Genomic DNA, 144179 nt, shown 5'->3' on the forward strand with positions numbered 1-144179 from the left:
TGTGCATGATCTCTCTCTCTCATTTGGAGATTTAATACAGTATAGAGAAGGAACGAAAACCAAGTGGTAATAATAGAAAATTGCTTCTCTTCACTTTGAGTTGCTTAGACTTGGCAGGAAAGCTGCTGCAGAATCATACCCATCCAGTCTCTGGGCTGTTTGCGTAATTTTGCCCATGTAATGTTTGCTGTGAGATGTAAATGGAAGATACAGACATTGTAGGAGACCAGGGGATTGTTTTGACCAATTTAGTGTAATAAGACCAGTGCAGGACCTTTTCACTACATTTATATGAAATTTAATTTATATTACCTTATGCCACTGGATACTCCCTCTAGGCATGAAACAATTTCTTATCTGCTTATACCTTTTACAACATTCTTTGTAGCGTCATGGAGGCTATGTTCTAATGGCTAAGCAATTTGTCAATATATGCAGGCCTCAGGAAAAGGGTTTCCAATTTTCAAGAAATGCAGTTCCCATCTGAAGAGCTTGTATTCTCTGCCTAAGATCCATTACCTAATGAATGACTGTAATATCCCAATAGTTGTATACCAGGTGTATAAATGTAGATTTCTGAGTAATTTTCCAATTTGGACTATATGTAACTTTGGTGCTATTAACAAAATTAAAAGTTCTTTAAAAGTATAACATTCAGTATCTTTCGAACCCTATTCAAAAAGATTAATGTGGGTCCTAGAGGAATATCATGGCCTTTGATATTTTTAATCCACTCCTGTACTTTTTTTTGCCAAAATCATTGAATTTATTTAAAAGACCACCATATACGCTTAAAGCAGCCTCTCTTCCCACATTATTTCCAACAGACCCTATTACCCTTTTTACATATGTATTGAATGCGCACAGATGTTACATACCACCTGTTCAAAATCTTATAAATTAACTTCCCTCACAGAAGCACTTAAATGGGTTTGTTTTTGTACCATATATCTGCCCAGTCCTCCTTAGTTATTTCCATCTCCAAATCCTTCTCCAAGCTTAACATATGTTGTTTTCTTTTCTTTTTGAAAGTGCTTTGCAAAAAAACACTTGTTCAATTCTGAAACCAAACCCTTCAAATCTACTTAGCAGCCCCCAACAAGCACTCAGACCTAGTCAAATATCTACTTGACTTCATTTTTACAAAGTGCTTCACTTGCAGGCACTGGGGAAATGAAGGTTAGTATGTTTTGCCATACATGATTATTTCTCATCTATTCTAAATCGATTAATAATATATCAAAATGTATCTAACCCACATCTGTTCCAAAACTCTTGTAAAAATTCTTTCTTGAGAAATTCCGGACACCTACATAGATTTGGCCCTATGCATATTTTGCTTATATCCACAAGCTGATGATATAAGCTTGTATCTTTCCTCTGTACAAGCAAACATAGCGAGAGTTCTTTATTTGCCTCAAAATCCATTCAGTGCTTGTCAGTATGAGTGTTCACCCAAACAAATTTGCCTTAATATAGTCAGATTAATATTTGGCTTGCCAGTTCCCCCGTTTCAATTGGGTATGGTAACCCTATCCCTGATTTATGTCTGTTGTCAAGATTTTAAAATAGCCACAGATAAATATACAACAATCACAGCAGCACATTCATTTTGTACTGTAGCCAAGTTGTCAGTTCTTTACTGCCTCAGCTGGTCGCCTTTCATTATCAAGACCATGGGTAGGCAAACTAAGGCCGGGAGCTGGATCTGGCCCAATCGCCTTCTAAATCTGGCCCGCGGATGAGTAAAATATGTGCTCTTATTTAAATTCATCTCTGGGTTATTTGTGGGGCATAGGAATTCATTCATATTTTTTTTCAAAATATAGCCCAGCCCCCCACAAGGTCTGAGGGACAGTGGACCAGCCCCCTGCTGAAACAGTTTGCTGACCCCTGATCAAGACCATGGAGAAATATGCTATGAAAGAGCATTGGCAATATAGGGTGTGTCATTTCAGGAGGTGAAATTTAAATTTTGCAAATTTCTTCAGGGAGGAGTCTTAAAAATACGTTTCGAGTGTGAGGAATTCAAAACTGCTATTATTTTTGTGATTGGACAACATTTAGCTTGGTAAATCTATGTTTGGTTAAAAAGCACATAAACTACTCTCAGAAAACCAAAGAATTCTAATTTTACCTCCTGAACATGTCAGGTAATACAACAGCAGCAGCAGCAACAACAACAATAATAATAATAATAATTGCAAGTACTTGGCAATCATTTTCAATGGTTTCCAAGCAATTTTACACACATTTTACTTACCAAGCAAAACAAAATTATATTAATTTAACCAAAATATCTTTTGAATTCCTAAGTGATGTTACAATTTTTTATCACCCTTCATTTTTGAAAGTTGAAACATTCTATATTGTTGTTGTTGTTGTTGTTGTTGTTTAGTATTACCTGACATTTTCAGAAGGTAAAATTAGAATTCTTTGGTTTTCCAAGAGTAGTTTATGTGCTTTTTAACCAAATACGCCTTAATACAACAATAAATCAGTCAGCCTCTAAAGTGCCACAGTGCTTTTTCTAATGAAATACTCACTATGCTCTGAAGATGACACGGTTATTGGCATTTAATTTACCAGTATATAGAGCATGGCTGAATTCATAGGAATGCTAGACTTAACATTATTACAAAGTGAAGAGAAGGCAGCTCTTTTCCCTACTAGGTTAAAAAATATCAATTAGCATCATGGGGCTTACCGTAAGTAAACAGCTTCTTGCTGGCTCATAATCTGTTTATGAGTCAAGTTGTGCTTGGAGGCTCTTAACTTAGAACCAGAGGCAAGTTTGTATATTTTTCTTTGAGGCATCCAGGCAGTGGAACACCACAAGTTATAACCTGTTTTTAAAACAGCTCGCATGGAGCCATAAACCTCAGATGTTGTAGGTCAACTGGTGTGGTCCAGTGACTTCAGTCTGTGCAGATCTTCACAACCCTACAGTCACTGCACAAGTTATGCTTTTTCAGTCAAAATTCCCCACACTTGGCAAATGCAAATGAAAACTTTTTAAAAGGTTTCCTAAACCAAGAGGGAAACATTCTTAGAACACATGAACAATTCAAATGCTGCGTGAATGTAATAATATGAGATACAGTGGTACCTCGGGTTACATACGCTTCAGGTTACATACTCCGCTAACCCAGAAATAACGCTTCAGGTTAAGAACTTTGCTTCAGGATAAGAACAGAAATCGTGCTCTGGCGGTGCAGTGGCAGCGGGAGGCCCCATTAGCTAAAGTGGTGCTTCTGGTTAAGAACAGTTTCAGGTTAAGAACGGAACAAATTAAGTATGTAACCAGAGGTACCACTGTATTTTATTCAAGCTTATGCTTGGTTGAGGTCAATTATTTTCAGAGACAGCCACAATGTTTTTAGGATATTCCACCAGAGGAATGGGTTTTGTGGATTTTGGGGTCATGCAGAAGCATTGGTTGTGTGAACTGGCACCTGACATGATCACACAAATAGCAGCAACCACATGACCCCCCCCCTATGTGGATGCACATAGTGGTTCATACACTCAGTGCATCCACCTGAGCCCATTCATACCTCTGCCTTTTCCCAGAGGAATAAAGACCATTGGCTGCAGGAGCCGACCATTCAAGGTGCCCATTTTTGGTACCCACTGCCATTTATAGAGAAACAAGAACACCCATATTTTCCTCTATGGAAACACGGCCTCTTGACTCGGAAATAGTTGGGTAATATTTCTAAGAAATATTAACATCTCAACATTCATCATTACACAAATGCAGGAAATAAGTGATTAAGCATTGCCTCTCAAAGCAACTTAAAACTCCAGCGTATTGCATGGAAATAAAATCCTCATGGGATATTTCAGGCTTCCAAATGCTCATTCCTTACAGCATCATTCACCTCCAGCCCTAATTCTGGCCTTTGAGTTGGCAAGGAGCATATTCTCCAGGAAGAGATTCCCCTTCTTTATCCCTAAAATCCTCATGGGTTTCCCCCCATATAACAGCATGGACCTTGTGTCTCATCTCCCCCTATGTTTTGCTCCAGCTGTGGTCAATTAGAAAAGCTGATTACTGACCTCGTGGAGGGCCCCACACTCTCACTGATTCTCAAGAGCTCATCTTGAAGCCAAACTGTTACACTGAGTTAATCAGCGGTAAATTACCGTCTGTCAGAGAACCAGCAATATGTCTTTTTGCTAGACATACTTCCCCCGTCCCCAGTCTGTATATTGTATGTATTGAAAGCACCTAATGCCAAGAAAGATTCTATATTGTTGACCTTCAAGAAGCCAGCAGTGAAAATAGTTATCTGTTTTTGAAATCAAAGCCAACTTTGTATAATTGGCTAGGTCAAGGCTATGGTTGTATGGAAACAATATCAAATTAAAGAACACAGACAGAAGATAGTGGCTTGCCAATTTGCCCCAATCAGATAAATATGACCCCCCCCCCAAATGGAGTAGATGCAAATTACATTGTTTGAAACTTTTAGATTATTGATCACTCAACTCGGCCCTTTTGCCTCGCTTAACTGCTTACATGCTGTGGAATGGTTTGTGACCATTCCGGTTGCTGAGTTTAAAAAATAATTGCCTGTGTTGAAGACCTTGAGCCAGATGGGGCTGTTGGTGGTGAGAATTAACATAGGAAGAGCTCTGCTGGATCAAATCTCCATCTAGCCCAGCATTTTTGTTCTCTGAACCACCTGCTGCTAGAAAGCCAACGAGCTGGGCAGGAAGACAATGGCCCTCATCCGCTAACAGGGATCCATTGGCATGCTGCATTTGAACCTAGATGGTCAGCATATTCACAATCGCTCACCATTATTTAAATGTAAATACTTAAAATAATCCTTTTCCCTATGTATTTTTTAAAAAGCACTATTGTATACAGTGGTACCCTGGGTTACGCACACCCCGTGTTGCGGACGTTCGAGTTGTGAATGCCCGCAACCTGGAAGTGTTTCTGGAGTGCATGCAACCCGCGCATGACCCCCGGATGCGCAGAAGCGTTCTGCACATTTCGCGCATGCGCAGACGCGCTCAAATCACGCTTCTCCCAGGGTTTTTGGTTTTCTTTTGTGCCTTTGTGATACGCACGCCCACGTTACGTACCGTGACCCGGAACGGATCGCGTACGTAACCCGGGGTACCACTGTATCTAGATTTTCCATTTTGTCTTTGTATTTAGATACAGTTCAAGCCTTGAAATCCCCAGGGTAAAAAAAAAAAGCAGGGGCCACATTATCTACCTGGGCCTCTGCCTGGCTCTGCAATGGCCTGCTGCTAGCTGTTCTATTCTCAGGGAATTTATCCAGTACAATTTTAAAGTAATGTTCAAGTAATTGCATCACCACAAAAGGGTGGCAGCAAATTGGTAGATAATTCTTACTTACCAGTACTTATTACAATTACACTATAGCCCACCTAAAAACAACCACCACTGATTTATATATTTTTAAAAGCCTGATATATCCCACCTTTCAGGGTACCAGATCTTTCAAGGCAGTTTACAAGTTACAAAAAAAACCCCACAACATTTTAAAATCCACAGCCAACAATACAAATATATAACACAGGATCTTTTCCCCAGGACAGTAGATTGGCTAAGGTGAATGGTGAATAGATGCCTGACTGTACAGTATAAGACTGGGTTATGTGTCTAACTATGAATGGATTATGTTGCTTGGAAGAGATTAGTACATGAATGGGGAGAGGGAGGGATACATAAAAAGGGTGGCTGAATGGAAAAGCTGGTTGAGTTTGCACATATCAGTGAATGGGGAGTAGATGTTAAAACACTATTCCAAATCAAACATTCAGCCAGTATCATCAACTTACCACTATGAAATAGAGAGAGCCTCAAATGTGGAACATTATGCCTATAAATTCCTTGTTCACTGCAATAAAACAGGTAATATCTATCCTTGATGTAACTGTCATATAAAAACGGTCTGTTGATTTTAAGCACCTGAGATGTTTCTACCGACATTATTAGAATCAGAGTCTTTTAAAAACACTCACAGACACATTCTTTTCACACTGGCAACACAACTCATTCATTTTTTCTCAGTCACCTTTATCAGTCAGTGATGAGGTATAGCCACTGGTGCATGTGTGTGTTGGTGTGTGTGTGTGTGTGAATAAATTGTGTCTTTAATAAAGGGAGCTACGCCAATAAATCAACATGGAAGCCAGATTGGATTGAACAGGTATTTTTGAGCTCATTTTGCATCATTGACATGGCATATAGGTAGCAGTGTTGTGCGGAAATCAGAGCAACTGTGCACATAGATTTTAGGGAGAGACTAGGTGATGTAGTTAATTACACCATCCTGGTGCAGAACATCACACAACTTCCACCGCTTCCCTTGCCAATATGCAAATAGCTGTAGTGCTTTAAAAACACTGCTTGAGAGAAGAATGGGGAAGGAAGCAAGACTGGGAGAAGGGGCTGATGAGGAGGCTCTAAACATCCCAGCTACACCATAAGAACAGAAATAGAGTAATGCTGGATCAGACCAAAGGTCCAGGTAACACAGCATTTTGTTTTCCAAAGTAGGTAGCTGTATGGTTCTGGAAACCCCCCAAGCAGGGCATAAGGTTGGATGCTCTCCTATGATGTGGCTTTCTAGCAAGCTTTGCACTGCCTCTGAACATGAAGGCTCCATATTGTTTTCATTACTAAATAACAAATAGACTTGTTATCCATGTTGTTGTTGTTGTTCAGTCGTTCAGTCGTGTCCGACTCTTCGTGACCCCATGGACCAGAGCACGCCAGGCACGCCTATCCTTCACTGCCTCTCGCAGTTTGGCCAAACTCATGTTAGTAGCTTCGAGAACACTGTCCAACCATCTCATCCTCTGTCGTCCCCTTCTCCTTGTGCCCTCCATCTTTCCCAACATCAGGGTCTTTTCTAGGGAGTCTTCTCTTCTCATGAGGTGGCCAAAGTACTGGAGCCTCAACTTCAGGATCTGTCCTTCTAGTGAGCACTCAGGGCTGATTTCTTTGAGAATGGATAGGTTTGATCTTTTTGCAGTCCATGGGACTCTCAAGAGTCTCCTCCAGCACCATAATTCAAAAGCATCAATTCTACGGCGATCAGCCTTCTTGATGGTCCAGCTCTCACTTCCGTACATTACTACTGGGAAAACCATAGCTTTAACTATACGGACCTTTGTTATCCATGGACTTGCTTAAATCTCCTTCAAACTCTTTTAAAGGAGTCACCACCATATCCTGTGGCAGTGAATTCTATACATCAGTTGGATTGTCTCTTGTCTGTCCCGAATCTACAGCAATCGGCTTCATTCGGTGAACCCCAGATTTTAATATTGCAGGAAAGAATTTTTTAAAAAATTTCTCTCTCTCCACTTTCTCTACACCATACATACTTTCATAAAACTTATTCGTGTTTTCCCCCTTAGTCATCCTTTTCTAAAAAGCCACAAACACTTAAGCCATTAGGTCTTGTGTTCCAAGTACCACTAGGATCTTACACCACAATATCGAGTATTATGAAAAACAAAGTATTCATTGCCAGTTGTGCCAAATTTAGCAGGTAAACATTAAAATGCTACAAAACAAGAAGAATCCAGGATTCTGCCTCAATAGTACAAGAGAGGGAAAGTATAAACGTATTTCTTCCATATTCAAATACAGTATTTCCAGAACCTGAAGACAAGTTTCAACATCTGGATGCACCTCAGAGACTACTGGAAGTTCACACCACAATAAATTGGTCAATCAACTGTCTTTTTCATTAAATGCAAGGTAGACAGAGACTGGCATGGACAGCTTTCCTGTATACTAATTGCAAACTCATTCTCTGGGTATGGGTCCTTGTGTAGCCAAAGCAGCAACACCCACACGTAAAAAGAAGCAGGTTATCGGCAGGCTTAGGGGAAGCTCAAGGTTTGCAGAACTACAAAAAAATATTTAAAATGCCCATGGACAACTCAGCATGCTAAGTGGTCATAGAATGCTGAGCAGCGGGTGGGGGTGGGGATGGGAAAATGTGGGGGGCTGAAATGGCTGTCAGGAATGCTGAACAGGATCGCTCGCCCCACACTGCAAGACTTTGTTGTAGGTCCCACTTGAATTCTATTTACACACACACTTAATTTGCAATTTATGCATGCATTCATAATGTCTACTTTGCAAAAGCAAATGTCTCTGAAAACTCATGCCACAATAGACTAGAAAGTGTCTGAAGTGCTGCAACACTCTGAAGTTTTGGGTGTTACTGCCACTCTTCTAGGCAACAGAGATAATCAATGGGATTTGCATAATCAATACCATGTTAGTAGCCACAGTCATTTTTTAAAATATAACTTTATTTATAATTTTCATTTACAACAATTATTCAACAAACATTCTAGCATTTCAAATTTTGTCTCCCTTCCCCCTCTTTCTGCGGTTCTTTACATTTATTTTCATCATTTCCTGCATACTCCAAATTATCTTAACTTATTCTTTTGTTCATCTATTCTCATGTACATCTCATATACATGTACATTTTTTTTGAAACTGCAGGTTTTTACAATAATCCTGCCAATATCTCGATCTGTTTACAATTTGTTTGTAAATACTCAAGAAAACATTTCCATTCCTTTCTAAAAAGTTTGTTGCCTTGATTTCTGATTCTTTCGGTAAGTTTCGCCACAGTCATTAGGCAAACTCTGATTTGCCTTTTTTCTGTATGAAGATACCAAGGTAGTGCTGTCATTTTGCAAAGCTGATGAAGAAAGGTGGAACAGCTATTTAAAAATGTAATCAGGCATGGGACATTCCTCATAACAAGAAAAAAGTGTCAACTGAGCACATGTCATGAGATTGACTATGAGACGGGGAAAGCATGTATTTACAAGCTTCAGCTGATATTTTCCAGATAGAGACAGTATTTTCTGTTCCTTGAAAATTGACTTACTTCCAGTTTTTGACTTTGTAAGTTATTTATTAGGAACAGTCAAGATTACTTCCAAAACCAGCATCTTTCAGAACTATCCAAGCAGTCTTTAGCAACTGCATCCTTGACCATTATGGCATTTGAAAGAAATAAGTAAATCCCTGTTTACTTTTTGATTAGGTGAACACATGCTACAGGTCAGATTACCTGGACTGGAACATGGTTTAAGGGCTGAACAACAGACAGCTCAAGGTATCGGTTGTGAATTCAAGGGGGGTGGGGGTGGGATGAAGTCTTTTCCGATGGGATTCAACGTGATGGGGGGAAAGTATGTGATTTTCAGAAGAGGCTGTCTGGCCAAGAGATGATGCTTTCAGCAATCTTCAAGAAGAATAAAGGCTGCCTAAAGTGAGACAAGATATTTGGGATAATAAATTGAGGATTAATAATATTCAGGCAGTTGCTTTTCTTCACAATGACAGGGAATGAGATTTTGCAGGACACTTCTTGAAATGGCTTCCAGATGGGAATGCAGGGCACACTATCCAAGACTTAATGTGATTTAGGGAGAGCTTAACCAATAAAAAAAGGAGAGATGATGCACGTTTCAAAATCAGAATAATATTGTGCTCTTGTTTTCTACCTTTCTCATTCTGTGGCTTTATTTGCTTTGGCATTATGCAATCTACTGCTTTGGTACATATTTCAAAAAGGAGAGTGGCTAGAGAGATCAGGTGGGGGGGGATGACCAAAATGGGATTGGTTTTCATTCTTAATGGAGTGATTAGCAGAAACATACCCTTTTATGGTCTTATTGGAACCTATGTGATCATCTCAATATAAACAATCTGTGAATCTCCCCTTTCACTATTCTGGTTTGTGGCTGTTCTTAAGAGTTACATTGCTTCTCTTGGAGTGAAATGAAACAAGGGATTAGACAAGGAGAAAATCAGGAGCTCCCAGAGACCTTTGGTTAAGCATATGAGCTAAAACCAACATAATTGACATGCAAAACCTGTTTTTCATATGATCTCTTGGGGTATCTTGTTAACATGCAATGTCAATTATTCAAAATGTAGTCAAATTGCAGGCTCTGGTCCAGCGTCTTCCCATCCCCACAACATGGCAGAGGTAGAGATAGGTACATCAAACAGATTTATTTTGGACTAGGGCTCAGCCTAAAAGAAGAGAAAATGATAGCATGGAAGTGCCTCTCAACAATTGCAGAGCATGTATCCCTTACCACTGGGAAGCTGCAGTTTAGCTCTGAGTTCCAGAGGAGGCCCTGGGACAGCAGCTTGCTCTGCAAAATGTTGCTGCTTCCGATTGCACCTTCTGCTGGCGCCAAGGTCTTCACTCTCAACAGATGTCTATCACCCTATATCAGCACAGCCATGCTGACTGGGCTACATGCTCATTACACATTCAAAGCACATTATTCTCCTCAAAAAAAATTGGGCACTGTAGTTTCCTAAGGGTGGCTGGGAACTGTAGCTCTGTGAGGGGTAAACTACAATTCCCATAATTCTTTTGAGGGAAAGAATGTGTAGTGTGTACAAAACCTCAGGCTGATGGGAGTTGTAGTTGTAGTTTAAACCATTTGGAGGGCACCAGGTTAGGGAAGGCTGGCCTGTTAAACAGAAATAAATATGCACAAATATTCTCAGGCACAATAAAAACGTGTAGCCGCAATGTCGTCTTCCCAGATTTCCTTCAAGGAGCTTGAGGCAAATGTACAATTGCAAAGCAGACTGTAACATTTTGCAACTGCAAGATTTTGGTGGTGACAAAAATCAATCATTATTTCCACTAAGAAAGCAGGTTCTAAAATAAATTGGACCGGATGCTTCTTGGTTATATAAGAGCTGCTATGGGGTGGGGTGGGGGGTGGGGAATCCTTTGCAGTTGTATCTGGTTTCCGTCACCATACTGATCATATTATGTCAGCAGTCAAGTGAAATATAAAGAAATATTATGTTAAAGCCAAGGAATACTTCCCCCAATTCTAACCCTCTCACTTGGATGACATATGGATGCTGTTGAAGAAGGAAGTTAAAATGGGGTTACAGGTTTCATTCTACATCCATCTCAATTAGGTGGCCAAATTGCAGAACAAAAGATGCCCTTTTATCAACGTGGTTTATATTGTTTAACCAGAGCAGAACTATGTGTTACAATACGTGTCTTCCTGCATAGTGTACATTCTGATACTCTTCATTCAGCCAATTTTCTGGTATTTTTCTCAAAGTCTCTGCCATGGATATTCCAATCGTCCATATGGGTACATTTACTCTTCATTTTTTTCCATTTCCTTTTCTGGTAATAACTTTTCTAAATCAAGCTTTTTCGTTGAAAAAAACTGGAGCCATTCTAGCCATGCTGAAGGAACCAACGCCTTCCAGGTTTGGTAATTACATATTTTATTGTTGGAAGAAACAAATCGAATGGTTTCCTTTTTCTTCAATTAGGATTTTATGTTGCACTAGAGATTTTCTCCCAGACTCTTTCATTGGATGCCCAGTAATGTATTGAAGAATTGGAGGCGCATTTATTTTAAAGTTCTTTATTTCTGAATGCTGCTTTTTCCAAAAAGTCACGTGATCAGTTCCAGAAAGTTATTTACTCCGATTTGTTTGAAATGGTGGCATTAGAAGCTTAATAGTAAAACTGGATTACATATGTTTTTGCCAGATAGTAACAGTATTATTTTTATATGCGTAACATCAGGTTTGATTCCCATTGTTGTTACTTTATAGAAGGCAACTGAAAAAGTACAAGGACCTTATGCAATGTGTAGTAAAAGAAATATATAGTTGCTCCAGGCTAATTTCCCATTATGGTGCGCATTGTGACGGAGTTTACTAAATGTTACCACATCAAGCAGTTACTGGAGTTGAATGAGCCATCACAGATCCAATAGCAAAGACCTTCCATTTCCCTGACATGCCTCAGACAAGAGGAAACAGTACATAGAGGCTGATAGACTGATCTCTCTTTTTAAGGCCAAATAAAAGGAAACAGACTTTTTCTCACCTTCTTTCCTGTCTGTATAAGCGCAGCAGGCTTGGCAATTGGTGCCCCACCAGCTCCCACCGCTGGCATTGGCTACTAAAAATAATTATGAGTGTGCTTTTGCTGGGTTTGTACCATGGATGGAAGTTCAACCGCCAAATGCATTATTTGGATTATTTTATTTTATTTATTGCCTAGTTAACCAAATACATTGCAGGCAATTCCCCATTTAAGTGCATTCAAGGCATGTGCAAATGTGTATGTGCGCATTGCCATGAACCCAGAAGTGGCACAAAAAGGGCAAAAAGAGTACAAAATTGGCAAAAAACAGTGTCTAGAAATCCCACAAGCTTTGGCAGTGCATTCCCAGGAGCCTTTGCAGTACATTTTAAAGAATGAAAGACAGTGTATGATAACAAGCCATGGTTTCCCCTCAATATCTTCAGTCTTAAGTGGTTATGGGCTTAATTCCACCTCCTTGTGTGCTCAACAGAATGCCCCCCTCTCACACACACACTTGGGATATACCCAAACATTCTTGCTGTTACTTCTTATTTCGCTGCATCCCCAGCTGATTGTACAAGTATCTGAAGGAACTGTTCATCCTGTTCATACATGTTCATAAATGTATTCTTTTTTGAGGACAGTAACACAATCTAAGACCATGACACTATTGGCTATTGCATCAGATAAAGATACAGAGATCTATTTGTGAAGGTGGTACAGGAGGAAGTTAACTGCTTAGTTAAATAAGTGTAGATTTTTATCCCAGTCTGTATCTGCACTGTACTTGTGGTTGCTTTTTTTATAAGGTTTTTATTGTTTATTTGTGCTGTATGGGAAGGTATTCCTGAATCAAATAAATAATGGCTTGGCAATACCTTCAACGTGCAATAAAGGCAACATGAATGCTAAACAAATGTAATAAAATTGTTAATATTTTCCATACCTTCAAATCAAATGAAGGTTGGGGATCTTGCTAATTTCAAAAGCTCAGCATCACCCAGAGAGCTTGCAGTATTACAGCTGTGCATGGCAAACTGTTCCACATATTTACCATTTTTATGATTAGCTGTTTTTTGGCTTCTTCTTTCTGTGTGTGCCTCTGAATACACTTTCAGTCACAACCTGCCCTTTGTCATCTGATTGTAGCACTAATAACAACATATGGCAGAACAGTCAGACACATCTTCAGGAACTGGGAAGTCTAGTATTTTAGGCAGCCATCGCGTAATCCCACCCTTACCCACTCCTCACCTGGGATTTTCCATTCTCTCAGTCTCACTTCTCTTGCTCCTACTACATAAAGCCATCTTTTCCACAGCACCATTTCTCTCCTCCCCCCTGCCGCCCTTATTGAGATGGTTCTGAAAATGAGGTGCTGGCTTAGGCCTGCAGCAGAATGAGGGAGCCCGAGTGGACTGTGACACTTCTGGCAGCATTTTTTGGTGGGCAGGGTGGGAGAGGGGAGGCATTTTGAATATTTCTCCACAAAACGTTCCTGCAAGTGAAACAGCTTCACCCTTCAGGGAGAAAGATTATAGCTCAGCCTGGGAAATTTTTGAAATTAAATAACAGGTCGTATTAAAAATATATAGAGTGGTACCTCAGTTTTCGGACATCTCCGTTGCCAAACGTTTTGGTTTTCAAACGCCCAAAACCCGGAAGTAAATGCTTCCGTATTTGAACGCACCTCAGAAGCCATTCAGCTTCCGAGGTGCGTGTGACGTTTTTGTTCTATCCTTTTCAACCTGACCCATCAAGGGTTAACGCAGGCTCCATCGTTATAGTGCCAATCAGAAAGTCGTCTGTGTTATTTTCTAGCAGAGGTACATGAAACTCATTTGTGTGGACACTCATTAAAAAAACAAAATTTCCTTCCAGAGTGGAACGGTCAGGGTGTGACTTCAAGGTGCACTGAGAGGGCGAATTAGGCAGACAGACCCAGGGTGTCACAAAGTTACCTCAGGGAAGAGGCGAGCTTTTACAGTAGGGGATTTCTAGTGGCTGAACCCCTTATACTGTGGACACAAGGGATAGTCACATATATAGCGTAGAGTTGAAAAGGGTACCTGGCCACATTGGTGCTGGAAAGGGACTCTCTTTTATTTTTTAAAAAGAAAAAAACCCACGAGTGCTACAGAAAGGCTAAAGGGATAAGTGGGAGGTTGGATTCACTTCAGAAATCCCTGTTAGTTCTTTTAATAATTGAGAGGATGAAGAAGTTATAAGACGAAAGGAAGGGTCTTTCGTCATCTCACAGCGCGTTTCTCAATTTCCTCAATTGAATTTGTGAACCGCCCATTGCGCTTCAGTTTTCGAATGTTTTGGAAGTCAAACGGTCTTCTGGAATGGATTACATTTGAAAACCAATGTACCACTGTATATATTTCCCAACTTGTGGCTGAAATGGGACAGTCCATTCTACACCACATTATTCTGTGTTGTATGCTCATGTGAAATGTTAAAAAAAAAATGCTCTGAATCAATTGTTTTAAAAAGTAACAATACATGAATTCAGTGCCAGTCAAATTTCCCAACGATGATGTTGATGCTTCCATTAAGGAGCTATGGGGAAAGGGTCACATTATAAGAAATATTCATCCAGCAGTTAAATGATCTTGTGTATAATCATTTGCCTGAGAATACAGTCATTTGATTTACTTTATGCCAAGGGTAAGGAGGATAGGAATTGAGGGAATGAGCAGTATCAAAAGGCTCAACGGAAACCCTTTTAGTCAGCTAATATGTAATTCTACCTTTGAATAGGATGACCATGCCTCCCATTTTACAAAGGGCAGTCCTCTGTTTGAAGGGCTATCAATGGACATTCTGCTGTTTGAAGGAACCCACTGTTTGCAGGGCTCCCCAGTCCATGACCGCCTTGAAGATAAATAACTCTTAAGAACAGAGAGGGGGGGCCTTGAGGTGCCAGACTGAGTAGGCACACAGGCCAACAGGCCCCCGTCTTCCCCACTATGGCGATATGTATGGTATAGAAAATGGTATGTAAATTCTACCAATTCTTTCTAAATCTGCAATTACAAACATCCATTGGCATTTTTATGCGGATATATTTTCCTTCTACTTTTTTGGTCACTCATAAGTAGCCAGCCTTACCTTCAAAATAGAAAATGTCTGTGAATACGGAGGAAATATCTATTTTAATGCTTTGTTCAAAAGGAGCCTGGACATTTGCAATTCTACTCTGGATGAAGCGTGCCTTCCTGTTCTGACAGCATATTGTCCGTCGTCCACAAAGTAGCTTTTAGGATTTACAACAAGACACAGATCCAGAAACAACTTCTAAGAGCTGTGTAAATCTTACCGAATTCAGAGGAGCCTGCTGTCAGTTTTGCAGGCTCAGAGTGTTCTTTCTGGTGACATCAATCATGACTCAACCTGGCCACCAGTGCCACATATGACAAAAGAGACCTATTTTTAAACAGTGACACAGATACAGCGAGGAGCAGCCTTCCTTGGGCCAAAATGATGTCAGCCTTGCTGTGGATATTCAGAAAGTGCGTGCTATGCTATTTTGGGAGTATTGTCAGATGGTCTTGTTGTGGTCTCTTAGATTTGTGAAAATGCTCCCCCCCTCACTTTTTAAGTTAACATTACAAAACTGCTGGGCCAGAGCCGCCATCTTGCATTAGAACCAGGATATGGGATAGGAAATGGTTTCTCTCACTGTCCTTTAACTCCACCAGAGGCAACTGCTCCCTAGGAAGGACAGTTGGTTTATTCTCTTTGGACTTTGGCAGACACCTGTATGGTACAAAGCCTTAAGACTAAACTAGATGCCACAAACTTCTTCTACAGGTAACATCAAGCCAGCGTTCCTTTTTAAAGCGGAAAAAGCTGCCTCGGGAGAAGGAAGAGCAGAAAAAGTGGTGTTGCACCCCTTTCTCTCTCCCTCCTAGGAGGAATACCATAGGAAGGGACCATTGGTCAGAAATCCTGCATTTAAAGGAGACAGTTGGCCTCTCCAGATATTGTGTTTATTACAGATTCGTGATGATTTGATGCTATTGGGATGGTCACAGGTAGAACCTGCTTTCAGTTCTGTTTATGTCTGCAAGTTTTGGGGCAGGCACATTGCTTCCCTTCCAACCAGCGCATATCTCAGAACTTCCTGCTGAAAGACCATCGCTTTTTAACATCACAAATGCTCTCATTTAGTTTTGCCCTGCTTTCATTGAACTATAGTCCTTCCAGAGAGCAAATAATGTGGTAGCATTGGGGAAGCATCATAAAACAAAGGGCTCATCCACACTTGTCCTGTGATTTGTAGGCACAGGTTCAAGAGTGTTTTTCCCTCCTCTTTTGTCTTGCTGCTTTGTCTGTCTTGTATACTGCTGAGCAGGAGCAAATGTCAATTGGGTTTTCTGCAGATTGGCATTTGCTCCAATTCAGCAATAAACAGTGGGTTTTCTCAAGGAAAGTAATGGGACAAAAGAAAAACGTCTCAGAGCTGTGCCTAGAAATCACATGGCAAGTGTAAGTGTGGGTGAGCCCAAACTGAAGCAGATTATTGTGTTAAGAACATGTTGCAGAATAAACCACTGCAATAAAAGCACAAGCCTGAAGGAGACGTCAGTTTTCAGCAGTTAGGTAGTTTCCCAGATTAAAGCCTTCTCATCATTTGCAACTCCAAGAGTGAGAAAAGCCACCAGTGTTTTTAAGAAGGAAAAATATTGGTCTCAGCTGAAGTCTGATATCTTAAAGAAGAGTTTTCCCTTCTTAACATTCGCTAGCCATAACTGTGTGTTTTAAGGGTTTCACATTTTAAAAGAACCCAGTATAAAATTTTGACATAAATATCTAAAGAACACCTGATGATCTTTTCATGTGCTGTTCTTTGAAGCTATCACACCACACTCCAATACCAAAGATTTACAAGGCCACCTTCACGTTCCTTCTCCCGTCTTATGCCTACATGTGTCTGCTACACTCTGCTGTTCTTCAATATAACAAGGTGTGATATAACAAGCTTACAGGTGTAAGCATGCCACTGAAACTGCTAATGCCACATTTGGGGGCAGGAAAGCAGATTGCTAACATTTAGGACAACAGCCATTTTACTCAGAGTTAATATCTACACTTATATAAAAGAACTGCATTTTTTTAAATAAAAAAAAACTTGCCAGCTGCACAAGAGTTCTGAAGCTTTCATGTTGCAGGAGTCTGTCTTATACATCAGACAAGCATATAAAAGAGGCTTAGGGGGGAATTTAACAAAGAAAAAGAATATCCAGGTGGTTTTTAAACTAGAATACAATAAAGGGCTGGGTTTAGAGAAGTGTAAGTAATAAGCAAACAAATTGAGAGGTACAGTAGAAGTAATCTTAAAAAAAAAAAGAATAGGAAGAAAAATTGTATGTTTTATTTGAAAGCCCATGGGTGGGAAAGCCCATAAAATCAGCCTGGCCTGCTTTGTCTCCACCGCCCCCCCCCCCACATACATGTGTACCACACACACACCACACTAAGCAGCTACATGCAGTGCTGTTTTCCTGGGGGTATGCAGGGGTACGCATACCCCTAAACATTTTGTGAATCTAAGTTTGGCCTCATTGAGGAGCAGTATTTCAATATGAGTAGAAAAACAAGAGTACCCCTAAACATTTTTTAAAAGAAAAAAACCACTGGCTACATGTAATTTCAAAATGTCATTCTATTCGAGTTAGAATGTGTTTTAAAATGTAAGGATTCTGAAGCTAAATTTAAAAATTGAAGCATTTCATTTCATTTTTTTTTTTTGTCTCTTAACTGGTTGGTGATGAGGCTACAGAACAAACTCTTTGAAAATAACATTTTTTTTCATTTTTAACATAACATATTTCTTTTTGAAAGCTAAAATACATGAAACAAAAAATGGTCCAAAGGTCATTGACCAAAGAGCACTTGCTTTGCATGCAAAAAGCCCAAGGATCCAATCCGTAACCTTGCCAGGTAGATGAAGGGACCCGAGGCAGCAAATAGGCAAAGGTAAAACAAAACAGCTAAAAACATGTAAGAACAATTCCAAAAGAGATCCAGACTAAGAAAGAGCTCCATTTGGGTGTTAGAGATACCAATAAAGCAGTTAAATATGAACACACACAGAATTTGATTTAGATGCATCATCCTGACAGAATGGTTTATCTGCACTTTCAAGGTCTTCCAAAGCATCCAGGACCAAGCATCTCTGAGTTAGATGTCAGAAGTGGATCTGAAGGTCATTTGCTTATTAGATTTATGCCTTGGCCCTTCTCCAAGTCCCTCAAGGCAGTATATAAGGCTCTTCCTCATATCGTAGAAGAAGAAGAAGAAGAAGAAGAAGAAGAAGAAGAAGAAGAAGAAGAAGAAGAAGAAGAAGAATAGGAGGAGGAGGAGTTTGGACTTGATATCCCACCTTTCACTCCCCTTAAGGAGTCTCAAAGCGGCTAACCATCTCCTTTCCCTTCCTCCCCACAACAAACACTCTGTGAGGTGAGTGAGGCTGAGAGATTTCAGAGAACTGTGACTAGCCTAAGGTCATCCAGCAGCTGCATGTGGAGGAGCGGGGACGCGAACCCAGTTCACCAGATTATGAATCCACCGCTCCTAACCACTACACCACACTGGCTCTCATATTGTAGGGGTGAGGAAGCTATTTCTGCTCAAGGGCTGGATAGGAGCCACATTCCAATGTATTCTGGGAGCCACATTCCAATGCCAGGTGGGGAAAAAGTAGTAGTGCAAACCCTCCCCAAAAGAAAAAAATCAATGCATGCATTATTATTATTTTTAATTCAATTTATACACCGCTCTATACCCGGAGGTCTCAGGGCGGTTTACAAACAAGACTACAACATATAAAATCAAACCCCAAAACAATAACCCAATAAAAAAAACCCAAGTGTCACATTCTAAAATGGTGCTGGATGCCAATCAGATCAACCAAAGGCCTGGTTAAAAAGGAACGTTTTTGCCTGGTGCCTAAAGGTGTGTAATGAAGGCACCAGGCGAACTTCCTCCAGTGTCACAAATAAGCATGAACCAGAAACCAAGCACACAGCTCTCTCTCTCTCTCTCTCTCTCTCTCTCACACACACACACTAAGCGCATGCAGTCACAGACTCATAAACACGCAACATACCAGGCAAGCAAGCACACAATCATTTCCAGCCCTCTCTTTTCCAGCATTTTAGAGGGCTTACCTCTGATCTCAGTGCTGTGGTGCTTAGATCAGAGATAATAAAAGCCTTTAAGTGTCCCCTGTCTGATATTTGGTATCAGTGGCTGGGGTTTGTTCAAGATGGCCTGGCGGGCTGGAGGTTCCCCAGCTGTTGTATAGTCACAGTTACTCTGTGAGGTAGGTTTCACTGAGAGTATTAATAATGGCTAAGGTAAAGGTAAAGGGAGCGGGTGGCTCTGTGGTCTAAACCACCGAGCCTCTTGGGCTTGCCGATTGGAAGGTCAGCGGTTCAAATCCCTGTGACGGCATGAGCTCCTGTTGCTCTGTCCCAGCTCCTGCCAACCTAGCAGTTCAAAAGCACGCCAGTGCAAGTAGATAAATAGGTACTGCTGCGACACAAGGTAAATGGCGTTTCTGTGCGCTCTGGCTTCCATCACCGTGTTTTGTTGCACCAGAAGCGGTTTAGTCATGTTGGCCACAATACAGGGAAAGCTGTCTGTGGACAAATGCCGGCTCCCTTGGCCTGAAAGCAAGATGAGTGCCGCAACCCCATAGTCGCCTTTGACTGGACTTAACCGTACAGGGGTCCTTTACTTTTCTTTTCTTTTTAACCTTGCCTAATAATGGCTAAAGGTCACCCAGTGTGTTTCATGATATGAGTGGTCTCATATTAATAACATTATTGTTGTTACTATTTATTAAATTTATGTATTCATCCAAAGATTCCAGGGCATCTCCGAAGATACTAGTTCTTCTGAATATGGTGTTAACAATATCAGCTATTTCTTAGTCACGTCAAACCAGCTCAATCTGGGCAGGAAAATAAAAGATAATTTGGTGCCTCTTGGAGTCCTTTAACCCTTTTGTGTGAGTAAAAATTAGCATGCTTTTAGCTTGGCTGTCACACAGGCAAAATAATTTCAATTCTTGGCAGGTTCACATTCCTTTGTATCTGGCCTACATAAAGTATCACCAAGTGGGCAAAGAAGCCTTTTTAGTTGAACAATTGCATTAATCTCTTGGGTGGGTGAGGGGTATAATCTTAACCTGAGTTTGTAAAGTTGTTTTGCAACCTGGGTTCCATCAGACTCCCAGCTCCAGCAACATAAGGAAAGGCAGTGTTTGGAAATACACAGTTCTAAGCTTCCTGAGATGTGTGAATGTTCCACTTGTGTAGAACATATATCTTTCTCCACCTATAACTTCACTGCTACACTGCACAGGAAAATGCTATACCCATTCAATTAGGCAAGAAAGAAACTCTTGTAGGCATGCTTTTCCAAGGAAACAAAAATATCTACAGTCCTAACTGCACTTGGAAAAAGTTTTGTGGGTGCCCACATGCATGCAATTGACTAAGCGGTAAAGTATTTACTTGGAGTAACAGACTTGTTAAGTCAGAGTCATTGTGACATAGTAAAAGTTTTGTTTTCTATGTAGCAAATTAAAAAAAGAAGAAGTATGTTGTTTAGCTCAGTAAATCCATCCTAAGAAGTCAACATGCTGACTTAACTAAACACCTTAACAAGAAAATGTGATCAATGTATTATCAACATATACCCAGTTTTAGGCAGTTATCCAAATACCGGTACATTTTGTCTCCCCTTCTAGGATGATAGAAATAATTATTGTATTTGTTTAAAAACCAATAAAAATTGTTGTTCTTGTTTTTAAAAAAAGAAACCACAAAACTGTCACCTATTCTAGAATCTCTAGACACCTTATTGTAAAGGAAAACTTATTCAAAGATTATAAATTAATTTCAAGGAGCTCTCCCATTGTAAGAAGGCTACTTTTCCCCCTTTTGCTGTGACACATTAGAACACAGACATTGCTGCCTTAATTATGAAAATCTGCCTATAATTTTTCTATCTTAGCTTATTAATCAACTTATTCAAGTATGCAATTCAAATTATTCAAAGCACAGTAGCATGCAACAAGGAGAAATACTTTGCACCAGTGGCACATGAATCCAATGCATGCAAGACAAGCTATGGGCTTTCAGGAAGTGGTAGAGGGGGAAAATGGACTTTAGGGTTCATCTTTAAACCCCTAGAGGTTTTCCAGAAGGAAAGTCTACTCTAAATCAAGTGAAGGCTTCTAAGGTGCAGATGTTTAGAGCTGATTGTGAATATGCCATCATAGGGTGTGTGGTGACACCATTAGTATGGAAAGCTCCCCAGAATATGCACTGTGCAAGGAGAAACTTGCTGGTTTGCTGTTAAACTCACATGTTGTAATATGTTGCTTTTATTTTGTCATTATAATAATTTCATCACTTGTAAAATGAGGACAGAACCTTGAGCAATTTGTTTACATAGTCACATCTGAATTAGGGGTCATTTGTATTCTTAATATTTGCTCTGTGTGCAGATGCAGGCAATTACAAGACACAGAAGAAAATGTTAAATCTCTGGACAAGTTAAATATTTGGGTCCTAATCATAAAATCATATACTGGGGTACAGGCCCATTGACTAGTATGCTTCAACAAAATAATTGTTTTCTACAGCAAAATCATGGCTTAAGTTAGTTCGTTAAGTTAGTTCGATCAGTTATGCTACTTGTTTGAATGTGATAATGGTAACACAAAATAAAAAATAAAAAATCCTTCCAGTAGCACCTTAGAGACGAACTAAGTTTGTTTTTGGTATGAGCTTTCGTGTGCCTGTACTGTATCTGAAGAAGTGTGCATGCACACGAAAGCTCCTACCAAGAACAAACTTAGTTGGTCTCTAAGGTGCTACTGGAAGGATTTTTTTTTATTTTTTATTTTGTTTTAACTATGGCAGACCAACATGGCTACCTACCTGTATAATGGTAACAGATATTGCAAGCACAATTCAATTTTTTTTAAGATGATAGATTTGAGTTCCTTATTTTAAAAAAAGAAGCTTTCCCACAGTACATTTTGTCAATAATTTATTGATTTAAGATTGATAAAGTTCAGGCACATCATCTGTAAGTGAACTGATGACAACTTCAAGTATTGCTCTGAATCCAATAGTATAAAAAACTTTTAACATTTGTTTTACAATGACAAAACAGCAAAAATACAATATTTATATTTAAAACCATAAAACCATTGTACTCAAACCCATGCTGTACAATTTTAAAAGGCTGAAAAAGTCAGTTTCACTTTGAGCCAAAAATTGACTTATGTTTTTCTGAACTATACCCATGCTATGTGTATGATCCAAGGCTCCACACAGTTTCAAGTGTGCAAACATAGAACATGCCTCAGCATTGGAGAGGACAGGCAGCTCCTACCTATGCAAAGCTCCAGGAACACTAGAGCTTTTTGGATCATGCTATTATTAAAACAAAGGTGTCCAAGGTCACTGCAGACTCAGTTGCTGCTTCAAAGCTAGTAAACTCAAAGGATAGTAAATTCTCTCTTGACAAAAAGAACATGGGAAGCTTACAAAGATTAATAGTCTCAATTATTGCCAGTAAGAGCACAGTGCCGAAATGCTGTCTTTGGAGTGACAATCAGGATGAAAGGGAGAGAGTTTCCTCTCAAACCAGCATTCTGGGCTGTCACAACATTTCAAACCTATATGCCCAATTTTTCCTTGTTTTCAAGAAAAAATATATGGTAAGAATAGTCTCACAAACTATAGCTGACAAACAGGACAAATGTATTTCTAAACAAGTGTTTTGATCCTCTCATATACAAAATGTAGATATTGACAGATACCCAGCATTCTTGGCACTGGCTCTTGCAGTACGCACTGAATGTCAAAGATACACAATGCCAAACAAACAACCACAGTGATTTATTTAAAGCAGTACTGAAACACAGCCGGTGGTGTGGGGTTGAAATCCAGTGCAGTATTTTTCATGCAATTAATTGGTGCTGAAGTACAACCATAGATCACCAAAAACAGTAAAACCTGAGACACTCAACATTACATGATGGATGTTCAGGGCCAGGCTACATGCGTCACCCTAGCACAAATGTTTCCAAAAGATGATATTTTGGTTGTTGGCACTTCCCTTGTATTACACAATTTTAAAACATGAATGCAATGAACCAAAAAACCAACCATCTATTTAGACTACATTTGCAAAGACCTGGTGGTTTATCTGTATCTAAACTAAAACATTTACATGGAATGTTGTGTTTATAAAGCCAGTGTTTCAAATCACAGACACCTAGGGATCTGTTTAATAAATGATCACATTGACAAGAAATGCAAAAAAATTAATATATCCCTTCTCACCCCTTTTCATAAATATATATAGTCTCACTAAATTCTTTTGCCTTTAAATAAGACAGCTAACCCTTTTATACATTAACATAAAATAACTGGACTTCCTGTTTGCATACTAAGCCTCTGATACATCACTGTCACGTATAAATTGGAAAGGCAAATTCACTTGAACACAATAAGTATTTCTCTTTTCATCTACTAATAAACTTTGTGTCAAGAGGAAATCAAGAAGAAGCAAAAAATAAAATAAAAAACACTTTCTTCATTCCAGAAAACACAGCTCTGGGTCAGTGTAAAATGAGAATGATCCACTAGTTTTAATTACAAATTTTCAAATAAAAAAATAGCTTCTCAAAGACTGTTTTAGAAAGGTTTATAATTAAAACAATGAAGCACTTATATAAATAAAATCCATTTACCCAACTGTCTCTTTCCCAAAGAATAACCCTCCACCCTGTTATCTTTGTTAGAATTACCCCAATCTAAGCTTTGATGCATTGCTTTGAATACTACCCAAGGGTAATCTACAAATACTCAAGATGCAGAGCAATATTATTGCTTATTGAAAAGATCCAAGAAAGTTTTTCCACCAACATATCGGTAAATAAAATTTGCTGTTGTGGTAAAAGTCAGTCTGGATGTGGAAGACAATACTCAGCACACACACAAAATTCGGACTGAATGTAAGCAAGTTCAAATATTTGTATTTGAGTTAAAGAAATGATAGCCACTTTTGCATCTCCCCGTTTGAAAAATTTCAAGTGCTAACTATCATCCAGGTCTGAAAGTAGCAAAATTGGAAGCTACTTAAACACTGATATCAGACCTTAAGACTTTTTAATATCAAAGCTCAGCTTAAAGGATATGTCACACTGGAGTGATGAAATGTGGTATCGTAATAGCTGAAGATTCACTTCAAAAACCAGTAAATTGAATCTGGTAAAAAATAAGGCTTCACTGTGATATTTTGCCTCCGAACCCCTATTCCAAACAGGAAGGTTTACACACAGAAAAATAAGATCAACATTCCACTGCACCACGTTTGTAAATGCACCAGTTTGCCAAAGCTAGAAAAGCTTCCCACCAACAAAATGTCCATTTAGATCCAACTAAGTACCTTATTAAAATATTATGAAACATTTTATTTGTTTAGTGTTATGAATGCACCCAACTGACTGGAACCCAAAAGGTGTCTCGCTCCAGTCTGTCAAAGGTTGTTTTCAACTCATTGTAAGCTGTAGTAAGATCATCATTTACTATAACTTTGTCAAAAAGGTGGCTGTATTGGCTTTCCATAATTTGTGCTGATTTAATCATTTCTTGAAAGTCTTCCTCCTAAAATAAAGAGAAGTAGTCATTCAAGAGGAAAAGCAAAACAAGTTACAAATCTGCCGAACTCGGAGTTAACAAGGAATCAAGTTTTATGGCCTGGTTCCAATGATCTTGCTGTGTGAGTAGAAGGCATTTCCATTTGTGCTGGGGGAAGCTGCCAATTTCCTGAATCCCCCTGCAAACTATTCTGAAGAGTCCCCTGATCCTCAGCAGCCACCGGGGGGGGGGGGATCTGTGACCCTCCTGCATATGTAGACATGCTAGCATACCAGGATTTTGGATCAAAGCCTATGCTTAGCTAATAGTTCATAAAAGAGTGAATTAAAAATTGTATGTTCTTTATTACAAAATTCACACAAGCCTTCGTTTCAAACCATTTTGTTATTGTATTAAAACTTTATTTTGCCCAGCAATTTACAAATCCTTCCTCTTAATCCGCATATCAGCATTATTAGTCACTAACTGATAATTAAAGAAATGTCTCTGTGCTAGAAAAAGTACTGGAAAAATGTTTTTAAGCTATTTACATTAATGATGTACTGATCAACTACATTACCTAAGACTCTGCCTGCTATTAGCAAGGGATTTACTAGAACACAGTCTGTATTTTTGAAAGTTTGGTAAAAATCCAAAAGAATCGTTCCTTTCAGATTCCTGGGTCTTACTAGGGCTCATTCAGTAGGTTTATGCTCATGTTTTTGGAAACATCGAATGTAACTACATAAAATTAAGACAGAAAATCCTAAGAAGAGCAATTCCCCAGGACTGTGTTATACTTTTACAAATTAAGAAACTATTTGTGTATTTAATAGTCTTGCGAAGTCTCACTAGCCTGATTATTCCAAATTCATGTATTTTCAAAATACCAACATTTACAACAATCTTGTCAGAAACAAATTGACAATATCTGCAGTTGGCATCCTTGCTAGGCATTCACACTGTTACACATACTCCTTTCCAACAACCTCCACAGGATTCAATCCTGAAAGACATTCCTGCTTGCATTCACATGATATTGCTGGACATGGAGGCTGTACATCAATACATTTATTAAACATTCTTTGCCTTTTCTTGTCAGCCACACTTATTCCTATAGTTTAGGTGCATATCTGGAGCGAAACTAAATCTAAATCTACAGAAACCTGATACAATTATAATTGGCCAAACTTGTGACTCACACAACTTGCAGTGGCAGCTAAAAATAATGCTGAAGGAGAGGGGACACACCGTATTTTCCCGTGTATAAGACGCCCCCTATTTTTGGGGACTCCAAATTAAGAAAACACCCCCTGAGCACTACCCATGTATAAGATAAGTCCCAAATTTAAACCTATTTTTTGGGTTAAGAAAACCTAGTCTTATACATGGAAAAATACGGTAACTGCCTCCATCCCTAACATGTTAGGTGTGACACTGTTTCTGTCACTGCCTAAAGGACAGGCCATAAGAACATGACGTGAAGGGAGAAGAGAGAGGGATGTGGTGGTGGTGGTGGTTCTGGAAGTGATGGGCCTGATTCTTTTTTCCAATACTTAAAAAAGGTAATACTGAAAAAAATATAATGTGCATTGTAAACAAGGGTGTTGTCAGGGAACCTGTCAGGGAACCATCAGAGACCAGCAGAGTGGTGCAGAGGCTGTCAAAGGACACAGAGCCCCAGCGCCACGAGGAGAGTGGGACAGCATCCAGCAGAAATGAAAGGCAGGAGGGAAGCCTGGAGGGGAGAGGGCTGGGGGATGTTCCAGAGCCCAGACACTCACCCAGCCAGACTAGCAAGGAAGGAGCAACGACGTTTCCGTCGCCCCAATTACGTAGAGGGGTGAAACGCGAGGAGGGAAGGAGGAGACTGGGGGTACCGAAGTTCTTTTGCTGGGGGTGCTCCAGGAAAGCGCCACTTCCGGGATCTGAGAGTGACTGAGGTTGACGTGAACTCTTGAGCTCTGCACTGTATATACTTGCACAATAAAACCTGTAAATAGACGAACCTAATCCAGCCTCCTTACTCGTGAGAAACCACTACAGAAACCTCACAGGTGTGTAGTCACCTTCACTGACAGACACAACCCCCCTGACACCTTGTCATACTTGCAGGAACACAGAAGTTACTTACTTGAAAAGGCTTGGCAGCACCTTTTTCATCCTTGCTTGAAATTATCTTGGCATTTTTTCTCGTTTCTCGCAAACGCTCAATTGAAGGAGGTTTTATAAAGATGACAAATGGTTTAAATTCTAATGTCCTTAAATGCTTTACTGTCTGGAGGGAAGAAAATGCTAAGTTATGAGCAGCTTGTTTCAAAATTTATTTACTTTGAGTAAGCCAAGTCACCTGGCACTCTCCCGTTTCCATCTGGCACTTCTCTATATTTTTCTCCCTCATCCCCCAGAGCTACTGCTATTAAGCATAATTTATATAGCATTTTAATTGTGCAGAGTAATTTACAATCGTTCATTCAGAAAGATCCTCCATAGTATTTCCTGACATATCAGTCATGTTGTTCATGTATTATAGTTCCATTATATAGGAATGTATGTGAATGAGAGTCCAGTTCTGAACAGGCAGGTGAAAGTTCTCAAGTTAGATTAATTTAGCAAAAATAATTCTGTTTTCACAGTTAATGTGGTAAGCAGGTAGTCTTTTAGCACCCAGGTCCATACTTTCCCCTCTACTAGCAGTTCAGTCCCAAGATTTCAGCTCTCACCCTCCTAAAGTACTGTATCTTATTTGATTCTACAAAGCAGTGCAAATCAGCATTTGGTTACCAATAGAAAAACAAAATGTTGTTGTTTACTTACATGAGGTTGCACATCCAACAAACAAACTTTATTTTTAGCCAGAACAGATCTAACTGAATCTATGCTCGTTCCATAGTAATTGTTTTTATATTCCCCATATTCAATAAACCTGTAATTGAAAAACATTAATGAATGTTTCCTTTAAAGACTCCCCAAACTTAGCATTATACAGAGATGATTTACACAATCCAGTTCTTTTCACTTCTATGTGAGTCTATTACAGATTTTTTGCTTTGAGATTACACACACCACACACACACACACACACACACTTTTACTTCACTGACACAGAGCACAAGACCTAGAGAACAAGCAACCCACTAAAGTTTTTTATCATCCTCATTTGAAACTAATGAAGTAAAAACATACATAATCTAAACAATAGAAGCTATTAAACGCTATTTCCACATCTGACCTGTTTTGTCACACGAATAAATAGAATCATAGAATTATATACTTGGAAGGCACCATGAGTGTAATCTAGTCCAATTGTTCAATGTAACTTCTTATATAGAAAGAATACATTTGGGGGGAGGGGTGTGTAACATTATCTTATGTAACACTGCATCAGCTTAATACTGAACAAGTTTGCAAACTTGAGTGTCAGTAAGGCTCTTCCCTCTTCATTTCACCCATACCCTCAGCACAGGAGCAGAAGTCACTTTTGAAGTTAATAAAAACATTTCAGAAGTGGTCTCAAAGATAGAACAGGAGATCTGCTGTCTAGAACTGCTACTATGTTCATATGGATTATAATCATAGTTGAGGGCAACAGTATATGTAATTGTATTGTTCCCATTAGTGGCAATTAATTTTTCCCATTAGTGGTCAGCAGCAGTTGTCAGTTAATGTGCAAATAAGTGGTTTAGGCAAGCCAACAGATCACGGGTAGGGAAGTAAGCAGATATTTAAGAGAAACTGAATACACATTGCTGCCCCCCTCCAATTCAAATCAAATTTGTTTTAATATGAATATTTAGAAGAGGAAGCATCTTCCATTTATAAATTGATGTCTAGCCACAAAATGACAAAAAAACCATTGTTATGACAAAAGTTCTTTCTTTCCCACATACTTGTTGTTCTGTACATCTGTCTCAAACAGGTGCTTGGAAATAAAAATGTACTCAATGCCATCACTTTCTTGGCTTCTTCTTGGTCTTGTTGTGTCTGGTTTTATTGAGAAAGAAACAAGAAACAGTTTACAAATGAACAAACAAAACCAGAAAACCAACAGAAGTCTTTTCTCTTTGATCACAGAATCATAGAATTGTAGAGCTTGAAGGGACCACAAGGATTATCTAGTCCAACCCCCTGCAATGCAAGAATCTTCTGCACAACGTGGAACTCAAACCCATGACCCTGAGATTAAGAGTCTCATGCTATCAGCTTGATGTTAATTACAAAGACATTGTTGCAATGTGAGTGGATGGCATTCAAACCTGGGGGGGGGGGAATTAAACACAAAAGCTCCTCCCTCCTCTGACCAAGATCAGGAATTGGCTTAGGTTCCATGCATTCTCTCCTCATTCGTGTTCCCTTCATAACATACAGAAGTGTTCCCAGAGTTTTTGAAAGCAACCCAGGATATCAAATCACCTTTCTCTAGTGGTTTCAGTATTCAGAAGGACATTTGAGAAAGCATGTGTGTCCAAGGCCATTATTGATCTCATCACACAGAATTAAAGAATTCAGTTTTCGGACATCCAAGTAGATATATCTTTGTTGCAATTCCTGAAAATAGTTTTTAACACTACATCCTAAAAATTAGAACGTTTGCAAGACTTTGTGCCAATACTGCTTATTCTTTTTTGTAACATCTGAGCAATATACCCAATAAAAACTGTCACATTAAAGCACTGGTATTATACATGTGCTGTACCCCCCCCCCCATTTCATTCATAAAATTTTGTGAGAGTTTCAATAAGCTTTCAAGTTATATTGAAAACAAGTGCTTTAATCCCTGCTTCAATAGTTCCTTATTTACTTCCTGTGCTACTGAATTCAGTGTTTCACTTTTCACTATAGATAACTTTATTTTAGATTTTCTCAACAGTTAGAGCAGACTCAGGCCTTGCTCAGATGCAACAACAAGGCTTGTTTTGAGCCTTAAGCCTGCATGCTCCCTTCCCTACCCCTAAAATAATTAAAATACTCATTCCTGTCCATCAGCTGCATCAACACTTAGCAAATGAGTGGCTTGCTCAAATTTGTTAACACAGCAAGGGTATCAAATATGGATCAGTTCTAGTCATCCCTTGGAATGGTTTTGCCTCTGCTCTAGCAAGTTGGGAAGTGATGTGGAAGCACCAAGTCAGCATTAAAGGTGCAGATGGGAGTGCAAACCTGACTATGGTGTAACAGGCCCCTGGGCCACTCCAATTCTGTCCAGTAGGGCCACAAATCCCTACTCTCTGTGCCATTTGCGACACAACTTCTACAGGTTGGACAAAGCTCCACAATGTTGGAATAGTACCTTCCCCATCTCTCACAGAGATTTTAACTGAGAGTTTTTATGTTCTAAAGTGTTTAGCAACAGACAGCAAGAAAAAAGCACAACCTTTACATTCTTATTCAAGGTGAGCACTCCTAAAAGGCATACCCTATATGTTCAAACATGTTCACCTTATACCAGATTAAGTAAAACTGAACTGTATACAGAACTGATTGTTACTTACGTGGCACGGTTACACCATAATGCTGAGTATCACTGATTAACAATTTCCGTTTAAGTTCATTCAATCCTACACCCACAGGCCCTGAAAGTTAAAATACATTGTAATCAATTATCCTTTGATTACTATTTCAAGCATACAACACCTTATGATGTGAAATTTAAAAGACACAAGGCCAGAACAAGATGTGTAACTTCAGCACCATCCGCATTCTCTAGGCAGAGATAAAGAGATTGTCCCTACATCAAGTAACTCTCTGTGTATATCATTATCTGGCAAAATAGACAGCAGGTTGTTCATTCTTGTGACCTGTGGGCTTCAGGAACTTGCAGTTCTACATTACCTGGAAAATGAACAACCCGTTGCCAGTTTTGTAAAAGAATGATACACACACAGAGTTACTAAATAGGGTAAATGCTTTCTGGGATAAGATTTATAATGAGCTTAAAAAGGTAATGAAAATTACCTTCACTAAGAAACCAGAGGCATTTCTCTTGAGCATGACCAATGAAGAGATTCCCAGTCAGGACAGAGTATTTTTCATGTATGCCACAACAGCGGCTAGAATTTTATTGGCAAGAACCTGGAAAGGTGAAGAGATCCCAACAGTGGAAGAATGGCAGATGAAGCTAATGGACTACATGGAACTCGCAGAACTGACCGCCAGAATCCGAGACCAGAGGGAGGAGAAGGTGTCACAGGATTGGAAAAAATTCAAAGACTATTTAGTTAAATCTGTAAAATTGAATATTTGAGCAGAGTTAAGCAGAAGAATGGCTTTAGCAAGACTATGTTAATTAAAATTGTTTAGAAGAAATTTCTTTTTGAATGAAGGATTCAATTGTTAGAAAGTATTATAAGATTTTTATGTCTAAGCTATGATTTATTTTTGATTAAATAAGGTTAAGGATATTAAGAAATATGGCAAATGTTAATAGAATAAGATACAAAGCTACCTATAACGTATATATGATTTTGAAGACAGTGGAGGGAACAGGGGAAGTCCCCTGAATAGAGAAGAATGTAATAAGAGAAGTACAAAGATAAGTGTTGGTTAAGGTTAGTATATGTTTTTTCTGTATGTTTGTTTATATTGTTATTGTTATTATTGTGTTATATATTGTGTTTTTATGGTGTTTATGTTTATGTTGATGCTATGTTTGTTCTTTGTTTTATTGGAAAATAATAAAATCTTTATTAAAAAAAAAAGAGTTACTAAATATACAAAAATACGAATCTGACAGAGCAGAGATTATTGGATATACCCAGGAATCATGACTGGATATCCATCTTCCTACCAACATATTTAAGATCCACTATACAGTCATACCTCGTGTTACAAACGCTGCGTGTTGCTTTCGTCATGGGTTATGAACACGCCGAACCCGGAAGTACCGGAATGGGTTACTTCTGGGTTTGGCGGTTGGCACATGCGCAGACATGCAAAATGACGTCATGCGCATGTGGAGAAGGGCTGAATCGCGTCGTGCACATGCACAGACGTGGTGCTTCAGGATGCGGACCTTTCAGGTTACGAATGGGGTTCTGGAACGGATCCCGTTCATAACCAGAGGTACCACTGTACTTTGAATACAGGCAGCAATTTCATGTGACTCTGTTTCATCTTCTTAGCTTTCTCAAGACAAGACACACAAAATTGAAAGGGTGTATTATGTTCAGCCCATCTTCTGCTTAGATGGAAAAGCTGAAAGAGACACTTAAGTGATTAGCATTTCTCTTCTCAGCTCCAGATTATATAATTTGATATATAAGGGGCCAGGGCAGGGTGCAAGCAATTTTTATTTTTTCTGAATAGTTTAATATATTCAGACCCATCACAATTATTAAATATTCAGATCTGACTAGTTGCACCCCAACCCATATGTGCAGTAGAGAAGTACTAATGAAGGCCAAATACTTTTCATTATTTCCAAACTATAGATTCTCCAGAAAAGCCAAGCTGTTGCTGAATTTACACCATGTGCACTTAAGCAAGAAATGGCATGTCAAGTTTCATCCTTGCTTTGCATGAACTATAATTTATTACTGCAGATGAATGTCTAAAATGTAAACAAAATTTGTTGGCGCAGTCTGAAAATTAAAAATGACTGTGAAACTATCAGCATTAGATTTTTGTTCTTGTATTACCATTCTTACAATTATGCATCTCCAGACAACAGTGACTTATATGAAAGTAAATTACAATCTTATCTCTATGGAAATGGAATGGTTACTGGTAGGTTGAAAACTGATTTTTCATGAGCACTAGGAATAAAGCCTTCTATAAAAGTAGTATCAAAGCTCTGCACAGCTATGAAAACATCTGATTTCCACTTATTCATGGTCTTCCTCACAAGGTTTGTTAAACATTCAAGGTATTTGAAAATGATTATTGTATTGTTTTGTTGCTTTGCTGTATTGTTTTGCCTTGAAATCCAACCATTTCAGAAATTTCAACTGAACCAATGCTATATGAACAGTCTTCAGTGCTTTTGAGTAGCTAGATGATGAGCAACCATGGCAAGGCATCTGTAACAGCTTACTTCATCTGATTTTATTTTTGGTCTGAACACCTGTATCTGAAATAAAACTCAGTAAAATTTATGGCTTGGAGCCAAACTTTTTGCTTCACTTTTTGCTTCACAGAAAGAGTTGAGCATACAGAAGAACTACGGTACTCCCATGATTCCAACTCTCCTTCCATTCACAGACCCCAAAATTAGGATCCAAGTCATAATATTTAAACAAATGGTTGGTTCAATCATTTTAACTTTTCATGTAAAGGTCCACTTCAGATTCCTCCCCCCACTACTCTGAATCAAGATTCCCTATTAAGGTATTCTACACAATTTCCTACTTCTCCCTTACCTAGGGATAAAGTGACATACAGGGACCACAGGACTATAATATTAGAATATAAAATAAGCTGAAGAAATTAATCTGCTTTTTTCCCTGACATTCTGCAGAATGTCTTACCCAAATAGATGCTTTTCTTGTATAAACTGATCATCTTTCCTAACATGCCAAGATTAAACCTTTGCACTGAAGTATCAATTGACACATTTCCCAGAAAGGAAATGAGTGTTAAGGGGTTAATTTCAGCCTTCCCTGGGTACCCAACTTGTGTATTAAAAATCTCCAGATGCCTACTACAAACACAATTACTAAGTTTAAATAATTATTTTTGTCCCTTTTGTTCCATACTTGTTGAGGAGATATGATTTTATGGTTTATATGGTTTATATCCAAGGTGCAGCTCAAGCAAGATGTTTGCAAGCCAGGGAAAACCCTCTTGCTGTAAATCCAATACTGGTGTTCCATACTCTGCCTAATCTGTCACCATACTCCTTCTGATTCCCTGCTTCCCTGCAATAAGGGGGGGAGATCACGGCTCATCATTATGTGCTGGAGCAAATGTCAGTCAGGATATGTAATGTTAAATTCAGACCTGCAGCATATGGAGTTCTGCTTGTCTCTTAGACAAAGCACCATTCCGGCTAGTATTCACTTTATTTTGTCAGCTGATCAGTTCCAATGCCCTTCTGAATATCAATACTCTAAACAGTTAATCCATCATAGAATCACAGACTTCTACAGTTGGAAGGGACCACAAGGGTCACCTAGCCCAATCCTATGCAATGCAGGAATCTTTTGTCCAACATGGGGCTCTAACCCACAACCTTGAGATTAAGAGTCTCAAGGTCAAGACTTGAGCTTTCTCCAGTGGGTTAACATACCACCCCATAGCTCAGGGCCCTCTTACCTAAAAATAATGGCTACTTTATTTTAGGGGCCAGAATGCAGCTAAATGTGCATTCACTATCCAAATTATCTACTGGGGTCAACCAAAACTGGTTAGAGCCTCCATCTAGGCCTGTTAGGTGGAAGAGAGAGAGAAAAGGCAGATGGCAGCAAATGTGCGGGAGCTGGGATTAGATAGAAAGGAGAATTGCATCACAAAACAGTGATAGTCTAAGCTCTACATCAAGTTTATATTCTGTGAATTAGAATGCATTTATTTAAAGTAAGTTTAAGTGAAACATCTACTTGGCAGCCAATTATTTTTTAAATAGACTCCAATAATAAATTGTGTTTTCAGTTACTACAGCTGAACATTTTTGCCACAACCAATTATGTGAAAATGTAATTATTTGTCCTTGTATTTCCTGGCACTAACATCAAAATTGTATTTCACACATCGTATTGGATGCAGCTACTAGCATGTCTAAAGCTTTTAAATCTGATCATTTCTACTGTACCTATATTAACAGTGCCAGTTTTTCCACATTTTACCCAAGACATTTTTATGATATTGGCCAGACTTATGCTGCTTCTAATACCAAGAGAAAAACATCAAAATTACTGAAGTCTGCAATAAATTTGTGAGCTGCTTTTGTTACTGTAAAAGCACACTTTCTTCACTTGATTTAGTACCACCAAAATAAAACGAAATTTCTAGATATCCCTCAGAGCCAGCATATGTGATTTGTTATAAAAAGTCTACTTATCACACATTTCACAGAACTCTGTTGATATAGGTGTAAAATCAACTCAAGCATGTTATTACTTGCTGTGTAGAACCCACAATCTCTCGCTCACAGTAGTAGGTGCCTGAACTTGTGCGTTAGAGAATGACAAAGCTGTTTATTAAAAACTGATTTTAAGTGTTCCCTTGGATATGAGCTATATAAAAACAGCAGTTCTACAGTTCATAACAGTCCCTGATAGAGGGTCATATTTCTTCTGGTCTGCAACTTTTTATAATGGAAGAAATTCTGCTAATGAAATATTGGCCTATATACTACTGCAAAAGAAACTAAAATGTAGTGCAACAAGTATAAGGACAATTTATAATTGTTGGATTTTAAATGGAGTATATTGGAAAATATTTCTAAAAGGCTTTTATAAGACCTCTAAATTGGTTATCAAGTGTTGAGATTGCTGACTAGATCCAAAGACCACAACCCCACCCTAATTTATGTTCTGGACTAGCGGTCAGCTGGACCATATTTTGAAAAAAAAAATGAACGAATTCCTATGCCCCACAAATAACCCAGAGATACATTTTAAATGACACATTCTACTCATGTAAAAACACGCTAATTCCTGAACTGTCTGCGGGTCACATTTAGAAGGCGACTGGGCTGCATCCAGCCCCTGGGCCTTAGTTTGGGGACCCCTGTTCTGGACCATATCTTAAGTTTCTGCAAGTGACCAGTCCTGAGCATATGATGGAATTAACTGCTGAGGTAATATAGGAATCACCCAACACAAGAACAGAACCGAACAGAACACTGCTTGGGCTACCCTGCAACTATAGTCAACTACTAGTCCACATTGGCCCCACTTATTTTTTATAAAACACAGTTAACGAAGACTAGGAATCTGTTTGGAAGAAAAGGGTAGCTTGTTTATGTAACACATTAGCAAACAATGTTTGGTATATTGATTGCTTCAAAGTTATATTCCTTAGCTTCATAATTGATGTAATAGGTTTTTTATTGGCTACTGGCAAATAATAAAACTCTGACAAGTTTACCCTGGAGTCAAATAGAATAGTACTCTAAAGCAAATGGAAGCAAAACTGATGAAATCTGCTGTGGCTATGTGTCAAACACTTAATAATAATAATAGTCTTGCACCATGACTGCAGATCTGCTTGTGATTAGCTATCCCTACAGTGTGATGAGATTTAAGAGCACAGGAAAAGAGGAGCTAGCTAGCTAAATAAATGTCTTGTGAACCATCTCAAGGTGTTTGTTGACTATGAATACAAGTTGACTATTTGTTGACTATGACCTGAATACCAGTTGGCAGGAATTATGACTTGGGAGAATGCTATTGCACTCATGTCCTGCTTGTGGGCTTCCCATAGGTATGTGATTGGCCACTGTGAGAACAAGGTGCTGGACTAGGTGAGCCTTGGTCTGAGTCAGCAGGGCTCTTCTTATGTTGTCTTTTTGAGACAGGTAAAATAAAGCCGAATAAAGCTTATAATGCCTCCCCCTCTGCAGTGTAATTCACCCAACCGGGCAAGATTTTGAATTTAAGTGCTCGGCAAAGAGGAGCTCAGAATCCTTAACTAAGAATGGAAACACATTACATCTGCATGATAGGGAGAGAAACTTTACAGAAAGGCTGTAAGTTAAACATGGGTAGAACTCCAGCTACTTCTTTTCCATGTGGGAAAACAATGTACCTGTATGTGGCTGAAAAGCGATGAAAATCATATTTTCAGCAGGTGAATGCACAGGCTGTCAGGCCTGGAAAAAGAATGATGGAAGCTGTAAAGACAGACGTTCACTCTCTCTGCTTCTGGGCCTCACATACTGAGGAGAGCCTTCTCATATCCTACTTGCTTTCAGGCCCAGGATAAATATGGTGAATATTCATGCAATCTGGCCAATATGGCTAGGTGGACTTGAAACAAGTCCATGAGACTTTCATGCTGGATGCTTACTCTAGAACCATTGTGCTGGGGCACCTCTGAACTATTCAGCTATCAGCTTTCTGAGGGTCACATGCCAGTGGTGGACGAGGCCAGAGGTAAAAGAGCAACTAATGTACATTTTTATCTTTGTACAGGACCTGCCTGCCCTTGTGGTTCCTCATACTTGAATATGAAACATCTGATTCCACATGAGCCTCTTGAGCATTTCAGGTTGCTTTGGCATATGATTTTTAAAGTTCAAAAAGATATCATGAAAAACAAAAGTTTAGTCTTTATTTAAACAACCTAGGTTCCTTATTCAAATAATTAAAACTTACCAACCAAGACAACAAGTCTGTATTTCTCATTGGGCTGTCGTCTATACTTTGCTACTTCTTCATAAGTTGGGACATCTGCTGTATCGTACTGATCACTCTTCTTGCATTCGTACATAGTCTTGTTTGTTTTTCTATCTTTTCTGCTGAGACGAAAACTCCTCCTAAAACCAGCTGTAGTTACAAGATTTAAAAAAAGAAGCAGAAGCAGGGGTTACTGTCATCAGCCTAGCCAGTAGTCCATCTGCAACAAACACTCCTCCATATGGGCTTTTGTTACTTAGTAATTTTTCTTCCTTGTATCTTGAAGGAATAAATTCAAAGTCCAAATTGTTTTCCATATATATTTGATTAGGCTCATGCAAGGGCATATGGGAGCCATATGGAGTGAAATTTGACGTCTTTTTAATCTCCGTTGTTTAGTGTTTACTTTTGAAGTTTCCCTAAGTTTATAGATAGAATTGTGGCCTAAACACATTACAAATTTATTTTTATTCAAAAGGTGCCAATTTCAAAGTGTATGGGCTGCTGGTGAAAATTAGGAATGATGTGTTTTTTTAAAAAAAACATATTGGTATAGCAGGCTAGATCTCTGTTAAGCACTGAGAATAGGAATATGGGGGAAAGTCACATTTGTAATACAGACTTGCAAAATTTGCTGATATCCCCACCCCCAAAATACTGGTAATTACCCCAACTCTCAGATACTGATAATTTTAATAAGTGCTTGCAGAATCAACAGAAGACACTCATTCTTTATCTAAATATGTTCCCCAGCTGAGATCATATATTTGACATCCACATTGGTTCAAAGTAAGTCAACAACAGCGATGAATGTTTCTAAAAACCTATTAGTAGTTTCACAGTCCTGAATTACATTAAAAAATCAATTTTAATCATTGCAACACCAATATGCTTTGTTCTGATAACAAATACATCATTAAATGGGGCATAAGATTAAATATAATTAAGGGGAGAAACAGTCAATATATTAGACGACATAGCTCAGCCAGTCTACAGTTGTGTTTGTCACTTGAGTCAGGTGTTCTACTCTGACCAATCCAGGACAGGCTTCTTATGATGGGAAATAGATCTCATGCCTCCTTGCCTGCTGAGACAGATCTTCACTGAGTTGTTGCTTGTCCTTACCAAGATCTGTTTGCCTTTTATGTTGCCTAGAAAAGCCCAACGTATCAGTATGATCGCTTTCAATTCAAGCCACTGGAAACTTCTTTACATTTTGATACTTTGCATCCTCTGGTGCACTACTACTGGTATGACCAGAACCTTCATAAACACCATGGGAGCAACAGTGAGACAAAATGGTAGTGCTCGGAATCAATAGTGACAGCTTATAATAGAACCACAGGAATGTCTTGTCCCTTAAATGAATGGATCACACAGATAAACATCTAAGAATTCTATCACTCCCACCCTGAACTCCAGTCACAACTGTATCCCAGCATGCTGATCTGCCAGAGAATACTTCTGATGTGCTGCTGTAGATCAGAGCTAGAAATTAAAAGATAACTGAATGCAGGAATAATTCTGAATCACTACAGCCAGCCGTACACCTGAATAGGCAAAACTTTAATGCTGTGATTGTTGGATGAAGGGTGGTACACAAATTTAATAAACAAACAAACAAACAAACAACAACAACAACAACAAAGAATAGAAATGCAAGGGAAATGCAAAGGAAAGTCATTTTAAAAACTCATCAGAGTAGTTGTTGAAATGAGAGGTGTATGAAGAGATGACAGTAATAGTGTTTCTGCCTTTGCACTGAGGACTCCCTTTCCCAAACAACTTGGGAACAATCCTTGATGTGTGCCAGGCAAGAGGAAAAGGTGATGATGAGAATGATTCTTTGTAAATGTCCCACCCCTGGCAAAACAACAACACTTGAGAAGAAGCAGGGGAAAGGTGGTGGTGGTGGTGGTGGTAGTAGTAGTAGTAATACTTATGCACTTGCTCACTCATAAAAAAGAACCAGGAAAAATGTGATAATTATTATCACCATCAATATGAAGCCTCTGCACTGCCCTCACCCAAACAACTTTGGAACATCCCCATTATAGGGTATGCAGCAGAAACAACAAATGGTTGGCATAACCTTCCCCACCCCCACCCCCCAGTATTCTACTGAGGCATCTATCAAGCAGCCACCCACTCTACATTCCAACAGGCAGCAAAACAAACAGAGCAGCAATGGGAAGGACCCCCAGATTTCATCTCCCACATTTTCGAAGAATTTCTAAAGCAGCTGCCTGCCAACTGCTCTATATGGATCGCAGGAAGCAAAGTGAAACAAATAGAGCAGCAACCGGGTGGATCCAAGGACTAGGATATGACAGGAGCAGGAAAGGGGCACTAAAGGGGAAGAGCAGCTCTTTGGAGTCCCAAGTTTTCCCACTGCCTGGTGTCCAAACAGCTCACTTATCAATCACAGCTCTGACCTCACCCACTGACTAATCATTTCACAGAAATTACCAGTACTTAGAAGGGTACCTGCACACTTTGATTCTAACTTTTTCCTAGGAGGGGTAGAGACATGTACTTTTGAAAAAGAAAGCTGGGGGCACCAAATAAGACCTTCACTGGTTCCATTGTGCTTATGGCAACCTGGTAGCTCCTTCCAATAGAGGAGCCAGCTTCGCAAGCTAACCCTGTTTCCTGCTGGTGATAGAGGCACTCCTGGAATGCCCTCCTTACTCTACAAGAGAATAGCTGCTGCTCATGGTTTAGGCTCCCCTCTAGATCTAAAGTACTTACCTGAGGAAAAGCAAAAACTTTCCTCTGTTTTTAAATGTATTTTAAATCTTTTGTTGGAAGTCGCCCAGAGTGGCTGAGGAAACCCAGCCAGATGGGTGAGGTTAAATAAATAAATAAATATTATTATGTTCCACAGATCATCAGTGAAAGGTACTGAAAATTAAAAAAATTAGCAAACACTGTACAGGACTTCCCACCCCCTAATGCTAATGCCCTGTTCCTGGTCAGGTTAAAGTGTTAGAATATTCCAAGTGCAATCAGTCACCTTAGAAATGCTACACACTGAACGTGTTCCTAGCAACTAGCTGTAGAAACAAAAGGGAGCAACACCCCCTCTTCTGATAATTGCTCACACCATTTGTCTTGGAGACTAAACTAGTATTTATATTGGGTTTATATAGTTTTTAAGTATGTTAGTAAATAGCTATTTAAATAGTTTTCTCCAAAAGGGTAAAACCAATTATTGTTTTTAATAGTATATAAGTAGTTTACTACCAACAAAATAGTTTAACTACAGAGTTTGAACCATTACGCTACATGAAAATTAGTTCAACTTCTGTCCTTCACTGCTGCCCAGTTAATACCAATCACTGTTTTTCAAAATTGTATGCAATTTTTTCTCTATATACATTGAAGACAACCCTTGAAAGCCATTGATTCCAATAAGTATAATCAGCAAACATCTCACAAAAAGTAGGTATCATATAGACATAAATGGTAAAGCCCTGCCCATAGGCTCACAATCTACAATGATATAATATACATGCTTTGTGTGTCCAATTTAATAGTTTGACATACATTACAGACAAACAGCAAGTTCTCTGTTAAACAAGCACCATATCATTGACTAGCACAGTAAAAACATTGTTAATTATTTCTGGACAACTCCAGTCTGTAGGAAATTAATTTCTGAGGCCACCTTATAACAGTACACCTAATTCCTGACATACAACTAGGGCTTTTAAACAGTTTTTATTCTGTATGTCTGATACCACTATGGTTTCACATTATGAATCCTGGAAATAACATTTCATGAAAACCGAATGAAGCTATAACACATCCACCCCTGTATCCACAGTTAAGAAACTGGGAGTGACCCAATGGTCTCCCCTTCTTCCTCTAACTTTCCAGCACAAGTTTCCTTCCAAGCCTTAGCTGCATTGGCATTCACAAGGTTGCCTTCTACGTAATCTAACGTTTGCTGGCCTGCTTCAGATCCTGGTTGGAATAGTGAAGATCAGTGAACATACTGGGCCAAGAGTGATACCAAACTGAACAGGCTGACTGCAGATAACTCAGGGTATGTAAGTATCACCTAAATGGAGGCTCATAGATACCTGCTGGTAGAGGTATGTAGGAGGAAGGCAAAGGTAGTGATGGAGTTTTCTCCCCCGTCTCATTATCTATGAATTATGGCATACCTCCACACATCCCATGAACTACTTGGAATAATCTTATGATAACTACCTAGTTCCTTGATCTGAAACTTACTGTTATGCAATTTTATTCTGTATGACAAAAGGTATGAGTTAAGGTTGATAATCCATCCTACTCAATTCTACTAAGTTAAAGAAAATATATATTTCAACATAAGAGATCAACTAGCAAGGTCTGACATCGAAGTTGCTAATTTGAATAGTGGCATCAGTGGTACTGCTATTATTTATCAGTCTCCCAACAGCAGTTCCCTGAGTGATGTCAATCATCAAAAACTATTTAAACAAAACAAGAAATCATTAAACAGAATAAAACAACTATAAAACAGAGACAACAAGATTAGAAATCACAGCAATAATCAGTAAGACAGAGAGAGCTCCCAAAATGAATTTCACATAACTAAAATGACCATGCTAAAACCACAGCAGCATGCAAAGATTAAAGAATTAATTATTTCAATTTATAATTACAAACTATTTTAAAATGCCTGGGGAAAATAAATTTAAAAAGTTCTTTGCCTGGCCCCAGAAAGGCATTAAAATGGGTATCAGGTGGGCCTCTCTGGCATTCCACAACCAGAAAGCCTTTTCCCTCATGACTATTCTCTCCACACCTCAGTTTGCAGGGGTACTCAGAGAAGAGTTTCAGATGATTATTTCAAGGCATAGATAAATGTAAGTGGGAACAAAATATAATTCAGCTACTGAGGTGCCAAATCATGAAGGGCTTTAACAGTGAAAGCCATTCTGTTTGGATTGGTAGGCCTCCTGTGGCATGCAAATGTCAGGCATACAGATTTAGTACACAGCTTCTAAAATCTATCTGGAAGCATGGTTACACACAAACCTCTCTACCAGTCCACCCATCTGCAGTGTCACCTTCCCCTTTAATAAAACATGTGACATGGATATATTAATAAATTATGTAGCATGCCCTCAATTAGTTTCCACCTACTCTTGTGCTGCTGATTTACCCTGAGTAGTTCCTGCATCACCATGATCTCAACCTCCTTCCCTATTCTACCCCATTTTATACCCCAATATAGGCAAATTCTTACCAATAATTTGTGTCCTCTTCCCACATCCATCCTTGAAGAATAAAGAAAAACTAATATGGTATGTTCAACTTACAATGGCTCTTGTGTAGCATCTTCTAAGGAATTACCAGTAAACCACTTCAAGAATAGGTGAGCAAAGATGAGCCAGTCCGTGGTATTATTACTTGGCTCATTGACAAGAAAGTAATCCCAGCCACCCAACAGTACTAACTTAATTCCCTGTAAGTCAGCAGTAGCCAACGTGGTACCCTCTAGATGTTATGGACCCACTACATTAAGTCAGAGTGGCCAATGGTCAGGGATGATGAAAATTGTAGCCCACATGTGTCAGGTACCACAATGGCTATCCCTACACTAAGTCACGAGACTACAACTTTCACCATTTCTACCAGCTTAGTCAATGATAAGGGTTGATGGGAGTTGTAGTTCAGTATCATCTGGGGACCCAAGACTGAAGAACACTGTGATAGAAAAATAATGTAGTCAGATGGAATATAGCCAGCCTAACATTTTGTCTAGGACAAGTATTTAAATTTCTTTGCAAATTCTACCCAAGTAAATTATTTCCTCATATTCAAGGTAGCATTTCAATGCATTCTACATTTCAATGTTAGTAACATATTTTGCAGTTAGGATGCAGATCCTTTGTGTCAAATCCAGTGAGCCATTTTTTAATCTAGCAATAGCATGCAGTGATGCCCATTACCTGCAAACTCTGTAGCCATCCAGGAAAAAGCTGAGAAAGAAAGAGAGTCTTTTGTAAGCAACTGCTCACCTATGTGGGCTCCACTGTTGTGACCAGCACATTCAGCTTCCTCTGGATGAAGTGTAAAAGCGTACAGAACAAAAGCCAAGAAATAAAGCAGAATAGTTAGATGCCCAGCCATGAATGCAAAAGAAGAGTTACAACTGCAGAAAGCACAGCATAAAAAGTCTTCAATATGCCACTGCTTAAAAATAAATCACTGTGTTGTTCTGAAGTTGAGCAAGAAATTTTGGAGTACAGCAACATGCATATTTAACTTTTCACCGTTTTATTGCCTTATTCATGACAGAAAATAAAGAAGTGTTTTTAAAAGGTGTTCTACTTTATATTTTAATGTAGGATAAAAAATACAACAGCTGAAACACAAAGGCAAAGTAATCTACAAAGAATATCAGTGGTTTTTGTATTTGGCTCAATGGATCAGACAGAAAGGGTATTTTTAATGAATATAACTTCTTAGGTATAAAATAGTATTGGTGCCTATTTTAATATACCAAATGTCTAACAAACACTTTACAGCTTTTTGGTTTTTATAAATATATTAAAATAGATAACCTATCTAAAGAAATCAATAAGCTGCAACTGTTTAAATGTATGCTGCAAGTGAAAAGTCCCCCAAAGACTGACACCACAGCAGTAAAGCATCTGTCAAGCTGTGTTCCAAAATTGCACCCCTAATGATTGGAAAAGATCCACTTTATTCAGTGCCAAAGTTTGAATTTAAGAAGGATAATCTATTAGAGCCATGCAATAGGACTGACATCATCTTTAGCGCCACGGAAATGTCTTGTATTAACATATCTGCTTTGTTCAGTTATGTTACTTTGCTAACATTCAGAGGTTTTAGCACCCATTCACTCCTGTTCTGCAAACTTAACCCATGTGCAGAAACAGGCAGATCTGTTGTGTTGGGCCCCCCAAAATTCCTGCTATGTGAGGAGAAGGAAAAATACAAAGGAAGAAACCACATCTGACAATGGGATAACACATGTGGATCCCTGTGCCTTACCCCACAGGAATCTTCATGCACACATGCCGGTACTATGCTGTAGGAACTACGTGCAGAAAGCAACATGTTCACACTCTTCTGCTACCACGATTCTCAGGATTGGAACTATTTAGCAACAACAAAGCAACTGGCTGTTATGACTACATATACTGCTATCTATATGGATTATTTTCTAATTGCTTCTAAGTCAGTGATGACCTAGAATACTCAGTTTTTAAGCCATCACTTGCAGCCCAACAGGGAAACTTGCACATGTACCTTCAATTTCCTCTGAGAAGCGCAAAAGGGGGAAAAATAGGATGCAAAGTGATTACATGGACGGAAGACATAATGGAAGAATAAAAGGGAGGAAAAACACCTACCACACTCTACTGTTTCCTCAGCTTAGAACAGCCAAAAGACAAGCAGACATGATTTACATTATATTCAGCACATAATAAAATAGGGAAAACAGAGCTGAGTAATATAAAGAACAGGTTAAGAGCATATCTGCAGAAGTATGATGCACTGCACGTTCAATGTTTTGCTGCCAAAGCCTGTACCCCAATTTATTTTATGGGAGTGGGAAATGACAGAACCTCACTTTCAAAATGTGTAAGGTTTTTTGGTGCATATGCAAAGGCTATGTTCCCCTAACACAGAAAGGTTTGCACCAGCCCTGGGATGAAAAAACAACACATTAACTCGTCATGTTCTGCTTAGCATCATGTGTCACTAGGTTTTCAATTGTAATTTTGAAATGGTTACACTCTTAAGTTGAACTTAAGTTGTCTACGGGTTGCTTTCATCCAGATACTTCCTCTAGCCCAGAGTTTTCCGAACTTTTCATATTGGTGATACACTTTTTAGACATGCATCATTTTGTGATGCAGTACCGTATTTTTCGCTCCATAGCACGCTCCGGACCACAAGACGCACTTAGTTTTTAGAGGAGGAAAACAAGAAAAAAATATTCTGAATAAAATGTTGTACTAAACAACCGTATTTAATGTTAATGGGCATGTGAGGTGGGGCTTACCTGCCTACCCCCCAATATTTTATTAAAGTTGGAAGAGGGAGGGAGGGAAGGAAGGAAGAGAGAGGGAGAACGCACTTTTGTGGGTGCCTGTTGGTGACGCTGTGATGTTGGAACTCCGGAGCAAGAAGGTACTGGTAAAGGAGCCCAGAAGCTCTCTGTGCTTGCTTTACAGAGAGGCAGCAGGAGGGGAGAAAATCACTGTGCCTATTAAAGCTACAGCCCCCACTTTTTTCCTTATTCACTTCCTTTTAGCCTTGCAGAGCCACTTCAGCCAAATGGAACCCTCTGCAAGGCTCATTATACCGCCAATAAAGCACCTCATTAAGAACTGATAACACTGATAACACTCCCGCTTAAGAACAATAGGGTAAAGCTAAGCTGTCAAATCTTCCCTGAAAGGGGATACGAATGTATCGATCTGAAAATAAAACTCTGAACCTTAAGGAAAACTTGTTATGCTTGGGAACCTATTTTTGTCTTTATTCTTGGATACTGTATCTCTGAAATGTATCCCTTCATTCCACTTTTTAAACTTCTGTATCCCAGAGTAGGTAAAAACACACAGATCCATCTGATACAGGAAAAGGGATTTTATTAGTGAACAAATAAAACTAGAGAAGTCAAGAGAATAGCAGAAGTCAAGAAATGCAAATGTTCAGTTCCCCCACCCACACAAAATCCTGTCAGGGGACAACCACATCTTTTGTTTGTAAACAGGACAATCAGGAATACCTCTCCCTTCCGACACCCTATTCCTCCACTTTATTCCCTTCACCTCACCCGGATAACGATATCTGCTCCATTGTCCTTTTGCCAGGTACCCGTAATTTTTTTAAAGGGAGATTTCCTCAGCTTTGTTTTGCCCCCAGGGTCCCAGCCTTTTCTCTGATTGCGACGATCAGGAAACTTTGATGTTTAAAAGGAGTTTAGGCAAAGTGGTGGAGAGCCAGATTGATGCTGCGTCAAACCAGCTCCTCCCCCCCCCCACTTGCGTTACAGAGAGCAGGGATGGCTCTGGCTAGCTGAACGCAAGGGGGGAGCCGGTTTGCTGCCTCTAAACACAAGGTTTTCAAGCCTGTTTTTGTGAACAGAGGTGGTGGGGAGGATCCAGCAGCTTCTCCACTGCCACCCCCCACCCCACCCCACCCCACCCCGCCGAACGCGGTGGAGGGGAGGCAGCAGCGGGGAGAGCAGCAGGAGCTGCTGAATCCACCCCACAACCTCCGTTCCCCAAAACAAGCCTGTTTTTGTGAACGGAGGTGGTGGGGAGGATCCAGCAGCTTCTCCACTGCCATCCCCCACCTCACCCCCCGCCAAACGTGGTGGAGGAGAGGCAGCAGCGGGGAGAGCAGCAGTAGCTGCTGAATCCACCCCGCAACCTCCGTTCCCCAAAACAAGCCTGTTTTGTGAATGGAGGTGGTGGGGAGGATCCAGCAGCATCTCCTCCGCTGCCCACCGTAGCCCGCTGCCTCTCGCAGCTTGCTTGACAGGGAGCCTTCGCTCCATAAGACGCTCCAACTTTCCCCCTTACTTTTATGGAGTAAAAAATACGGTAATTCAGTTTTACTAGCAAACCAGAGGTTAAACTAACCTCTTATAAGAGCACAGGGAGTGTTTGTGTGACACACCTACACATTGCAGCTGACACACTAATGTGTCGTGGCACACAGTTTGGAAAGCTCTGTCTGAGCCCAGAAGTAGGGAACCTGAGGTTCCCAAGATGTTGCTGGACTCTAATTCCCATCAGCCCTAGCCAGTATGGCTAATGGTCATGAAGGATGGGAGCTGTAGCTCAGCGACATATGAGGGCGACAGGCTCCCCACCTCTGCCCTAGTTTATTAGACACAACCCAAAGCTAGCTTACAATGCACTAGAACAAACTTTCTTTGGGCTCATTTCTCTGCCTGCTTGCCCATCAAAGTCTCCCCTCCCATTAAAGACACAACTTCTGCTAGTACCACTTTTATTGCTCCTTGATCAAGCATCATTACGTTACACAGGTAGCTTCTGATGAAATGTCATACTATGGTACAGATATCAGAGCACAACACACACACATCAGTTTTAAAGGGCACATGCATGTGGTTATTCAGATTCTTGTCCCTTTACAATACAAGGAAGTCACAATCACAAAGGACAGGACACCTACTTGAATGCGTTCTTAAGAGGCAAAAGATTCATAACAGTTCATATATGTGCTCTTTACAACTGATACAATGCAGTATGAGAGAGTTGCTCTTACAGAGCAATACCATTACCTTCTCAGCCAAGAAAGCCCAATATCTGCCAAATCCAAACACTTTGGATTGTGCTGTTAAGAAAGAATTAAATTATAGGCCCCTGCTAAATTTGTCATAGCCTGCCTTCTTTGAACCCAGGAAGAGCTTAGTTGCTTAGATGAGAAAGAAATGAAGAAGAGGACAAATACTTACTGGGGAAGAGAAAAGCCTTCTTCAGAATTTAGTTTTTCAATGAGGATAAATTTTCCTATCTGAACTATTAAGGGTGTTGCATTCATGAAGTGAACAGTGTGTGAGATCTGTTAACACAAAACTTGGCCAGATCATTATCATGAAAGCCCCTCACATTAACAAGGAGAGACCAGATTTCTATTGGCATGCTTGGACCCCTTTGGAGGCTACATCAATAAGAAAGCTTCCCGCATGGAGCGCAATCCATGAAGTTGCATTATAATCAGTCATCAATGTGGGTACCTGCTACTTTGATGTGAACCAAAGTATCCAACATTTCAGTTCCATAATGTTGCCTACTTATCTTTGGCATCAATTATAAATACTGTTAGCCATCTCAGTTCTTAGATTATCAAGCCCTTATACAGCTAAAACAGCACAAAATGGAGATTTGGGGGGGGGCATTATGGGAGGAAATAGCCAAGAAACTCCAAAACAGCACACTGAAGACTGAGCATGCTCAATGAGCATTATTATGTTAATGATTATCCAGTCACTTTCTCAAAGCAACTTGACAAGATTAAAATAAAATAAAATAAACAGTAGATTTTAAAACAATATACAATACAAAATTACTAAAAAGTGACTGAAACAAAATCTTGACTGGCTGGGGGTGGAGGAAAAAAAGGCTGTGTACATGTGTGTACTGAACAGGAGCATGCCACACTGCAAATATTAATAATTGTGGTTCCACTTTCTTATATATTTTTCTAAGTTTGAATGGCAAGTTGGGTTAGAATGGATAAAGAAAAAATTAAGTATGCAAAAGAAATATAGTTGTAAGATACACTAAAGGAAACTGACAAAAGAACTGGGCTGATGAAGTAACACAAATTACTTGAATGTAAATTGGAACACAACTGATGATTTATCTCAAGGATCTGTTTCATTATTAGTTGTTGAGCATGCAACTGCTTTGCGACAAGATTCTAAATGTTTGCCATTTGCTATGCACAACAGATGCATGACTCTATCCAGTATATTTGGGGAAAGCAGGAGTCACTGAGTTCAGTCACTTGCCTGCATCACAATGCACAGCAGCTCCATTTTATAAATGAGCATCAATTGAAAAACTATCATAAGCAGGATCACTAAGACTTTCACGGAAGTATAAATATCTTAAGGTATAAAATTGAATTTCCTAGCTACACAGAAAAAATATTTAACAAAATTTGTACACAAAAAAGATTTGTGTAAGAAAGTATAAAAACAAAAAAATGCTAAAGTATTTTTAAATGGTTAACTTTTAGGCAAAAATACTGAAATTCATCAAATGCACTCTTCTGTTTGATGACACAGCAAACTGCAAAGATGAAGCCTGTGTTAATGCCGTCACCATAACAGCAAGTGACCCAAGACAAGATGACACTGACTTTATATAATTTAAGACTGCAAACAGTCATAAAAAGTGAAGTCAAAGCCTGCTGTCCCTGCAATAGTAGGGATTATTAGAGGAAGACTCCTTACTAAATGTCAGGAAGAATACTAGGTTTGAAAGAACAGTGAAGATGTGTTTGGCTTGCTGAACAGGTATAAGGAGTTCCTTGCTTTTATTACACAGAGTGAACACAGTGCAGAATTTGACAAAATTAGTTTTACTTTCAGTGTTTCGGCGCCACATAAAATTTGAATTGTGCACAATTAATTCTCAAAATTATAAAATAGGTTGCATCTTGCTTGAATGCATACCATACTAAATCACATGATATTGATATTGAACTATATATATTTGACAGTGATTAAATATTTCTTCTCTCACACTTGGTGAAAATTTTTAAAAGTATATAATTCAGTTTATATTTAATATCAAAATTACTATTTTATTTTGGTTATACACTTACTAGGTCTTTACTAGGAGATTAACCACCCTATCCATTACACAATGCTAATTATGGTTTAAAAATATTAAATTACTATTAGTCATATGAATGAGAACACATGTGGTACAGCTTAAATATAAAAGCAAACTACAGTGGTACCTCAGGTTACATATGCTTCAGGTTACATACTCTGCTAAGCCAGAAATAACGCTTCAGGTTAAGAACTTTGCTTCAGGATAAGAACAGAAATCGTGCTCTGGCGGCACAGTGGCAGCGGGAGGTCCCATTAGCTAAAGTGGTGCTTCAGGATAAGAACAGTTTCAGGTTAAGAACAGACCTCCAGAACAAATTAAGTTCTTAACCTGAGGTACCACTGTACCATGGTAAAAATCATGGTTCTGTCGGAAAGAAGTTGTTTTGGCCAGTATTAGTCTGATTTTAATTACTGATGGTTCATGCTCTCTTTTGAAGACATATGACATCAAATGAATGACAAGTTAAAGGACACGTGCATAAATTACACCATATAACAAATGTCACCAATTTCATGCAAACGTAGTCCAGAGCTATCCTATGTCAGAAATTGCTTCTCCATGCTCCTGACCTACAACACACACACACACACACACACAATGCCATGCAACCATTTTATATTAATTTTCCAAAACCTCATAGAAAGTGGCTCATCATTTTGCTGTCCAAATTCAAGTACACCAATAAAATGATTTGGTTTAGAGCAATGTTACTGTTTGTGTTCTATAGAAGAATGAACTACTGTGTTTTCTAAAACTAGAACTCTGAAACCTTCAAACATGCTATTTTTAGTCCATGATGAGAGATACTGTGCTTTCACATCATTTACTTTTGATATAATTCTAATTAGGCACACAGAAAAAGTACTTGCTAGAATATTCTTGCTACATTTTAAAATGTATGCCTTAATGTTTTTGCATATTTTGGATCAAACCCACTTCTTAGAAGCCCAATTCAGTTCAAATGAGAAAAGCAGACAGAAAATTTGATAAGCATATAAGAGTGGTAATAGATCATATATCAGCATGATATTTATTGATATGTTCTTAAAAACATACTCCAAAGCAGCTTCACAAAACCTCCAGATATAGTTGGACTATGCTTCAAAAGTAGATGGTTGAGCCTGAAAAAAACACTGACTTCACGTATTTAAATACTACTCCCTTTGTGTAGTATTTAAATACCCAGTGAGTCATTAAGAATGCCCTTCCAATAATTACAGATTGGCATATTAAATATTTTATTCACTGTAGGGAATAGGTTTTGCATAAGTATTGATGCCGGAAGCGGAGGTAAACCATTTTCTTTAACAAAAATCCTACTTCTACAGCATCACAGGTCTTGGCCTGCTGATATATCTTAAGATACCTGTGCCATATCTTAAAAAGAGCTGATACAAGCCATATTTGTGTGAATGAAGGAGTATGATTTCTAAACAGACTTACATGATTTTCTATTGGAAATTTTCAAGGGCTGAACCTGTACATCTGATCTTCTTAGTGCAAGCCTCCTATAAAATGATTTGGGGGAGGGGGGGAAGAGAAGCAAAACTCTTAAATTTTCATAGCTATTTTGAGATTAACACTCCATGTCGGTCCTTTCCAAAGTATCCTGATTTTTAGAAGACGTATTCCTAAACAATACAGTCTACTCAAAGTCTATGAAATTAAATCCTAGAAGGGTTTTTTATGTTCCTCAAACACAGCTGCAGTTGTTATTCATACATAGTACATCAATAAAGATACAGATACCAATGTACTATTTTCCATATGTTTTTCCTTTCCAAGGTGGATCACAAATATTCTATAAGGTTTTGTCATTATTAATGTGAATAGACAAATAAAGAAAACCAAACTACTTGGGCAACAACTTACAAAGTTCAGACATTTTACCGTTAAGACAAAACTTGAAAGTTTATTGACCTTATAATCCATAGGTACAGGCATAACAATTATATCAAAGATATACTGAACACATTTTAAGTATCAGAGAAATCAGAAACTGCTCACCTTTCTTGGAAATGCTTTGAAGGAATTAAGCCTGCCCTGGGATTGGCATTACCTTCAAGCTTGGCTTGCCACCAAGTTGCATCATCCTGGCTCATGATCTGAAGAATATCACCTTTTCTGAAAGGAAGTCCAGCTTCTTTACAGGGAATTGCTTTATCCTCACTGGGATCATAGTCAAACAGAGCTTTCATGAAGATCTGGAAGAAGGAGGCCTTATTTGTAATTAAATGTCTTAATACAACCCCCAGTCTCCGTTTTTATTGCTTATTGGCATACAAACAACATGTGTAAAAATACAATTGTAAAACACATTTACATATGTGTCAGGAAACCGCCCTTGCCGGAGCTGGAAGCGGTCCCAGGGCTTTTTCAGTATTGGGAACCCCCGTCTCTGCTGAGCAGCTCGTCATCTTCCCCCAGTGGAGGAAGCGATCACTCTTCCAGTGGGGAGGGGGAGATGGAGGCTGGAAGTGGGTGCAGGGGCTGTGGCAGGGATGGAGAGCCTCTGCGCCAAGCGGGAAGAGGAGGAGAGGGACCCTTTCCGTCCCCCCGTTTTAGCAGGGAGGAAGGACGTAGAGGGGGGAGGCGGGGGTTCAGGATCCCGCGCCTTTTATGTTGGGCAAAGAACTGGAAATGGACATTCCCGGACTCTGGAGAGGGATGAGCTGGACGTCTTTATTTTAGCTCCACTGTAAATATCTGCACAATAAAGAACTTAGTGTTTAGAAGTTCTGCGTTTGGCTGATTTCTCATGAGCAACCACTGAAACTCCTTACAAAATGGGTACAAAATATATTTCAGCTAGCAATCTGAGCAAGTCCCTTTTTCTAAGTAAAGGACCTCTTACCTTTCCTTCTTTAGATGCAGTTTCTTCTTTGATACTGGGTATAATTTTAAATGTAATGGCTCCTTGCGACTGGGACTAAAAAGATGTGAAGAACAAATTATTAAAGCATTCAGTATAAGTTAAACAAAAACAAGAAAGAAGGTAGAGCTAATGTAACTTATAGTGCTAGTTAACTTGATGTGAGTAACATCTTAGTACCTCTTTATAATAGGCTGTGCTATGATATTCTCTTCTGTCTTAAAAACAGACACGTTCTGATAATTTATGCAAAAATTTGTTATCAGAGTGTTTACAATCAAGTGGTGTATGAATTGTTATGGATTTTTAAAAAACATAACCATAAAATAAAGAAGTCTTTCAAAAAGTTAATGAACCAAGAAATAAAGGATATAAAAATAACCAATACAAGAAAAAAGGCAAGAAGAAAGGCCAAGTCAGGCTGGAGGAAAAAATTGAGGACTGTGCCTGCCTCCCAGAGTTCTTTGGTCCTGCCTCCATCACGTACCAGGGGTTGTAACACAACCCATTAAGCTCATCATCAACTGCCTTAAATCATTCCATTTGTAACCTACCAGAATTTGTATAATTTCTTCTGGTTTTTTATCATCTACAGGAATTCCGTTAACTTCCTTAAGTTCATCACCAACATGAATGAGACCTGTGGAGCATATTTATTTAATAACCATTTTAAAGTTCAATACAATTGTGCACATCTAACATTGTTTCAAGCCATGGTCATTCCTACTCTGCAAAGCACAACAGATTTCTACTTCTCTTCTACCCAAATGCAATTTTATAGCAAGGTCTCTCTGTCTCTCTTTGGGAAGGCAAAATAGAATTGTGTTTGTAGTTGTTTATTTTAATATTACTATAGTTTTATTGTAATGTGATTGTTTTTAATCTCTCTGCCCAGAGAACCTTTGTTATAGGAGAGCATATAAATGCTTAGTGCACAGAAGTGCTCAATTGTGAAACTGTCATACGGAGAGGTTGATTTGATACCTTCCTTCTTGTTGAGTTTATAACTGTATTTCACTAATGAGATAATTTTTAAACTGCAAAATTGCATCCATAATACCAAAATCCTATCAGAGATCCTATCACAATAATCTAACATAATATACATGGCAGAAACCACAAAAGGGGTTCTGGATGCAATTACCTACTTTTACCAAGCAATTTAGAATTCATTTGAAGCACTAGGCTGGCCATCACATCCCAGCAATCACACTTTTAAACATTCTTACCACTTCTATCTGCAGCACCTCCACGCATTATTCGAGCCACAACAACAGCTCCAGTCTGTTCATCCCTTTTAATAGTAGCTCCCTTAAAAAATAAATTTAAACATTATTATGATTTAATGCTGGGCTACACTGAACAGTTTTCTACCAGCAACCTTTCAGTAACTTGAGGAATGTAACTATATTTGAGATTCCTGTCTTTACAAATGAAGTTATCATGAGCCCTCTATTCCCTGGGTGTTAAAGTATTTTTGAGGTGTTCGAGTACTAAACAATGAAAACATTAACACTACATACAGAAGAGTGCAAGAGGACAGATTTTGTTTTTGTTTTACAAGACTACATTCAGAGGAGTTTTCCACATCAGCCACATTATCTGTCCTTAAAAGAACACACCACTTTAGAACACAGTAATTACTATTTGGACTAAGGAGTCTTGGGGAATCTTGGATAGTTTCACCAAGCAAAATTAAGTGACATTTCAGTACTGCTTTGGAAAACACATGGTGAAGGATTCAGTGTTTTTAAAAAGTGGAATATTTCTTACATTACGGCAACTGTTTTTACAATTATAAAACAGGTACAAGACAAGTGCAGCAGCATGAACAAAGACATATGTAGGAGATGGCTGCTGTGGAAGCCTACAGGAATGAGTTACTACTTTCATTCACACTACAAATTACCACCACCAAGCTTTCTCTGCAGTGATTTGTGGCAACAGAGATGGGTTGAAATAGAAACTGAACTTTGTAATCTAAATCTGACCAGATCTCCTATCAGCAAAGAGCATCAGTAAGCCAGGCAGGGGCGGAGCAAGGGGATGGGGGGCGGTCCGCCCTGGGTTCCAGGGGAGGGGTGACACTTTGGCTGCCCCCCCACCCCGCCCCGCCAGGCGGGCCCCGAACGGGGGCATGCCGCCTTTCCCCCCTTGAACGCGCCTGCTCTGCTTCCCTTTCCCCCTCTTCCAGCGGCTTTTTTCAGCGCGAGGGGCAGACCAGCGAGGAGGAGGTGTCATGCCGGCAACAAGCGTGATGCCCCCTCCTCACTGGCCCGCCCCTCGCACAGAAAAAAAGACGCGGAAATGGGGAAAAGGGAAGCAGAGCAGGCGTGTTCAAGCACCTGCTTTGCCTCCCCTTTTCCCCCTTCCCGCGGCTTTTTTTCTGTGTGAGGGGTGGGCCAGCGAGGAGGGGGTGTCATGCCAGCGACAAGCGTGATGCCCCCTCCTTGCTGGTCTGCCCCTCGCGCAGCATCCACATGTGACGTCACGACACACGCGTCATGCCCCTCCCCCAGGGGGGTGCCGCCGCCACCCCGGGCAGCGCAGAGGCTTCCTCCGCCCCTGAAGCCAGGGGTGGGGAACATCAGGCTCAGAGACCAAATGCAGTCCTCCAGGCCTCCCTATATATCCTTCTGAATTCTTCCCAGGTAACACCTCTCTCCCCAGACCATATACGTAACCCGCCTTGCTGAAGTGCTTTCCCCTAGCTGCTGGAATATATGTCTGAACTGCAATAATTTCTACTGCCTAGCGGAGGAACCAGAGACCAAATTGCAAACATGCGCTGGATTATGGAGAAAGCTAGAGAGTTCCAGAAAAACATCTACTTCTGCTTCATTGACTACACAAAAGCATTTGACTGTGTCGACCACAACAAACTATGGCAAGTTCTTAAAGAAATGGGAGTGCCGGATCACCTCATTTGTCTCCTGAGAAATCTCTATGTGGGACAAGAAGCTACAGTTAGAACTGGATATGGAACAACTGATTGGTTCAAAATTGGGAAAGGAGTACGACAAGGCTGTATATTGTCTCCCTGCTTATTTAATTTATATGCAGAATTCATCATGCGAAAGGCTGGACTGGATGAATCCCAAACCGGAATTAAGATTGCCGGAAAAAATATCAACAACCTCAGATATGCTGATGACACTACCTTGATGGCAGAAAGTGAGGAGGAATTAAAGAACCTTTTAATGAGGGTGAAAGAGGAGAGCGCAAAATATGGTCTGAAGCTCAACATCAAAAAAACTAAGATCATGGCCACTGGTCCCATCACCTCCTGGCAAATAGAAGGGGAAGAAATGGAGGCAGTGAGAGATTTCACTTTTTTGGGTTCCACGATCACTGCAGATGGTGACAGCAGTCACGAAATTAGAAGACGCCTGCTTCTTGGGAGAAAAGCAATGACAAACCTAGACAGCATCTTAAAAAGCAAAGACATCACCTTGCCGACAAAGGTCCGTATAGTTAAAGCTATGGTTTTCCCAGTAGTAATGTACGGAAGTGAGAGCTGGACCATAAAGAAGGCTGATCGCCGTAGAATTGATGCTTTTGAATTATGGTGCTGGAGGAGACTCTTGAGAGTCCCATGGACTGCAAGAAGATCAAACCTATCCATTCTGAAGGAAATCAGCCCTGAGTGCTCACTAGAAGGACAGATCCTGAAGTTGAGGCTCCAGTACTTTGGCCACCTCATGAGAAGAGAAGACTCCCTAGAAAAGACCCTGATGTTGGGAAAGATGGAGGGCACAAGGAGAAGAGGACGACAGAGGATGAGATGGTTGGACAGTGTTCTCGAAGCTACTAACATGAGTTTGGCCAAACTGCGAGAGGCAGTGAAGGATAGGCGTGCCTGGCGTGCTCTGGTCCATGGGGTCACGAAGAGTCGGACACGACTGAACGACTGAACAACAACAAAGCGGTCATTCTTCCTCTGGTCACTGCTGTGCATACACAACCTGACTGCCTGTCTCCAGGCACTGCAGTTGTCTGCAAGGGATTCCCAAAAAGCGGTGTCAAAGTTGCCAGCCTTCGTGTCACGTTTGCAGACATCTTTATATGGCAGAGCTGATCTGCCAATACACCTGGTGCCTGAAGCCAGCTCCCCATAAAACACATCCTTGGGAGCCTGCCATCTTCCATTCTGTGGTCATGATCAAGCCAGTGTTGATATCACTGAGACAGAAGTGTGAATATCATGGGAATTGGGGCTTGGGAGAGTACATCTTTGTTTGAGATTCTGTCCTGCCATGTGATGCCCCAAATCATCCTGATGCAGCGTATGTGGAAAGCATTGAGGCATCGCTCCTGGAAGGGTATAAGTTGACCACAACTCACCTCCATAAGGCAGCATGCTTAATATGTGTGCGTGGTAGATCTTAATCTTGGCATTAGCCATTGCATCACATTCTCCCATACCCTTTTGGAGAGGCAAGCCATTGCCGTAGCTGCCTTACCAATATGTCTGTTCAGCTCAGTGTCAATGAAAAGGTTGCTGGTCATGGTGGAGCACAAATATTGTGCACCACTCATATTTATTAGCACCTTGTCACTTTCCTACATTTCCTACCCCGCTCCAAGAAACACTAATAGCCTGTCCTCCAACAGGCAGAAATGTTATTTCAAGGTCCCCCTTATTAGTTTATAATTTGTGCAAAACTGTGCAATGACACTGGCTCATATTTTTTGAGTGTCAGGTATGATTTTATTGTTGTTGTTTTTTAAAAACCTTACCAGCGGTTCTCTATTTTTCACTAGCCTAATTATTTTCACAGAGTCTTCTTCATCATCAATATCATCAGGCATGGGAGGCAACACTGGGTCGTAGTTCTTTTGGGCAACAGTATCATGCACAGAAAGCAAAGCCTGGAAAAAAACATATTTAAAAACCCAATTCACAATTGGCACTGGATAAAATGGAACTTTACCACTAATGCAGTTTTGCTATTACTATTGCAGGGCTGTGGACAGTACTTTCTTTCTTAACTGGAAGTGTCTGCTTAAGTTACTATTGGAGTAAGCTACACCTATTTGAAAAGAAAGTGGAAACACACCCTGAAACTGCATGAACATAGCAGGGAGAGAGCAAAAGAATATTTGTTACATCTATTCCTTCATTTGGTTTGGAGGACACCCTTTATTAAAGTTGGCAAAACTATAATACAATTGTAAATTCCTTAGCCATGAATAAAGAGGAAGTTATCCCATGCAAGCTGAAGTCTTTAATCTTTTCATTTTCTTTCCATGAACAAAGACTACCGGTATGTGTACCTTACAACTTGTCTTTACATCAGAGGATGCTATTGGAAAATCTTCTACATTTCCAGTTTCACAATCTAAAAGTTAGATCATATTCACACAGGCAGCTCTGGAAAGGTTATTTTGTTTTAGTTACAATTCTATGTGTGTGATTCATTAATATAAACATGTTCCATATTTAGAACTTTAAAGGAGGTATGATTCAAATTCCTACACTACCTAAATATAAATACTGATGTTCAACTAAATTCTTAGACATGATCTAGCTGGAGATGAATACTGAGCCATGTCTATATGTGGTACAATATTTTTCAGATTAAAGCATTGATCATTTATCATTTCACAATGCATAGCTCTGTAAAGAAGAATAATGCAGTTGGTAGAGCATGAGACTCTTAATCTCATGGTAATAGGTTCAAGCCCCACTTGAGGCAAAAGATTCCTGCACTGCAGGGGGTTGGACTAGAAGATCCTTATGGTCCCTTCCAAACTCTACAATTCTCTGAAACATTTAAAATGCCTGTTCCTAATTCTAATGCAGAAGTTTAGAAAGTGGGGATGATCACAATAACTCCACCCCAATGATATTACTTACTCCTGATACTGTCAAAAGAATATCATTGGGGGTATTAAAATTCCACTAGTGTAACTCAACGGCATATTTATATTTGTATATACATTATTTGAAATCATATTAGGCTATTTTCTCCTTCAACTATTCAGTTTTATTGTTGCATGTAACTTCCTGTAACAAAAAAGGCAATTTCCCATCCTGAAAATATTTTGAATGTTTTACATCCACCAGTCAGAACTGATGCATTTACCTGCAGCTGTTAGTCATACAGAAATAGTCAACACAAAAGTAGTGACTTTTTGCCTTCTTACACTCCTGCTTCCTCCTGCTCAGAGTTAGTAACCTAAGGAGATACTTTGGACTGTCTAGCTATTCTTAAAGTTCACACTTCATGCCATCTGTTTAAAATTCCTCCTGACTGCACCTATTGCCACCATTTTACTAATTAAGTTTTCCATTCTTTCAGAAGGCTAAAAATGAGGAATTTTCAATCATCAGGTGCTTTGGGTAGTGTCCAATGAAATTATCCCTGTAGCACAAGGATCTCTGTCTGTGCAGTAAGACTTCCTCTCTTTCTCTCTTCTCCCCCACCCCAAGCTGTTCTGAGGGTTCTCCCAATCCTCCAGAGCAAATTTGAAGGGGGAAGGGGAGCAGCCCTGTTGCACAGGTAGAGGCCATTGTGCTAATGGGACGACTGCATCTGATAGAATTCTTTGTCCTTTACTTATCAAGTTCCTTTTTATAAAACAAAACAAAACCCTAAATAATAACATTGTAGAGCCATTCACAGCTGAAGCAGACATATATGCTGCCATGACCTCTAGTCAGACAATTACTGCAGGCTTGTAAATTGCTTCGAGGAGAAAACTAGCATTTTGGTTTCTTGTAGTTGTTTTGCTCTGGTTGTATGCAAATTGTATCTGCAATTATGATATTATATAAAATAAAAAGGACACCTGAATCTGTAACAGATATAAATGTGAACATCATTTTTGCTGCTCCATCTAAATGACCTGTACACAGTTCAGGGTTAATTTCTTAAAATAAAACATCCAAGAGGAAAATTATGTCACTTTGTTTTTCCTTCCTGAGTAATCTGAGACAGATATTTGATTTGTTATTTTCTGACTTTACAGTTTTCAAAGAGGCAGATCTGTTGCTTGATTTATGTGCACAGATTTTCAAATTCACTCATAGCAACCTGACATGCCATGAGTACCCAGTTATTTATGCATAAATAAATATGATATAAGAAGCTTATGTTTTATTCCATAAAAGGCAATTCATATACCAAACTGAGACAGGTTAAAACAGTGTACTTCATTTCATACAACACCTTTTTATATATAATGGTAGAACTCTTAAGTAGCTGAAGTGCACAGCTAATCAAAGGCAGGAGCCGTTCTCCCACTAGTAGACCACTGATCCTGGGAAGACTAATGCAACTTCCACTTTATCAACACTCGTGGCAACCTCCAGGCAGGTATGCACCAGCCTCATTAACATCCAGATCCAGAAATCCACAAGCATTTCAGTAGACTTTGCGAATGAGCTCAGCAACCACAAATAATTGGTTTTGCAGCAGGTTAAACTGTGATCACTTCTATCCTTGCCAACTACTGCATCAGGGCCACAGGCTTCTTTGGTATTAAGCAGTACAGCCAAAGTGTATTTTACACGAATAATGTTTCTATTTTAGTTTCTTCCTATGAAAGTGTAATATCTTTGTCTCAAATAAGGTATGATTAACAAATATGTCATGGAACATTCTGCTTTCGCCGGTAATTAATGCTTATAATAATCTACCCAAAGTTTCTTATGAATCCACTGAAGCCAAAAAGAAACCACTGAGGGGGAGACAAGCCAATAGTGTAATAGTATTTTCCTGGCTTGGAGCAAAAACTTGTAATTAACCATGAAGCTCATCCAGCAAAGGATGGCATGTATTTTGAAATCCACTAGATTCTTTGGTTTACATGTCATTCTGTGAAGGTATGGTTTATTTGGAATTTTAATCCCAGTTCATATTGATTACCCAGGATTCACTTAGGGGACACACAAACACCCCCCCCCAAAAAAAACACATTTCCCAACAATTTGCCCAATTAACTTGCTTCCACCCCAAACACTGTTTAAGATATTCAGGCAATTAATTTAGATAAATTTCCCAGGGTGGTGAATTGCAAGAGGATAAAGGGCCTTTGGAAATATGTTTATCTGCAACTTCTAGCAAGCGATTTCAGGATAAATAATTGCAATTTAAAGAGGCAATAAAACAGCACCCTCTCTATTTCTACCTATCAAAAGCCAAAAGCCTTACTGTCTGGCTCCAGGCAACAAAGAGTTCTACACTGTGCAGTAGCTGCCAAATACACCTCTGTGTGTCTCTGTTGACCCTATCGTGACAATTCTTAAAGAAGGAGATTCACTTCAGCTTCTGGCTGCCTCATACATGCAAAACAACTGCATTTTCTTTCCATGGAAGTATGCACAGGATTGTATGGAATGGCTTCTGTGTGAACCAGCTTCTATTGGGATACAGCCTGCAGCAGCTATCTCTGACTGCAGTAGTTGTAAGAGCTGCCCCATTCTTAGAAATGGCAGGTGCAAGTAATCTCTGCACACAGTCCTTTGAGGAATATATGGAATTTGATAGGCAAAGTAGCTTTGGTGCTTTATTAAAATGTTCATTAAATCTATTCAGAGTGGTAACTGAGAAGGAATTTGCTTTAAAATGAAATTAAACTTGGCACAATTTACACTGAAATTTAACAGAGGTATATCTTTAATCAGTATAAATTTATTGAATGAAATAACTTGGCTGTTTCCCCAGTTGTTGGGGTTTTTGTGTGCGTGTACATTACGATAGAAAACTGTATGGAAGAGAGACTGCCTTAAGGTATGCAGCATATGTCTTGCCTTCATATTCAGGCAATGTTAGACCTGTACAACTGTTTATGCCATTTTACTTTCTCTCCAAAGAGTGCCACAGTGGTTTGCCAACACTCCTTGTTTCTGCACTCCTACAGAAAAAAAGCAGAACAGAGAGTAACAAGGGACAGGAAGAAGTGCAAAATGTGTCTTAATGGAATTAGCTACAAATGCAAACAAGTGGAGGCTATCTGTAACTACTGTGTTTCCTCGAAAATAAGACACTGTCTTATATTTATTTTTCCTCAAGAAGACACACTATGGCTTATTTTCAGAGGATGTCTTATTTTTATTACGTCAGTTGCTGCCTGTCTTCTTAACCACTCCGTGTTGGTACGCTGCATAGCCACACCTATCGCTATGTCTTCTTTTTGGGGTATGGTTTATATCACGCAAATGCTTAGAAATCCTGCTATGGCTTATTTTATGGGTATGTCTTATTTTCAGGGAAACACTTTATGTAGTCTGCTGCTACCTGTATCTTGTAGACAATGGTAACAAGCAAAATACTCATAATAAAATTTTATTTGCCAGGTTATTTCTAATTGGCGTACTTGTCATGCAACAAAAATGTGAAGTTGCTTTGACTCAGCACTCCCCCCAAAGGCCTGCTTAGATGCAAGGTATGGTTATCTGCTGATGAAGCAACACAGACTTCATTTTTTCCCACCAGAATATCCAACTGTGCTCATACACAAAGTGTTTTGCAAATATCAATAACTAACCATAATGTGTGATAGAGCCCTATTTAAACTACTTAAGGAAATCCTGCGGTTTTGCATATCCACATGGACTCAAGAAATATACAGCAAAATCCTTAGCAGACTTTGAAAGTTGAGAGAAGCAACCATGTGTTCATTTCAACAGGTGCAAGCAACACATCCTCACCTTGAGATTGGGTTTTGACAGTAGTTTCAACAATTCTCTGATCTCACTGTTCAGTGGTTTGCTCTGCAGCTCTTCAGCCAGCTGCAAAGGGGAATGAAGTGACACAAAGAACATTAGCAAGAGCATTGTTTTACTCAGCGTGTCAGTGACAACCAGGAATCAATCTTGTTCAAGGTTATTACTTTCCAGTGTGTTCAGCATGAAGAAAAACAGACTATCAATCATTACTCTTCATTTTCTGGCCCTTATGCTAAATTCTGGCCAGGTCTTTCAACTGAGTTTGACTAAAGTAATCATATCTGGCACCAGCACACCCAGATCACATTCTGATTTATAGCAATGAGGGCAAATCCCTGCACTTCATCTAAGTGAATGGTCCTTTGCGTGCAGACAAAGGGCTGCTTGTAAAAATGACTGGATCAAACATTGACACTGTCTATAAAAAACAGCTTTTGAATGAAGTGGTGAAATCCACACTGCTTCCAAATCGCCACAGTAGCTATTCTGTTTAGGGCTGGGATAAGGAAGCAGAGTGCCCATATAGTGCTAGTAGTCCCAACTTTATCATGTTTACATACACAGGACAAGTAGCTTGTTAAATATCAGACAAGTTAATCACAGGAACATGGCTTGCATTAAGTTACCAGATATAAACGCATTATAAAGGCTGAAAGATCACCTTCAATAAGAAACTCAATCATATATGGGCTATATCACAAAACACTACCCTGAAAATACAACAGGTTAATCAAATGCCAGGATTACTCAATTCATCTGAAAATTAGTTTTAGGCTTAACATGTTAGGCCTGCTACAGGATTAGAACAGAAATGGGGAATCTAACCCTCCAGATGTTGCTGGGCTATGATTCCCTTCATTCCTGACCACTAGTCATGCTTGCTGGGCGTGATGAGAGTTGGATTCCAAAATCATCTTGAGGTCTACAGGTTCTCCATCCGTGCTTTCGAATAAAGAAAACAAGGACAAATTACGGGGTACATTTTAAGTTCCCGGGAGAGAGTCTCTCAGTTTGAAACATGCTTGTTCTGAATTTTGCAACACCTCACAATGATGGAACATCCAGCAACAGTGAAAGTGAATCTGCAAAACTGTGTTTATTTCTCTACTGGCCTGAAGCAATTCTGTGTATGATTATGTCAATTTTTTTTAAGCGTGCCGTTACCTACAAGAAATTACAATGGGCAACCACACATACCATCAATGTATTCTCTATAGATTGTTTACAAAAAAAACCTGTACTGTACCAAATATTGCCCTTGAGTGTGCTCCCACTGTGTCAAGCATGCATGAGTTTCACTTAAATCAGTTTAACTTACTTTTTATTCTGCCTACCTCAGGCTCTGTCATAGTTTATACAGGTGTGCACACAATTCATCAGGGTTGTAGAATTCACCATATAATGCAGAAAAGGCAGGCTTGATTTTTATTAATAAAAATTATAGTAGCAGGAAATTAAATACTCTATCAATGCCAACCGTCTAGATTTTAGTTTTTAGTTATGAAAGTAATTTGGAAAGCTTTAATATATATAAATCTCTGCTTCTTTTTTAAACAGCTATTTTCTGACAACCCCTTCCTATATCTTTCATAAGCCTCATTTCTTTTAGTATTATCAGTCATTTTTCTTATTCTGTCAGCACTTCAGCTGTATCATTTATCTTTATTTTTAGAAAACATTCCTCTTGACTATGACTCTCATAACACGCCAGTAGCTAACAGCTTCACCTTCACTGTAGACTTGTAACCTGCCATTTTTCTTTTGTGGTACCAAGGCTGAACAAGGGTCTATCTAGATGCTGTGTTATTATAAAAGAAACATGTCTAATAAAAATCAAAACAACATTAGCAATCCTGTGATGACAAATCGCTGGAAACCTTTGCACACCCAGCTCACACGGTCCCATTCATATACTGATTCTATACTCTGCTTTCAGACAGTTTGGGGAAATATGGTGCCAATGGTCTCATCAGGGACACTTACATCATCTGCCAAGGCTGATGCGCCATGCAACATGGGCACAGGGCTCTGTTTTTCATAGTAATGCAGTTTTTCATGGATCTAGGAGATAATGGAAGAAAGCAGTTTACTTAGCAGTAGAAGTAGAGTCTGACAACATAAGTTGGCAAGTTAAACATTTGCAAAGAAACAAACTTACGGAAGCATTTAGCAGTGAACATGTAGATATAATTCATCATCAGCTTCTAGTGAAGCATTGAGAGTATGAAGTCAGATGGAAAAAATGTTGAGTATGTAGACCGACCCACAGAAAAGTTAAACATTTGCTATTCCTTTCCCTCTTTTAGGTTTTCTGGACTTATATTTCTCACATATTTCCTTCCTTATCATTTATATATTTTCTTTCAATCCATATGCCCGAAACCGTTTTTAAGCCAACCCAAAAATGTAGCCATTACCACACCTTAAGGCAACAATATATATTAATTCATTATTGATTGTATGAAACAGTACTTCCCTTTACCTGTCTGAAGCAAAACTTCATTGTATCACCCCAATTTTTTCCTTATCATAAAGATAATCTTAAATGCAATCCTATGCATGTTTACTCATAAGCAAAAAAAAAAAAAAAAAAAGCAAGTCCTACTGTTTTCAATGGAGCCTAATCTCAGGTATATATGCATAAGATTGCATCCTTAATGTATTCAGCTGGCTGCCACCAGTGGGGACAACTGATATATCATTGCTGAATTATAGTTATAGTAGCACTAAGCACTTTATCTTCCCATTGTTGCCTTCTATATATTTTACACCAGCACTTTATATTTAAGGAATTGCAATTTAAAAGAAATAAAAAATACTTCACATTTATTCATTTTCAATAAACATAGTCAAAATTGTATACAGAAAATGTCTCTGTAGAAAATTCTAAAGATAATTAATAAAAATTACATTCTGATAAACAAATGAGAATAAAAAGTACTTGTGATGTATCAACACTTCAGATCTTAGCATCTTATGTAATTGTTTATTGCCATCCCTTGACTGAAGTAGTGGAATTAGCACTTTGTTCTGTTTTCATTTTTGTTTACAGTAGTATAACAAAACAAAACACAACAGACAGGTAATTATAAAACAGAGTATTTTAAAACTGTCAACTACCCGGCTATACAAAATAAGCAAACATAAAAATGTATTCATTAACCATAGCATCAAAGCCACACGGGGCAAGTTGTTCTATAAAAAATACAATGCACTTAAATCTGTACAGTGGAACCTCGGGTTTCGAACATAATCTTTCTGAAAGACCGTTCAACTTCTGAAACGTTAAAAAACCAAGGATCAATGGGCGGTTGGCAAAATCCATTGAAAAACACTCAGCAGAAGCTGTTCGACTTCCAAGGCACATTTAAAAATGGAAGCAATTCTGGATTTTTGACGTTCAGGTTCTGAATCGTTTGGCTTCCGGGACGCTCAAAAACCGAGGTTCCGCTGTACTAGACACAAGGTCTTAGAGTTACAGGTCCAGCTCTCTGGAATCAATAACCAGCTGAAATCAGACAGGTGCCTGATTATGTTTTGGTGCTTACTGAAAACATTTTTAAAATGAATTTTTTCGTTGAGATTTACTCAAGTCATCTATGGAAGATAAATTTTATATCTGATGAAACTCTTTCATTGTCTTTAAAGTCTGTATGGATGGTTTGTTTTAGTTTGTTGCATTGATTTTATTATTCTTAGAGCATGTGTGCCTATGTTTTATTTGGTTTTAAATGCCATGACACCTGTGAGCATCAGGTTGGCAACCCCTGAACTAGTACAGTGGTACCTCAGGTTAAGAACTTAATTCGTTCAAGAGGTCCGTTCTTAACCTGAAACTGTTCTTAACCTGAGGTACCACTTTAGCTAATGGGGCCTCCTGCTGCTGCCGCACAATTTCTGTTCCCATCCTGAAGCAAAGTTCTTAACCCAAGGTACTATTTCTGTGTTAGCAGAGTCTGTAACCTGAAGCATCTGTAACCTGAAGCATCTGTAACCCAAGGTACCACTGTACGGAGTAGACTTTTATCAAGGAAACAAAGAAAGGGCTGTATTTCTGCAGTAATGTAAAGAGTGAAGCAACACAACTGAAGCTTGAATCAAAATCTCTGGATGGAATGGTAGCTTTCAATGTTGTTGAACTGGTATTCTGAACTTTCTGGATTAACCAGGCACCATGAGGATTGCTTCCACTTGCTGCTCCAATATCTTCAAGACAACCCTAGATAACATCTGGAAGGAGGGGAGGCATATACCAGCACTTTTGATCCTTTTTGTTGCTAGCTAAGCATTTTCATCCTCAGCCTAAAGACACCTAGACATTGAGAAGAAAAGTATGGGCCATTTCCTGAAGCAAATATAAGTCAGGATCCTCAAAGCAACAACCTCAAGTGAAGCATCTACTGGCATCTTTCAGAATTTGTCTGCTCAACTAGTGAGCTACCTTGTCTCTCTCCAATGACATATTCTGACAACAGATTCCCCCCCCCCCGCTCAGTTTAAAACCTATTGTATGCCTTTTAGTGAAGTCACAGACCTCATGCCTTCCTGTCTGTTCACATACACTTTTGTAGATACATTGCTGATATGGATCAGTATATCCTTGTTCTTGTTGTATTCTTGAAATCTGACAGACAGGTGATGGAACTCCTTGCACTGTATTGCAATCTACAAAAAACCCTCTTTAAGACAGAAAAAAATAACTCTCCACTTGTAGGAGACATCAAGCCACAGGTCTTGGAGAAAAGGAGGGGTCATAAATAATCCCTGGTAATTTAGCAAGTCAAAATTTGCAGACTGGTTTAAGGATCTGTGAGGAGGCATAGCATCACCAAATCCCTTCCCCACTACTCCCTCCAAATCTTCACCAGACTGTACCATAATTAAAACTTAAAGGTAAAGGGACCCCTGACCATTAGGTCCAGTCGTGGACGACTCTGGGGTTGCGACGCTCATCTCGCTTTACTGGCTGAGGAAGCCGGCGAACAGCTTCCGGGTCATATGGCCAGCATGACTGAGCCGCTTCTGGCGAACCAGAGCAGCGCATGGAAATGCCATTTACCTTCCTGCCGGAGCGGTACCTATTTATCTACTTACACTTTGACATGCTTTCGAACGGCTAGGTGGGCAGGAGCTGGGACCGAACAATGGGAGCTCACCCCATTGCAGGGATTCAAACCGCCAACCTTCTGATCGGCAAGCCCTAGGCTCAGTGGTTTAGACCACAGCACCACCCACAAATTACCGGTAATAGGAAAGTACTATAATGAAGAAAGGCATTCTACTTTTGCCCATTTGAACAGAATAGTTTAAATATGAGCTATAAACCCCCCTTACTCCTCACACAGTTTCTTTTCCTTTCCTTTTTTAAAGTTGATATTTCTGAAAGCAACTTTATACTTTGACTTCTTTGTTCCTCACACAACACAACAAAGCAACTATTATTTGAAATTTCAGAGACTTCATTCAAGTGTACTTTTTTGTTCAGTAAGTAAGGAAAGGTTTTGATGACTTTGCTTATAGGAAGAGGTCCCCTTAGTGGGTAGAGGAAATTCACTTTAAAGCCAAACAAGTCACCCTTCCTCCAAGATAAATTTCCCTGCCCCTTTTTGAGCCAAACTCCCTGCTCAGCTACTGCAGAAAGAATGTCCAAAATTGGATGAGGTTTTGTTGTGCACTTCAAGCTCAAGTTTCTTAGAACTTGTACACTCTTCAGGACATTTCGAAAGCTGAATTAATCTCTTCCATTTGAGATGAGAACATGACGCTTTAGCAATAAACCTATTTTTATACATGCACTGTACACAGAATATTACTAAACCTTGTCTCCTTTAAAGCCCGAGGTCCCTCAAGAGATCTTTAGTAAAACCATATTCTATTGTTGTTGTTTTTAGTTTTTAAAAATGAATTTGCTTGAAGACTTCTTCCTTCTTGAAGTACACTGATTCCTTCCATACACACTATTATTGACATAGCATCAAAGCTAGAAATGAATTCTATTTGACTTTTTAACCTTGAAACTTGCACACAAAGGTGCTTTCAACAGCAGCCTGAAGCACACCCATTATGTTATCCTTTATTCTAGGCTACAGCAGATAAAGGGACGAGGGTGGCGCTGTGGTCTAAACCACTGAACCTAGGGCTTGCAGATCAGAAGGTCGGCAGTTCGAATCCCCACGACGGGGTGAGCTACCGTTGCTCGGTCCCAGCTCCTGTCCACCTAGCAGTTTGAAAGCACATCAAAGTGCAAGTAGATAAATAGGTACTGCTCCGGCGGGAAGGTAAACGGTGTTTCCGTGCGCTGCTCTGGTTTCGCCAGAAGCGGCTTAGTCATGCTGTCCACATGATCCAGAAAAACTGTCTGCAGACAAAAGTCGGTTCCCTCAGCCAGTAAAGCGAGATGAGCGCCACAACCCCAGAGTCATCCGCGACTGGACTTAACTGTCGGCGTCCTTTACCTTTTTACAGCAGATTACTTCTACAATCTCCATTTCAATGAAAAACTACAATTGGCTTCACATCGCAATGCTATTTATGTTTGGTATTTAGCAGCAATCATCAGAAGATGAGGAGCAAATGTGAACCATGGCTGTAATGAATTATGTGTGTGAGAGAGGAGGAGGTGATATATACTTGTCTGCAATGTCCTTTATCTGTGAAAACAAAAGCTACTGGTTTTGTAAAGTGGCCATAACTGGAGAACAAGGGTGCAATACTATAAACATGAATCCAAATTAATTAAACAATCCAAATGCTAAAAATGTGTTGAAAATTCTCTCTCTCTCTCTCTCTCTGTGTGTGTGTGTGTGTGTTTAGAAGTTTACCACAGCTTAAAAGTAGTTACAATTATTTTAACTAGTATCTCACTTTTCAAAAACAATGCACATTTTTTGTATAATTTTCAATCCAGCAACTTTGTGCTTAAACATTCCTATTTGAAACAGGATGATTCCCCCCCCCCTAAAATGGCAATTTGGCACACACTAATGGCAGACATAGCCAACTCCTCAAAGAATATAAAGCCATATAAAAGGTGGTATGCCTCTTGCATCACATTCAGAAAGGGATGTGTGTGTAAAACACAACAATTAAAAAACATGTGCATGTAAAATACAGAATTCCACCACACAGATTTTACAATTTCCTGTTCTTCAGCCCTTGTTAGATGTTAAAACAGAGAACAGACACCACACGTACAGTGCAAACATATCAACAGTTGACTCAAATGTAAGTTCCATGGATATGAATGTTACTTATTCCCAGAAAACTAGGTACAGGATTGCAGCTTCATGCCATAATTGGCAGCTGCATTAGATTTCTGTTTGAAGATAACTTCTAATGACATTGTGCCATCTGCACAGCAAACATGTTCCACAAAGTAGTAGCTATTTTAAAATATTGCGGTTAAGAAAATTTTGTTAACAAGAATGTTAGCTATAAATTAAGAGAACATAAACATGAGAACCACATACTTATAACTCAAAACATAGACCAAGTGAAGAGGTTGTATCTTAAAGATGGTGTGGTGCACTAGATATAGATATGTAAAGATACACAAGCTATTCTAACAGCCTTTTTTGGCTAAAGTTATACATGTCATAAATGAATAAATAAACTGTCCTTGTACTTCCCTGTATTTTGTTATGCCCATGCATAACATCAGCTGCAGTTTCACTCCCTGATACAGTCGTACCTTGGAAGCCGAATGGCATCTGTTCCGGAAGTCCATTTGACTTCCAAAACGTTCGGAAACCAAGGTGCTGTTGGGAATTCCATTCCACCTTTTGCTGCAGATATGTGGATTGTTACATGTCACATGTCTGTTTACATTCCAGCACAGATTGCAGGCGTGAGTGGAACTTCCACTCTGTATTGCTTTTGCTTTTCTCTCTCCGAGAAGACGGCAAGGAGAGAAGCCATGTTTATTTGTCCTGATTTATGTATAATAAATGCGTAGCTTAGTATCGAGTCCACGCCTCAAGCCTCATCTGTTGTGCGGTTTACACTGATGAGTAATGTGTGCTCAAGTATGCTCCGCAGCTTGAGTCACAGACGCAATCGGGGAGAATGACTGATGGATCTCCACAGCGGCAAGGCTGAGAGAAGATACGCTCCAGCTGGGGCCGAGCCAGCTGGCTTTTAATCCCCCATTTCCAACAGGTGCGGCTTCTGATTGGCTACAGGAAGCTCCTGCAGCCAATCAGAAGCCGCATTGGACATTCGGGTTCCAAAGAATGTTCGCAAACCAGAACACTCACTTCCAGGTTTGCGGCATTCAGCAAGGTGGTCGTCCATCAAGGTACGACTGTATAAGTATCTTTCCAGGGTTACAATCTCATTCTTTGAAGGCAGCAACCAGAAAGCAAATGAATTTATATCTTTGGAAGTAGGAAGTGTTCTATTCAAATTGGAGGTCACAGAAATGCTTGATGCTGCAGCACTGAAGAAGCCAAGCAAGCATTAATCTGATCCATCCCTTGAATGGGAAACCACTGGCAGCCCCATCCAAGAACAAAATAAATAAACTTCTTTTTTAAAAGTCATCTTTTATCTTTTTGTTCTCAAAGGAATCACAGAAGTAAGTTTTTCAATGCCCATATTAACTGTCAAGTATTAATGATAAAAAGGTTGGACTTTTCTTAGCCTTCAGATGAACCCATGTTTACAATATCTAAGAGAAGAAAAATGAGCCATTATCAAAGAACTGGGATTTCTATATTATCAGTAGCTGTCTATTGAAAAATGTGCATATTACCCTTTTGGGGGGGAAATTCTCCTTAAAGGATGAAGCATTCTCCATTCCTATTTCTTTTTGGCTGAATTGCTGCTTCTCTTTGGAACTCTCCCAGCAGCAACTTGGGAGTTGGCTAAAGCTACAGCTGATCCAAAAATATTTTTCTAGATTTTTAACATTTCTGCCACTGATGGATTCCGGGGAATCACCAGAAAGTATGTCACACGTCCCTCTGATTTGCATAGTCCTACTGGCCAAACATATGTTATAAAATCACTTTAGACTGATATTTTCTTGCTAATTAATACAAATATTCTCTCCTACTTTTCTTTATCACTCAAAGTGGCCAGCTTTAGCTGTTGTTACATTTTATTTTATGTTATGTTAGGATAGAAAAATGATAAATACCAGATAAAAGAGAAAATGCTGGTGGTCCTGTCAGATGTTTATTAATAAAATGTTGTAAGTTATTCAGTTATTTGTTATATGGACTTCAAAACAGAGAGAGCAGCAAGATGGCCAAATTTGAGGATAACACCCAATTATGTAAGGTGGTGAAATCCCAAACAGACTGTGAACATCCCCAACCAGATGTCTAAAAATTAGGTGACTTAACCTTACTTACTAATTTGTTACCCAATGTATAAGTTGCATATTGGAGCAATAAATAAATCCCAACTTCACATATAAAATGATGGAAGAACTAGCAGTGACTAACCAGGACAGAGATCCTGTCATCACAGTAGATAACTTTAACTGTAGGATTTTTATTTATAAAAAATAATAATCTAGTTTTATGCCAGAAGTAACTAGGAAAGCAACTGAAGCCATAATGGCTCTATCTGGAATGCTATCTGTAATTCCGATTGCTTCATCTCAAAAAGAATAATGAAAGAGCTAGAAAAGGGCAGCCAAAATTATCAAGAGATTGGAACAATTTTCCCATGTTGGGAAAGATTCCCTGATGTTGGGAAAGATTGAGGGCACAAGGTGAAGGGGACGACAGAAGATGAGATGGTTGGACGGTGTTCTCGAAGCTACTAACATGAGTTTGGCCAAACTGCGGGAGGCAGTGAATGATAGGCGTGCCTGGCGTGCTCTGGTCAATGGGGTCACGAAGAGTCGGACATGACTGAACGACTAAACAACAACAAAATAACACTGGTTGAAAGAAAACACACCATTTTGGCTGTTCAGGATTTTCTATTTTCTCAACAGTCATTGGGTTATATCCTAGGATTAGATATGCAAATACAAAGATGCTAACTACACCTTTGCATTTAATGTACCTGTTTTAAATGTAAAAAGCAGCCATGGGAAGATGTCTGATATTATTGGGATCACAGGAGGCAGTGAGCAGGGAGTTTAATCTCTCATCCTTTCCTGTGGTCCTGACAGAAACCATTCCCCCAAATCTTAAATTTGCAACTAGTCATTTTATGTCAACTAGTTTGGTGCAAAGGAGGATTTTTAAAAGGATTTGACAAATCCGTGGACTCTCAGCATGATGCTCCAATCAAAGCAAGCAACCATCAAAGTTTGTATAAGCTAAGGTTTTCAATTATCTTCCAGGTAAGCCTCATATGCTATCTACGTATCTACGTATTATATCTTGTATTATATCTGTCTAGTTGGGAGATTCTGTGGCCCTCCAAATGTAATTATATTCTAACATACTGAGGGCCACAAGTTCCCCATTTCCAGTCTAGCCTTAGGTCAGGGATAGCCAGCCTGGTGCCCCCTTGATATTACAGCTCTCATTACCCTTGACTATTGGCCATGCTGAGCAGGGGATATAGAAGTTGGAGTCCAACAATACCTGGAAAGCTCTATGTTGGCTACCCCCCACTCTAAGTGATGAAAATAGGGTTGAGTCACCAGGAGAAGTTGGAGGGAAATGCTCACAGACATCTCCATAACTTGGAGAAGCAGCTACGTATGTAAAATAACCCAAAGGCTAAAAACCTGAGTGGTGATTCAGAAGCCAAGTACACCCTATTTTTGTGATGTTGCAAATGATTATGGGTACATTTCTTTTGGTGGGAATGCAGCCATAAATGTGTTAAGCGACTGCAACAGTGTTCAATAAAAGCCTTTTCCTTTCCTCTGGGAAAGGAACCTTTTATTCCTGGAATGGGAAGCCAGTGTACTTCCCACTTTCCCATACAGTCTCTCCTCTCCTACCCAGAGGCCCAGCCAACAATGTATTACAAGTTCAAATTATAGGACTTGCCTTTTGCAAGTGGCTTTTAATGTTAGCTCTCTGTGAAATTGTAATACTAGTGGCATGATTGCAATTTTGGACATTAAAACTGTAAAGTATTTTGTAAATTAGAAAGTACTATATACATGAATATTTACCATTTTTCTCTGGACACATCCATGAATTACTCCACCAAGTTTATTTTATCATGATCTACTTGAATATATTTATATGCTGAACACAATTTTCAATGGATGCAAGCCAATTAAAGAGTCTTACTAGAATTTCAGTTGACTTTGTTAAAGGAAATTATTTTAAATTAATGTGGCTACTGAACTGTTGCCATCTTTTACCTCAAAAATATATCCCGTCTAATTTTTGCTGTGAACATTTGTTTGTTTAAGCTAAACTCCAGGCCTTGAATGTTGACCATGAAGGAGTCTCAGATTTCCTGCTACTATTTCGTGCTACCTCATTCTAAACAAGGGCAAACATCATATGTTTGTTACATTAGTGTATACTGCCAAAACATCACTATTAAATGAAATCATCTCTGTATTTTGGGTAGAATCCTTTTAACAACTTCCACCCCTCACAGAAGCACTGAGTTGAAACAAGGCTGTTTTGTTTTCACAAAGAAACAGTTTGATTCCTGGTTTACTAGAGGCTGCTCAAAATGTTTTTCCATAAGCGCTTCTCCAAAAGAATGAACATTTAAGTGTGGTTTACCTTTACCAGTGAATGAAGGCTTTTTTCACCAAACATATCCCAGAGGAAGGTCAGGTCTTCCTGGCTGTCCACATGTGGCTGCAGCTGGGCTGGCAATGAAGCCAGCAGCTCATACAAACCTATAAAGTGAAAATAAAACACAAAGTGAAAGCTAAGGGTGATCTCATTAATTTCACTTAACCCTCCTGTGTACCTTGCAGCCTACACCATTTTATATTAAGCAAGTAGTGGGATTGGAAGTAGCCAGCAAAACATTAACGAACCAGAAACAGAAGTTTGGTTTAAAAAGAAGTTACTAACAGGGTACTTTTTACTTTATTAACAGTTGCTAAAGCTTCTATAGCAATATATTTACTTAACACTGTACCAAGAATTCATAAAGCTTTTTGGAAAGGGACAAAACCCAGAAACACATGCATTCCTTTGCTTAATCGTTATTCCATTTCCCTTGATGTTAGAGTGAAATGAGTCATGAATAGGAAAAACATCCTTATAAGAACAGAAAATGGATAGGGTGGTCCATTAAAAAGAGTTTGTGGTTTCTCTAAATACTTCTCACCAATACATTGCTTTTTTAAGATCTTGGGTGTAATAGATGCACAGAAAATGAATACTTCATTGCTAGCTATTCAGCAGTCAATTCTTTGAGCAAAATCCTTGTACGATTAAGTTATATTTTGTTAAAGAGAGAGTGCATGCATAGGATTTATCCAGGCTTCTCCACGGGGATTAAAGCAATGGCTGCTCCCAGTTATTTGTGGCACATCTCAGAGCAATTTCCCAGGGGCAGACAGTAGCACAGTGTTTTCACAGTAGCATACAGCATAAAACCATCCATCATGCTGCTGTCCAAGAAACATAGCGACATGACTTGCAGCAGCCTTCCCAGAGGAGGTAACCTTACATGATCAGGTATCAATCCATAGCATATGTTTAGCTTTTCCAGTGGGATTATTTTTTGGGGGGGGGGGGTTAAGACGACACAAGTCTCTCCCTGCCATAGTCTTTGCAAACACTAATAACCTCCTGGCTAACCCACCATAGTTACTATTATTTTTATTCTACTGCTGCAATCCTGACTAGACTTCCTAGGAAGTAAGCTTCACTGAACTTTTCTGAGTAAAAATGTTTATGATCAGACCAAGGGCTGTTGCATCACAAGAACAGCTTTCCAAAATAATTTCCATTCAAGCATATTCTGTCAAGCTACTTAGTAATCTATCAATGTGATGATTATATCCTTAGTTCTCATATTTTAAGTGACTGCTACTGCACGATCTTTGGAGGCATCAGATGCCTCTTCTAAAATTAAATACAGCACCTTGGGGGACTGATTTAATGTTTTCCCCTCTTTCCTGGCATTACTTAAAGTATGCTGGAAAAAAACATTCTTTCCAGACATCATTTTCTATGGGCTTTTGGGAGGCAATGTTCATATTTCAAATCTTGCTTTATTTTATACCTACTCTCATTTATAGTATTTCTTAAGCATAAAAACAGGGTAACACTAAAATCACTACAATTTTTCCTTGTACAGGGCTATAAAAAGCACTGAACTTACACGAAACAACACCTTGTATCAGGGGCTGTACTCACACAGAGAGATCACAAGTTAAAGGCTTGGTTCAGTAGTTGGATTCATAGAAGCAAAGCATCTAGTTTATAAGATTTACCGGTATATACAGTAGAGGCTATCTGAACATTTATCAACATGAATATGATACATAGTTTTAAGGAGTGCTGTCCAGATCTCTTTCCATCCCGTTTTTAAATAAGAGATTCAATGTAAATATTAAAAACTTTATCAAAAAGAGACTGTTAGAGAGAAATTATGCTGTTGAAACAGGAATAGAAAGTGAATGAAAAATTAGCCCAACACTTCTAAAAACCAACAATTTGGGATTCTACAGTAAGTAGAAAATTATAACCATTTATTTATAACAATACTGTTGGATAGTCCCATTTCCATTTCTCACTGATTTGTTTTTATACTTCATATGATCCAGAGCCTTCATCACAAAAGATTAGTAGAGTTAAGAGAGAAAGTGAAGAGATTTTCTGTGGTCACTTAAGGCAAGATGGTGGCAAGTTTTCAACAGCTTTGCACATGCAGCTGGTATGGTGAAGCCTAGAGTGGCCTTCCCCAAACCAGTGTTGCTGCAGCTTAACTTAACAGGGTAGAACTATAGAAGGTAAGGGCTGCACAGATACACCAGAAGAGTTCACACCTGTGCTGCTCCATTCATATAAGCTACAGCAGCACTGGCATCACCCCACCATGTGGACCGCTACAGCTCAAAAGCAGACTGAAATAGCTACAGGAGCGGTTTTTGAACTTTCAGACATGTTTTACCCATTGCCTTATCTCCTCTGAAACCACTGTGTTTTGAAAATATTGGGGCATGTTCTAACGTACATAGTTAACACAGAAAGTGCATAGGCTAGGCCTGTTGGACATCACTGCTGCCCTCCATGACTGAAAAATGCATTCTAGAAGTCACCCAAACACCATGCTGCAGCTGAACATTGCACAAAATGACCAGGGAAGCTTGTTTGTTATTACAGATGTTCTCAAAAAGGAATTACACAGTTCTCTGAAGAAATGATGATCTATTGAATGCCTTTGTTAATGTGAGGACAGGAATATGATTTTCACTGATTCTACCTCCCCCCCATCCCCCCCAAAAAAGAATGAAGATTGGAGGACCTTTCAGGACATGGAAGGTGGCATGGGGGGCAGAAACTAGGTGGAACTAGTGAAGATTAGCAAGCAGTCAAAATACATAAACTATTTGTTGTAGCTACCTAAATACATTTCTGCTCTTACACATACATCCCCCACCCAACTAGCACATCCATCTGTATGGCTGGAATATTATCCTTCATTAAAGGCTCATAACATCACTAGTTACTAGCCACTCACCTCTTCCAGCATTTAGAAAACTTCTTTACATTTTTTTGTCTTCATAGAAACTGAGCTCTACAGAGGGAATGATGCTACAGCCTCCTATAATCATAATAATCATAATCATAATAATAATAATTTATAGGGTGGGTGAGGGGAAATGGAAGGCTTATACCTCCCCCAAAATTTTGCCTCATCACTGATGTGAGTTTTTCAGAATTTTGCGTTGGTAAATTAGTGTAATGTGTAACAGAAAATTTTCAGTTTACACTGAAAATTTCCCTCTGCAGATTAGGCTAATTTTCATAGCACAATTTGTATCAGAAAATTGATGAGATTGCTCTAATTCAGCACATTTTACCTGTATTTAGTAAACAAAGCTCAAAACTTTGAAACTGCCAGTCCTGCCTAATATTGCATTTTCAATTGGCATCCATTCATTGCTACTATTGAACTTATTGAACATTTTGTGTGTGTGTGTGCGTGTGTGCGAGCACGCAAATGTAAAAATAAAGCCCTTGAACATTTTACAACTTATATAACTGGCCATCATTCTGCAATATCGGTTCATACTAGACTAGTACTATTTTAGATTCAAAATGATAAACTTTCACATATATTAACATTATCTTGGTCTTCAAACTGAACTTCCAATTTCTAATACATGAGGAAAACTAAGTGCTTTGTTCAGGCACCAAATATCGGAAAGGCGACCACCTTCTCCAAGACCCTCTGAAGTGTTAAGAGAAGTAGAGGAGGCCCTCTTGGTGGTTTGACTGCCCTCCAAAGTTCAAGGGGGTTGTTCTGGAGAGCAATCTCTGTGGGAGCCTGTAAATTGTGGAATTCCCTCCCACAGAGGTGCATCTAGCACCTTCATTATGTAATTTCCATCACATGCTGAAGATGCAGCTATTTACCCTGGCTTTTAACACCTGAGTTTTAAAAATAGTGAAGATTAAGAAAGAAATAATAATAATATTATTACACCCAACTTCACTTGCACTTAAGTTGAGCTGCATCTCCCTTGTTTCCCAGCCTGATGAAAATCTTTGAAAACGCTAGTTGGAAATGGGGTATGGAAGAGGATTTCCCAGCTATTACACTTGTAGTTCAATTATACAAGGGCGAAGTTTCATCTTACTTGTTCAAAGTTTATTATGTATACAGTATATGTTTATATATAGCGACTGCTTATTTGAAACACCTGGCCATCTGATTGAAGAGCAGGGTAGTGGTATGCATTTTTAATCCAGGTTTCGATTTATACAGCACTTTGTTCATGAAGCTCCGTTAACAGAATTACAAGTTCAAAACCTATTACATAGTTTTTCCATGAATGAAAGCCTATTTTATCTGGGACTGATATTTAGATCAATCCAACATTCCTAACAATGCCTGATCCAAAAGTCTTTGGAAGACTACTGAGAGGTGGATGGAATGAATTATTCCAAAACTATAGGTTGTTCATGAAAGTACAGTAGTTTCACAAGGTAAACTGCCTTAAAGCAGGCCCGTGAGGATAAAAATCTAGCAACAGTTATTGTAGCACGGACTTGTAAACAGTGTCTACAGTACATCCGTGGTACTGCTTTCCTAAACTTTATTAATCTTACTGAATACATGGATACATTGTCATAACAGTGATTTTATTTTTTAAAGACCTGAAAAATGTAATAAAATAATTCTTACAAATAATGGAAAATGAACAGCACACAACTTTTTCCAATTCTAGAGAGCAGTTTCCGTTACTATTATTTTCTACATAAGACAGCTAGTTCCTAGGAGAAGAATAAATGGCTAAGAAATTGGGGAAAGTGCTCACGTGGTAAACTACTCACTCTCAGAGTCCAGATGCTCAACATTCTTGACATCAGAGTGGAAAAATTTACTGTTAGTCTAGAGAAATTTAATATCACCATTCTTGTCATATCCTTCATAGCTTCATTATTAGAACAAGTCTGTGGAAGCTATAAAGTAGGACTAAATGATAAAAAATATGGTCACTGCGTTCCATCACTCTTACATATTACAAGAAAGAACTAATCTTGTCAGAGATATTTTTAAAATCAATATTAGGACAAATGGATGTCCATTTACCTTCATTTGTTAAGTAATTTACTACATCAGAATTCTGAACCATAATGCCAAGCTACAACTTCAATATTTTATTGTAACTAAGGGGTAATAAACACTAAAGAACATACACCTAAGCCCAGAATAACACTGTAAAATTTTACTGTATTAATAAAATAGAACACACCAGTTTTTAATTTTTCCACTTTGACAAAAGTAGAATAATCATTACTGTTCATTGATATTTCTAACAGGCTTACATTTTTCACAGCAAAAAAATATTTCACAGTTCTGTAAAAGGATCAGATAACATTTTGTTATACGGAACTAAATATTCAGTGACAAAGATACCTGCATCCTGACATTTGCTACTGTACGATGCAATTAAAGATCAGTATCAAGTACCTGAAAAAGGTTCACTCACATTGCTATTTCAGTGGTTGTATATATGCAAAAATATCACATATGTTTATGCACGTAATGAACAATTAGTAACCAAGTAAATTAAGTTGTATGCCAACAGCTGCTTTGCAATATTACAGTAATGTGAGGGAGTTCAAGAATAGCCAACCCTTCTTCATTCAAATTAACAAGGCTCTTCTTGCCTAGTATCATATTACCTCAAAAGAATACCAACTGGAGTTCTGTTCTATTGGTCAGCTGTGCAAGAGAAGTATTTCTTTCTTTTTTATTTTCATTCTTTTTTGCCATGAGCTGCTCTCAAGCAGTCAGTCTAAGAATGTTAGGCACAAATCCAATTTCTAACACTCATTTCAGAAGACCTTAGGAAGGTCCTTATCATTTTAGGAGTCTCTACACTTTGAATTACTAACAGCATTTGCAGGAAGGTAAAGCAAAGATTCCAGTTTCAATTGCCACAGAGTGGTAATACAGCAAGGAATCAAGCAAATTCTTCAGGTTTTGTCCAAAAGTTTGCTTTTCTAAAATTAAACAACAAAGAAATTGTACTGTGCTAGCAGAATCAAAACTAAGGATATGTACATTCGTTTGCTACCTTATAGAGAAATTTCAGCATAAGTCATAACTGAAACACATTCTTGATATCCTTGTGAAGGAGGTAGAATGCAGTTATTTAAAAAAACTACAATAAAACCTGATTATAAAACCTGCTGCAATTATTGGTATCTGAAACTATTACACATCAATTTCCCTTTACTATAGTTATACAATTCATGGTTCTTTTATTTGCAACAAAGCTTATGTTTGTCCCCTAAAAGCATATACAAACCCCGAAAAAGAGACCCACAGGTTGGAGTTTGCTTCTGCCTGTGCATATCACTTCTTGGATTGGGAATTACAGGCGTGGCTCGGATATGCATCTAAAATAACATCCAAGTATGGATGTTGTCCACTAGCATGCATTTGTCTTCAACATGTGTATTTGAATGTATATTCCCTACTATATTATAGTAGAGGCAACTCCCCACTTATGTGGGAGTTACATTACGGGCCCCTGCATGCATAAGAGAAATTGCATAAAGTGGGGAGTGCCCTCTAAACACCCCTTAAACACCCTCTCTGCTGCTCTCTCTTTAATCCATACCAAAAATACTGTATCCAAAAATATCCACAAGTAGAATTGAATCTCTGGGTCCAGCAGGAAGCAGGATGCATGGGAAAGCACTGTGCATATGTGCAGTCATGCACAAACACCTAAGTGGGGGGATGCCTGTACAAGTCACACACAATTTTTTTATGTACAGCTGTAGATGGAGCAGGACAATAAATTCCTATCTACACATAATGTAAAATCTAACAAACTGCAGAAAATTAGCAACCCCAGAGCTTATCTACCTGTGTCACCTCCAGATCCTGTTGATAAAGCAGGCATGGTTTAGTCTGTGAGCTGCAACAAGGACACACACTAGAACAGTGCTGGAGCCAGAAGGAGGTAGAAAGTTTCAGTTCAATTACATGCAGCTGAGTTTTCTACGAGAGTGAGGCAATTTCAAAGAAATCCTGGAAAGAACAAAAACATAATAATTATTAGAATTATATGTTGCTGTAATTTGCCAACATATATCTAACCTACTTTAGCAACTTGAAAACTATTTCTTCATACTACGTTATTTTAGGATCTTAAAAATAATAGGTACTATCCAGATATGGTTTCCTTTAATCTAATCTATGTGTGAGTTACAGCCACAAACCAAACAGTTGCTTGGGATTATGTAAGGGACTTGTGCTAACCTGGCAGATTATTTATTTTACTATGAACAACTGACATCCTCACCCCCTGCATACAAAACTGCTTTTCGAATTCCACATCATTTCAAAAACAACTTCCAATATAGTCTATTAAAGAAAAAAATATTTGTCTAAAAACCCATTTCCGAAAGAAACCTGGAGACTGAGCATTTGCCAATTAGAAATGTTTCGGTGTGGTTGTTTTTGTTTTGTTTCTTTTACAGTTTGAGTACTTTCCACTAATACAAATATCTATAACCATTCTAACAGTCATCCCTTTGGTGTGGATCTCAACCATTCCAATGTATTTCAGTGACAGTACCCACTCCAGAAATGCAGATATGAAATTGTAAAATTTTAACTTAATGAAATTTTTGTTATTAGGATTATTGTGTGCTTCTACCACATGCTGAATGACCACTTCTCTGCAGAATTATCATGTTGAATATTAAGCCACAATTATGAACACACCCTGCATTAAGACTGGCATAACAAGCAGTGTCCTCAAGTGGAGAGGATGAAGGAAAGAGAGTTAATTTTAACTTGTAAAAAATGTAATAAACATAGAGGGACTTTAGCTTTTTCCATTGATATATTCAAATATATTTTCTTGTCCACTATAATAGCTTAAGATAACTACAACATTTATTTTAAGTTTTTAATGAAGTCATTTTTGTCATTGCTATTAATGTAACTAGAGGCAAACATGTTTTAATATACAAATGATCACATGCTGAAAGATTACTGAAAAGTAATCAAAGAAGTATAATTAAAACCCATCATTTACTACTGGCAAGAAATAACTTCATTTCAAGCTCATTCTAAAGCACCATTTATTTGTTTGTTTTCACGTAATTAACTTCAGCTCTTTAACAGGCTTGTTTGACAGCCTACAAAACTGTTAGACAGAAAACTGGGTTATATCCAAGATAGAAGTTCAAACATTTCACAGGATATTTTTGCAGAGAGTTTGATTATTAATATTCAATAGATAAATGGGCTGTTTGGGGCTAAATCTATGGGCCTGTATAACTCTGTGCTGCATTGCGGTTATTGTGTTCTGGCACAACTCCATTTACTCAGTCTTAAAACAGAAGAAGGCAGAATATCTACACACATTATTTTTTTTAAGGCACTTGATGCCAGGCCAAGGACACACTGTACAAGTTTTGCAAAGCATCAATTCAGTTTGTCTTGGTGCAAGTGTAACATGCACAAGTCAAAGCTGGAAAATAAAAATTTTAAGATCTGGGCCTAGAGAGTCACAAAGCTATCGCAGAATCAAACTAGTTATTGAAGCCAACCTGGTCTTTTAAAAATATTCTTTATATGTTCATCCACTAGTTTTTTAGGTATATTTCTTGGACCTTTTATTCCACAGCAAAAGTGCATTATCTATATTAATAAACACCTAGGTTGCAAAATACTAATTGTGATTGCAGATACTTAAGTTTAAAGACCAAAGCCTTAATAAATATAGAAATCACTTAGTATTAACAAGTGAGGATGCCATTCCTCATTTTTTCTTTATTGTGGTTAAATTCCTTGATATTAACTTTCAAAAACCCTTATTCTAAAGGGTTGTGTGGTATGAAGTTATTCCCCTCAGAATCTCTATGTATATATTAGTGAAAATAAATGACCTGGTGAAATCTTTACCAGTTAGAAGCTTAATATTTTGTTGGAATGAAACAAGATTCTTTTCCTCAAAACTTGTAAATTAAGTTACATTTTTGCAGTGATGTTTGCTTTGGCTAAATTTGTTTCAAAATGCTTTGTAATTTTGTGTCAGAATCCAGCTATAAGTACTGCTGTCTGCTGCATGGAATCGATTTGCTGCAACACAGAAATACCAGCTGTTATAGTATGTCCTGAGAGGGATTACCGAATATTCTTAAATTGAAGTTCAATCCATCTTTCCATAAAAACACAAGCAAAAGCCAGGAACGTAAAAGGAGTATCAAGTGCACCTGAGGCATTTACAATGCCCAATAGGACTGTTAGAACCAGCCCTTTAAAAAGGCTCATTTTTTGAAATTTCATTATTCCAGTTGTACCTTGCTTCTATATCACACTGTATCAGATTCTTCTGGCAACTACCATGTGGAAACAGTGAAATATGTGAAGTTCAGTGACATGTTGAATTTCCACCAGGCCCTTAGTAACCTCTCAGGCTCCTGTAATACTTGTGACATCTAGTGGTTATGTGGAATGGTGCAGTGGTTTTTATTCACAGTATCTAATGACACAATAAGGAACCTTCATTCCCTTCTAAAAAAAGAAAACACATGTTTGGTAGCTTAAGAAAAGGCAACATCTGAAAGTGACACTGTACCTTAAAGAAGCCAATCTATAATATGCCAAGTACAATTATTCCTCTACAATAAACAACAGCTGCTCTTGCTACAACACATGAGCTTCTATATTAGCATGTATATAGCACACTCCTACATATTTTTCACACAGGTATTTCATATGTCTTCTCAGAAATGCTTGCAACAGCTCTAGCAATACGTATGTCAACATTATCCCCATATCACCAATGAGAGACTAATCACAGCTAAGCTGAAATTTGACTTCAGAACCTAATGCTCAGGCCTTTTATCAACTATGCTACTATCGTTTGGGGGACATTAGTGAAATTTTAAAATATGAACAGGATATTTATTTACTTCAGTCATGCAAGTTGTTTCACATAACACACATACAAGACCACAAAAGTAATCATAGCACTGAATTACTGTGGCAAAATTACATCTCTTTGATAAGTTTATACTGCTTTCCTACTCAACAGCAAGTCTTTTCTTGTCAATCACAAAATACTTTTTAGGGCATGTTTGAAAGTGACTCGTCTTGTTTTCCCCTGCTGTATTTTGTAATAGGAAATTTCAGAATTACCATACTTTTCCGTGTATAACACGCCCCCTATTTTGGGGGACTCAATATTAAGAAAATTGGGGGGGGGGAGATTCCCCAAAGTTGTTGAGCTTTTGGGGGGCAGAGTTGTTGAGGTTTTCTTAGGGGGGAATGCAAAAAATTGCTCAACCACCAGACCGACAATGCCACTCATACGCGTCACCAAGACAACCTATCCTCTGTCCCATTGCCAAAAAAGACAGGACATTGCCCGCCCAATTGCTACAGTGACAACCAATCAACACCAGCCCTTGCCGCAGCCACCAATAACAATCTCCAACTCGCAGCAGCAACCAATCCCATGTCCCCACAATGCTAGTGCACTCACGTCCTGCTTAAGGGCTTCCAACAGGCATCTGGTTGGTTACTATGAAAATAGTATGCTGAACTAGATGGGTCTTTCAGCTGAGCCAAAAGGGTTCTTATTATACAGTATGTGTCATCTGGGGTGCCTAGATTTTGATGCAGCAAAGATCAACAAGTCCCACTTACGGTATTCAAACTATTCCCCACTTCTAAAATGTAAAAATCTGTACTTGAACTGCACCTGGGAAACAAAGCTTGAAAAGCCATTTATTAGAATTTCCCATTGTCACAATTATTTATTAGGATGGAATTTATTCTTTTATATTTCCATATCAGAAAATTGACAAAGTTTGACCTTTGAGGATCGAACTTCCAAGACAGACACATAATATTTAACTCACCTTAACAAAGCTACAAAACATGATTCTTACTTCTATTTGAGAAAGTCTAAAATCCCAAATCAAAGATAAAAGCCTAAAGCAAACATCTACTTAAAACTGCAACACTTAATGTTTTACTAAGTGGTGAAAATGGAAATCAAGTTTTAAAACGTTTGTTTTCACATTTTTCTTCCCCTTCAGTAAATGATATGGGGTGGAAATTGTTCTGTTTTGTAAGTTCATTAAGAATGAATGGGTGCCAATTACAAATAAATATTAGGCAAGCTTGTCAAGGTTTTTAGTTTTGTTTTACTAAAAACAAGAAACCTAAACATGCTAAATAAGATCACCCTCGAGCCTAGGGCTTCATAGGAAAAACTTCTGGAAAACTCACACTGCCCCCTATTTCACTTGAAACCTCCAAATTCCAATACGTTTTAAGCGAGGACAGTTTGGCACAATGCATATTTTACAATTTACTCTATGTACTACCAGAGAGATTAACAGAGTCTGTTAACACGATCCCAAAGACATAAGTATTTAAATTCCACCACAGGACATTTAAAATTTACATTGTTAAATTATATTGTTAAATTTATACATTTTCTGAGGGGTTTTTTATTTTGAGGGAATGAAATAGAAAATTGATTTAAATTTAGTCATTTGAAATGTTATATCTATATATTTAACAGAAATGGCTTTGAATGCTTTTAAATTGATATGAAAGGCAAATTACATTAGGACTAACAATTTAGCGTGAGTGCTCATTTGAAGCCGAAGTCTTTTTCATGAATTAATTCAACAAGAGAAGTGGTGAATAGCATCCTGTTCATGCAGAAAGAGGATATTTCCTTACATCTACAGGTTCAGAGCCAAAAGTTTTAAGCATGGTCACAGAGCTACTGACCCAATTCCGTTCTGGGAGCTTAAACACTCATGGAAAGGCAAAGAGCTCCATTTGTGTTTAGTTCTGCTCCTTTTCTATTTGAGAGCATAAATTTTTTATAATATAGTTTCCTACTAAAATAGGAAAATCTAATTCAGCACAATAATTTTTCTAAGTCCATAATGGTTTCAATACAGCATTGTTCATTTTGCTGAAATAACAAAAAGCCAGGAAATGCAAACATTAACTTGGAGCTCCTGCATATCCTGTATAGTCACAGTATACATTTCATAAGAGAAAATAGTACTATGAGGGTGAGGGGAGCAATCCAAGTATGCAACCTTCCCCTCCCCATTTAGTAGACTTTCTTAAAATAAAGCATATAAGCTTTAAGAACTCTCATTCTTTAAAAAAAAAGTTGCTTAAATTTGGCTTACACTTGTAACTCCTATAGTTATTAATAAATATTTAAAATTTGACTCCGGTCACCTGAAGCAGAAATTCCAGTAGTTTTACATTTTCTTCTCGACTGACTTTGTATGAATGGGACTTTTTTCTTGCTACCATCATATTCTAAGCAGACAATAAGAATGGGGGACAGCCCCACATTCCTGAACAACAAAAGCACTAAACACCTTTTACTGAAAGAGTTCAAGGGTCCCTCTATCTTGGTACTGCTTACATTGATTGGGATCAGATCTCTGGGATTTCTGGCAACATTCCCATCCCTATATATACATTATATCTTGCTTTTGAATAAAGAAAACAAATAATTATACACAGACATTTTCTTATCCGCTATAAGCAGTGTAATTCCTTGTTTCTAAATGGAGATTCAATATATAATCTGTGTAGATATACCACTTTAAAGGGTTTAGTCACTAGGATCTCACATTAAAGTGCATTAAAGTGAGCTCAGTAGTGTTCCTAAACTCCAGAGCCTGGATACTTGATAACACTTTAAAGGCTAATTGAATTTAGATGAGCATTTATTTGAGTTGTTTTCATTAGGCCATCAGCTCACCCCTATGATCTAGACTGAATATGGAAAATAGGATATTACATACTGTTAAAAATATCAAGGAACTGAAGTAAAGAGAAATGTAAATACCCTAGTGGTGTATTTTAGCAGTAGTTTCTTTTGGCCAGAAGAGGGGGCCCACGCTCTGTGAGAAGCATAATTCCCTAAACACATTTGAACATAAAGCTGTATTTCTCTAAAGCCTGTCTCGGGTATGTTAAGTCAACCAAGTCCTCACAATCACAGGTGACATCTGACTGGCACCATGATCCACTGTGCCTGTAGCAAGTTGACTGGTTACCAAATATTTAAGTCCTAGCACAGTGGGAAGATGAAAAACCTTGGAAAAGCTGGTACCTTTCAGCTATGATTGCTGAGGAACAAAGAGCATCAGGGAGTACAAGGCATTATACAAGTATATGCAGGCATTTACTAGTGTTCAGTGAGTGTTTTGCAGTATTAGTGACAGAACTATTTCAGGACAGGGTAATATAGAGGGAACATGAAGCATTAAAGCAGACTTATTGTTAGCAGGCTCAGAGTCAATGCTCAGAATTTCCCAGAAATGTAAACAATTGCTACTAGAAATAAATTTCAACTTACCTAATTACTCAAGGCAAGGGCTTCTGCATGTGGGAACACAGAATATGGTTTGGGGCACAAAATTTAGTTCTTGAGAATCTGTTTTGCATACACATACAACTCTAGCGCTTAAGAGTATGTAATACATAATGAGTTCCCTGAAGTCAGAAAGGGCAGTTGAAAATGATTTCTAGGAAATGGGCATGGGGCTTTAGCACCCACAATCCTACTTTTCCTCTCACTTTGATAAGCAAACCCAAAATTGAGCAATATTGCATCATTATGTAATTTTTACAAAGTAAATTATTCATTTTTCCATTTGCATAATTTATCCAGGTCACAGGATTCAGCTTTTCTTCAAATAGAACTTGGACTGTTTATATTCAGTGTGCGAGTATCACAAAGCACTCACAGATCTGATTAAAAAGGAGCTTTAAAAGATAGGAGAGGCAAAGAAATAGCACTAAGGACACGAGGAGAGGTAAGGCTTCGCTTAGTAAGGCTTCCCAATTCTTCTGTAACAGAGAAATAGAAATGGGTGCCATTAGCATACTGATGACATCATGCCCCAGTCTTCTAATTGCTCCAAGCAGCTCTATATAGATATTAAATAGCATTGTGGTATCCTGCTACACAACCCGCCCCCCTCAAAAAACACACAGTGCAACCAATTCACAAATACTCTCCAGGAGGAGACTATGATCAACAGCAATGAAAGTTACAAAGAGATCAAGAGCAGAGGGTTACACTCCCCTGTCCCTCTACTGAAAGTGTTCATTCATCGGTCCTGAAAGACCTACATTGGCTCCCACTATGTTTCCAAGCACAATTCAAAGTGTTGGTGCTGACCTTTAAAGCCCTAAACGGCATCAGCCCAGTATACCTGAAGGAGCATCTCCACCCCAACGTTCTGCCTGGACACTGAGGTCCAGCCCTGAGGGCCTCCTGGTGGTTCCCTCACTACAAGAAGCAAAGCTACAGGGAACCAAGCCGAGGGCCTTCTCGGTAGCGGCCCCCGCCCTGTGGAACGCCCTTCCATCAGATGTCAAAGAGATAAACAACTACCTGACATTCATAAGACATCTGAAGGTAGCCCTGTTTAGGGAAGTTTTTAATGTGTGAAATTTTAATGTATTTTTAATCTTTGTTGGAAGCCACCCAGAGTGGCTGGGGTACATATAATAATAATTTATTTATTTATTTATTTATATTACTATTGCTATATATCAGAGCAATAAAGGCTGATTCTGTTTCAAAACCAGGTCTGAGCCCAGACCAGAAAAAGGTAACACAATCTATTTCCTCCCAGAGTGTCTGGATATCCACTACCCTCTGAAGCATCCTACCACAAGAAGGGGCAGCCTACATCAGACCTGTTTCACAGTTTGGAGCTCCCTAACACATATTTCCATTCCATAGTGAACAAAGTTGAAATTCTTCCAAGAACACTATCTGACCACAACCCGATATATCTGGAAATTAAAGGAGAGAGAGTGCAAACAAGATGGAGGATGAATGAAAGTCTATTCAATGATCAGGAAATAGTGGAAAAAACAAGAAAATCATTAAAAGAATATTTTGAACTGAATTTGGATAAAGGAACAGATATAAACATAGTGTGGGATGCAAGTAAAGCAGTCCTTAGGGGCTTCTTGATCTTGCAAAATAACATAAAAAAGAAGGAAAGAGAAAAGAAAAAAGAGGAAATAGAGAAAATGCTATTAGAAAAAGAAAAACAGTTAAATAATAACCCTGAAGATAGAGAGCTAAAACAAAGCATCAAAATATTACAAACACAATATTCAATGTTAGTGACCCAAGAAATCGAATGGAAGATGAAATGGAATAAACAAAAAAACTTTGAATATGCTAACAAAACAGGCAAACTGCTAGCGTGGCAGTTAAAAAAGAGACAGAGACAAAACACAATAAATAAAATCAGGAAAGATGATAAAATAACAGAAAAAAGAAAAGATATAGAAGAAGCTTTTTTAAATTACTATTCTGGCTTATATCAGAAAGGGCAAGAGGAGGAGGAAAAGATGAGTATATACATAAATAACCAGAATGTGAAGAAGATTACAAAGGAAGATCAAGAATTTCTGAATACACCAATTTCATCCTCAGAGTTACAGCAGGTAATCCAAGATTTAAAAATAGGGAAAGCCCCGGGTCCAGATGGACTGACGGCAAGGTATTATAAAGATTTGACAGCCCAGCTAAGCCCAACATTACTGGAAGTTATGAATAACATATTAAGGAAAGGACAAATTCCAAATTCTTGGAAAGAAGCGTATATTACATTGATCGCAAAACAAGATACGGACTTACTTGATGTTAAAAACTACCGCCCAATTTCTCTGTTAAATTTAGATTATAAGCTCTTTACAAACATCTTGGCTAATAGGTTAAAAACAGTGGTAAACAAAGTAATACATAAAGACCAAACAGGTTTCCTACCAGGGCGACAAATGAAAGAAAATATCAGAACCATAGTAGACATAATTGAGTATCTAGAAATGAAAATAAATAAAAAAGCTGCTTTAATCTTCATAGACGCCGAAAAGGCATTTGATAACGTGTCGTGGATATTCATGGAGAAGACCTTGGAGAAGATGGAAATCAGAGGGAACTTTCTGAGAGGAATTAGTGCAATATATAGTGAGCAAAAAGCAAAACTAATTATTAACAATGCACTATCAAAGACATTCAATATCACAAAGGGCACCAGGCAGGGGTGCCCACTCTCACCACTTCTGTTTATTATGGTTCTAGAAGTATTAGCAAACAAAATAAGAGATACCGACACAATTAAAGGTATTAAGGTGGGAAAGAAAGAATTTAAAATCAAAGCGTTTGCTGATGACCTGGTAATTACATTGGAGGAACCTCAAGAGAGCATTATAGAAATGTTGGAAAAAATAGAGGAATTTGGAGAATTGGCAGGATTTAAATTGAACAAAAGAAAAACAAAAATGCTGGTTAAAAATATGAATAGAACTGAAAGTGAGGAGCTAGAAAAAAAATTTGGACTGTCAGTGGTTAAACAGATAAAATATCTTGGTATTAATCTAACAGCGAAAAACATAAATTTATTTAATGATAATTACTTACCAATCTGGAAAGAAATTAAAAAAGATATAGAGGTGTGGGGAAGATTGAACTTGTCATTTTGGGGAAGAATCTCAGCTATCAAAATGAGTGTGTTACCTAGACTATTGTTTTTCTTTCAAATGATACCAGTAATTAAAGGCACAAAAATTTTCAAAGAATGGCAAAAAACATTATCCACATTTATATGGCAAGGAAAACGGCCTAGGATAAAACAAAAAATATTAGTAGACAGGAGAGAAAGAGGAGGCTTTGGATTACCAGACCTGAAAATATATTACGAAGCCTCATGCCTAATATGGGTGAGAGAATGGATCTTGCTGGAAAATACAGACATATTGGACCTGGAAGGGTTTAACAACAGGTTTGGGTGGCATGCGTATCTGTGGAGGGAAAAAGTTAAAGTTCATAAAGATTTCTTAACACATGTATTTAAAAAATCCTTGTACGAAGTCTGGGAAAGATATAAAAACTTATTAGAAAGGAAGACGCCAAAATGGTTATCCCCAACAGAGATCCTGACAGTAAAAAAAGTAAATATGGCAGGGATCTGGATTACATATGAAGACCTATTGGTAGATTCAGATAAAGGATGGAAGTTAAAACCTTATGAGGCCGTAATGGATAAAATGACTGGATGGATACAATATCATCAAGTGAATGAAATATTTAAGGAGGACAAAAGAAAAGGCGGCTTTGAAAAAAGCAAATCTAAATTTCAAATGGAGATTGTGGAAGGGAAAGGGAAATTGCTGACCAAAATGTATGATTACTTATTAGAGTGGTACACAAAAGATGAATTTGTGAAAGAGGCCATGATAAAATGGGCGGTGGATTTGGGGTATAACATTCAGTATGATAGATGGCAGAAATTATGGAATCATACCATTAAATTTACGGCATGTACAGTATTAAAAGAGAATTTGATGAAAATGTTATACCGCTGGTACATAACCCCAACCAAATTAGCCAAAATGTATAGAACAGGAAATAAGAAATGTTGGAAGTGTAAGATGAAAGATGGGGACTTCTTCCATATGTGGTGGGGGTGTGAGAAAGTAAAGCAATACTGGGAAGCAATATATAATGAGCTAAAAAAGATGTTGCAATATACCTTTCACAAAATACCCGAAGCCTTTTTATTAGGATTAATGGGAAGTGACATCATAAAGAATGACCAAAAGATATTCCTTTATGCTACTACGGCGGCAAGAATTTTGCTGGCCCAAAAATGGAAAACGCCGGACTTACCTACAATTGAAGAGTGGCGAAACAAATTATTAGAATACTTGGAATTAGCTAGACTAACAGGAAGGATAAGAAACCAGAGAGACCAAAAGGTCACAACAGATTGGAGTAAATTTATTGAGTATTTAAAAAAGTCTGGTAATAAAACGATAACACCAACAGGATTTAACAAAATACTTGCAATGTGAAAATATTCGATAACAGATGTAGATAAGAACAAATTAAGAATGTACATATGGGGAATGAACAATAATTAAAGCGAGAGAATGAGGAGAAGACTGAAAACCAGGGATGGAAGGGAGGGAAGTCACAATACTCGGCAGAGTATAGGGATACATAAAGAAAATATTTGAATACATAATTGTTTGCAATAAGTCATGGAATTATGTTTAATTTTATGTGAATTCGTTGATGTAATTAATAAAAGCAATAAAAACTTTGAAAAAAAAAAAAGAAAGCAAGGCCTTAAGAGGATTGCCAGCTCTGGCTCCTGAGAAATCCTGCAGAGCATTCCGAAGTCCCTTGGATGTCATAAGTCTCTGTGGGTGGACCATCTTAAAGGTTATAGTGAAGAGACTATGCACTGTTAACGTATTCACTTTCTAATCTCTGATTTTTATTTGGCACTAGTTCAGTTGCTGAGAGTTTACCACAACTTGGCTGATCTTCATTATTAACTTCCTTTTTGCTATCTGGAGGTCTTCCCTTCAAATGTCATTAACACCAAAGCTGATAATTTTAAAATCTTACCAACAAACCTCAAATAATTTTGTATGCTTTATAAAAAAATATAGCAATGTCAACTTACAACTGAACAAGTTGTAAAATATCATTGTACAACATGCCATTTACCATCATGCTGTAAGCATTTAGTTTGTTGTTCCACTGCAACCATTTAGACCTTTAGAATGACAGAGGCAAGAAACAAATCCCTTATGTTGAAAGCTGGGTAAAAAGAGTATGTCCATGTACTCAAAACTTTCATGTCCTTGTCAACACATTTAAATTATCTAGTAGTCAGTTGCCAACTCTCTCTCCCCACCCCCTCTCCTGTAAAGTATTGATTTTGGGAAGGGGGAAATCTGGAAATTTGCTTCAAGGGATAGGAGAGAAGAGGTGGCAACCATGGAGGCAGCCTAGTAACCTGGCAGGGTGCATCTAGCCATGATCAGGAATGCTGGGGTGGGCAACAAATGCAGCAGTGGGAAAGATGAAAGGTTTTATAGGCAGGATCTCATATTAATACAGGAAGGACAACCATTTTCATTTGCATACAACAGCAATCTTGGCTGTATATGCAGATAGCTATTTGAGAGTAGAGACAAACTAGGCTGCCAAAGATCTATCATCAGTTGACACTTGCTGAAAAAACAGTGGAGAAAACAACCCACCCACTCCATTCCCTGGAGGCGGAAAAAGCCATTCCAGCATTTTTCAGTCAACAGTTGAATTACTAAACAACTTGAGTAGCATGGGATGGAACTATTATAATCCAATACAGTATAGCTCTTAATCAATTTAAATAGAATACTTTTACTATCATTACACTGCTCCCAGTGCAATCAGAATTACCATCAGAAAAGGGACCTTTGCATCCTGATTTCAAGTAAGTAAAATAATTTATCTTTAAGAGTCCAAGCAGAAAGTGAAAACATTTCATAGAGCAAGCTAAAACTAAGTATTCTGACTAGAGACACAATATGAAGTCCTTACTAGGGAAGTGGGGAGGAGAGAGACTACCAAGTGCAGCATACTGACAAGCTCCTTCCAATTGTGGTCCTTAATAGCCAAACCAATGGTTCCTTATAACTTCCCCACCTCAAGATTCATACAGTCATTAGCATAAGATCAGTAACAACCAGTATCAAGCAAATTCCATATTCTCCTTACAACAGGACTACAGTACTATTGTAACTCTGAATATTCGTCTTAGATTAGAGATCTCTTCAGTAGCTTAAAGAAGCAACTGAAGCAACAATTGTTGTATCTTCCCAACTGCTTAATATCATGCAGGTACCCCACAAGTTATCCATGCAGGTACCATGCAGGTTATCCAGCCTGTTAAAATCCTCACAAATGAAAGAACACAAATAACCTATTTCAAATGAGAGTATCAGAACACAGATTTTCATTCCAACAAAAATTGGAAGAAATAGTTAGAGACTTAAGAGAGAATTAAAAGAAATCTTATGCAAGTTGCAAAAGACATCCTACAGCTCCCAACATGAAGCAAAATATCAGTGAGATACAATATTCTCTACATGCTGTTCTAAATGTCAGTCAGACAAGGAACAACAAGCATTTAGCAAAACATACATCTCCCAGTAGTAAGCTAAAGCTTAATTCTGCTTCTGCAATACTATCATATTGACTTTTAAATTGGTAGCTAAACATTAATTCACACTTTAGGAATTTTACCGTAGTATGACAAGCCTTGTTGGTAAGATGAGGGCTCTATATACTATATTTATTGCCTAATTCTGTTGAGCAGAAAGAAAGCTTGAAGCTTTCATTAATATTCCACCTCGTGATATAGCCTTCTGTAGTTTACAAAGTATCATAACTTTACAATTCAAGGCAAAAGAATACTCCTTTTGCTGGCACTATGTAGCTGTTTCTTGTATAAACCTTTTCTCTCTAGTAACAGCTCAGAATAAACAGAGCTGCCTGTTATTTCATTGTGCACCAGTTCAACTTACACTTCTTTGACAACAGCAACTGAGAGGACAGAACATGATCATAACTACTATCAAATTCAAGAGAAAATCAGCATAAGCTGAACTATGCTACAACACACAAGACACACATCACATTTCACTGCGCCAACTGAAATACAGGCCAATCCAACACTCCATAGTACAAGGTTTCACATGTCAAATACAGATGGTACTGTTAATTCACTGTGCAGCCTATATAACAGAAGAAACCTTCTGCAAATTAAATTGTTTCAAGCAATGTAGCCTTGACTTCTAAAACAATACCGATGCAAAGCCAAGAATCACTTGATTTTTTGTTAGCTCTACCTATTAATCCTGTTTTTCATTAGCCTGTTACATTTTCATAATTATTGTATTTTATTATGCATACTGTGAATATCAATGTATGTTTATCTAGCACCCATATATAACAGTAACAGAATTAAATTACCAAAATAGAAGGTAGCCATGCTGTTTTAGAAGTCAATAAATTGAAAGGAGCTAGATCAGAAACTCAGTTCAGATGTCAAACTTAATCATAGTTTGCATTAACCATATCAAGAACTGGGGCAAACCCCAATTCACACGTCTTATCCTAGCTAGCATTCTGCCCCAACTGCAGCTTCCAGATCAAGTGTGAGGGAAGCTCCACATGGAGCACATTTCAGAAATCCAGTCTTGAAGTAACCAACACATGAACTACTGTGGCAAGACTTTCCCAGTCCAAGAGTGGCCGCAGCTGTAGAACCAGTCACAGTTGGTAAAAGGCAACCTAGCAATGCAACTGGTTGAAAACTGCCCCCTTCAGAAGATTCTGGAATATCCTAAATATAGTTTTCATCAGACAAAAGACATGTGTTTCTATTATCTGCCCATGGTTCAGCATGCTTGTCCTTCAAGGTCCAAGAATTCTGGAAGGAAGCAGCAAAAGTGTCAAGACATCCAGGACATCTTGGCTATCCCAAGTCTGCTGCACACCCAATGTTAATGATGTGAAGTTACTGAACTCATTTTATATTGCAATCCAGAATGGGGTGGAGACTTATCAAATAAGCATCAAGACCACCAAGGAAAATACCTAGATCACACAAAATACATGAGACATAATATGTGCTATCCTCAATATGGAACATTATGTATTTGGAAACTAGGTAAGTGGGGCTACAGGCTAAACACAGCAGATGAAAGGTCTACAGGTAGATATTTGTACAGTATTTCAGTTGTTGTCATGGTTACTTTTGTGTCCTAATATATGTCTTTCAACAGGGTGGATTGTTGGTCTCTTGATCGTGCATTGGAAGCAGTCAGATTCAAGGAACCAACAGCGAGAGCAGGGTGCAAAGCATTCTTTGAGGAAAACTAGCAAAATATACTTAGATGTATTTGTTTCTATCTTACTTGGCATTCCCAACTCTGTCAAGGGTGATAAAAATCATGGTTTGCCAGTTCCAATGTCACATCAAGCCATTGTTAAGCTTTGCAAAGAAAAAAGAAAAAAGATTTGACATGACATCAGAATTATGCCACAGGCATAATTATACAGTTGTAAGGGTTACAAGGCAATGTATGTGAATCACTCTGAACACTCAGCAGTACTATGTAAATACTAATTATTGTAGTTATTATTAAGTAGTCAACACCATGCAGACTGCTTGAATTCAAACATTATTACTCTGGCGTGACCTTAAACTGTCCTTTCAAGATTATACATTGAATCCTTGTTGATATTTTAGAACAATGTTTGGAACACAGTTACATAAATATGGTTTCTATCTTTTGTTATTGCAACACATTATAATGGCAAGTCATTACTTTTCCTTGTAATATGAGGGGCACTCCCATTCAAGACAACTGGAAAAACCAGCTTCTAAATACTTTCCCAGTATTGAGAACCAGGAGTTTGAAATGTTGCGTATTCCCTCTTGCTGGAATAGAGTAAGTCACACGATTATTCTTATCTTTTTAAAAAGAATAACTGTAGTTCTTTACGCAAAAACAACTAATGCACCAACAGAACGAAGCAAATCATTATTCTAATATGCGTAAGGAAGGTGTATGTGATGGTCATTTACAAAAAAAAAAAACCCATCCTGCACCCATACTGTCAAGTTTTGTCCATCTTTCTTCCCCATTCCTTGTTTTTTCACAGTGCTTTCAGACAATGTTGCAATGCTTCCCATATTATTATTATTATTATTTTCATTTTGGGGATAATCCATTTTTCTTTTTTATAAAACTCGGTGCTTAGTTCCATCACTTGTTTACCACCAGTCCTGTAATGTTGTGGTGGGTGTGGTCTGTCAGTATTCTGGACTTCCAGATTATCCAGATTCCTCAAGTCTCCATTCTAATTCTTAGATTCTTTTCCCTACCACACCACACCCTCCATTCATATAAATTGTCATCCAGAAGTGGGATGGCAAGCATCCCTGCCTCCCTTCAACTTTCATTTCATGTCTTGAAAGAAAGTAGAGGGTTACTTCATGACTGGTAGGACAGTCGTGGCCATGTCTGCATCATAAGGCATGCAAGCAACTTATCCTCCTCCCCTTGGATCTTTGCTGTTTTTGCAATGAGGGAAAGAACTAGCATTGTGTTGTCATCCCCACATTTATATATATATATAAACTTGTGGTATGGGGGGTATGGAGAGATGTTTCCAAGCAGATGGGAACGGCTATAGCTCAATGTTGCAATCTTAACCTCATTTGCCTGGGAGAAGGGGACAACAGAGGATGAGATGGTTGGACAGTGTTCTTGAAGCGACTAGCATGAGTTTGGCCAAACTGCGGGAGGCAGTGGAGGATGGGGTGCCTGGCGTGCTCTGGTCCATGGGGTCACGAAGAGTCGGACACGACTGAATGACAACAACAAACTGCCACTGAATTCATCAGAGCTCACTTCTGAGTAAACATAGTTAGGATTGCACTACAAGTGCTCTTAATTCAACTGCGGAAGTATGTGCACATGTGCAGGATGAGCAGTAGGGGTGAGGACTAGTGTGGATGAGAGTGGAGAAGAAAACATACATGCCTGTTGGTGAAATTGCCCTGAAACACTACTTTTGAAGGACATTGCAACAGAAAATCATGCATTGTATGAATACGTCACTGAAATCTGCTAACAAGAAAACCTGTATAAACTCACATTAAAAAGTATTGTCCAAGTACACACTATGTGCATATTTATGATAGACAGAAAACTCCCACTTCACTCTAGGAATAAATTAGGATACTAGCAAAGTTCCTTCAAATGTTGAGAAGTCTCCCCCTGCCCCCTTAGCAATAGATGTTATCATGGGCACATGAAGAACCCACCTGTTGCCCTAACAAGGCTAACAAATGATGCAGTTCAAAAGAATCTGCTTCCTTCAATGAAATGAATGATAGTGTGTCAAGGGGGTTTGTATGTAAAACACTATGACCAAGGGAACAGACTATGTATATAATAAGAATAATAATAATATTTATTATTTGTACCCCGCCCATCTGGCTGGATCTCCCCAGCCACTCTGGGCGGCTTCCAACAGAAACCAAATACAACAATATCAAACATTAAAAACTTCCCTAAAAAGGGCTGCCTTCAGGTTTTTTCTGAATGTCAGGTAGTTGTTTATTTCCCTGACCTGTGATGGGAGGGCGTTCCACAGGGCGGGCGCCACTACCGAGAAGGCCCTCTGCCTTGTTCCCTGTAGTTTTGCTTCTCGCAGTGGGGGAACAGACAGAAGGCCCTCGGCGCTGGATCTCAGTGTCCGGGCTGAATGATGGGGGTGGAGACGCTCCTTCAGGTATACAGGACCGAGGCCGTTTAGGGCTTTAAAGGTCAGCACCAACACTTTGAATTGTGCTCGGAAACGTACTGGGAGCCAATGCAGATCTCTCAGGACCGGTGTTATGTGGTCTCGGCGGCCACTCCCAGTCACCAGTCTAGCTGCCGCATTTTGGATTAATTGCAGTTTCCGGGTCACCTTCAAAGGCAGCCCCACATAGAGCGCATTGCAGTAGTCCAAGCGGGAGATAACCAGAGCATGCACCACTTTGGTGAGACAGTCCGCGGGCAGGTAGGGTCTCAGCCTGCGTACCAGGTGGAGCTGGTAGACAGCTGCCCTGGATACAGAATAAAGCAATAGGACTGCTGTACTTTTATACTGGCCACCCACCCAGTATGCACACTACTAAACTTTAACCCTCCATCAAAAAATGTTTCAAGTAGCAAATAGACACAGCAAATTCCTGTTACCACATAAGAGAAAAGTATCTAGAATATGGTTAACCTCACTTGTGAATTTTAGTGGTAAAAGTTCCTTAACCCATGTAACATCTATTAGCAGGTGAAAATACATATGTAACAGACGTAACATAAATTTACATGTCCTGTATTAATCTGTTCATCTTCAAGGGTTATAGCTGTACCTAATCACTTTGTAACTGCAATCTACTAGTATCTACAAAGAAGAGCACATATGCAGAGGTGTGGAAAAGTGTCAGTTTCCCAGAAGCCAGAAGGACCAAGTACTTAGAACAGAGACCAACAACTGGAAGGCAGGGATCAGAATACAGCTCTTGGAAAGCTGCCAATTGGCCCGCAACAAAGTGCTCCCACCATTCCATCAGTTTAAGTGAAAAAAATGTGTGTTTGTCTCTTATTTCAGTTGTCCCTCCCATTCAAAACTAAATACTTTGTGCCCATCTGGCATGAAGCTAATTGTAAAGCTACATCAGGAGTCCTGTCATTGTTGTCCCTACTACAATCAGTCATGCCTCTTAATTTTAAGTGCTGTTGACTGAGGCAAATGCAACAATTTTTGTGGCTCACATCTCCTGATAAGGCATCCTGGAAAGGAGGCATAGCCAGAAGTGGATACAAAGCAAATTCTGTACCTTGGGTTAACAGTAGGGCTGCTTCAGGATAGGCAGAATGGGGAAGTAGTAGTTCCTGTAAATAGGTGAAGAGATTCCTAGGAATGAGAAAAGTAGTCAGGGCTACTGAACAGTGGGTAATCCAGATTTTAAAATAGATGCAACTCTTTGTAGAAGTGGGCTGATAATCGAATTTGTATATCAGACCAGTTAAAAGGACTGGATGAACATTTTTTGTCGTCTTCAATGTTGCAGTGCTTCAGCATTTCCTATATTGCTGGGTGAAATAACTGGATATAAATGTTTATAACTGTTTGCTGGAATGCTGTAAATTTCATGTTCAGTAGCTTAGAGATAAATGGAAAGAAAGTTAAGAGTGTTCCATTCAGCAAAATTTCCTGGACCTTAAGAGGAAGTGGCATTTGGACTTCTACAAACCTACACGAGTTTCCAGAAACCTACACTTGGAGAATAAATGATTAGCATATATGTGATATTAAGTAGATAGAAAATAACTATGTCATGAGAAATGCACAAACATTGCTGGAGCAGAATGCCACCACCACCCAATGCTTATACAAGCCACTAGTGGAGAAGTTTTACCAGAACTACATAGTTTCTCTCCCCCTTACCATGTCTGTTACACCCCCACTTGCATTAAATGACATCTACTCTTAATGCAAGGATAGTACCTTAGAATTAAACCTACAGCCCTCTTTAAGAAAAGCTGCCTTTTTATAAGTATCTGTGAAACAAACATCAACACAACAGTCTAAGTACTGTACTTATATATTACATCTTGATATTGTGGACAAGGAGCTGGCAAATCAACACAGGTGTCATCCACTAAGCCATCTGGGTGAAATATGTGTAATAAAAAAGCAATTATTGCACTGAATGTGAGACACAAGGGAGCATAATCATAACACTACTTGAATTAATTTTGAGCATCCAGTTATCTAAGATTAACAATCTTGTTCTTTTCTAAAATAGTAAAAATATGAAGTATTCTCAATTGGTCTTGTTTCCCTTCGTATTTTAAACCATCATTTCACTAATCCACCTTAATAATGAGTAATTAAGTGGGTACAATAAAACAATGCATATAATGTATTGCTACGGAAATAAAACTTGCACACTTAAAGAAAAATACAATGTATTACATTCAAAAGTAATGTAACTATCTTTCTTCCTGTGCTTAATACACTTTATTTAATCCAGTCTAAATTATCAGACATTGAAGATGGCATTACATTTGCCACATTTGGACATGATACCAAGCCACAAATTGCATTCATGAACAAGAGTTCACTTTATCATATGCATAAAGTTTTATTCTCAGTTAGGTGTGGTGTGTGTGTAAGTAAGTAGTGAAAATAAAGGACTGAAATATAGAACATGCAAACTGTGATAATTTACAAGCTTAAACCTAATGAATTACAGAGGCCATTTACAAAGAACAGTTGATGTTGTTTGCATCTTTCTGTCTTGAGAGACAATGGAGTTTGCTTCCGGGGATAAAGTCAAATCATTGAGTTAGCAGTACCAAAGTGCCCACATGTGCTAGAATTAAATTTCTCAGTAAGTTGTGATTCAACCATTCCACTCTGGAGTCTTGCTTTGAAGTTCCTTGGTTCAAGAATGCTCATTTTAAGGTCAAACTGAGACTCTAGTTTGAAACTGCTATATTACAATATATCAAAATATATCAAAAAGTTTGATTCTGTCACCTGCAACCTGAATCAAGTTAATGTATTTTATTCAAGATAAACCTAGTCATTTATAAACAGTAATTTATAATTTTGCCACAACCTGTTCAGCAGATCTTAATAAAACCTGTTCAGCAGACCTTAATAAAACCTGAATATTCTTCATAGGTTAATTCACTGGAAAGTTCTTTAAATAAACTTCTGAGTACACCTCTCAGATGTGATGACCTATATTAGACTCGTGGAATTAGATACATAGCATAACATCACACAGTAATTTAGCCACAAAAGTATGCCTCCCACAAGTCTTATGACTTATGAAGTTGTCAGACTTTCCAGAAATTTTGGCCTAGGTATACAGCTACTGTACAGTACTACTATTTAGTTATGTCTTTGCACTACCACACCACATGCTATTTTCAATTTGATTTTAACATTTAAAAGTTCTTCAGTTATGAACAAAATGGGGCAGGGCAGTTTAAAATTAAATTAAAACATTCCCTGTGCAAGTGTGTGTGTGTGTGTGTGTGTGTGTGTATATATATATATACTCCTGATGATGCTTGAAAAATTTAATTAAAGAAACCTTAAAAATCATACTTATATATTAATGGATTCATACAAATTTATGTAGATTAGACAACAACACTAGTTCTGAAGAAAGAGGCATACTATCATTTTTTACATCATGCAGGTAACTACCAACCAGGCACCAAATATAAAAAGGCTATCTCTCAGGGTGATATAAGTCCCCAACACACATGGAGTTGTACTTATGTGAATAAGACATGAATTAATATTTTTAAACCTGCTTGTTGATCAAAGTTTTTCAAACAATTTAAAAAGCTGTTTGATCAACTAAATACTGCAACTCAAGAAGTTATTCGGTAAATCAAAGATGCAATCTCAACTTAACAGTGGAAGAAGTCCCATGCTCTTAGAAATCATGGCTCACTCCATTACAGATTCTGAGTCAAAATATGCCTCTGATCTGTCAGAATCAATCATTTCTTAACCATATACTGAACTCCTTTTGAAGATGGCCATGCTGTACATCTCAATCTGCTAGTATTCCATCACTAACTTTCAAGGGCTACCCAACAAACCGTGATATGAACCTGAGTTCAGTCTACACTGACTGGCAGCAGCTATCCAGGGTTTCAGATGAGGCCTCTCCCAATCCAGCCTGGAGATGCCAGGGATCAAACCTGGGAACTTCTGGGTGCAAGGCATGTCCTCTACCCAAGCCATGACCCAGGTTCTGTGTACTGTAGTGGTTAGGAGCACGAACCAAACTCCAGAAAGCTGCCAGTTCAAATTATACTTTCAGCTGCCAAAATTCCCTTCCCATCTGTGATATGGAGATAATGGTATTTTAAAAATGCTTTATTTATTGTTTGTGACTACTTTCGTTATGTTATTTTTTTTCCCATGTTGTAAGCCGTCTTGAACATGGTTTGAACTGTGGAAAGGCAGCATGCAAATAAAATTATCTGTAATACTGGCCTATCTTGCTTGGCAAGTGTAACAAGGAATGTAAAGCAGATTTGAGCATGAATGTTTTTCCCTCGCATGTAGAAAGCAAGCTAGAGGAGACTAATATTCTGAACATGCACAAGTACACCCGCCTTTCCAGTGAGCAGTCACTGCCTCTCACCCTACACCCCTAGAATTAGATAACAAGTATTGTAAAGCACATTTGACCTGCCAATACCTTTCACTTCATAAAGAGTATCTGCTGGGTCCATAGTACAACCAGGAATGTAACTGCACTCCAGATAAATCCAGAAACCTTACTCCAACTCCTCACAAAACCCCAAGCTGTATGTAGCAAGCAAGAGGCGAGGAGGACACTGAGGAGGACTTATTTCACTTCTAGTGTGCTACTAGAAAGAATTTTCGATTTTATTTCACTTGTGAATCACTTCCCACAAAACTGTCCCTAAGCTATGCAATGACAGGGCATTGCAACACAGGAACCAAGTCACAGCACTGGTCCTCCAAACAGGGGACCAGACCTGGAGATGCCAGGAACTGAACCAGGGACCTTATGCATGCAAAGCAGGAGCTCTCCTACTGCTCCATAGCCGTTTCCCGCAAAAGATCCCTGTTTCCGAGGCAGACTCAGAGGCTGCCTATAACCGCCTCACCACCTGGGCAGAGCAGCAGGCAGCTCCGCACACCTTCGCCAGGAGGAAGCAAGAAGTGGGGCGGGATGGGGTGGGGTGTTGGCCCTTCCACACCCAGCGCCCTTAACACACACACACACGCGGATTCGAGGGGCAGCTTCTTCTGCCACGGGGAAGGAGAGGCGTGAGATAGGAAACAACACACATCTCTCTCCCCCGTACAGCATTCCCACGAGCAGCAGGTCCCTCACCTTCGGGGAAGAGCGACAACCGCCCGCGCACTTTTACTAGGGTTTGGTATGCCCCCCGCGGAACACGGCGCGCTGTTGTTGCTGCTTTCTGACTTCCGAGTACAAACACGCCTGTGGGAAGGGGGGGGTGGAGGGAGGCGGCGGTTGAGCTCTGTTCACCTGCTCCCAACCGTCTTAACCGCCGCCCGCTCACGCGCCAGGGGGACGCTCCGTCCGTCAGTCAAGGGAGCAGCTTATTTCTCTTTCTCTCTCTCTCTCACCCGAGCCCCGCCCCGCCGCCAAGTCCGTCCGCCGAGCAGCGCAACCCCATCTGCCCGCGCGCCCAGCACCAGCCTCTCTCCCCTCAGGGCAAAAGCGAAAGCGCGGAGGGAGAGGACAGAGGGAGAGGGAGAAGAATCCCGCCCGAATCTCCGGCGACAGACCCCCCCCCTCGTTACCTCAGCGCCCAACGGCGCCCCTTCTGCTCCGGGGGCCGCCGCGACCGCTCCGTAGCCCCTTATTCATTCGCCGCGCCGCACCGCGCCGCTCGGTGCCCGTCGGGTTGGGCTGCCCAGGCGGAGCCAAACCGCCAAAAGCAACCCCTCCCCCTGAGAAAGAGGAGGAGCTCTGGGGGAGAGAGAGAGTAGGAGGGGCGTGGCGCCTTCCCTGCCCCGCCCCGCTGTTCTGACCACCGCCGCCCTGATTGGCCGCGGTAGGTGTTCTCCCCGCCTTGCGTAGCGCGGCCGCCTCATTGGCTGGGGAAAGAAGCGCAAAGCTGGCCCCTGATTGACTGCCGCGCTACGGCTAGAGGCTGTCACGTGAGGCTAGGTGGGGAGTCGCTGTTAGGAAGGTCCGCTAGGCAGATCCGCGGGCGTGCATGGCCTCTTATTCCCAGGTGGTCTCTGAGCTGGAGGTGGGAAACGGGGCAGCGCGGGGCTGTGAATTCTGTTTCTTCACGCATTTTTCCTTGGTTGCTTCTCCCTGAGCTGCCTCATGGGATGAGCGCATAAGTCGAGAACCCTGTTGAATCTGGAAGGAGGCGCACGCCTGGATGCCCTGATGCAGCTGCGGCTGGGAGGTTGCACCCACCATCTCCCAGGAAGAACACCAAGCTAAGAACCTGGTCCCGCCCATCACCCAGTGGAGCATCTGTTCCTATGCTTGCTTCTCTCCCTGTCCCAATTCCTTTTGTATCATACCCAGCTCCCGTCCCTTCCAGGAAGGAAGGTGAGGCAACCGCCTCAGGTGGCAGGATCCACGGGGGAAGCAGATTACCCCCCCCCCAATGCGCTTCCTGATGTACATCTTCACTAATCCCTCCTTCTATGGCAACAAGGCGTGGGGTGCCATTTTGTGGTTCACCTCAGGCACCAAATTGTTTTGGGCCGGTCTGGATTATGCCTATAGCATTGCAAAAACCTCCTTTTTGGACGGGCTTTTTCTCAAGCAGGCTTGCATCTGATTTGAAAACCTAAGCCGTGAGACAACTGTTGCACATGCACAGATGGCTGCTTCATTGAAGTTTGGGGCAGAGGGGTGTTGTAGGTGAAAGGTGGCAAATTGAGTAATGCACATCTGGTGGCACACTGAGTAATGCACATCTGGAAGGAAATACTTGTAGCTTAGCTGCATTTTAAGCCATGCATATGTACATAGCCCTAATACACATATTGTGCCTCCAACCCTGGCCACCTTTGCACCTGCCTCTGGTTGGTGGATCAGTCAGACAATAAATAAAAGAGGTTTTAATGATAAAATAGACCCTGTAAGCATGACTGTAGTCAGGATTTATGTTGGGGGGCAGCTTTTATGTTGGGGCGGACAGAACCTCAGCTGAATATTTTTATTGATTTACTTGATTTTGGGGGAGCAGCTGCCCTGGCTATGCCCATGCCTGTAGGTATGACTGCCCTGCTCCTGTTCTAATTAACAGATAGGTGCTTTCAGCATTCTGTCCATGCTCACCTTCATAGGCATTGTTATGAGATGGCCCAGGAGACTGAGCCCCAGGTCTTTGGCACCTCAGGTCTTGGGCCCTGGATCTCCTGTTCTGTTCCCTACTTTTTTTCTAAATGTAAAACCAGCTTGATTTGCTATCATGGTATTTAATGTTGGTGAACAATAAATGGATCAAGGTCTACAAGCAGGTCGGGGGACAATTTGTGGCAAGAGTTTCTTACTCTCAATTGTTTAACAATGCAGCAAAAACCAATTCTCTTGACTACTGAAATAAAGCAAGCTTTGGAGACAAAACCAGGCATGGACTTTTGTGTGGAGTTCAGGTTCTGAAAAATTCATGGGTTAAGCGTGCATTCAGAAGCATCCTGTACCTTTAAGTGTGTGTCATCCTACCCCACCCACTATTTTGCACCTGGTTGCAGTTGGTGGACCTCCAGGGTTTAGTAAAAACCACAGTAAATCCTACAAGCCTGAAATCTGCCTGCCCTGCTAGTTGCCAAAAATAGGATAGCTAAAAAAAAATGTTGGGCAAGAGTTTCTGCAACATTCCTGTGTGTAGAGGAAGCCCAGTGCTAATGAGGGGATTTGTGGGCTCTAGAACAAACATGCCAGTTCCCAATTCAGGGTGAAATCCTTATTAAATTACCAGTAATGCTTATTTAAAAAAAAAAAAAAAACCTATGCTCCCCACCCTACACACAGCCTGGGTCCTTGTCACAATGACCACATTTGCACATAACACTAACTAAGACATACTGTGGCAAATGCACAGACTTCCAAAGAGAAAATTGTAGCTGCTTTGCTTCTTGCTGGTCCTTTTAGCTCAGCATGGCGTGACACCTAAGCCAAGTGTCATTTGAACCCAGCATCTTGTTTCAGCTCTTTCCTCCTTAACCACAGCCTGCAGCCTGGGTTTGTTCCCATGCCTGTGGAATGAAACAGATGTACCAGGGGGAACTGTTCCCTGTTTCCTTCTCCTGTCCAACTATGAACATTCTGAAATATTCCAAGGATTCTGTGTGCTGTCTTCTGGCAGCCTAATTGCAATACACCAAGGGAAATATGTTTGATGCTTTAAATCTGCCCTGTTCATTTAGGGATAAAACAGCTTAAAATATAATCATGTGTTAAACCCATTGAAAGGGGCTTTTTTCTTACAACAGAGATGAAAATGTGTCTCTCATATGAGGTGGGAACAAACTCTTTTATTATAATATTTTTAGGAGTACGAGGGTGGTAGTCAACTAAGTTCTATTCGGAGTAGACCCACTGGAATTAATGAACATGACCAACTTCAGTCCAGTAATTTCAGTGAACACCACTCTGGAAAGAAGACTAGCAGGACTGCTTTTGTGTTAACAGCAACTTACCGGTAACTTTCAAAAGCCACCAGATCAAACTTCCATAGTGCAACTCTGAGTATTGCTCAGAGGATAATAATGCAGATTAAGCTGCAATTGAACACACAGGGCCAGAGGCATGCCATTTTAGTGTCAACCACACAATGTTTGCGGAGGGGAATTTTTTCTGACTTCTTAAGCCCACTAGCAGTGCAGATTCATTCCGTAGCTTATTTTTTTTTAGAAAGTAGTAGAATTGTGGAATCATAGAATTGTAGAGCTGAAAGGGGCCTCAGGAGTCACCTAGTCCACACCGCAAGAATCTTTTGCTCAACGTGGGGCTCAAAGCCACAAGCCTGAGATGAAGAGTCTCATGATCTGCTGATGGAGCTATCCCAGAAGGGTAGATCCCAGAGATGCATAGTAGATTACTCAATGTGTATATAGATGTAAAAAAAAAAAAGGGATTCCCAACATATTTGGGTTTATATACAGTACGCCTTATTGGAGAGAGTAATTCAAAGGGGGTTGTTGTTAAGAAGCTTTGTATTTCTCTTGTAACTACATAGGTTAAGTAACAGTTCCCCTTGAGAAGGGCAGTGTCACCTGAAATGTAATAGGACTGTGGGTATTTTTTGATTTCATAACTCTTCCTTGTATCTTGAACACTGAGCTTTATACTAATAAGTTCCACTGCAAAACAATTTCTTGGTATCAATTAGGCCACTAGCAGAGAACAAATCTACCCAACAGGTGATTAGAGAAGGAGGCCTTATCCACATTTACCCCCCCCCGGCAGAGGTTTGTGCACCTTTAATGCTCCTTGTTGGAGACCTTTCATCCCCCCCCCTCCCGCTTTCCCTACCGAAATATGTTATTTAAAGCTGAATCGGAGCAAACGTCAATCTGGGTTTTCCACAAATTGATGTTTGCTCTGACTGAGCTTTCAAGAGTGGGTTTTTGCAGGGAAAGCTCCAAAGAAAAAAAGAAAAGAAGAAAAAAAAGTGGGGGTGCTTGGGCACAGACCTGGAAGGAGCAGAAAAGTGTGGATAAGACCTGAGCATCTTCAATGTATGTGAAATATCTAATATCAGTTTTTATTCAATAGCAGCACCATTATTTTTTAGAACCAAGAGATTTGCACTTACCCTTATTATGAATATATGTTTATGTGCTGCACATTTTCAGCGCCATACTTTTTAAAATATTCATATGTTTTATTCATTATTAATTTAAGATGATCAAGTAGCTGTCAGAACAATTAGCTGATTTACTGCAGGCTGAAATTCTTTCATTCACTAGAGACAATAGAATTCCACCAATTTGAGTTTCTTTTCAAAAGCTAGCATGCTGGACTGTGCTAAATGAGTGCTATATTTCTAAGTGTGGAAATGGAGGATTGCAATCAAAAGGCCGATACACATTTTAAATAGGGCTCTTGATACCCAGTGCACGGCCTTAAGTGTGCCTTGCTTAATATATGTTGCTTTAAAATTCAGACTTAAGTCTTGGGAGTCTCTTTTTCACATTCTGAGAGAGGTACCTTAAAACCTTGCATTTCTTTGCAACATTGACTGTCCCACTGTTCTTTCACACTGCAGCTGATGCCTAGGCAGACTAGCTGAAAAAGCTCTGTTTTGACAGTGGGCATGGGCATAGATCTGTAATGTAACGGATTGTTTATTTTGTAATATGGTCGGTGATGGATGGCTGAAGCATGCCAGCGATATTTTTCTAGAAAAAGAGGTGCCAGACCTCAACATGAACGCCTCCCTTGTTCTCTTATAATAGCAATGGCGTCCACCTGAGAGGTGCCGGAACTTGAGTTCCAGCTGAAAAAAAGCCCTGGGTGTGCCTGAAAGCCATTTAGCAATGGGAAACCTATGACTTCCCCAGAGGATGATGAACTACAGTTCCTATTATAACTAAGATGACCATGCTGCCTAGGGCTTATGAGAGTTGGTGCCCAACAGCATGAGTTCTTCATCCCTACCACACCTTGCAACTTTGAACCTGTGCCTCTAATCCTCGAATTTAAAGCTCAGATGGCCTAAGGTAGTGATGGCCAAACTTGGCCCTCCAGATGTTTTGGGACTACAATTTCCATCATCCCTGGCCACTGGTCCTGTTAGCTAGGGGTGATGGGAGTTGTAGTCCCAAGACAGCTGGAGGGCTGAGTTTGGCCACCACTGCCCTAAGGAAGATTCAGTGTTTGGGGTCCAACCTATATTTAACAGACCTCAGACCTCAACCTATATTTAACAGACTTCAGACAGTATTTAAGTAGTTTGCAAAACAATAAATGCAGTACAAAATAAATAGATAACCAACAATGGAACCAAAAAACTGCAAACAATGCCATGCAATATTAAAAAGAACTACAATGAAAAGCAGTAAAGCAATACAACACGCGCGCCCCAACATAGCAGTTCATTTTGAAATATATTTAGAGCCAGGGATTCCTTCCTTCTTGCCAAAGCATATCCTGACTCACAAAATGTGCATCCCCTCTAGCACAAACACCCCACACCCAAATTCTGCCATTACATCTATACAAATTATATAATGCCTGCTCATTCAGTATCAGCCATCCCATTGAACTCGAACGCCAAGCGCATCATTTACTCCAATATCTCCCACCCAGTCACCAACCACCACTACGAGCATTTAGTCCACTTCCATGCCACAAATTGTATTGCAGGAACACCAAGGAGACAACGAAGCCGTTCGCTGCCAGCACACTATGAAGAAAGTCATCAGTCGCACAGATGTACTGCTCCAGGGAGCAATCGGCTTCTTGCCCAGGTTGGAACTGCACACACCCCTTCCTGGTCCTCCCTCCTCTCACCAAGAAGGGCCCTCAGTCAGGTCAACCCACACAAGAGGCACTCTTAATAAAAATGAAAATGGAGGGCACCCCATCACAACCCTCAGCATTGCTGTTTTTGTAGCTCTCGGAGTAGACGGTAGTCATCAGCAACAGCTGGTTCCACTCAGTTCCTCAACAAGATGACTCCCAGGACATTCAGGACTATCAGGGAGTAAGGAGAACAAGCATGCTTAGATTTCTCTTCCTGCCCCCCCCCCTCGGTCTAGAAGCTTTAATGTCAATTAGTTTCGGAGGCCCTCAAGTAAATGGCTGTGACACAAATGAGCCACAAAACAGGTCTATTTTCCTCAAGTTATCAACGTAGCAGCTGAAGAATTGTTAAGAAAGAAAAGTTGCCTGTTTAATACATTGCCCAACAGTTGGAGCAACTGCATCTGGGGTAGATTATAAAGAACTTTTGCTGCTTTAGCAAGAGATACAGCTATGCTCACCTCACCTGGTTCTGCCGCCACACTGCCATCACAGGCAAGGCTCATTGCAGGGAACTTAATGGACCCTCATGCAAATCCCCAAAGGTCTATCTGTGTCTCTCACAGGAGGAGATCAAGCTGTCAGCAGGCAAATGTTTACCCTGGTATCACAAGGATTATTTTACGGTCTCAGCATGCTTAAATTCTGAAGTCAGTGGGACTTAAGCATGCATAGCTCCGGATAGGATTGCAGCGAGGGCTGTAAATAAGGTAGGGGGGGGGATTCTGTCGTATGAAGAATTTCCTGTTTCCAGAATGCGGCCTGTTTCTAATCTGTTGTAAGGTTCTGCCGAGCCCTGAAATGTTTTATTATTTTTGTGCAGAGATAAAGTTCTAGTTCTCTTAACCTCCTGACTCTGATGCTCTGGCAGAGCATAACTGAGATTCTTGCATAATTAAACAGTGGGCTCTCAGGTGACACTCACACTGTTCAAGTGTATTCTTCAGGCTTTGGGCTTGCAGCCTGGATCGGTTTACATTTGCATGGCTGCTGAGAGAAGGGTTTTCCGAGGTCACAAGGAGGGGGGGGGGACGACAACCTCTTGAAAAAGAAAGTGCTTAACCAAAGACTCCTTACTGTTGCAGTTCAGACTCCAGATGTGAAGTCAGTGGTTGAGCAGGGGGGGTGGGCGGGAATGCTTGGAAAACAGCTATGCATATACCAGAGGAATAAGGGCCTGTGAGAGAGGGGTGAGAGAGGCAATAAGCAGAAGCTTTGTTTCAAAAGATCTGATAGTAAATGCATAACTTAAAGGGCTGTGCTCTTTAACAAAATTAATAAATAAAAGGTGTTGCAGGAGTGGGCAGTTTTCATAAGGACTGTTGCATACAGGAAAGGGGGTTAACCGGTGCTTTTTTTCCTATTAAAAAAAAAGTTTAGGAGTACTCTCATTTTGACGCAAGAAAATCACCATTTTATAGTTCAAATCGGGAAAAATAAATACAGTAAACAAAAGTACAAAGATGCACAAAATGTTTAGGGGCATGCATACCCCTGCATCCCCCCCAGAAAGAAAGCACTGGGGTTAACCATTTCTTCTCCCCATGGTCTCGATGAGAATCCCCCTTCTCAATGGTGGCTGTTTGGTCCTAGCAAGCTCCTTTGGAGGCGGGTGAATTTTCATCCGGATTGCATTAGCAGGGCAGGATCATATCTGTCAACCTTCCCCCCGCCCTTTTCCAATGCTATAATATGGGAATTTCCCACAAAAAAGGGAAGGTTGACAGCTATGGGCAGGATTAACCTCCTTCCCATGGCCATGCACTATGGTCCCATTATAAATTGGAGGGGGGGTACATGGGAGTAGCCAATGGGGAGCAGGGGGGCAGTTGCCCCCCTAAATCAATAAAAATCAATAAAAATCTGAGGTCCTGTCCCCCTAACAAAAATCCTGGCTACACCCATGGGGCGGTACCTATTAACAGTTTCAAAACTGACGCATTTCATGCCCCGTCTAGCTTGCTTCTATGGTTTCAGCCTTATGCACACTTACTTTACGATACTGAACTCAGTAGGACCTCTGGATAAATATGCATAGGATTGCATGGATGTTCCTGTTTTCCTGCATGCATAAAGATATATTCAACATTATGTATTTTATGCAGCGCTGTTGGTTATGTGTATAATGGTTACCTTGCAAAATAAGAAGAGAGAAGCCTTATACTATAGAGTTTGACCATGGGGAGTGAATGTGATGAATACATGAGTATTCTGTTGTGGATAAATACTAAAGTTTTACCAAAGGGCATCACAGGAAAGGTGGATTTTGTAGAGAGATGTCAATGGACACTTGGTTTTCAAATTCTTTGCCATACAGCTGCAGCAATAGATGTATTTCTAGAGTGTCAGCATACCTGGGACCCCACCCAAACCACTTTTTCTAGGTGCTGAGTGGTTGGCCATTGCTAAGTCTCATAATCCAAGCAGATGTTTGCCAATGGTTAACAGATTATGGACAAGTCTTTATCCTGAGAACATAAGTAATCATGCTACCACATCTTTTCAGAATGTTTTGTGTCACGTATGGGTAGAGCCTACCTTATTTCAAAGGGTTATGCATTTCCATAAATATTAACTGGTGCTGTGGGTTAAACCACAGAGCGTAGGGCTTGCCAATCGGAAGGTCGGCGGTTCGAATCCCCACGATGGGGTGAGCTCCCATTGCTCGGTCCCTGCTCCTGCCAACCTAGCAGTTCGAAAGCACGCAGTGCAAGTAGATAAATAGGTACCGCTCCGGCGGGAAGGTAAACAGTGTTTCTGTGCGCTGCTCTGGTTCGCCAGAAGCGGCTTGGTCATGCTAGCCACATGACCTGGAAGCTGTACGCCGGCTCCCTCGGCCAGTAAAGCGAGATGAGCACCGCAACCCCAGAGTCATCCACGACTGGACCTAATGGTCAGGGGCAGTGGTGTACAGAGCCGCTTTGCCGCCCAGAGTGGCAAATGTGGGGGCACGTAGCGCACGTGCGTCGTGACATCATGATTCATGCGTGCTACGGAGCGCAGTCCATCCAGGCTGCTGGGCACAAGCAGCCGCACGGACGGGCTGCCTCAGCCCATCCGAGCGGCAGTTGCTTGCGCCCGGCATCTGGGACGGACTGTGCAAGTGCGCACATGTGCAGTCCTTGCGAGATTCTGCACTTGCGCAGTCCGTCCCAGATGCCGGGCGCGAGCGGCACCCCGTCTGTGCGGCAACTCATAAGGCTGCAACAGTGTGCAACACGCCAAGTGTCAACCCCCCCCCCCTTCAGGCTGGCACTGGCTGGAACTGGGGGCATGCCGCTCTCAATGCCCCCACCTTCCTACGCCACTGGTCAGGGGTCCCTTCACCTTTACCTTTATGCATTTCCATGAATATTAACTGGAAGATTTTATAAGATTATTTAACAGCAACCCATCTGAGCAATTTATTTTTAAAAAAATAAGTGTGATGAATGACCTTTTAAAACGGTCATCTGTAAAGGAGCAGACGTTAATATTCTGCTGGCATTAATATCCTGATACCAAGATTTGACTCAAGCAGCATAGTCCCCCATAGAGGCTCCACCAAAATTAATGAATGAACTGCAAGAGAAGGTTGTGCAGCTTGTTTTGATTAAGCCTGCATAAAACTTCATATCTTAATTAGTGTGGGGTGGGGAGGGGTGCCATTTGGGGTTTTGTTTTGTTTTTGCCTCGGGTAGTAGGTTCATGACTGAACAAGTTCTGAATTTAAGTCTCCAAGGCAAATGTATCCAGTGTGGTGCCCTCTGTATTTTTCTTAATACTACAACCCCCAGAATCCCTGGCCACTGGCCATGCTGGCTAGGGCTGATGGGAGTTGAAGTCCAACAAGATTTTGAAGCCACAACGTTGGCTGCTCTTGTTCTAAGGCCAACCAATGTAGCAGACAATGGCTCTCAACCCTCAGCGGCTTCCATGAATCAAGAAAGTATTCACTGACCCCGCAACAAAGACTGAGAAGAGTGGAAATTTGCCGACTTGGATAAAGAACACAAACAAGACCTCCTACTTGATTATATCAAAGGTCCATCTAGTCTTTCCTCAGTGACCAACCAGATGCCTCCAGGAAGCCAACAAGCAGGACTCAAAGGCTTCCATTGTCCTTTGCTCCCAACCAACTGGTATCCATTGTCAAGCTGTCTCTGAAGCTGAAGGCTGCATATAGCCATATTGACTTCCAGCCTTTGATAGACTTACTCTCCACGAATTGGTTTTCCAACCCCCTTTTAGAACTTCCTAACCTCGCAGCCATCACTGCAACCTGGCTGGTGAATTCCATCCTCTAGTTATCACTATGCAATGTTTTGTCTGTCCTGCATGTATGTATGACCAATCAGTTTAATGGCTTGACCTTGAGTTCCTGGGAGGGAGGGGGGAAATACTCCTCACTCTCTCCATACCACATCCCAGTCGTTGTGGTCTCTAGAAAGGAAAAAGCGTGTTTGCTTGCCGATGGTGATCTGCAGCCCTTTCATTTTAAATGAAATAATGTCAGTGCAGAAGAAGTAATCTGTGAGGAAGAGAGGTGCATTTTAATACTTGACATTTGGAGTGTGCAGCCATTCGTAAGTCAGCATTCTGGGACTGCTGCACTGCAATCATAAACAACGAGAGCTATTTTGCTTTGCAAAACAGTTAAAATGTCACCGCTCCCTCATTATGTTGCTTCCTGGTAAAATACTGCACAGTATCATTATCAATTAATTAGGCATGATCCAGCAGACTTATCTCATTCCTCCACTCCAAGGACACAAAAGGAGCATTGATAGAAACAAAGAATCTTCTCCATCGAGGGATCTGAAACTAGCAGTGTGTCTACCGGGCAGGAATTTTGTTTTGCATTTGAAGTACATGGCTGGAGGGGGGAAGTGTGCAGATAAGAACTGGAAAATTTAATGGGAAACCATCATTTTGTGAAACAGTGAGCTGGCCAGCTTCGGATGCTGGCACCATTCATCCTGGCCTTTGCTTTCTCCTGCTTGTTTCGTTAAAGTCTTCAGCAGCAGGTCGAACAACAGTGTCTTCAGATTGTCACCTGAGATGCTGCTGAGTCAATCTGTCCATGTCACAGTGAAGGGCTCTAACGCCATGATAGGGCACATGCTTTGCATTCAAAAGTTTCAATCCCTGGGTGGGTCTCTGGGAAAGGTTCCTGTCCAAAACCCTGGAGAGCTGCTGCCAGATGGACTCCGGCTGTGTTAATATTTTTTATTATTATTGCGAGAATTACAGTGAGTTAAAGTAAATAAGAAAAAGAAAAGGGGGGAAGAAAAAGAATACATAAAAATCATTTTAAAAGGCGGAGGAAAACAACAATAGCAATATGACAATAAAACATTTGTTTAAAAGGTTACAGAACTATGTATCATATATGTAAATGGGTAAACTTATTGTTTCCCTCAAATATACTTTGAATCATGGGTCAATTCATGGATATCCATGTTTGATTGTTCCCTCAAGAGACGCCAAAGCTTCTTCTCACATGCAGCAGTCCTTCTCACACAAAACCTTTTTGGCTGCGCAATAAATGTAAGAGAACAACTTTTCATGTCAAGGCACGCTTATGTAAGGATCGGTAATTAATGAAGGGAAATAAAGAGAATGCTGTGCTGGTTCAGGGGGTGAAAGGTTCACAAGGTGTGCAATAATGAGGCCACCTTGTGGGCTTGAAAAACTACCCAGCAAAGCTGCTGACAGCAACTCTATGGGGAAGAGGCATAATTCATATGACGTTAATTGCCCCAGACAAACAGTCTGCTTGTTATAGAACTTGGGGACAGGTGATTATTTGGATCTCCTGTTGTTTGCCTCTGTTTAGATCCTGCCCGGTCGCTGGTTATCTTGGCAACTTTCACAGATGTTCTAATTCTGCATTTTTTAAAGGCAATAGGTATAGGGGTCCCAGGTCTCTTCCCAGACACCCTCCAGAACTTGGAGTGAACTTGGAGCGAACTTGGAGCCCTGGCGCACCGTGCCACTTGCCTCTATGGGCAAGATGCCCCTGGTCACAAAAACAAAACAAAAAAGCCTCAAAAACAAAAACACAAAATAAATAGCAAAAGCAGACAGACCTCAGCGTAACACTCAAAATGGAAGTGTGGCACTCAAAACGGAAGCATAACACTCAAAACGGAGCAGGTTTGGCTTCCAAAAAAAAAGTTTGCAAACCGGAACACTTACTTCCGGGTTTGCAGTGTTTGGGTTCCAAGTTGTTTGAGTACCAAGGTGTTTGAGAACCAAGGTACCACTGTACCTAACACTTCCCCATAGACCTTGCCCTATGGAGCAGTTGCCAGGACCGCTGGTCCCTGCCTTTACGGCTCCTCCTCTGCTAGATGCTTCCCAAGCAGTCTCCAACTGCACCGGCACACCTGTAATCTCTGTTCTGCCCTACACATCACTCTGTGCATCTTTGGAGACAAGTGGGGAGGGCAGCTTGTTGCAGTAGAGAGCCAGACTCCTCAGATTTTACTGCAGCTCTGGCCCACCCTCCTCTGCTTCAGCCACTGAGTCTGAACTGCTCCCTGTCACAGGCTCTCCCTGCTCACTAAAGCCACGTGCCCCTTCAGACTCCAACCACTCTTCTCCTTCTGACCTCTCCTCGGCGTCCCACCACCCATCCCCGGGCTCGGAGCTTCACTTTGGGGGTTCCCCAACTGGTGCCTCGTGCCACTCCTCACCATCCAGCCAGCCCCTAACACTGCCCCCATGCTTGTGTTGCAAACACTCACAGAATAACTTGGCAGTCCTGGTTCCTTTGTTTCAAATGCCTCACACATTTTAGTCACTTTGATGGGCAGTGCCAAAAGCATGTGTTGTAGATTCAGGCAAGGACACAACCCCTTCAGGCCTACCCAGTCCTTTGAGAACAGAGAGGCTGGGATTGAATGGTGCGTGGCTGCTGCTTGCCCTCCCTGAGCGGTCTTGCAAGGCTTGGATCCTGGGGTGTGTGTGTGTGTGTGAGAGAGAGAGAGAGGAGGGTACAATAGCCATGCCTCTGGGGGCTGCTGTTGCTTCAGAGGTGGCAGGGGCTGGGCAGACATGGCGGGCTCCGTTTGTCCTCCACTCCTTTCCTGCCCCTGGCATGGGCATACACATGCACAACCACACCCACACCCCACCCTGGGTGGCATGTAGACACTCTCTGCTGCTGCCAGTTACTCCAAACTGCTTTTTCAGCAGTTAAAAAGCTATATGTTTAATAAACGAAATGAGGATCATTCACGTGATTTGGTGCAAGTGGCAGTGGCAGTGAACTTTGTATGGGAATGAAAGAAAAGTAATGTATTTGCCAAGGAAATTGTCCAGAGATTAACTTCCCTCCTGTATATCTTCAAGGGAAATGACACATTATAGGATAAGTATCTTCCCTCAGCATATGGTTCGTTAACAATTGCATTTTTAAAAAAGTGTGTTACCTCGACTGATGGAGTAGACATCAATTTAGGAAGTTCAAACAAAAGAAGAAGAAAAATCCTAGAAACAGCCAACTCACATTAGGATGTCTGAACTTCATGCAAATGTTATGTCTCCTTTCGTTTTAAAGAATAATACCTCCTATTGATGTGGCTGAATGAAATCTTTCTTCATGTGAGAACATTTTGCTTCTGATTAAAATGCTTCCCATCCCATGGATGTGTTTTAGTGTTTGAGAAGCCAAGGCTAATCTGTGGAAAACAGAATTGGGGGGCTCATCATCATTAAATCGTCAATGTAAAACAACATCAGTTAATAAATCTAATTATTATAAACAACAAATAAGGCAAGACAACATTCAAACTGCAAATATTTAGTTAAATAAAATTGCCCTGGAGGGAGGTACAAAAAGACCTGCCGGACATCCCCAAGAACAGGGGTTCAGAATTGTGGTGCCACCACAAGAAAGGTCCTGCCTCTGGTGCCTGCTGCCACTGGAAACAGGCCCAAGAGTAGCACCTCTGAAGTTGGTGGAAGAGCTCAGGCAGGTTTGTATGAGTGAAGGAGCCCTTTAAGAAACCAGGCCCCAGACATTTATTGACATCAAAATGTGAAGGCCTCTCCTATAATTCCAGCTCAGAGGCATGAATGCAATTCCAGTGTAGCAAAGTTTGGGGTCCTCTGATCATCCAGTCAGCAAAATTGTGCCATATGATTAAATGGCCATTCAGCCCCCATATCAAGGTCTATAACTAATGGTACTGCTGTCAGATTAGCTGCATGATTTGATTAGCAGAACACATTAAGTAAGTAGAAGTAAGCTGAAATCTCACGCTTGAGAAGTTGAAAATTGCCTTTCTGCGAGTGCTGTACTAATTGGCAATATTCCATGGCTGGACAGTATGTGGCCCTCCAGATGTTGGATTACAACTTCCACCAGCCCCAACCAGCACTGCCAATAGGCAGGGATGATGGGAGTTTTGGTACAACAAATATCTGGAGGATACAGGGTTTCCACCTCTGATCTGGTGCTGCTGGGATGCTTGTGCAATCAAAGCATATTTTCCGCTTTTCAAAACACATTTTCTTTAAGAGTAAATAGTATCTGCTCTCATCCCAGCCCAGGAGGGAGACTAAGGCAACCAGATGGACTAATGGACAAGAACTGGGGGAACGAAAGTGGTGCCCACCAGATGTTGCTGGATTCCAACTCCCATCAGGCCCAGCCAGCACAGCCAATTGTCAGGGACGATGGGAGCAGTAGTCTAAAAACATTTGAACTGTAAGGCCACAGATTCTCCTACCCTGCAAATATTCACTACCGTCCCTAGAAACTGGTGTTTGTAGCATGCTTAAAAGAGAGGAGACAGTAAAAAATATATATTTCTGAGCCAACACCATGACATTTCTCTTGGGTCTGCCCATCAGTGCTTGGAAGGACAGGCATTCTACTCATCAGAAGGGTGACTACAACTTCATATATATGTATATATATATATATATATATGGAATGAAAGTGCTAGAAATCTATGCATTCTATTGGAAATTCCCTAATTAGTATCCAGTGCACAGAGCCTTTTTTAACACAGCAACGCTGTGAGCAGTCTTGCTCATTATAAGCTTCCTTAGATGTAAACCCTTCTTTAAATATTCAAGGATATTCAGCTCGCCAAAACAAACAAACCCACAACTTTTTGAAAAAGCGTTGAACTTAATGAATTACAATTATTCCTCTATAATATTTCTGGCGTATAAATATAGAAAAGTTTCCTCTTAGAAGAACCTTGGAAGTAAGCAGATGGGAATTAATTGGATCCTGCCTGAATTGAAATTGAAATACAGAGAGCAAAAGTATTTCATCATCAGTTTTTGGTTTTGGGAATCGTGCTTAGTAGTTTGTTCTTCAAACAAACGTAGCAAGATAAGCCTGAAGCCAGGTGGCTTTTATCTTGTGTTCTTGTGATTTCCCCTTGGCAGTGTCTGGTAAATAAGGAAAACACCTCGTAGCTGCCACAAAAGTGCTGAAGTGAGAGAGAAATCTAGATTCTCTCCCCCCCTCCCTTTATCCTGCCTTGTTGGATAATAAATCAATAAAATTATCTCATTATGTTTCCATACCATCTGCATCTCCAAAGATATTTCTGTTTTCATTAAGTTTTGTGTTCTACCTGCACTATCAGAGGCAGTAAGCTTCTCTGAATACCAGTTGCTGAGAATGACGAGTTGCCCTCAAGTGCTGCCTTTTGTCTTCCCATAGTGGTTGGCCACTGGGAGAACAGGATGCTGGTCTAGATCAAGCCAGAGGTCTAGGTGGACCATTGGCTTGATCCAGCGAGCTCTCCTTATGTTCTTGTATGGTAGGCTATTCTTCGTGATACGTAATGCTAGAGAACAGGTTCTAAACATAATTGCATAAAAGTAAGTTCTGTAGAAATTAAGTGGACTGATAGCCCAAAAAGGGGTCTGGTGGATCCATTTAGAATGGTATCCTGTTTCCAGCTGTGATTAGCATGCTGTCAGGGCTGGTTCAGCTGCAGGTCAGCACAGAGTCTCAGAGACAAGCAGTAAAGTTAATTCTTCATTCAAGGAAACAATACAAACAGAGTAACCTACGGACAAGACAGGCTCCAGTAAAGCAATTGCCAGAACTGACGGCCTGGGCCTTCCACTTCCCTCTAAGCCCCCACCCCATCCAGCTGTTTCTTCAGCAGTCTTAAACTCCACCAGGTAGCAAGAGTGGCCCCTTGCAACCTCTGAGCTCTTTGCTCTGCTACATGCAAAGCTCTCCATGTCCTTGGAGTCAAGGGAGGAGGAGAGCTGAATACAGTAGGGCCGACAGCATACCCTCCAATATTTCTCTGATGAAAATAGTGACACCCTATTCCATAATGATGATGGTGTCAGGAATGAGCCAGCTCCAAGCGAAGGTTTGCAGCCAAGTGTAGAAAGCAGCCAGGAACAGAGAGGCTTTGATGTTAGTCAGGCAGGAGAGAGCTGGCAGCTGCAGATTTTGGCTCTTCCTGACCTTGACAGAGAGGCTGATAAGGCAGGAGCTGAGAGTGGGCTAGAACACAGCCAAAGCTCACCGGAAGCACAAGCAGGTGCGAATGAACTCAAGAGACAGCCTTTCAGAAAAGGAGGAGGTTGGAGCTGATCCACTCAGTCAATAGAGTCAGCAAATGGGAGGGCTGCTAGATAGGAAGCAAAACAAGAGACGTAAGGTTCGTAAGTTCAATATCTTCTGTCGATGCCGGAAGGAGTCTTCAGAAGGGTCATCTTGAGTAATGGTGCTGGAGGCTTTGTTAGAACCGTCCAGAGCTATCTGTTTTTTATTTTATTTTTTGCAATAAATCCTCTTTTTTAATTATCTACACTTACTGTGTTATCAAACTGGGAACCTGACAGATGGTGATGATAACCATCATCATCACCATCATATTATGTTGTTGTTGTTGTTTTACACCACACATCTGACTGGTTTGCTCCAGCCACTCTGGGTGGCTTCCAACATATATAAAAACATAATAAAACATTTTAAAAAAACAAAACCCTTCCCTCTCCAGAACTGCCTTCAGATGCCTTCTAAAGGTTGTATGGTTACTTTTCTCCTTCGTTCGGGAGTTGCATAACTCCATACCCTTCAACATTTCTCCAATGAAAATAGGGACATCCTAAGGAAAAGTGGGACATTTCAGGATCAAATCAGAAACCGGGACAGCTTCTGTAAAACCGGGACTGTCCCTGGAAAATAGGGACATTTGGAGGGTCTGCTGACAGGCTCCTGCTGCAGCCTTAGCCCCCACCTCCTCCTCAGCTGTCATTCTGCATCTGCAGTGTTTTCTGCCTTTTCTTCTTCTCTCACTCATGCCTGTTGCTTGTTCAGCACCCAACCATTCTGCCCCCTACCTCCTCCTCTGACCTATCTTTGGTGTCCCACCACCACTCCCCTGGCTCTGAGCCTTCCTCTTCTGAGGCTTCCCCAGGGGGTTTTCTGGCTGGAGGCTCCCTCCACTCCTTATCTTCTGATGCTTCCAGGAAGTCCACAAGCAGCCTCTCTCCCTCGCTGTTGATCCCCAGCAATTGCTATTCAGGCTGCAATCCTATTCCCATTTACCTGCACTGCAAGGACTATCAGTGGCTTAAGCCCCTGAACACAGAGGTTCTCTACAGCCATCATAGCTATTGATACACATGTATTCCAATGACAGCTGATGCTCATTGGGACTGGAAGGCATGGAGACCAATAGTAGCCAGCCAACTAATTCTGATTTTTACCCCCATCCTCCTCCCTGCTACTGAGACTAGGGAGGAGGGAGCTGACTGCCAGTCACTCCCTTTGGACTGGTTATAAAGAAGACGACAGGCATGTGGGGACTAACTGAAGGCAGATTGAGGTAGATGGGGCACTGCCCCATTTACCCTGATGGCCTATCCTCCTGATATCCTCTGTAGATTTGTCTAATCCCCTTCTAAAATTATCTAAGCAAATAGCCATTGCCACATCTTGTGGCAGTGAAAGCCATGAATGAACTGTTTTAAGTGTTGCATGAAGATGTTTTGTTTGCCCTAAATTCTTTGCTAATCCATTTTATTCTAGTATGATGAGTGACGGAGAAAACTTTATTCACACCACGAGAAATTTATGGCCCTCTCTGGTGTCAAATTAGGGCGCGAGTATTTTACGAAGGAACCAAAACGCCAGGTTTGTGAAGAGAAACAAAGCAGGGTTACTACCTACATCTGCAGTCAATGAGAGGACACTGTTGCCACGTTCTTTGAAATCTTCTCTGATAGGATCCTAGGATCTGGCTGATACTTATCGTCAAAGGCTCTGTAAAGCAAGAAAGACTCATGTGATCATCGCTCAATATTCCTAAAAGCACCTGAAATGTATTAGGTGCTGTACCAGTGTTGAATAAATTCACAAGAAATTTTCTGCAGACTTGTAATTTGACCAAAGAAAATTGGGAACGGAAGTCTTTCGGAAAGCATGATAAAGCAAAGAGAGTAAACGGGTGGGGGCGATAGACAAAACAACAACAACATTGATTTACTGCAAGTGAAGTAACCCTTGCAAATCAGCCCTAAAAGCAATGATAGATCTTGGTGGACAATCACACTGTAGTAAGGTTTCCGCAATACGGTTTGGAGCATTTCCCCATATACTGTATCACCAACTTGCCTGCTCAGTTTTCACAGATCACCTTGACTCTCCCACTGCCTTTGGGTAAGAAAGCAATACCTTTTATCTGCACCTGCCTCTGCCTTTGTGCACCCCTTGGGGCCTTTGCAAAGTACACCTGGCTTTCCTGCATTGGCTTTCTGAGCTTCACATTCATGATGCTCCAGAAAATGCAGGCTGTGTTTCCATTATATAATGCATTCACGTTCCACAGCGACTGCAGCCATGTGGGCTTTGCATCTTGTCCCCCACCCCCACCCCCCCTTCTCACTCTCTCTCACACAAACACCACCTTCAGCTTCCACATTAACTTGTTTTAAACTTCACTGCACTTCTTTATCTAGGCAGGCTCATTCCCGCCACTGATTCTGATGTCTTCATTCATCTGGCGAAGCAGCCTTGCGCCACAATGTGCTAATGCTGCTGTCTTCAGCTCTGTAGGCTGATATGCTTGGGGGGGGGGGGGAGAGGGAGCTGCTGGCCTTGTCTTTGTGTGAGATATTAGGCTAGATGGGCCCTGCAGGTTATTTGTTCTGATGCTATTATTCTGTGATTCCATTCAGAGCCAGGCAACGTTATCAGGCGGTGCAGCATAACCCAAGCAAAGAAGGCAGTGCTGGCACACAGACAAAATTGGGAGACGGATACTGTACCTTTTACATAAGACAAACAAGGGGGGATTTCAATCAGGTAATTGATATGATTGGCGAGAGCCTTTGACACTCTTTATTGCCTGTTGCTACACCATCCCCCCCATGGGAACTGACGCTGACACCTGAACTGGATCTGGGGTGATGAAGACCTGGCGTCAGTTTCTGGGATGAGGTCAGCAGTACCAATGTTATGTAGGCATACACTGGTACCAGTAAGGAAGGATTCAGCCACCAGAAGCCAAGGGCAGGCAAAGGAGAATGAGAGAGAGCCGATCAATGCAGGGTCTGGCAGGCTTACAAAGTCACTCTTGACTTGCTGGCAACAGGAAGGGTTAGGCCTGCCTGCCGGCCAACTGGAAACCTTGCCTGTGATCTCATTAACAGCGCTGAAGGATATTCCTGAAGGAGCATCTGAGAATATGAAATATTATTTTACAGAAAGTGCCGTTGTTGGCACCGGAGTCGACAATCTGTTGTGCTTTGACCTATCTAAGGTCAGGATTGGCTTCTCTGCTCAGACGGGAAGCAGCTTCTTAAAGTCTCAGGCAGCATCTTTCCCCACATCTGTTGACTGAGATACTGGAGAAACTGGTGGCAACTGGGAACATGCAAACATAGAATGTAGGCACATAGGAATACTTCTCTTTAAACACAGCTTTGTGACTCTTTCTCTTTAACTGCTATAAAACGATAATCTCTGGCTTGGTTTAAATAGCTATCTCCCCCAGTGATCTGATCCTGAGCATATTTTCCCAGAAGGGCTGAAGCTCAATAGTTGGGCATCTACGTCCCAGGTTCCATTCCTGGCATTTCCAAGTAGGGCTGGGAGAGATTCCTGCTTCAACATTGGAAAGTCGCTGCCACTCAGTGGAGACAATACTTACCTAGAATGGAACCATGGTCTGGCTCACCATAAAGCAACTTCCTCATATATCCCCATAGAAATAGGTCCCACTGAATTAAATGGTGTTTGTTCCTTAGCAAAGGTATTTAGGATTGAGACCAAATTGGTTCACATTGATGGGTGATTTTATCTTTCTTGCTATTTATGTTCTTTTAGTTAATCTGGGGGATTTCTTGAGTTAGGTTTTTTTTTTTAAAATTTAAGATTTGTTCTTGTAGTTTATGTGTTGCTATCTGTAAGTTCCCTTCAAGTCAGGAAGGCAGGACATAAATATTTTAAATACCGGTAAATTAAGTACCAGTAAATACTGCTATTCATAGACAGATGGCAATGTAGAATCCCATGTTGTTCCAAATGCAAGGCAGTATACTCAAGTTCTATCTGCACATTTTGGCAGAGATCAAAAGAGCTACTTTGAATACCCAAAGGCCTAGGTTTATTCAATGGGATATGTACCTTAAAAAGAACAACAGCAACAACAACAACAACCATTTCAACAGGAGTTAATGTGGCCCAATTATTGCCATGTTGTCCAGCCTCTCTTTCTGGGAGATAAAGTGTCCATCCAAGGAAGAATTGGGGAGTTTCCCCTCATTTATCTAACACCACAACAGTGTGGTAAGGCAGTCAGTGTTAACTAGGACTTGGAAGGCCAAATGCCCACTCAGCAGTGGTCACCTTGAGAAAGATGCAGAAAAATGGAAGCTTACCGTATTTTTCTGTGTATAACACGCCCCATGTATAAGACACCCCCTATTTTGGGGGTCTTCAAATTAAGAAAATGGAGGGAGATTACCCAGAGTTGTTGAGCTTTTTTGGGGGGAGGATTGCCCAGAGTTGTTGAGCTTTTGGCGGGGGTGGTGGCCCAGAGTTGCTCAGCCTTTTTTAGGGGGGATTGCCGGAAATCGCTCACCTGCCTGACCTACGCTGCCACTCGAGCGCGTCGCAAAAGCCACCTATTGTCTGTCCCCTCGCTGGGAGAAGCTGCCAATCACCCGCCCAATTGCCACAGCGACAGCCAATCAACACCAGCCCTTGCCGCAGCCACCAATAACACACCCAATAGCTGCTGACAATCTGCGGCTCATGGAAGCAACCAATCCCACGTCCCCCCCTATGCACTATCCGTGTATAAGACAACCCCCAATTTTTAACGTAATTTTTTAATTAAAAAAAAACACCTCAGCTTATACATGGAAAATTACGGTATTTAGCAGGGAAAACAAACATTTGAGAAATCGGAGGACACATTTCAACATGACACCCGTTAAAACATGGAAATATAATCCGCAGCCACGGTGATCTAGTAGCCTCTTAAGCTTGATTTTCACAGCCTCCCAAAATGTTCCAAAACTTGCTTTATGGTTGTGTTTTGAGGCAAGCACCTGCTGTAGCCTCTGTGAGAATATCCTGTGCAATGCCATAACTGCTGCTATTTTAACATGGTCACAGATGTTCTTCCACTTCCTCGGGCTGTCAGCATCTCTGTCCTGCTCCACCTTCATCTTCCTTCCTATTACATAGACCCTGCTGAGCACAAACTGACATAAATCTGTGTCCGCTGGACATGAACAAGTGTTGACATTCTAACTCTGAGCCTGAAGCATAAGATAGATTTGCATCATATGTGCTCAGTAAATATTCTTTTGTATCTTGGTAATCTTATAGAGTAATGTCCCACTGCAAATTGTCTGTCCATCTCCTTCTTCTGAATGGTTTTATTGGGACACAGAAGTAACGTCTGAAAGGGCAAACAAGATCTGCCACCAGTTACTTAGGAGAAGGGATGGTGGATAATTTCACTTGAAGTGGACAAGGGAGCAGAATTTTCTGCAGTTTGCAGGATCGTTTGTGGTCAGGAATGGAAATCAGGCAGGTATGTCTCGGGCACATGTTTAGTCCACAAATGATACATAATTAAGTTTCTTTTTCCACAGCCCCATTTTTCTGACACTTCCTTTGTGTTGAAATGAATGGTGTGTAATTACATAATGAATTGTATCAATAATTGCATTAAACTCAACCCTAACAGACAGTGACATGAATACCGGTTCTTGGCAGAAGACGGATTGCAGCAGAATGGAAACCATGCCGAGTGCAACAAATACAGAATGGAAACCCCTGCCTTCTTACATCTCTACTTCAGAGAGAGGATGCTTGCAGACTATTTTCTGCTGGGATTCAATCACATGCCATCAAATTCAGGCTGAAAATTAAAGCCCCTACTTTGGGGGGGGTGTTTTTGCAGTAAGAATAAAAATGGGGAAATGCACTGGAAAGCGTGGGACAATCCTTGCTCAATCCTTACCTCCCCACAAACAAATTGCTACCTTGTCTAATCTCTTTGCAAACAAATCCAGATGAAGGCTCAGTAAAAAGGACCAGGGTTTGTCACAAGCACCCTTTCTTTAGGAGTGACACAGAGGGCAAGCAAATCTGTTTTTTCTCCTTGATCGACACACCAGTGTCTCTGCACCATCAGCAACTGAACTCTCACCTAAGTCCTATCTGCAGGACCAGCAAAGCCACTTCCACCTATCGGCAGGAGGTGGCGTTGCGGGCATCACGACCCGAGCACGCGTGCAAGGGCTGATACACAGCCCCTGCACGATTGGTGGATTCCCGGGGGTTTCTCCCCAGCGGCCGACCGATCCGGTCAGCTGAGGGGAGGGGCCAGCAGACCCTTTAATTTGAGACGGCGGGAATCCTTTCCCCTCTCTTTTCGCTGCCCCCAACCGCATTGGTTCTCCCGCCCACCCACCCTTTAGGTTAGGTATTGACTTTGCTATGGACTCCGGTTGGTCGCCCCACTTGGCTGGGGGGCCGGGTAGGACTTTTTCCCATTGGACTAGCCAAATCGGGGTTTTTCACCTACCTCGTAGCAATTCGTCACAACTTTGGTTTTGGCAGTTAGGCATTGGATAACATCAATAGAGGTTAAAAGGGGAGGTAGTGCCATCACCTGCCCCTCATTGAAAGGGTATTCCTTTAAAGGTTTCTGGGGGCGTGGTCCCGTCCGAAGCCTAGGGAGGTCAGGGCCTAAGCCACGCCCCAACGGTGATCACGGGGGCAATTCCCCTTGATCATCATCAGGGTGCTGCCCTTGGTGGTTAACCCTTCACGGACCTCCAACACTCGGGTTGGGGGTCAGATATAGTGGTTAGGATCCAATGCCTAAGCCAATACCGCTCAACATCCGTAACCAATAAAGTTGTGGCCTTTTCGCCCATTTAATTCGATTCAATGTGTCCTGTGTCATTATTCACATGGGAGGGAGGGATATAGCCACGCAACCAGCACACCTACCTCTAAGGAAAGGTGCAAAGTCTGACATGCTTTAACAAGCTTGGAAACACAACAACAGTGCAGGGCTCGGGGAGGCAGGAGCAGGCTTACCAAAGTTTAGCTAAAGGTAAAGGTAAAGGACCCCTGGATGGTTAAGTCCAGTCAAAAGTGACTATGGGGTGCAGCGCTCATCTCGCTTTCAGGCTGAGGGAGGCTGCGTTTGTCCACAGACAGCTTTCAGAGTCATGTAGCCAGCATGACTAAACTGCTTCTGACACAACAGGACACTGTGATGGAAACCAGGGTGCATGGAAACGCCATTTACCTTCCCGCCACAGCGGTACCTATTTATCTACTTCCACTAGTGTGCATTTGAAATGTTGCGGGGATTTGAACCGCCGACCTTCTGATCAGCAAGCCCTAGGCTGTGTAGTTTAACCCACAGTGCCACCCACTTTTTTATGTATGTATTTATAAAATAATGTTTATTCCACCTTTCAGTACTACATGGGGGTTGCATGCCAGCCCATGGTCCCACATTATGTTGTTGTTGTTGTTGCTGCTGCTGCTGCTGTTGAGAATAAAACAGGCTGCTAAAACCCAAAGCAGCCCAGGAAGAGACTTAAATAGACTTATGTGGAAGATAGGTGATTGTATCTCGCATCTATTAAAAATATTAAGAAGCTGTCGTGAAGAAAGGAACCCATACTGAATCAGGACTATCTTGGCTAACAAGATACTTCAGGTTACAGGTGGGTAGCCATGTTGGTCTGCCATAGTCGAAACAAAATAGAAAATTCTTTCCAGTAGCACCTTAGAGACCAACTGAGTTTGTTCTTGGTATGAGCTTTCGTGTGCATGCACACACCTACCAAGAAGGACCTGAATGCAACAGGTCTCACTCCTGTAATTCCCAGGAACTCGTATTCAGAAGCATACAGCTTTCAACCAGGGAGTCAGAGCATAGCCATCCTTGCTAGCAGTCACTGACAGCCTTCTCTTTCGTGAATTTCTCCAATTCTCTTTTAAAGCCATTCAAGTTGGTTGCCACAGCTGCCTCCTTTGGGAGTAAATTCTGTAGTTTAACTATGAGTTGTGTGTAGAAGTACTTTGTGTGCGTTCCCCCCCCCCCCCCCGGAATCCTCCTGCATTCTGCTTCCCTGGATACCCCAAGTTCTAGGATTATGAGAGAGAAAGACAAAAAACAAAAACAAAATTCCTTCCAATAGCACCTTAGAGACCAACTAAGTTTGTTCTTGGTATGATCTTTCGTGTGCATGCACACTTCTTCAGATACACTGAAACAGAAGTCACCAGACCCTTATACAGTATATACGGTAGTGAGAGAGTGGGGAGGGGTATTACCTGTAAGGAGAGAGAAAGGGTTTTTGTAAAAAGCCTCAAATGTTGCAACCTGGAGCAAATAACAGCAGGGAACAGCAATTTACATCAGGAAAACGATGTGAGAGGGGAAATGTTAAACCGCTCCTATCCCATCACTGCCTGTTGTCTTTGTCCATGGAATTTTCTTGGCAGGGATACTGGAGTGGCTTGCCAGTTCCTGCTCCAGGTGGATCATGTTTAGTCAAAACTCTCCACTATGACCTGTCCATCTTAGGTGGCCCTGCACGGCATAGCTCATAGCTTCTCTGAGTTATTCAAGCCCCTTCGCCACGACAAGGAGGATGGAATGGAGTTTCCTGAGCAGGAGCAAGCCCGTTCAACTCGTGAAACCTGTTTTTGTATTTAAACATGACGTGGCTCCTCTTGAATTGCCAGGAAAAAAAAGGAGGAAACCCACCCATCCTTTTCTCTGTGGATTTATTTACTTTCCATGAGGTTAATGAGCTTCCTGACAGCGGGCCAGATCCTCTTGTATGTTATTCCGATAAGCTAATATTTATTTCCCATTTTTTCAGCAGAGCAAATATCATTCTGGCCTTGTTTATGCAGAGCATTCCAAACGGGAGGATTTTCACTCCTGTAGGGTCTTGTGCCATTATTGAGCAAGCTACTTGGATAAAGGCTAGTGGGATTTATTTATTTATTCCCATAAAATGCATGCACCACTTGATTGTTAAACAAACAAACAAACAAACAAACAAACTCAAAGCAGTCTATAAAAGATAAATCAGCAGAATCAAGAAAAAAAATTACAACCCTGTTTTAAAACATACAAAAGTTAAAATACTAAAACAGATTAAAATCACCTCAATTTTCTAAGCATCTGGGTAAAGGTAAAGGTAAAGGGACCCCTGACCATTAGGTTCAGTCGTGTCTGACTCTGGGGTTGTGGCACTCATCTCGCGTTACTGGCCGAGGGAGCCGGCGTACAGCTTCCGGGTCATGTGGCCGGCATGACAAAGCCGCTTCTGGTGAACAGAGCAGCGCACAGAAACACCGTTTACCTTCCTGTTGGAGCAGTACCTATTTATCTACTTGCACTTTGAGGTGCTTTTGAACTGCTAAGTGGGCAGGAGCTGGGACCGAGCAATGGGAGCTCACCCCGTCGTGGGGATTCAAACCGCCAACCTTCTGATCAGCAAGCCCTAGGCTCTGTGGTTTAACTGGGTAGGCTTGCCTAAATGGGAATATTTTTAGCAGGCACCGAAAGGAGTACAGTGAAGGTGCCTGGCTGATATCAATAGGCTGGTATCAATAGGCAGGGAGTTCCAAAGTTCCACACTAAATTATCGAGTTCTTACAAATGGGTATTATGTAGCACTTATATTAGTGCCAATTCCACTGATCAAAGTGGTCGAATGGGCCTACGAGGGGTGTTATTCCTAGCCAGTGATTTGGAACTACCTAAATGGTGTTTTCTTACATTACATTTTTGGGTAAACACATAAAAGTCATGTACCATAGACCAGCCTATTCCAACCTTGTGCCTTCCATGCAGGCAAGGACTTTTGGGAGTGGAGTCCAAAATATCTGTACTATTTAAAACGCCAAATAGACTAACAGGGCACAATAGTCGTGGCAATTATCATTAAACTGTAATAGTTTTATATATGTTTTTACTATATTGTAAATTTCTTTGGGATTGCCTCATGGGAAGTGATTCATAAATGAGTATCATCATCATCATCATTATGCATTTTTGCAGCCGTGTATGAAAATGTACTGAACTCGGATTCTGTCCCCATTGTTTGCTACTGTGGTAAAATAAAATAAAACAAAGCCTAGATGCAACTCAAGTTCAAAGAGAGGATTGTGAAGTCTTTCAATGCTGCGCAGAAACGTCCCAGAGGGGCAAGAGCTTTAAATAATGACTCAAAAGAGCTAGAAGCTTTATGAAGTTATAGTGAGCAAAGGGATGAAAAAGTCCTTTGTATGCTCCCTTCCACAATAGCATGTAGCACAAAGCTCAAAGCTTACAAAGCGGGGAAACGCGGGGGCTGGCTGAACTCCACATAGGACCAACTGAGGACCATTGACCTTCATTAGGAGTGATCCCTGATCTTCTAAAGCAGGTGCGGGGAACCTTTTGCTGGAAACTGCGGGAGGAAATTGTGTTCTTCTGCTCCCTGGTTTCTCACAGGCATCTGGCTGGCCCTTGTGAGAACAGGATGCTGGCCAATGTCCTGATCCAGCAAGCAATTCTCCCACCAGCCCCATCAACCGTGGCCAATGGACACCCGGAAGGCCAAATATCTCCCACACCTGTTCTAAGGTGTTTTGCTTAGGTGCTCCCCCAAATCAAAGCTCAGAGGTATGTTAGTGTGACAGCCAGGTGTCTTCCTTTACAGAGGGCAGCTTGCTGGAGTCTCATGGGCACCTTCCTTCCCCTGACAAAACAGATGCCTCCAACACCCATCTGGCAGTGCAGGAAGCGCACCTCAAAGGGAGCCTGTGGAACAAAGGAGGACTGCCAGAGGGTTGGCCCTTTAAGGCTCTGAAATCCTCTCAAGGGAATGGAGGAGAGGGTATAAAGGCATAACATGGCTCGGCCTGCTCCCAACCTTGGTTGAAGTAAGTTGCTTACTTGGAGCTGTCTGTGGTCCTTACTGCTATCCCTTTGGGTTCTGGTACCAGAACATGACTTTGCCCGTGAGGGAATATCGCCCTCAGGTTGAAATGGGCTCCCAACCTCTGGTATACAGGGTAGAAGCTCTGGAGGTGTAATTCATCACGCAGAAGTCTGAAAAGCTGCCTCTGCACAGTTGTGTTGCACTCAGGTTCTGTGACTACATTGTGCAATGTCCCAGCCTCCAGGTTCTTTCTGATCCTTGGCCTAAAACAGTGGCTTCCAAGCTCCCCATTCCACCCCAGACCAACTGTAACACACTGTGCCGCAAGCTATATGTGAAATTCAGAGTTTAATGCATTGAACTTTCATGAGAAATAAAAATACAATTAAAAGTCAATATGAATATAGATATGAAAAATACAATAAAATCCATGTGGGTATTTCATGTGATTGATGTTATTCTCACACATGCTACAGGCCATCTGAATGAAGCTCATGGACCATTGGTCATCCGTGAACCATAGTTTGGGAACCCTTGGTCTAGGAAAAGCCTGCTGCAAGTCTCTCTTAAGAGCCCTGCTATAAAACACTTTGATAAGCTACTGGTGCTTGTGTGGAGCCTGAATCCCATCATCAAGGTCCAGAAGACAACACAACTGTTAAAATATTCAGATGCTCTGGACTCATTTGCATCCGGTCACCCTGACTTGATACAAATTACCCTGATACAGGCATAGGCAAACTCGGCCCTCCAGATGTTTTGAGACGACAATTCCCATCATCCCTGACCACTGGTCCTGTTAGCTAGGGATGATGGGAGTTGTAGTCCCAAAACATAGTTTGCCTATGCCTGCCCTGATATGATACAAATTGGCTTACTTAGGACACTCTTAGCCGAAGTGAGTTGTAAGCTTCTTTGTCAGGTTTCACAAATAAATTCCTGGCAATTTTAAGAATTTGCTGCAGGGACATATCACAACATTTAGGATGGTAATTTTGCAGTCGCTTATTCGTGCTACACAAATTGCTCTTTCCAGCGCACAATATGCCATTTTCCATTTGCAATTCATTATTCCCAAACATATGTAACTACTGTTTCCAACACATGAGAATCTACTGTTCAGTGGGAAATTAGTCTTCATTTCAATTGCCTCTCTGTGCGTGCTAGACTGTAGCTAACACAGAGTTCATTGAAGTCAACGGGACCTTAGCTCTGATTTCATTTTCCCTAGCTATGTACAGCTTTTAATAAATGCCACAGCCGTCTTCAAAGGCAGTATTATTTAGTGGGGCGGGAATCAAAGCAGCCTCTGGAACAGGGACAAGGAACTGCTGGTCTCCAGCATGGCCAATGATCAGACATTGTAGTCAAACAACATATGGAGGGCCAGTAGTTGCTCTTGAGAAAGGGACAGGGAGCCAATCACCTCCTGTCCACCATCTTGGAGCCTATGATCAGCTGGTGAGGCCTTGGTGCTGGTGCCACTACTGGGGGCTACCCGACCCATGAAAGGGCCTTTTCAGTAGTGGCTCCACGTTTGTGGAATGCTGTCCCTGGTGAGGTGCATCCATGTCTGTCGTTACTGACTTCCGGGAGGAATGTAAAAGCATCCCTGTTTACCTAGGCCTGAAAGATTGTTCTTGCCACCCTGAAATCATTGGCTGAGAGAGTGTTTTTAAATGGTTTTTTGAATGTTTTTAAACTCTCTTTATGGTTGTTGTTTTTTAATGTTTTCTGTTGGCTTTTCGGTTTGGGGGACACGATCCCCAGGCCTGGTTTCCTCTGTGGCTTGCCTCCCCAAAACAGCCCTAAGCTTGACTAATAGAAACCAGTGGTGAGCATAACACAGTGACACCAGAAAAGGATAAAGGGACCCCTGACTGTTAGGTCCAGTTGCAGACGACTCTGGGGTTGCGGTGCTCATCTTGCTTTATTGGCCAAGGGAGCCGGCGTACAGCTTCCGGGTCATGTGGCCAGCATGACTAAGCTGCTTCTGGTGAACCAGAGCAGCGCACGGAAACGCCATTTACCTTCCTGCCAGAATGGTACCTATTTATCTACTTGCACTCTGACGTGCTTTCGAACTGCTAGGTTGGCAGGAGTAGGGACCGAGCAACAGGAGCTCACCCCGTTGCGGGGATATGAACCGCCGACCTTCTGATCGGCAAGCTCTAGGCTCTGTGATTTAACCCACAGCGGCACCCACGTCCCAAGATAATATAAAGGAACTAGTAATTCTATTAACTTCCAAAAACCTGTTAAAGGCTTATATAGAACAATGACAGGATTGTGTTTAATTATGGGGATTTGCACACAGAAGAGGCTTAATTACTGTGGTTAATGTTGTTATATTATTAAGAATCCAGTACTAGACTGCTACTGTAATATGACACACCGATACAAGGCAATGGGAAGCACCGGGTACATCTTCACTGGTTTTCGGAGAATGTAGTGCTACCAGGAGACATCAAACATGCATGGTATAGGCATGTTTCCTGCTTTTAAAATACATTTTCTTTAACAGTAAAATAGTATCAACTCCCAAACCAGGAGGGATACCAAGGCAACCAGTTGGGGTAATGTGTGAGCACAGGGGGAACCAGCCTGCTGTCCTCCAGATGTTGGACTTAAACTCCCACAAGGCTCCGCTAGCATGGCCAATGGTCAGGGGTGATGGGAGCTGAACTCCAAAAACTTTGGGAGATATTCATGGCACATTTGATATAGGCTTAAGCCTGCGCTGATCCTCCACTTTCCCCAAAACTGACTCTGGTGAGGACCCTCAGGCCCTCATTGTCTTCCCAATGCCGACCCAGAAAACCCCCTCAAGCAGCGGCTCTTACTTGTAAGTAAGAATGAGGTATTCATTGAGGCAAATAACACTCCAAGCTCTGAGGCAGGCACAAGGTTCATGGTTCAGGAATTCAAGAGCAGGGCAAGAAGCTGAGAACTGGATGAAAGCAACAAAATTGTCCCAACGAGTTTCCACCCCTTCACCGCCAAGCTTTCAAAGGCAATGTTTGGCACACTCACCTGCAAGGCTTGCTCACTTTACAGGAATGCAGATGCACACTCCTGCAGGATAGGTGGGCCTGCTCCCACCTGCAGAGGTGGTGCCTGGTTCTAAGTGACAAGACTGCTCCATCCTCTTCAAGTTGCTGCTCAGCTGTTGCTGCTTTGGGTTCAGCCATCCCCATGGCTTCTCCAAGCCCTCCTGAGATTCTCCACTCGAAGGAAAGTCAGGGGGGAGAACTGATATCTCTGTTCCTTCTTCTCAGCTGACAGAAGATGGAGTGGAAAGGGGAGGTCCCCACCCCTTCCAACTCAAGTTCCCGCCCTTCAGGTCCCGCCTTTGTTTCTTCCTCTTCCTCCACCTGCACCAAAGCCTGACTGATCCTGACAGCAGTGTGGGGCTCAGGACACTCTCTATTCAGCCCTATTGAGACTCTCCCTTTCACTGGTCCTTCATCACGATCATGTCATCCTCATATCCCCTGAACTATAGCAAGGCCTGCATCAATCTCTGACTTCTGTACAAAGGGAAGAGTTACGTCCATTATTCCACCCACCTTTTGCCTCTGGCCTTTGTCCACCACAGGCACACAGTCCTCTAAAAAGGTTACCCAATGCAGTTCTCAAGCTGCAAAATGTTCTCCACCCTTGTTCTCCGAGGGCCTACTGGCGGTTCCCTCACTGTGAGAAGCGAAGTTACAGGGAACCAGGCAGAGGGCCTTCTCAGTAGTGGCGTCCACCCTGTGGAACGCCCTCCCATCAGATGTCAAGGAAATAAACAGCTATCTGACTTTTAGAAGACATCTGAAGGCAGCCCTTGTTTTAATATCCTGTTGGGATATTATTATTATTATTATTATTATTATTATTATTATTATTATTATTATTAATGTATATGGGACCATGTCACAAGTTTCATTATGCCAGGATTAGCCATTGAGCTGCCCTCCAGATGCAGTTGGACTCCAAGTCCCACCATCCCTAGGCATCATAGCCTATAGTCAGGGGTAATGGTAGGTGTAGTTCAACAGCATCTGGAGGGTGCCACGTTGACTATCCTTGCATGGTGTTCATGCTGGTGTTGGGCACACACTCCTAAGCCAGGGCAGGCGGAGGATTAGCTTGGTGGTTAAACATTTTAAAGAGGCCTAAATCCTTAGGTTACAAAAATATTTTAGCATTTTAGAACATTGCCTGCTGACATTCAGGAAGCGTAACTGTTACCATGGATATACTAAGAAAGAGTTCCTATGCAGACTATTATGGGCTGTTTTCAAATAATAAGCTGCATAAGTCAAAGGCAGAAAGTGGCAATAGGTTCCTTCAAAGCAGGCAAACAGAAAAAGTGTCCTGCAACCTATTTGTCTTTAGTCTTGACTCAAACACATATTAGATATTATAGTGCCACCTGCTGTTTTACTGCACAATATTGCTACAAATTAAAAGCAGTCCTTGAATTTTTTACTGCTCAGGTGGGGAATATCCCTTCTCTGGATTCATTGCTAGCAGAGCAAAATGTAGCCCCTGGTGCTACTGAATTTATGCTTTCTGAACACAGAATTTGTGGTGTTTGTGGCACAGGCGATGAACAATGTTGTCCTGAGCACTGCGTAAGGTGGAGCTTAAGCTCACAAGAACAGCTTTTCAGGATCAGACCAAGGGTCCATTATTATTATTATTCGAGGTTGTATCCAGCTAAGTTCTACTCAGGGTAGACCCATTGCAATTAATGGACATGGCTAACTTGGGCTGATTAATTTCAATGGGTCTATTCTGAGTAGAATTTACTTGGCTCTAGCCCTCTAACTGTGGCCAACAGAATGCCTTCAGAAGCTCCCAAGGAGGCAGTGGTGCAGCTGGTAATCTGAGGCTGTGCACTTGTAGGGTTAACCTGTGTCCTCTTTTTCCAGGACACGTCCTCTTTTACAGTCCCCTGTATGGGTAGATTTTTTTAATTTTCGAAAATGTCTCTGGCTATACTTTCTGGAAGAGACATAGCCATAACTGGTGGTTGAAGACTTGCTTTCCTCTTCTCTTCTCCTGCCCTCCTCAACAATATATCACAGCTTCTTTAGCCTACATTTCATAGGTAAAGGTAAAGGGACCACTGACCATTAGGTCCAGTCGTGTCCAACTCTGGGGTTGCGGTGCTCATCTCGCGTTACTGGCCGAGGGAGCCGGTGTACAGCTTCCGGGTCATGTGGCCAGCATGACAAACCGCTTCTGGCAAACCAGAGCAGCGCACAGAAACGCCGTTTACCTTCCCGCCGGAGCGGTACCTATTTATCTACTTGCAGTTTGACGTGCTTTCGAACTGCTAGGTTGGCAGGAGCAGGGACTGAGCAATGGGAGCTCACTCCATCGCAGGGATTCAAACTGCCGACCTTCTGATCAGCAAGCCCTAGGCTCTGTGGTTTTAACCCACAGCACCACCTGGGTCCATTTCATAGGGGTATTTAAAATGAGAGTCGTCATAACATCCTTTTCTCTCTCTTCAAAATATGGTGACCCTAAAAGGGTCTTATTGGGTGGAAGGGGGCTGGCTTCTTTAGATTGTCCTGTGTATTACTTCAGTTGCCCAGACATCTGCCCTAAAATCCTGCTTGATTGCACCTTTATGCAAGCAAGGCATCAAGGTGATGGACTGCTTTTGCCACTGTTGCCCTGAGCCTGTAGAACTCTGAAGTATACACTCTCTGAACATGACTGTACCATTTAAAATAAAGTGCCACACACCACCACACAGGCTTAGGACAGCATGATAAAAAGGGATTGTTTACACTTCAGAAAAGAAGAGTCTTAGTGCCCTTCTTCTTCTTCTTCTTCTTCTTCTTCTTCTTCTTCTTCTTCTTCCACCACCACGTTTTCTACAGATTCAATAGCAAATTCCAAAATTGTAAAATTAAATGCAGGAGACTGTCGAAACATATTGCTAAACGAAGTGCTTACTCTCCTGGCTCAATTACAAACAAACTACTGTAAAAACCAATCACTTCTTTTCTTCAAATTAGCAATGGTGGGTGATGGAATGAATTTCTCAAAATAAAGCCAGCGGTTAAAAGTCTCTACTTTCACTATGGAAAATTCAGTCCTTTTAGGAAGGGGAAACACAAACAATTCCATCTGTACTTCCAATTGTACAACCTAATTTACTGCAGACATTCTTCTGTTTACTGTAAATGGGCATATTTTACTGCAGAAAACAACATGTTGCAGTGAACAAGAAATGATCTGCATAGTCTAATCAGATTTAACTCAGAGGCTTGCTGCCCCCCAAATGTCCTGATTTAAAAGATAAAACTTTGTTCTTCTGGGTCTGTCAATTAAGATGCAAAAGAGCAGAGCTGGCGAGGGGAAGATTCCTCAGATATAAGTTGGAAGAGGGAAGCAACAAAGTCACTTTAAGAAAGCCTAGAAGCAGCACATCAGTCATGTTTCGCTGATGATTAGAACACAAAGGACAGATCTGACAAGCAGATCTGAGCAGGGGAAAAGATCTCACCATTAAGGATGATATGCCTAAAACATCACTATGTTCATAATTGTGGGTTATAAAAACCTGAAAGAGGTTTTCAGTTAGGAAGGCACCACAGACTGTTCCCATGTTGGTCCAGCAATTTGGCTCCCACGACATCATGGCAGAACTGCTTTTGCTATTTAACAGGTTTTTGCTGATTTTGTAGGCTGCCTTGAGGGCTTTTATACTGGAAAGGTGGGTTGAAAATAGGGTTGCCATATTTCGAAAAATAAAAAACCAGGAGACACGCTCCCCAAGTTGCCAAGCCTTTTTTTTTTTTTTTTTTTTTTTTTACAAAAACGCTCAAAAAGTGTTGTCTTTCAGAAATTCCACCCAGATGTCAATTACTCCTTTGATATCCCAGTAATGTCCGGGACAATCAAGATGCATGGCAGCCCCACTGAAAATATCTTTTTTTAAAGAACAAAATGAGTTCCACAAGCCAGAAACTCTGTGTATAAAAAGAGAGAGAAAAGGGATGGAGCAACAGTGTATATTACATGACACTGTTTTAAGGGTACCCTTGAAATTAAAGTGTGAATGTGACAAATATGTGTTTGCAAACATGCATATCAGGGCCAGTCCAAGCTCTGAAAAGACACCCAGAAAATTGACACTCCCTTGTGTCAATGGGCCCTGCTAGGCACACTGAGCAAGAGAACTCTGATCAACACCAGGTGGCTTGGGGAGAGCTGCCATTTGAATTCCCTACAATGACATGGAATTGTGTTCAGTTGGGAGGCATTCTAGGAAATTTAAATGGTGGCTCCAAGCTGCTGAGAAAGGGGGAAGGGGAAGGCAGGTGCTAGCATTATAATCAGGAAAAGCAATGCAATATTCCCCACCTCTGAATGTACTTTGGAAGTGCAGCCAGGTGGGGACTGGTTGGGGGCAGACTGAGATTGGTGGGCCAGTGCCCCATTCATCCTAATGAACCATCTTCCACCGCCAGGCCCTTCTGCATGTAAGACATGTGCTGTATGCCTGAGGTACAGCTTCTCCCCATATGGTTCTATAATACCATTTTGTCTTTAACTACCTATTCCTCGTCTCCAGACTTTGTTTAAACCAGTGTTTCTCAACATTCTGTAGCAGGGAAAATATGTTATGTAGGCAACAGACCAACAGATGATACCAACAGAGAGCGGGGGAAGAGAAGCAAATCTGGCTTTGATTTGTGGAAGGCAGAAGGAAAGATGGAGCGCGGCTCCATCCCTGAGCGAAGAGGTCAGGCCTCCAAAATCTTTCGGGAATGCAATTGCGATTAATCATTTGGCAGCCATTGTTCAGAATCGGAGGTCAACAAGGCCACGGCCAAGCCGTCTACCCAACTGAAACAAAAGCCAGCATGTGTCGGCACCCAAGTGCTGGAATTCAACCGGGTCTGTCTCTTCGGGCGAAGGAGGAAGCCAGTCATAAATTTGACGTGCGCCTCCTGTTTTCACTCTGCCAGGTTAGGGGAACGGGGTGCTTTGATATTTGATCCTACAACCTTTCACCCAACATCTGGCCCTAATCAACATCTCTCTGGGAGAGGAGAAGCACTGGCCTTGACAGAAAAGAGAGGGAAAGTGAGCTCTGGGATAGAGGTTGCAATCCACAGCAGGTTCTTCAGTCATAGGTGGGGCCCAACGAGGCTGCTTAAGAACATAAGGAGAGCCCTGCTGCATCAGGTCAATGGCCCATCTAGTCCAACATCCTGTTCTCACAGTGGTCCACCAGATGCCCAGGTATACTAGTGTTATAAATGTACATTCCACCAAGGGGAATGCTGGAACAGCCATTACTCTTGCTGTTCCCCTTGTGAATTCACCAGGGGAAGGGGAAGATGCTCACAATTATTGTTTGAAGTGGCATGTGAATATTTGTGTCCATCCTTTACTTTACACCCTTCCCATTAAAGACATAAAAAAACAAACAAACAAACAAGCTGCAAAACCACCCTGGGGACTGCAAATTGGGCATGGAGGAGGAGGAGGAGGAGGGAGTGAAGTACTCACCTAAGAATACTTGCCAGGAAGACTCTGTGGGAGTTTCTTGCAAGTAAAGGTGATTAAGACCTATCCCATCTTTTAAAAGATTATTAGGGTGTAGTAAGAATTAAGGGAATCATCCCAGTAAAGAGTCTGATTCTGGGTGGAATCCTGAACCTTGGCAGGACGATATTTTGAAACCCCTGCCTGCGCAGAATTGAGTTCTAACAAAAAGCAAGGTGGCTAGTAAGCCTGATCTTCATTAAAAGCTGTTGCAACAGGGTACTCCCCACGCACACAGGAGAGCAGGGTAGGACCCAGAACAAAGGTGTGCCTGCCCTTATACACTATAGACATCTAAATTGCCCGCCCTGGAGTCCAAGACCCCCCCCCCCCCAGATACATCATACCTACACCACAAAAGGGGTGTATATCCCAGAACCACCTCCCCCAATACATCACACATACATCACAGGGGGCTGTCTAAAACAGAATCCTGAGTGTGTTGTTTATCTCCTGTCTGCCATTTTTACCTGACTGCATTATCTGGGTTTTGGCCACTCTTTTGTTATTATAACTACTTAATTCCTGAATCTAGGCCACAGGTCACAGGCTCACACCCTGCTCACGCCTTAAATGTGCCCTTAAGACAGGATTTTGAGAGGACAAGATCTGTGAGAACATAAATAAATAAATAAATAAAAATCCTTCCAGTAGCACCTTAGAGACCAGCTAAGTTTGTTCTTGGTATGAGCTTTCGTGTGCATGCACACTTCTTCAGATGTGATTTGTGAGGAAAGAGACAATGGGGAGATTTCCCACTTTGACCTTTCAGAGAAATATTGAGGTCAATTCATTCAGGACCTAAACTGTGGGGTTTCAAACATGTGGTTTTATATATACAGTTATGAACATTTAATTTTTTATATATGACCTTAAAATTCTTATAACAAGGAGAAGCTGCCCTTTTCGGGTTCTCTCTGTTTCTTATTTTTCCCATCTTAAGTTCAGTTCTCCACATATCCACACCAGTTTGATTTTCTTTTCTTTTTTTTAAAAGTCGTCATGAAACTTCATAAGCATTCCAGTGCAAAATTTATCCTAATAAATACATGTCAGGATCCAATTTTGCCTAATAGGCACATTCTTGCAAAGCCATGTACCCTAATGAATTGCATTTTTGTATGTTACCGGTATTTTCATGAATATACACATTTTTACCCAGACTTCCACTCGCTATATGCATTTTTGTATGCATTACTTGTCTGGAGAGCTGCATATATTGCTATAATCAGAGAAGTGCTAATTTCAAAGGATGTCTGCGTTCCGATTCTTACATTGTTTCGGAAAATGCAGTTGGGTAGGTCTGCCTTTAAATGCAAACTGGGCGAAATCTCTTCCCTAACCCTAGTGTACACCCAACAACTCACGCTCCCTTTTTTGAACCACTTTCGGCTGTTGCCCTCCCACACTTTACCTTGTTGCACTCCCTAGCTGTTAAGCAGTTGTCGTGCACCCCCCCCCCCCAAGTCACAGCCTAACTCAGGCATAGGCAAACTCGGCCCTCCAGGTGTTTTGGGACTACAACTCCCATCATCCCTAGCTAACAGGACCAGTGGTCAGGGGTGGTGGGAATTGTAGTCTCAAAACACCTGGAGGGGCAAGATTGCCTATGCCTGGCCTTAACTCCAATACCAGAAGAGGAGAAAAGTGCCTAAATCTACAGAGTACAATGGGATAAGGCGAGGGAGAGGCTGGATATACTCCCCTCTCCGTCACGCTCCATTTTAGGTAAAAATACACTCCACTGCCTCATGTGAATGGCACACACGCATGTTTAGCATGCGCACATTTTCCATCCAGCCTAGTTAGGCCCTAAATTGCTGCAAATATAAGCAATTACTGCTGAGAGATGGGTATATGCAGACAACTTTTGCTAGGAGGCTTTGCTGCTGCGTGCCAGTAGGAAATGAAGATGATTGTGTGTTAACTGAAGAGAGAAACCTCATTAGCTCATGTGCAGCTCATTAGCTCTTTTAAAGGGAGCAGCCCACAGAGGGTGACCAAAAAGCCACATGCAGCGCAAGTGCAAATAATGGAGCAACAGCATGCGCGGCAGCCCATGGAAAAGCCACAAGTCTGGTTTCTGTCAGCAGAGACAAGAGACTCGTTGTCCCCTTGCAAATCCCTCCAGCTCTGCTGAGCATTAAAACTTCTGCCTCATGCCAGATATTTTTGACTCCCGTTTTACAACAGCATTAATTGCAGGCATAGGCAAACTCGGCCCTCCAGATGTTTTGGGACTGCAACTCCCATCATCCATAGCTAACAGGACCAGTGGTCAGGGATGATGGGAGTTGTAGTCCCAAAACATCTGGAGGGCCGTGTTTGCCTACCGGTATGCCTGGTTAATTTCCTCTCCCCCTTCCAACTCTACTTTTCTGTCTCTTTTAGGACACCTTAGTCCCCCAAAGCCTGACCTTTCCAAAGAATGCTACATGAAAGCTGTTTTTTTCAAGTTAGAGTCTCGGGATTGCCGTATCTTCATATTGAATGTGCAGATGAAGAATCTCAGGGTGTCAGCTATGCCCAGTTCTCCTCCTTGAAGAGCTTGCATGATGGTTTTTCCAGGTGGCGAGTTTATTTTTCCAGTACCATTTTGGTATGGGTGAAACGTGGAAGGGTGGAATCCTCAGCTGTTTATATCACATGCTTGTTTGCCCCACATCACAAGGATCTTCCAGGATGAAGCGAGGTGTACAACTTCACCGGGTTAGAAAACCTAGATGGTGTTGCCTTGTCGACATCACGACAATTGGTCTGGGGTAAAGACAATAAAAACAGAACTTCTCACAAGTCAGCATTACCCACAATACATGCTGTGAGCTCAGTTCAGCTCAGCCTATCCAAGATACCCTCTGTGACATTATTTTCACAAGCCAATGTCGTGCCTTCAGATGTGCTTGGACTACTATGAGTCCAACAAAACTTCTCTGAATACTTCTTCTTCTTCTTTGGTGATCACTTGTAGCCAAGTAGGATTCGGCTATAAGTATTCGGCTGGGAGCCACCCAGAGTGGCTGGGGGAACCCAGCCAGATGGGTGGGGTATTATTATTATTATTATTATTATTATTATTATTATTATTATTATTATTATTCCCTTCCATTAAACACGGTTTTAACAGTGAGTCCGTAACTGACTGTGGAGGCCAATTCTGGATCCACACGTCTTTCCACAGTGGAGACAAAGGTTTATGGGAGGGAGTTGATCACGGCGAGGGTTTGCCAAGCGTGCCTTCCTCTTAGCATGTTTCTCCCTTTTGTCCTGAGTTCAAGCGTCTTCAAAGCCCATGACACCACTACTACAGCTCAGAACTTGCAGGATAAATGCAGGATGAATTTCTTCCACAAGAGACAAAGGAGCAAAATCCCAGTGCTGTGGCAATCTCTAAATCCAGAATAATCCCACAGATTAAATTTTATGTACTCAGTGTACCCTCATCAATGGCACTACCTGGTGATTCAGGAGTAAATTTAGAATAAATGGAAGTTACCTGGTAAACATGAGGGGCAAAAATATCCCCGACAGGTTTCCTTCCCTCTATTTTCAGCTCAGGATATTAATTTGACTGAGTGAACTGGGATAGCCAATGTGGTGCCCTCCGGATGTTGCTGGACTACAACTCCCACCTTCCTGCCTGAATGGCTGCCATACTTAGACCATGTCCTCCCTTTGAAATCTAAGCATCAGTGACTTCCTGCATCATTTACATTTTCAGTGTGGAATGCGAGACACCCTGCAGCCTAGGATGCTCTTCGGTATGGAACAGTCCTGTGTTTCAGGGAACATGTGTGAATGACATGCCATTGGTAGTGGGTGTGTTTCTCACATTAATCTGCCTCTGGTTGATGATTCCACAGGAAAGAGCCATGGGAGGCGTGGGGGACCTTGGGCCTCCTGCTGTTGCTGAACTGCAATTCCCATCAGTCCTTGCAAGCCTGTCCAATGACCAGGGATGAGAAGGCTAATGCTCAGTATGCTGTGGCTGCTTTGTTCAGGCCTAGGCAGCCATTTCTGTTCTCTTGCTGCAAGCCACAAGCGTTTATTGCTTAATTATTGCCCATTAACCAGCACTCACTGTAGCGGCCAAGCCATTAAGCAGGGCAGCATATGGTTCCTAACAGCACTATTAGCATACTTTTAGGGAACATTTTCTAAAGCAGCAGGGCATGTCAAGGGGAAGAGAGTGGCTTTGCTTCTTTTTGAAACGAGCTCACTGGTTCGGTGCCTGGGCCCAGATGACAAAAACCCACTTCGCACCTGCAAACAATAGCAGGTGCCCTTGGCTGAAACAAGCATGTGGACATGCAACAGAAGAGCTACATCGGGAGATAATGCCTTGATCTCTCCTGCAATAAATGAGTGGCGAGCAACGATGGACTCAGCGAGATTGGTAAAGAAAAAGCGATTTATATGCGATATAACCTTTTGCCACCAGACGGCGCTGTGGAGCCCTGTTTTTCTCTACTTGTTTTCCCTGTTTAAATTTACAACATGTTTAACTGAAGCACTTCTTTGAAGTGTCTTAGATCCAGCCTATGTATTTACTGCATGGGAGGCGGGGGGGGGGGGGATGTGTGAAAAAAGTCCAAAGACTGAAAGTTCAAAATTAAATGAAAGCACATTTCCCAGGTCTCTCTCTGCAGATCTTTGGGAAAGAGCAGTTCAAGATACTTCCCTCACCCTGTTCAGCTTCTAACATGATCTGCTTCTGCTGGCGCTCTGCTTTTTGATTCATTTATTATTTCTTTGCTGAGGTGTTTTGGTTTCATATATTGACATTCTGCAGTACCCTTAGGAATCTCCATGATTAAGAGGTGGGACATTAATAATAATAATAATAATAATAATAATAATAATAATAATTCCTTCAGATCTGAATTGTGTCATACTTGTGGAAATAAAAAGGATAGCAAACAAAATGCATAAATAAATAAACATATTCCGTTGCATTTTCTCTTCTCTTTGTGAACTGATTGTCTTCAGGATCAGATCCAAGCAGTGCTCTTCTCGCCTTTAACCATCAGTGCCCCTGTTTTAAAGTAACAATGCTTGCTCCCCATAATTACAGAATACACTGTTTGCAGAACATATCTGATAGTTTATGTGCTCTACTTCTGTTATTTTACTGACAGTTTTCTGTTTTGTGATATATGCAAAACACTTAACCAATGCAAAAGAGAGAGAGAGAGAGAGAGAGAGCTGTCTCTTCTGGAATTCTTCAGTCGCAAAAATTCTTAAACCTCTCTGGGTTTTCTCTTCTGATTATCGTCTCCTTTTCCAACATCTATCTTATTCCTAATCTCTCCATCATGTCAGGCACATCGTTAATCATG

The 144179-nt window shown here is 40.7% G+C and overlaps 1 protein-coding gene across 5 annotated transcripts; it reads right to left on the minus strand.

The window, feature by feature from the left end:
* Window positions 1–22691: 22691 nt before the first annotated feature.
* Window positions 22692–109350, minus strand: MPP7 (membrane palmitoylated protein 7). 5 transcript variants are annotated; one of them, XM_033166062.1, is made up of 18 exons: window positions 109331–109350; window positions 80240–80404; window positions 73447–73565; window positions 63767–63844; window positions 61766–61846; window positions 56848–56979; window positions 53337–53418; window positions 52662–52747; window positions 52090–52164; window positions 51243–51439; window positions 50679–50743; window positions 42822–42851; window positions 36850–37020; window positions 30085–30165; window positions 28483–28576; window positions 27410–27518; window positions 26727–26870; window positions 22692–24619 (listed from the first exon to the last, which is right to left on the minus strand). In XM_033166062.1, exons 2-18 carry the CDS (start codon window positions 80274–80276, stop codon window positions 24440–24442), a joined length of 1761 nt encoding a protein of 586 aa, XP_033021953.1. In that variant the 5' UTR covers window positions 80277–80404; window positions 109331–109350; the 3' UTR covers window positions 22692–24439. The 5 variants fall into 5 exon arrangements, with proteins under 5 accessions (XP_033021953.1, XP_033021954.1, XP_033021951.1 ...); XM_033166063.1 differs by lacking the exon at window positions 109331–109350 and adding an exon at window positions 103164–103282 and having other exon boundaries at window positions 73453–73565; XM_033166060.1 differs by lacking the exon at window positions 109331–109350 and adding an exon at window positions 103164–103282.
* Window positions 109351–144179: the final 34829 nt, after the last annotated feature.

Source organism: Lacerta agilis, chromosome 12, assembly GCF_009819535.1.
Source record: "Lacerta agilis isolate rLacAgi1 chromosome 12, rLacAgi1.pri, whole genome shotgun sequence".
Taxonomy (NCBI): Eukaryota; Metazoa; Chordata; class Lepidosauria; order Squamata; family Lacertidae; genus Lacerta; species Lacerta agilis.

Excerpts from the sequence above, each read along its gene's own strand:
- MPP7 (XM_033166062.1), bottom strand. The coding sequence starts at position 80,276 with ATGCCTGCTTTATCAACAGGATCTGGAGGTGACACAG. Across the intron at positions 56,980-61,765 it reads TGTCAAAACCCAATCTCAAG|GCTTTGCTTTCTGTGCATGA; the intron begins GTGAGGATGTGT and ends GTTTTTTTCCAG. Across the intron at positions 30,166-36,849 it reads CAGACTTGTTGTCTTGGTTG|GGCCTGTGGGTGTAGGATTG; the intron begins GTAAGTTTTAAT and ends TTTAACTTTCAG.